Here is a 144,179-nt window from a genome sequence, read left to right as displayed (position 1 = left end):
AGTTGAAAAATAAGGAAAGGGGGCAGGGTAGAAACATCCTGACCCTCTAGGTTTTCTCAGAGGGTCCCACATGGATTTTTTAAAATAAGAAGTCGTGGGGTACGTGTATCTTATACGTACGCAGTGGAAAAGGAAAAAAAACTAGAAGTCCGTTTTATTCTTAATTAGCTCCGGCAGGGGGGCCAAATCCCGGGGATAATTTTTTCCATAATGAAGGGCTTGTAAGGTCTCCCGAGTCCCAGGGAAAGGTCCTCCCCGGGGTTTTATTTTGAAGTATGAGGGGGGCTTACAGCTGCTCTCCCCGCAGACCCGGGGACCGCTACCCCCTCAGGGCATTTTTTTTTTTTTTAAAGTTTGTTTTCACCTCCCCTCCTCCTTCTCCCCCTATGCGTACAGTAAGTGTACTGAAAACCGTACAATTACGAGCACGATCTGTAAGTTAATTGGATGACAACTGTTTGTCAACACTCCAAACCAAGAAGTGTTGGCAGCCATCTTGTGCCTCGGTAGAACCGAATCACAAGAAAATAGTTAAACAAAGTTGAAAAATAAGGAAAGGGGGCAGGGTAGAAACATCCTGATCCTCTAGGCCTGCTCTGGGGTTCCTAAATGGACCTTTAGGCCCCAACGTTTTTTTTGTTGAAAATATGAAATTGCCGGGTACGTGTATCGTACGCGTACACTGTGGAAAAGGAAAAAAAACTATAAGTCTGTTTTATTCTTAATTAGCCCCCGGGGGGGGGCAAATCCCGGGGGCTATTTTTTTCCATAATGGGGGGCTTGTAAGGCCCTCTGAGCCCTGGGGAACGCCACCCCCCGGGTTTTATTTTGAAGTATGCGGGGGACTCACGGCCCCACCTCGTAGCCCTGGGGACTGCTACTCCCCCAAGCTTCTCTAGGGACCTCGTCCTGTGTAGGCTCCTACCAGCGGCCCGCACAGTTACATGGACCTGACAATGAGTTTCACAGCGTAGTGTCCGTTGCAGTGTTCTTAGCCTTTGTTCTTTTGCTGACTTACCAGTTTATTTTCAAGATTTGCCATCTTATTTGTGTAGCTTTCCTTTGTGTATCTTTTGTGTAGCCTTGTTTGGTGTATCTACTTTTGTATCTGACTTTGTTTATTCAGTGCTTGATCCAGTGTTCTGAACATAGCAGTACATCTGGAGACATGTAATTTACTCCTTTCCTTTCCCTCCCTCCACCCTACTTAACAACGTAATGGGGGAGTAAAAGTAAGGCACTCCTGTCATCACTGTTGTAAGTTTGCAACATAGTAGGTAGGACTTGGGTTAAGAAACCCAGCCTACACCACTCTTGGACCCTCCTGGCCCCTATCGCCACCTCGTTTGCTATGTCTTACGTACTTAATCTATTCACTTTACTGTGGTCTTCCTACAGTGTATTCTCATCATAGTCCAGGCACTGAGATGTAACTTCTCATACAATCCATTATTTTATCTGTTCTTGCCCATTCTGTGTGGTGTTATCGTCAGCACTTATTGCACATTATAGAATGCCTCGAGTGTACCCATTTTTAAAACGTCTCCACTGGGCATTGTACATGGAGATCTTGGACCACCCTTTTCATCCATTCCTGCATCCTGAGATGTAACTTCTTACCTGTGTTCTTCACCTCTTGCTTTACCCTTTTAAATATTCAAATGTTCTCTGAAAGACATTACTAATCCTTATCATCAAAAAAGTAACGAGTTTCTGAAATCATTTTATATGTGAGTTGTGTATGTTATCCTAATACACAACATTCCAATGAGATGCTTTGAACCATTATGTAATGTGCGTTACTTGCAGTGTTCTTTCTTGATTTGGTTTGTATGTCATTACAATCAAAGGTAACATATTCCTGTATATGATAATATGCTAAATAAAGCACTTGACACAATGCATAGTGACCCTGTATTTATTCGAATGTTTTCTAAATAATATACACTCAAGTACAAAATATTGTTGCTTCATTTCCAAGATAAATATTTAATATATTTTATATGAATCACCACATATGCTGATATTACAGTAAAGATAAAAAGAAGTGTTTATGTTTTTGTACAAGGACCTACAACATAAGAATTACAGTATGGAAAATCAACAAAAAAAGTTGGAAGACGGTTTTGAAATTAATAACAGTGTCATAGAAGAGCTGAACATACTTTTTTGTAAGTAGCTAGAATGAAAAGGAAGAAATGCTGCAGATAACAGTTGTGATTTCCTAGACGAAATCTTGGATGTTGATTTGTGGAAGCATTAGATGACATAGAGTATGATTATATGACTTTTTAAATTCATAATCAGGAAAATGAAATTCATGATGAAATTATTTTAGAAGCTGTATTAGTTTATGAAATGTTACAAGAATAAATGTATTATTTATTATTATTATATAATAATAATGTTTTGAGCCACACAGCACAATGTATCACATTTATTTTCTGTTACCACCTCTAAGACTGATATTACAGTTAAGAATGTTTTAGAATAGTTGCAATGTATCCAAAAATATTTTATGAAAGCAGTTGAAAGACTGATATTATAGTAAAGACGTTTTAAAAATAGTTTCAAGGTATCCCAAAATGTTTTATGTGAGCAGTACATACATAGATATTACAGTAATGAAGTTGTGAAAATAGTTGCAGTCTAGCTTAAAATATTGAACGTGACGAGTACAAAACACTGTAACAACAAACAACAGTAAAGAAGTTGTGAAAATAGTTTCGATATATCACCAAAAGTCATTTTACTTCACTCAGAACATGTTTCTTTTCTATTGACAGATTTTATATCTTACCGATGGAAAATGTCACCTACACAGTAAGCATTTCTTTTTGGCATGTAGTGCTGTAGATTTAGATGCTTTTCATAGTCCTGCCATGTCGTGTTGTGTTTGGCCGAGGTAGTAGCTATAACAAAAAGGCTGTGAAATTCAAGAATAATTGATAACCCCAGTTAAAAATAGCAGCAAATAGGTGTGTGTATGTGTAGATGATGTGTTGATTGAGTGAAAGATGAATAATGTAACAAATAAAAATGGCTACAAGTGTGCAAATTACCCACTGCCTTCGGCCGGGGTCGAAGCTACAACAAAAGGCTCGATAAAAGGGCCTTGACTTTGAATCAGAATATGAAATTCAAGAATAATTGATAACCCCAGCCAAGAAAGGCAGCAAGTGTGCAAATTTCTTACTGCCTTTGGCCGGGGTAGTTGTTACAACAAAAAGGCTCGATAAAGGGCCTGCACTTTGAATACGAATATGAAATAGAAGAATAGTTGATAACCATGGCCAAGGAAGGCAGCAAGTAGGTGTGTGTATGTGTAGATGATGTGTTGATTGAGTGAAAAATGAATGATGTAAAAAATAAGAAAGGCTGCAAGTGTGCAAATTACCCACTGCCATCAGCCGGGTAAGTAGTTACAACAAAAAGGCTCCATAAAGGGCCTTGACTTTGAAACAAAAATCAAGATTAATATGTGAGTATGGACTGCTTGCTGAAGATGCTGTTGCAGCAGTTGATGTGCTTGGTGCAGCAGGAAGTGGGTTGCCCTTCAATCTTTGTGTTGCTGCACAAGCAAAGTTGTTGGGGTGCAAGCTCTTCACGTGTCACACTATATTTGCTGTGCTAAAGAAGTATTTCTTGGATGGATCACCCACTGAAAGAATTGTTTGGCAAACTTTAGAGATTACTTTTGGAGTATTAACCATCGGTTGGGGTAGTAGCTATGACAAAAATGCTCGATAAGGGGCCTTGACTTTGAATCAGAATATGAAATTGAAGAATTTCTGATACCCCCAGCCAAGAAAGGCAGCAAGTGTGCAAATTTCCCACTGCCTTTGGCCGAGGTAGTAGCTAAAACAAAAAGGCTTGATAAAGGGCCTTGACTTTGAATCAGAATATGAAATGAAGAATAATTAATAACCCCAGCCAAAAAAGTCAGCAAGTAAGTGTGTGTATGTGTGGAGGATGTTTTCATTGAATGTAAGATGAATAAGGTAAAAAGTAAGAAAGGGTGCAGACGCGCAAAGTAATCACTTCCTTATCAGGGAAGTAGATCTTTGGATACCCAGCTTATTACACAGACTGTGCGTCGCACGAAAGGATGCAAGGGTGAAAATTAACCACTGCCATCTACGGGAAGTAGTTACCAAGCAGGCTGAATAAGGGCCTGCATTTTGAATTTGATGTAATTGAAGAATAATTGATAACCCCAGCCAAGAAAGCCAGCAAGTGTGCAAATTTCCTACTGCCTTCGGCCGGGGTAGTAGCTACAACAAAAAGGCTTGATAAATGGCCTGCACATTGAATACGGATATGAAATAGAAGAATAATTGATAACCCCAGCCAAGAAAGGCAGCAAGTGTGCAAATTTTCCACTGCGTTTGGCCGGGATAGTAGCTAGAAGAAAAAGACTCGATAAAGGGCTATGAGTTTGAATTAGAATATGAAATTCAAGAATTGATATACCCAACCAAAAAAGCAGCAAGTGTGCAAATTTCTCACTGCCTTCGGCCACGGTAGTAGCTAAAAAAAAAAGGCTCAATAAAGGGCATGCATTTTAATAGGAATATGAAATTGAAGAATAGTTCATAACTCCTACGAAGAAACGCAGCAAGTTTGCAAATTTCCCACTGCCTTCTGGCAGGGTAGTATCTACATGAAAAAAGCTCGATAAAGTGCCATGATTTTGAATCAGAATATGAAATTCAAGAGTAATTGGTAACCCCAGCCAAGAAAGGCAGCAAGTGTGCAAATTTCCTACTGCCTTCGGCCTAGGTAGTAACTACAACAAAACGGCTCGATAAAGGGCCTCCGCTTTGAATACAGATATGAAATAGAAAAATTGTTGATTACCATAGCCAAGAAAGGCAGGAAGTAGGTGTGTGTACATGTAGATGATGTGTTGATTGAGTGGAAGATGAATAATGTAAAAAATAAGAAACGCTGCAAGTGTGCAAATTACCAACTGCCATTCACGGGTAGTAGTTACCAAGAAGGCTCAATAAAGGGCCTGAATTTGTATTACAAGAAGAATTGATAACTCAAACCAAGAAAGGCCGCAAGCGTGCAAATTTCCCACTGCCTTCAGCTGGGGTAGTAGGTACAATGAAAAGGCTCGATAAAAGGCTTCGACTTTAAATCAGAATATGAAATTCTAAAATAATTGATAATCCCAGCCAAGAAAGGCAGCAAGTGTGCAATGTTTTACTGCCTTTGGCTGGGGTAGTTGTTACAATAAAAAGGCTCGATAAAGGGCCTGCACTTTGAATACGAATATGAAATAGAATAGTTGATAACCATAGCCAAGAAAGGCCGCAAGTAGGTGTGTGTATGTGTAGATGATGTGTTCATTGAAAGGAAAATGAATAAGGTAAAAAGTTAGAAAGGCTGCAGACGCGCAAAGTAACCACTGCCTTATCAGGGAAGTAGATCTTTGGATACCCAGCTCATTACACAGACTGTGCGTCGCAAGAAAGGATGCAAGTGTGGAAATTACCCACTGCCATTCACGGGAAGTAGTTACCAAGAAGGCTGAATAAAGGGCCTGCATTTTGAATTTGAATTACTTGAAGAATAATTGATAACCCTAGCCAAGAAAGTCAGCAAGTGTGCAAATTTCCCAATGCCTTCGGACAGGGTAGTGGCTACAACAAAATGGCTCGATAAAGGGCATACACTTTGAATACAGATATGAAATAGAAGAATAGTTCATAACCATAGCCAAGAAAGGCAGCAAGTAGGTGTGTGTACGTGTAGATGATGTGATGATTGAGTGGAAGATGAATAATGTAAAAAATAAGAAAGGCTGTAAGTGTGCAAATTACACACTGCCATTCACGGGTAGTGGTTACCAAGAAGGCTCAATAAAGGGCCTGTACTTTGAATTTGTATTACAAGAAGCATAATTCATTACCCCAGCCAAGAAAGGCAGCAAGTATGCAAATTTCCCACTGCCTTCGGCCGGGGTAGTAGCTACAACAAAAAGGCTTGATAAAGGGCCTGCACTTTAAATACGAATATGAAATTCAAGAATAATTGATAACCCCAGCCAAGAAAGGCAGCAAGTGTGCAAATTTCTTACTGCCTTCGGCCGGGGTAGTTGTTACAACAAAAAGGCTCGCTAAAGGGCCTGCACTTTGAATACGAATATGAAATAGAAGAATAGTTAATAACCATAGCCAAGAAAGGCAGCAAGTAGGTGTGTGTATGTGTAGATGATGTGTTGATTGAGTGGAAGATGAATAATGTAAAAAATAAGTAAGGCTGCAAGTGTGCAAATTAGCCACTGCCTTAAGCCGGGGAAGTAGTTACAACAAAAAAGCTCGATAAAGAGCCATGAGTTTGAATCAGAATATGAAATTCAAGAATAACTGATAACACCAGCCAAGAAAGGCAGCAAGTGTGCATATTTCTCACTGCCTTCGGCCGGGGTAGTAGCTACAACAAAAAGGCTCGATAAAGGGCCTGCACTTTGAATAGGAATATGAAATTGAACAATAATGGATAACGCCTGTCAAAAAAAGCAGCAACTAGGTGTGTGTATGTGTGGATGATGTGTTGATTGAGTGGAAGATGAATACGGTGAAAAATAACAAAGGCAGCAGACGCGCACACTACCCACTGCCTTGTCAAGTAAGTGGATGTTTGGATTTCCAGTCCATTACACAGAGTGGGAGTTGGATTCGGCAGTGAGAGTCTTGAGAAATGGCTACCACATTTAAGTAAGCAAGCAAGTGCATAAAGTACACACTCCCAACACTGGGTGGTAGAGTTGAAAAATAACAATATTGGCCCCTTTCCGGGGTCTGTCATTAGAATTTCAAAATTACTCGGCAATTGCACTAACTCTTGAGTGACTGACACAGATCCGGCAACTGAGACTGTACAAAGTGCTCTAACTCTAGGAGTGGCTGACACACACCCGGCAACCCAGGTGGCAGATGGTGCACTAACTCTAGGAGTCACTGACACGCTGCAAGCATCCGTCAACTCAGCCGGCACACTCTGCACTAACTTTAGGAGTGACTGATGCACCCCGCAACCCAGGCAGCACTCAGTGTACCAATTTCAGGCTTGAGTGACATGCACCTGGCAAACCAGGCTGTACTCGGTGTGGGGCCTGTGTTACGCCCCTGCTCTCCCCTGCTGTAGTGTCTACCTGCAGATGCTTGGAGGGAGAGCATGGTAGGTGTGTATAAAGGGCATGCACTTTGATTTACAATATGAAATATTACAATGATTGATAACCCCAGCAAAAAAGGCAGCAAGTAGGTGTGTGTATGTGTAGGTGATGTGTTGATTGAGTGGAAGATAAAAAAGGTGAAAATTAAAAAAGACTATAGATGCGCAAAGTACCCACTGCCTTTTTAGGGAAGTGGATGTTTGGATTTCCAGTCCATTACACAGACTGTGCTTCGGATTCATCTCGTTTCTCGCTCGAAGAACCCAGAGAGTCCGCCTCCCCCCGTTCAGATCCGAGGCCACCGAAGTCATCTGCGGCGTACCACAAGGATCATCACTCAGCCCCACCCTGTTCAACGTATACATGAGCCCCCTCGCAGCCATCGCACGCCAACATAGCCTCAACATCATCTCCTACGCCGACGACACCCAGCTGATCCTCTCCCTCACCAACGACCCCGCCACCGCCAGAACCAACCTACACGAAGGGATGAAAGATGTAGCTGAATGGATGAAGAACAGCCGCTTGAAACTGAACTCAGACAAGACGGAAGTCCTCATCCTTGGATCATCAGCCTCCACCTGGGACGACTCCTGCTAGCCCCCGGCCCTAGGCAGCGCACCCAAACCAAGACAAGTCAACGCCGTCTCATCATCGTGCTTCAACATCCTACGCATGCTCCGTAAGATCTTCCGATGGATCCCCACCGAAACCAGGAAGACGGTCACCCAGGCACTTGTCACCAGCCGACTGGACTACGGAAACACCCTCTAATCCGGAACCACAGCCAAACTGCAGAAAAAACTCCAACGAATTCAGAACGCCTCGGCACGACTCATCCTGGACATCCCCCATCACAGCCACATCTCCGGACACCTGAAAGACCTGCACTGGCTCCCCATCAGCAAAATCACGTTCTGCCTTCTCACCCACGCACACAAATCCCTCCACGACCTAGGCCCCAGGTACCTCAAAAGCCGCCTTACCTTCTACACTCCCACCGCCAACCACGATCGACCAGCCACGCCCTTGCCACCATTCCACGCATTCAAAGAGCCACCATGGGAGGAAGATCCTTCTCCTACCTGGCAGCCAAGACCTGGAACTCCCTCCCCATCCACCTCCGTCGTACCCAAGACCACCTCTCCTTCAGGAAGCAACTCAAGACCTGGCTGTTCGAGCAGTAGCGGACCCCCCACCCCCAAAGCGCCTTGAGACCCTCCGGTTGAGTAGTGCGCTATACAAATTTCTTGATTGATTGATTGATTGAGTGGGAGCCTGAGAAATGGGTACCACATCTAAGCAAGCAATGCAAGTGCACAAAGTACACACACTGTGCGGTAAAAAGGATGCAAGAAAGAACGCAAGTGTGCAAATTGCCCACTGCTATTCATGCGTAGTAGTTACCAAGAAGGCTCAATAAAGGGCCTTAACTTTGAATCAGAATATGTAATTCAAGAATAATTTATAACCCCAGCCAAGCAAGGCAGCAAGTGCGCAATTTCTTTACTGCCTTCGGCCGGGGTAGTTGTTACAAAAAAAAGGCTCAATAAAGGGCCTGCACTTTGAATACAAATATGAAATAGAAGAATAGTTGATAACCATAGCCAAGAAAGGCAGCAAGTAGGTGTGTGTATGTGTGGATGATGTGTTGATTGAGTGGAAGATGAATAATGTAAGAAAGAAGAAAGGCTGCAAGTGTGGAAATTACCCAATACCTTTAGCCTGTGAAGTAGTTACAACAAAAAGGCTCAATAACGGGCCTTGACTTTGAATCAGAATATGAAATTGAAGAATAATTGATAACCCCAGCCAAAAAAGGCAGCAAGTAAGTGTGTGTATGTGTGGATGATGTGTTCATTGAATGGAAGATGATTAAGGTAAAAAGTAAGAAAGGATGCAGACGCGCAAAGTAACCACTGCCATATCAGGGAAGTAGATCTTTGGATACACAGCTCATTACACAGACTGTGCATCGCAAGAAAGGATGCAAGTGTGGAAATTACCCACTGCCATTTACGGTAAGTAGTTACCAAGCAGGCTAAATAAAGGGCCTGCATTTTGAATTTGAATTAAGAATAACTAATAACCCCAGCCAAGAAAGGCAGCAAGTGTGCAAATGTCCTACTGCCTTCGGCCGGGGTAGTAGCTACAACAAAAAGGCTCGATAAATGGCCTGCACTTTGAATACGGATATGAAATAGAAGAATAATTGATAACCCCAGCCAAGAAAGGCAGCAGGTGTGCAAATTTACCACTACGTTTGGCTGGGATAGTAGCTAGAAGAAAAAGGCTTGATAAAGGGCTATGAGTTTGAATCAGAATATGAAATTCAAGAATTGATAAACCAAACCAAGAAAGCAGTAAGTGTGCAAATTTCTCACTGCCTTCCGCCGGGGTAGTATCTACAAGAAAAAGGCTCAATAAAGGGCCTGCACTTCGAATAGGAATATGAAATTGAACAATAGTTCATAACTCCTACGAAGAAACACAGCAAGTTTGCAAATTTCCCACTGCCTTCTGGCAGGGTTGTATCTACATGGAAAAGGCTTGATAAAGGGCCATGATTTCGAATCAGAATATGAAATTCAAGATTAATTGATAACCCTAGCCAAGAAAGGCAGCAAGTGTGCAAACTTCCTACTGCCTTCGGCCCAGTTAGTAGCTACAACAAAAAGGCTCGATAAAGGGCCCCCACTTTGAATACAGATGTAAAATAGAAAAATAGTTGATTCAATATATCAAAGAAAGGCAGCAAGTAGGTGTGTGTACGTGTAGATGATGTGTTGATTGAGTGGAAGATGAATAATATAAAAAATAAAAAAGGCTGCAAGTGTGCAAATTACCCACTGCCATTCACGGGTAGTAGTTACCAAGAAGGCTCAATAAAAGGCCTGTACTTTGAATTAGAATAACAAACAGAAGATTTGATAACCACAGACCATACTGGCTCTTTTTTAATATTGGTAGACTTTTATTAAGCTGTTTATTATGCCTGAACAGCAAGAAAAGCGCAAATTGCCCCATAGTCATTCACAAGTAATAGTTACCAAAAAGGCTCAATTAAGGGCCTGCACTTTGAATTTGTATTACAAGAAGAATTGATAACCCCAGCCAAGAAAGGCAGCACGTGTGCAAATTTACCACTGCCTTCGGCCGGGGTAGTAGGTACAACGAAAAGGCTTGATAAAGGGCATACACTTTGAATACAGATATGAAATAGAAGAATAGTTCATAACCATAGCCAAGAAAGGCAGCAAGGAGTTGTGTGTACGTGTAGATGATGTGTTGATTGAGTGCAAGATGAATAATGTAAAAAATAAGAAAGGCTGTAAGTGTGCAAATTCCACACTAACATTCACGGGTAGTAGTTACCAAGAAGGCTCAATAAAGGGCCTGTACTTTGAATTTGTATTACAAGAAGAATAATTGATAACCCCAGCCAAGAAAGGCAGCAAGTGTGCAAATTTCCCACTGCCTTCGGCAGGGGTAGTAGCTACAATAAAAAGGCTCGATAAAGGGCCTTGACTTTGAATCAGAATATGAAATTCAAGAATGATTGATAACCCCAGCCAAGAAGGGCAGCAAGTGTGCAAATTTCTTACTGCCTTCGTCCGGGGTAGTTGTTACAACAAAAAGGCTCGATAAAGGGGCCAGCACTTTGAATACGAATATGAAATAGAAGAATAGTTGATACCCATAGCCAAGAAAGGCAGCAAGTAGGTGTGTGTATGTGTAGATGATGTGTTGATTGAGTGGAAGATGAATAATGTAAAAAATAAGTAAGGCTGCAAGTGTGCAAATTAACCACTGCCTTTAGCCGGGGAAGTAGTTACAACAAAAAGGCTTGATAAAGAGCCATGAGTTTGAATCAGAATATGAAATTCAAGAATAATTTATAACACCAGCTAAGAAAGATCCCTGAACTACTAGGGACCCCTGTTTTTTGTAATACGTTACTGCCCAAGGTCCCTAGTGCTATACCTTTGGGTTCCCTTGTTTTGTGTAAAATAATGTAGCGCAACTGCTGAGTTGCAAGGGATTGTGAATCCTCACCCCTTTTTACAAGTGGGTTCTCCAGTAATTCTCCTCACTTTCACGGTTGCACCTACACGCTATTTCTCCTTCCTAGCCAGGCATGTCTGACCACCCACCCCTCTACACTCTCGAGTACATAAATAAAATTCTAGGAGGCCCGTCACTCCTCTCTGATTCCTCTGAAACACCAACTGAGACAGGTACCACAGTAGTTGAGGAACTAGAGAAAATAAAGAAAAAGGAAGTAAGACTAACATTAATGATAAAACTTCTTACAGACTATCTCAAAGCCAACATAATACCAGTCGGTCTCCAAGTTCGAAATATTCCGGGGGTCTTCACGGACAACCCGAAGTATTTAAACGGATTTAGCTACATTAGCACAACCTGTTCCAGGCACTGGATGGTGCTTGGAATTGATATCGCAACAGAGGAGCTGGAAAAGTCATTGTTGAAATTCGTGACCTAGAACAACAACTTAAAGACAAGAACACCAATACTGAAGCTAAGAAACTTCTCGAAAAAATAACCAAAACTATTGAGGAATTCCACAAACTTGAATTTAACAAGAAAGCCACCAAAGTCAAAAAAGACATTAAAAACTTCTCACAGGAAAGAGCATACCCTTACTTAAATAAGGAATATTATATCAACCGTTCATATAGTGGCCCTCAAAACCAAAGACCTTGGGGAAGGTTCAACAGAAAACAAAACTTTGTAGGTTTTTCTGACAGCTCGGGGGACTCATCTGAACAATCAGATCCAAGTGATAGCCCAGGTCCCTCCCATAGGAATTTTTTAGGGCGAGGCAGAGGCCAATCAGAACCCCCAGGGGCAGGGAGAGGCAAACAGCCACAGAGATGGCCCAATCGCCAGAATCCTTCAGGCGAACGGTTCACCCGTCGACAACACTACCAATGGTAGACGGTAGCCAAATTCCTGTTCCCCAAAATGATGAAATGTTACCAATTTTTAATCTTGCCTCACATGAGCTTTCGGGTAATGAATTGTCATTACTCACAAAAGGTCTTTCATTTGTCCCAACTATTCGCCCTAACTTCATTGCTGCTCAAACCGAGCTCTTAAGATTTTTCAGAAAGATCAGACTTCACAGTTTTTTCTTGTTGAACCCTACCCCCATGAAGCATTCGAACACTCCTTTCAAACCACCATCGAAATTTTCACCTACCGGCAGCATGGTCCCCCCGTAAATACCAACCTTTGAGAAACTTGTTCTCAACGACCTTGCCGCTTTAGAAAAACAAAAATCATTTATTCCGTACAATATCACAATTGAAGAAAAGAAAGCCCTGACCACCTTGAAAAATAACCCCTCCATTGTAATAAAACCAGCTGACAAGGGAGGGGGTATTGTGATTCAGGAGATGGATAACTATAAAAATGAGATCCATCGCCAACTCGCTAATACCGAACACTACTGCAAACTACCACGTAATCCCACAGAAGAAATAAAGAAACTGATTTCCGAGGTTACTAATGATGCCCTAGAACAGAGATACCTTTCCAAGAATGAACATGAGTTCCCTAATACTAAGGCTCCCCGGGTACCAGTTATCTACTGCTTACCCAAGATTCACAAGAATTGTGAATCTCCACCTGGTCGCCCAATAGTCTCGGGGTGCGGCTCTGTCCTGGAGCCCCTGGGGCACTATATTGACTATTTTATCAAACCATTTGTCCCTGAGACCCTGTGTTATATCAGAGACAGCATGTCAATGATTAATATGGTTGAGGAATACCCGTTTGATCCCACATCCAGCACCATGTGCACGCTGGATGTGGAATATTTATATACCAACATTCCACAATACAAATCACTACGCGTGATTGAAAAAGTTCTCAACACACGCCCGCGCCCACACAATGTTCCGTCTCTATTTATCCTCCAATTATTGGAGATTTGCCTTACCAAAAAATGTCTTTCTCTTCGAGGGACAGTTCTATGGACAGGTACGCGGTACATCTATGGGGGCTATTTTTGCCCCCAACCTGGCAATTCTGTACATGGATAATCTAGAGACATCCTGTATATTGACCGAATCAAATCCTTTCCACAGTGGCATTGCCCTGTGGAAACGATACATTGATGATATCTTTATGATATGGAGCGAATCCTTCGAATCGATAACACACCTATTACATTGGTTAAACAACAACAGTAACGGCTTGAAATACACACTGGCCACGAGCAAAGATTCGATACCCTTCCTGGACTTAGAAATCAAACACACAGAGGGCCGCTTGACCACCAGCCTCCACAGAAAACCCACTGAACGAAACACCTTGTTGAACTATAGCAGTCACCATCCCCGGGCCCTCAGAGACTCGCTTCCATTCTCGCAATTCCTCCGCATACGCAGAAACTGCTATTTTAAACAGGACTATTTCTCTGAGGCCAGAACCCTGAGCAACAAGCTCAGAAATAGGGGATACCCGCGAAAGCTAGTACGGCGTTCTCTCAAAAGGCCTTGGTACTGCCCCAGAGAAACCTTGCTAGAACCAAAACAAAAGAAAAATCAGGATAGACTTGTGTGCGTGACCACCTTCACCCCAGCTTCCAATGCCATAAGGAAAAGTGTCCTTAAACACTGGCCTGTGTTAAACGCAGGTACATTAAATCTGGAGCACCCTATTTTTGCCTTCAAGCGAGCAAAAAACGTAAAAGATCACTTGGTAAGGGCATCCCTACCACAACCTAACCTAAAAACTACAATCAACGATGCATGGGGTTTACCGGCCCTAACAGGCCATGTTAAATGCGGTAGCTGTGTAGTATGTGACTTCACCATTGAAGGAAAAACATTTACCTACGGCACAATCACCTTTGAGAGAAAGCACTTCACTAATTGTAATTCTTCCAATGTAGTGTATGCCATATTTTGTCCATGTTTGTTGATATATGTCGGTCAAACTAGCCAAAAGGTAAAGTTGCGCATCGGACAACACCGAAGCAGAATCCGATGCAACACCCCTAATGCTCCCCTCGTTGAACATTTTAAGGACAAAGGCCATACTGAAAATGACTTAACTTGGACAATCATCACCATGGTAAAACCACCACCTCGGGGAGCAGATGTATCGCAATTATTGAATAAGGAGGAACTTCATTGGATATTGCGTACCAACAGTATCCATACAGGACTTAATCGCCTTGAAGATTGGGCATCCCTCCTGTGATCAAATGAATCCTTGAACAATTTTACCGTAATCCTTATTTCCTTCAGGCCTATACAACTGTTTCTTGATTTTATTTTGTGCATCCTTGTAAATACGTAACCATGTAAATATTCTGCATAATATGAATGTCACTTAAACTCACCACTTACCCACACCAAAATGTCCCCCACACTGTCCGAAACCCACTCCAATATGGCCGCCTTGCTGACCATGCTGAGTCCCTTGTCTATTTCCTAACACCACATGCTGAGTCCCTTGTCTATTTCCAAACACCACTTTATCTTCACTTCACCCACGAGCACTCCAGCGATCCCCGCCCATCTGAGCCCAGAATTGCCATTGAGCAACCCAACCAGGAAGTAAGAACTCGCTAAAGCGTAGCTCTCTCGCCTCTTCCTGAAACTTTAAAAACCCTTCAGTAGCTGTAACTGTAATATAAATTAATTTCAACTATTTTCCCTAGTGAGACACGATCGGTCCGGTCTCCTATGAAGAGGCTTTCTTGCCCTGGTTTGGTAATTATATTGCGTGTACTTATTATGCGATTCAATTTTCACTTTAACCCTCGTATTTACCCCTCTCTACCCGCTTTTTGGCAGGAAAATGCTCAGATAATTGAGTACCCCACCATATGTCCCTTGATATTGGGCACCGCCCCCTGGAAATAAACAATGTTTGGACCTAAATCTGGTAAATCGCACGATAAGCATGTCATTTAACCGTCTGTTCACTACCGCGCAGCATATTTATCTCACTCGAGACCTCACCGCGGAATCTTAAATAAGCCTGCCCGGGTGCCCGCGCCAACCGTGCACAGTGTCCAGAAAACAATGGCCCTAAACCTATCGTTAATTACTCTGAAACAACCTGCACGTCACCTTTCATTTCAATGCAGTGAGACGTATTTGCGCATTACAGACCCGCCCGGCACTGACGGCATGAAACGCCATGATCCTAAACCGCGTCATTTCACTTCACGTGCTTCTCTTGTATATACTTAGGCACAGTAACTGTAAAACAATTCGTTCATTTTATTTCATGCAACGTCCCCACCAGTCCACCCACTGCGCCAGAAATCGCATGTGACTTCACTTGATTTTAATTGCCATCTGTTGCACAAGGAAAACACACTTTTGTTTTAGATGGTCAGATATGTTTCATGCTAATGCTAGTACTTACCCTTGTTTTCATTTTTCCTCCCCCTTTTTTCCGAAAATTTGTATGGGGCTAACCAGGCTGAACTAACCCGTTTACAACGGGTTCAGAATGCTGCGGCGAGGGCGATTGTTGGTTTGCCCAGATTCTGCTCAGTGACAGGTGTCATTCGCTCCCTACACTGGCTTCCGGTTAGGAAGCGCATCCTCTTCAAGGTCTTGTGCCTTGCTTTTAAAATCTTGAGAGGTACAGGCCCGGAAATCCTGTCGAGTTGTCTGTCTTTTTATGTCCCTGCCCGTAGCCTCCGCTCTCAAGGTCTGGCCCTTGCGGTGGTTCCCAGATTCAGGCTCAGCCGCATGGGAGGCCGCTCGTTTAGGGTAATGGCTGCGTCAGCATGGAACTCCCTGCCTGTTGAAATCCGCTTGCTGGAGGACCTTCTGACCTTTCGGAGGGCTATAAAAACCTTTTTGTTTTAGCTGTTTCTTAGTTTCTGTTCTTAGCCTCTCGTTGTGTTACGGGCTACCTTGTCTCTGCGCCAGGACTCTCCTTGGCTGGAGTATCTGTGCGCACAATAAATAGTCGTAACATAACATAACATAACATAACGTATAAATATATGTGTAGGCCAAAAATTGCCTAAAGATTTTCAAGACAAGCTTTTTTATTCTCTGTCCTGAAGATGATGCCACTCATTTCACAATAGGCATCGAAACGTCGTCGACATTTTAGCGTCATATGTAAAATGAAAAGTATAAATTGTATACAATGATGCTTCTAAAATGTATTTTTGTCTGTTCACTGAACTACTAGTATACAGACCGCCTTTTTCGTTCTAACCCCATCCCCTTGTTTTGTCTTGTCCCCTGTGGGTTGCTGGCTGCACCCACTGTGTAAAAAATCCTCTTTATTCTTGCTTATCACTTTAATTAAAATTCCTGTCCGGCTGGACAAAGGTCATACATACTATTGAGCGTATGTCTATCATTTTTGCGAAAGATCCCTGAACTACTAGGGACCCCTGTTTTTTGTAATACAGCTAAGAAAGGCAGCAAGTGTGCAAATTTCCCACTGCCTTCGACTGGGGTAGTAGCTACAACAAAAAGGCTCGATAAAGGGCCTGCCCTTTGAAAAGGAATATGAAATTGAACAATAATTGATAACCCCTGTCAAAAAAGGCAGCAAGTAGGTGTGTGTATGTGTGGATGATGTATTGATTGAGCGGAAGATGAATGCGTTAAAGAAAAAACAAAGGCAGCAGACACGCACACTACCCACTGCCTTGTCAAGGAAGTTTGGATTTCCAGTCCATTACACAGAGTGGGAGTTGGATTCCGCAGTGAGAGTCTTGAGAAATGGCTACCACATTTAAGTAAGCAAGCAAGTGCATAAAGTAGACACTCCCGACACTGGGTGGTAGGGTTGAAAAATAACAATATTGTATCCTTTCCTGCGTCTGTCATTAGAATTTCAAAATTACTCGGCAATTGCACTAACTCTTGAGTTACTGACATAGATCCGGCAACAAACTGCACTAACTCTAGGAGTCACTGACACACTGCACGCATCCGATAACTCAACACTGTGCACTAACTTTAGGAGTGACTGATGCACCCTGCAACCCAGGCAACACTCAGTGTACCAATTTCAGGCTTGAGTGACACGCACCTGGCAAACCAGGCTGGACTCGGTGAGTGGCCTGTGTTACGCCCCTGCTCTCCTCTGCTGTAGTGTCTACCGGCAGATGCTGGGAGGGAGAGCATGGTTGGGGGAGGTGTGTATAAAGGGCCTGCGCTTTGTATTGCAATATGAAATATTAAAATAATTGATAACCCCAGCAAAAAAGGCAGCAAGTAGGTGTGTGTATGTGTAGATGATGTGTTGATTGAGTGGAAGATAAAAAAGGTGAAAAATAAGAAAGGCTACAGATGCCCAAAGTACCAACTGCCTTGTGAGGGAAGTGGATTTTGGATTTCCATTCCATTACACAGACTGTGTGTCGGATTCTGCAGTGGGAGCCTGAGAAATGGGTACCACACTGTGCGGTAAAAAGGATGCAAGAAAGGACACACGTGTGCAAATTACCCACTGCTATTGATGAGTAGTAGTTACCAAGAAGGCTCAATAAAGGGCCTGCACTTTGAATTTGAATTACTTGAAAAATAGTTGATAACCCCAGCCAAAAAAGGCAGCAAATGTGCAAATTTCCCACTGCCTTCGGCTGGGGTAGTAGCTACAACAAAAAGGCTTGATAAAGGGCCTGCACTTTGAATACAGATATAAAATAGAAGAATAGTTGATAACCATAGCCAAGAAAGGCAGCAAATAGGTGTTTGTACGTGTAGATGATGTGTTGATTGAGTGGAAGATGAATAAGGTAAAAAGTAAGAAAGGCTGCAGATGCACAACGTAACCACTGCCTTATCAGGGAAGTAGATCTTTGGATACCCAGCTTATTACACAGACTGTGCGTCGCAAGAAAGGATGCAAGTTTGGAAACTGCCCACTGCCATTCGCGGGAAGTAGTTACCAAGAAGGCTGAATAAAGGGCCTGCATTTTGAATTTGAATTACTTGAAGAATAATTGATAACCCCAGCCAAGAAAGGCAGCAAGTGTTCACATTTTCCACTGCCTTCGGCTGGGGTAGTAGCTACAACAAAAAGTCTCGATAAAGGGCCTTGACTTTGAATCAGAATATGAAATTCAAGAATAATTGATAACCCCAGCCAAGAAAGGCAGCAAGTTTGCAAATTTCTTACTGCCTTCGGCCGGGGTAGTTGTTACAACAAAAAGGCTTGATAAAGGGCCTCCACTTTGAATACGAATATGAATTAGAAGAATAGTTGATAACCATAGCCAAGAAAGGCAGCAAGTAGGTGTGTGTATGTGTAGATGATGTGTTGATTGAGTGGAAGATGAATAATGTATAAAATAAGAAAGGCTGCAAGTGTGGAAATTACCCACTGCCTTTAGCCGGTGAAGTAGTTACAACAAAAAGGCTCGATAAAGGGCCTTGACTTTGAAACAGAATATGAAATTGAAGAATAATTGATAACCCCAGCCAAAAAAGGCAGCAAGTAAGTGTGTGTATATGTGGTTGATGTGTTCATTGAATGGAAGATGAATAAGGTAAAAAGTAAGAAAGGCTGCAGACAAGCAAAGTAGATCTTTGGATACCCAGTTCATTACACAGACTGTGCGTCGCAAGAAAGAATGCAAGTGTGGAAATTACCCACTGCCTTTCACAGGAAGTAGTTACCAAGAAGGCTGAATAAAGGGCCTGCATTTTGAATTAGAATTACTTGAAGAATAATTGATAACCCTAGCCAAGAAAGGCAGCAAGTGTGCACATTTCCCAGTGCCTTTGGACAGTGTAGTAGCTACAACAAAAAGGCTCGATAAAGGGGCTTGACTTTGAATCAGAATATGAAATTCAAGAAAAATTGATAACCCCAGCCAAGAAAGGCAGCAAGTGTGCAAATTTACCACTGCCTTCGAACGGGGTAGTTCTTACAACAAAAAAACGTGATAATTGTCTAATAACTAATGTTGAGGACAGCAATGCTCCTGTTTCTTGTTTTTGATGAGGTTGATAGACTGTTTCTCGTAACACAAAAGTTCATCGCAATAAATGCATAGAAATTTAAGTTTACCAAAATCAAGATCAATATGTAAGTATGGACTGTTTGCTGAAGATACTGTTGCAGCAATTGATGTGCTTGGTGCAGCAGCAAGTGGGTTGTCCTGCAATCTCTGTGTTGCAGCTCAAGCAAAGTTGTTGGGGTGCAAGTGTTTTACGTGTTGCACTATATTTGCTGTGCCAAAGGAGTATTTTTTGGGTTGATCACACCATGGAAGAGTTGTTTGGCAAATTTTACAGGTTACTAATGGTTGGTGTGTTTCAGTTAGTATATGTCTGGACTTCCATAATACAGAAATACTTTGTACTTAGTGACATCTAATTCTATTTTACGAAGAACGGTTCAATTCTACAGGCGCCTTTAGGACTAGTGGGAGGGTAGCATTTCAAAGTGTTTGACAGGTTACACTACATGTGTCCATGCAGCTAAACAAACCTTAGCATGGTTATGCATGGGCATCCTCTCACACAAAACCCAGCACTCAGCATTCAGGATTGTAAAAGCTTGCCACAGAAAATGACTTATGAGTTTATATATGTCAGTGACAAAAGATAAGAAAAACAAGTACACTTGTTTAACATTAGAGATATACAGACCTGAAAGACTATGCATGTAAATCCATGAAATCTTTTTTGAAGGAATGAAAGAAAGCAAGCAGTGAAAGGGTGTTTAGAAGCAATACTGTCCAGCATAAAATATGCATAATTGTTCTTTTTGTTGACTCTAAACACACCTTTAGGATTATGACCATGAAATAGTGCTGTAACTATATCATAGATTCTATTGTCAGATATCTACCTTAGTGATAATGAAATTTCCACTACTTTTGAGCAATAGTGTGTGGAGGAGCGTTATTGCTTGTTGACCTTCAAAAAGGAGGAAGATTTACATTTATATTTCAACACCTTAACAACGTAGTTGCTCGATTTGAAAAAGAAAATTAAGTAGGAATGTTAGAGTATGTCTGGTCCAACTCTAAAAGGATTGTGCAAATCGTGACAGCTGAAGGAAGTGTGTCTCAACATTATTTCTTATGATAATCCGGACACAACACTAGATTGCAGGAGTATGCAAAACATCCAATTGGACATCGTGCATGCCATCACATTTTTACTTTAAAAAATACATTTTGTACATTTGTAACCAGTAAAAGGTAAGCAGGATGTTACATTTGGTTTTATAAATTCAAGGTGGACCAATCTGCTGCATTCGAAACATTAGGCCTGTTGGAAAGATAGTGAAAAGGAACTTGTTCTTATCATTGCATTGTTTAAAGGTCAATAGCTTTTTGAAATTAAAACTTTATATGTATTTACATAGTAAACATCGTGATCTCTCAACACTCAGTGGGAAAGTGGTAATTAATCCATAAGTAGTAAGGGTGTATAGCCAGCTTTCCAACATGGCGGATGTAACTCTGAAAAGACCCTTGCAAATGCCTCAGTTATCTGAGTCATACTAATATACACCCTGTATCTGACACATGTGAACTATAGACTTAATGCTTTCTAAACACCTCAAGGACTTATATCACTTAATTTTGATCTTTAGCATCTACACTCATTGGGGGTATTTACCATTAACTTTTGCACATATATTGATGAAGTATCTTGGTTGCAGACACCACAATACTTTTCAACAGACTCTAAATGTAAAAAAAGATGTACATTAGCACATCATAACAGCAATGCTAACAATTAAAAACTAATTTTGCGATAAATCATGCGTGTGTCTAGGTGTTTTCGGATTCAGGAATAGAGACAGTTACAACTGTTGCAAACATATTCAAATGCCTTCACTACAAACATTATTGAAAAATCACAACTATAATGACAATATCTTACTATACTATGTTAAAAAGTAATGATATGTCTTTATCTATAAAAGATCTTCTATGAACAAACAAAATACAGAATAATCCAATGGTCAGGACAACACTAGAGTGTGAGATCTTCTTTATCCTTAAAATATTAAAGTCAAACTTGATGACTCCATTAGGTCCATTACAATTTCCCCAGAAATATTACAATTGTAAAAATCTGGGCAACTGGCTGCTGAGTTGGGTAGCATTCTGCAAACTGAAAACACAATAACAAATGTATATGTTGAGCAAAAGTCGAACCAGAATGTTAAAGCAATCATAGGTTTCAGAGCAGAAAATTTCCGTACACACATTGATGAGAAATTACTTAAAGATAAGTAACTGTATTAGGAATGAAAATGTACATACATTTGGTCATGAGAAACATATTTTTGAGAGGAAGGTATCGATTACCTGTAAAAATATATGAACGGACATGACCTTCTAAAGAGGAACCATCATGTACCTCATACGCTATTAGCCATAGTATACACAATTTACATGTAGTAGAAAGTAACTAAGTTTATCAACTATCCATTGGTCCGTTTTAAGTGACCAAAAAGAACTGTCGTATATTTTAAAGCTCCACACTATTGCTTCCAATTGCCTTTTAATGGTTTCTTCTACACATTCAAAACTTTTTTCAGGAACATAGATTGAATGATGCTGCAAATGGATAACATAGTGTACCTGATACAGGTGATGAAGATGGAACAGGTGATGAAGATGGAACAGGTCCTGAAGATGGAACAGGTCCTGAAGATGGAACAGATCCTGAAGATGGAACAGGTCCTGAAGATGGAACAGGTGCTGTTGAATTATTGCTGTTGAATTATCACTTGTCAAGCTTCCTGCAAATTAATTTTGGAAAGTTTTGAAAAAGTAACATTTCCTAAAGAAGAAATTAGTTTAACAACCTACCACAAACGTTTCTCAAACACAAAAAGTTTATCAGAAATACCTTTCTTACATTAATGTAGTTTGTAAAATATGTCATGTGCAGAAAGACATATTCACGTACTGTCTTTCAACCTATTAACTTTTCACCTATATAGGAGATAATTACACTAGCCAATAGAACATCATTAATCTAGACATTGGATTGATGTGCCAATACTGAAAACATTATATTACCGTCAACAGAGATTTTTTAGATAGTCTACGCAATCCATGCGACTGGAATTTACTGAAACCATCAGGATACACATTATGGCTTATATAATCTAGAAGCTCTTGGTACTTAGTGGCATCCATTTCTATGGAAAATGAAGATAAACGGAAAAAACATGAAAAAAAAAGCATTATAGATGTAAAGAACACATTTTACATGCTCACATTCAAGAATAAAGACATGAATGATTATAAAGGTGTGTGAATATACAATTAGTAAAAGAACTGTCACCCCGTCTTCACAGCTCAATACGCTCACAAAGTTTAAGCAAGGGATACAGAGTACAGTCCATACAAAGACACGGGTAAGGTCTGTCAAATGGATGCAGTTTGAAAACATGGCTGTTTAACAAAGGGTGCTCAGGAACTGCAGTGACAGGCTTGACTTTTATATTTAGGGTTACTTGTGTGCATGGCACAATTACTGCTGCAGGCCCACTAGTAGTTTTTACATGAGCAGCCCTGGTATACATAGTATACATAACTATCAAGACTAACATTTTAATCATGGACAAACAATTACAATTACACTTTCAAAAAAGGCAGCAATTGCACTTAAAGACTGATAATGAAGTGGTGAAGGGTCCAAAACATCTATTTTGGCGAAAGCATGTCATAAAAAGATGTACGATAGAGGGAACAATGGTTAGGGAACCTAAGCCAAAAAAAAGGGCCACTGCAACACCGTAGTACCAAGGTTACAAATCCAGCAATTATCATCAATTAAAACTATGCTAGTCTGACGAGGCAAAACTTTCGTAGGCCAACTAGACCACATAAAAAAACAACTATAAGTCACGTGAGGAAGCAAGAAATATTAAAAGTTAGCAAAGGATTAAAAGAGAGCAATTATGATGATTTGGAGAGAGTACGTACGTTGAAACATAAAGCATGTGGCGTAGCACAAAAATGCACCATATATATATTCATGAAAGCACAATATATAAGAAAACAGGCCTGGGAAGGCCATGTGAGGCAGTAATAAATATTACAATTCATGGGAGAATTAGGAGGGAGCAAATACGATGAACCACAAAGCATGCACCCCACAAAAAAAGCAAAACAGAGCTGGGAGTGACGCAGAAAAAAATACCATCAAGCACTTAAAATTTTAAAAAACAGAGATGAAAGCATGTGACACACTTCAAAAATACGACATAGAAATTCATGCACGCCTAATTTATCAAAGAACGGCCTAGGAGGGCCCCGTGATGCAAAAGGAAAAAACTATTACAATCAATAAAAATACAGGCCTGAGAAGGCCACATGAGGCAGTAATAAATACTAAAAGTCATGGGAAAATTAGGAGGGAGCAAATACGATGAACCACAAAGTATGTACCCCACAAAAATAAAGCAAAACAGAGCTGGGAGGGCCACGTGACGCAGAAAAAAATACCATCAAGCACGTAAAATTTATAAGAGCAGAGACGAAAGCACGTGACATACTTCAAAAATACGACCCAGAAAATCATTCATGCATAATTTATTAAAGAAAGGCCTAGGAGGGCCCGTGACGCAGAAGGAAATAAATATTACGATTATCCAAGTACGATCAATAAGAATAGAGGCCTGGGAAGGCCACGTGAGACAGTAATAAATATTAAAAGTCATGGGAGAATTAAGAGGGAGCAAATACGATGAACCACAAAGCATGTATCCCACAAAAATAAAGCAAAACAGAGCTGAGAGGGCCACATGACGCAGAAAAAAATACCATCAAGCACGTAAAATGTATAAGAACAGACATGAAAGAACATGACACTTCAAAACTAGGACATAGAAATTCATACACGCATAATTTAATAAAGAAAGGCCTAGAAGGGCCCCATGATGCAGAAGGAATTAATTAATAGGATCATGCAGGTACGATCAAAAGAATAGAGGCCTGGAAAGGGTGTGTGAGGCAGTAATAAATATTAAAACTCATGGGAGAATTAGGACGGAACGAATACAATGAATCACAAAGCATGTACCCCACAATAATAAAGCAAAACAGAGCTGGGAGGGCCACGTGACGCAGAAAAAAATACCATCAAGCGCGTAAAATTTATAAGAACAGACACGAAAGCATGTGACACACTTTAAAACATACGACATATAAATTCATGCACGCATAATTTATTAAAGAAAGGCCTAGGAGGGCCCTGTGATGCAGAAAGAATTAAATAATAGGATCATACACGTACGATCAATAAGAATAGAGGCCTGGGAAGGCCATGTGAGGCAGGAATAAATATTAAAAGTCATAAGAGAATTCGGAGGCAGCAAATATGATGAACCACAAAGCATGTACCTCACGAAAATAAAGCAAAACAGAGCTGGGAGGGCCACATGACGCAGAAAAAAATACCATCAAGCACGTAAAATTTCTAAGAACACACCCGAAAGCACGTGACACACTTCAAAAATACGACATAGATATTCATGCATGCAAAATGTTTTAAAGAGATGCCTAGCAGGGCCCCATGACACCGAAGGAATTAAAAAATAGTATCATCCAAGTACGATCAATAAGAATAGAGGCCTGGGAAGACCACGTGAGGTAGCAATAAAAAGTAAAAGTCATGGGAGGATTAGGAAGGGAGCAAATAGGATGAAGCATAATTAAACCAAAACAGAGCAGGGAGGGCCACGTGATGCAGTAAAAAAAAATACTATCATGTAGGTACAATTTACAGCGGAGGCTGATGTTGTGACGGCTTCTCTTACCTTTGCTTTTGTCGTCTTTTGTCTTGTCTTCAAAGGCTGTGACTTTGGCTGGGCCTGGAGTGAGCTGCGCGCGAGCGTTGCCGCCTCCACGCCTATGGTGGTCTGGCTGGGCGGCAGCAGCAGTGACACCACGTCGAGTGTCATGAGTCCTCCTCCGCTCGAGCAAACAGTTCATAGTAAAATCGACGATGACAGTCTGTCTGTCACCGCAGCACAGGCAGGCAAAAGAAAGCGTGCTCAGGTCAGTGCCCGCAATAAATGGGAACTGCGGGGGCTGACCAGACCAAACCCAGGGCCCTGGGGGACCTCCCATTGGGTAATGTATTGGCTTCCAGGCTTAGTGATAGCAAGCAAGCTAGGTGGTGGCATCTGGGGAGTGCGGGCGGGCGTGAACCGCGCAAGTGCAACTGTGAGTGTATACACCACCAACAATTAACAACAGAGAGAAACGGCCGGGGTTATCATGTGCGCAGAGGCAGGCCCAGAATCGGATCTTCAATGAGTGACCACTTCTAATCATTCTCGTTAGCGCGCCGTGTGCTCTGATTTGTCACTGAGAAGGTGATCGCACCATACTTTGTACTGCTAATCATACTCGGCGCATACCCGTGCATACGGTACGAATATGCTTTGACGTTAAGCGTCGCATCAGAGCTTCCGTGTGACGTCATGTAGGGCGTCCTGTACGCAAAAGGCACCAATGTTTCTAGTTGTTTAAAACATATATTTATGTATTTAATGTACATACTAAGGAAAGACATTATCTGGGATAATTATGAAAATAGTGTTTTTAAACTTTTAACAATCGTATTTACTTTTAAAAACATTTACACAAATCTTGGTAGAACGTCATGTGTACTCGTATTGTAAGAGCACCGTAAGCACACCATAAGCGTACGCAAAGTCATGTGACTTTAAAAGAAGAGATTTGATTGGTTCGTAACACTTCCTATTGCAACTGTTGAAAGTCCCGTCCCATTTCAATCATTCTACTTTGACTTTCTAAGAAGAAGCATCTCTTCTGGGAATCTTGTCAAATAGAAGGAAGATCACCATAATAACAGCAATGGACTCATCTTCCAGCCATTCTTCAGAGGGAGATTTCATTCCTGAAGAACCTCCAAAGAAGAGGAAAGAAGCTCTAATTTGGAAGATTTTTACTTTTCCAGAATTGCAAAAAAGGTTAATGCTCCAAAAGTAACCTGTAAAATTTGCCAAACACCTCTTTCAAGGGGTGATCCATCTAAAAAATATTCCTTTGGCACAGGAAATATGGTGCAAAACATGAAGAACTTGCACCCCAACAACTTTGCTCGAGCTGCAAGACTGAGGTTGCAGGACAACCCACCTGCCACTACGTCAAGCACATCAACTGCTGCCGCAGCATTTTCAGCAAGCAGTCCACACCCACAAATTGATCCTGACTTTCGTGAAGTTAAAATTTTATGCATTTATTGCGATAAACTTTTGTGTTATGGGGAACAGTCTATCGACCTGATAAGACGCAGGAAGCAGGAGCATTAGTGTCCTCGACATTAGTTCTTTTTTTTTCATTCTTTTGTTCCTGTTGGACACTTTTTGGGTTCCAATTGCATTTTTTTGGTTTAAAAAAAAAAAACTTGTTGACAAAACACAAAAAAAACAGAAAACTAAAAACATAAAAAAAACCTGTTCTTTTTAGAACTACCTTCAGTGGTCAAAGAAAGACCTATATTTCTATGTTAGTTTATAAAAGTTTCTCAGAATGAATGTGTAGTTCGTAAATGAATAAATGAATACATTACTAGTGTATGGAGAATTTGAAAGTGCAGAACTATAAGGAAGTGCTACAGCATACATCTATAAGTAGTTTACCTATAGTATACTGTAGTACCTCCGAAGCACTTGAATGTAACATATGCACATAAATATGTTACAAGTCTATGCTTCAATTTGCACTGCTGGTGAAAATGCCTGGATGAATTTCTATGTGTTACGGGTGAATTTACAACCCCCTTGTGCCTCTTTTAACACAGATGTTGCGTCACTTTTGTGATTCACTGGTGGTGCAAAAGATGTATAAATTATGCAAAAAAGAAAGAGAGAACTCTGGGTAGTTCTTGAGTGTAGGTGGAAAGCAGTTCTTGTTAAAGCACTCTCAAAACCACTGTGTCAGGGGTTGCTTTTACTCATTTCCGGTTGGCTTGAGTTGGTATTTTATCATTGCAAAGCTGTAATACTGTGCCTGGAGTGATAAATGTATTTTGTCATTTTACAGCTTGACAAGGACAGCACTAGGCTACTCCTATGCTTAAAGTCTTTGCTGTAAAATAGCAAAAGACTATGTATTTTTCTATCTCGGCCTGGATGACACTTTGCTAATCACATGCTTAAAGACTTTGATAGAAAAACAGACATTTGAGGTGAGAAGATCTAGAGTGTCGCTGGTGTTGAGAGTGCTCTAACAAGAGCTGCTTTCCACCTAAACTCAAGCACTACCCAGAGTTCTCTCCTTCATTTTTGGTGCAAAAGATGTGCCATGGTGTGTAGTATTTACAATGTGACCCATCTGGAAGGTGCATCACATTATAAAGCCCTGCGCCAGAAGGAGGTCATATCACAGTACACAATAACTGACATATCTCTGGGAATGTACCACTTATAGTAGATCTGCTGATTAGTGTTTTAATGTAGTGAATGGATTCTTTTAGAACAGTGTATAGATAAACACATAGTGCTGTATGGTCAGTACAATACTGAAACAGAAGTGTGATAGTGTTTACTGGAAGTGTAAGAATACAGATTGGGGAATTGAAGATATAAAAGACAAGTTTCCTGGTGCATAGAACACTACATGCACAGTCTATAGGGGTTTTCTCAGATAGTACTGAACGGATTTATACCATTTAACAAAAAGCACAATCTGCAAACTGAACTCTACATCCCTGCCAAATTTGATGTAATTCCGTTACCGTACGCATACGGTACGGTTACCCAAAAAAAAACAATGAAAAAGAAATTATATAGAATTCACTTTTAAAATATATTTTTAAAAAAACGTAATCAAAAAATGTTTTTGCAATTCCGTTTTATAATTATATTACGATAAGAATATGAAATATAATTTAAAAAATTAAATAAATATAAATATTTATTTAAAAAATGTAAGAAATGTGTATAAAAACAAAGAAATATAATAATTAATACATTTAATAATTATCATTTACCAAACCTTTGAAATTCAATGAAAAAACCATAGGTTTCACACACGTTATAGTTAGGAATTAGCATTTACAAAACCTTGCAAATTCATAAAAAAAAACATAGGTTTCACACATGTTAGTTGGACATTTCACTCATACAAAACCTTTGATATTCCCCCGTTATAGTTAGTTCAGCTAACTATAACTCGCACGCCCGCAATTCACTGCTGATGACGTCACATATTACATCACTCATGACATGGTCAGTGACATCACTCATGACATCACTGATTACATCTCAAATGACATCACTGATGACATCATCCTTGTGAAAGAGTGGCAGACCTCCTCTCACCCTAATATAACCTTTGATATACACATTCAAAAATAGAAACTACAATTTTCAAAACAATGGAGATACAAATACCAGTTACAACAACCTATTCAATAATTCCACCATCTACATACACATCCACTCATTCACCAACAGTTCTATATAGTTACTCATACATGTACTCACTCATCATATGTACTCATACACCTATACATCCTGTTACACACCGACACTCATCCATAGAGTTACTCACACACATACTCACACTTGCAAATAAACATCCATTTATTTGCATATACAGCTATACACACACCACTACACTTACTTTTACAGAAACGTACACATATTTACTCTCTTAAACAATCACTTATAGAAACACATACTTATTTATACAGGAACTCTTCCAATCTCTCACTCTCACATATAATCACTTATATACATCAATACTCACATATACTAGATTAAAACATATGTAGTTACTCATAAAGATATTATTGAGACAGTCATTCACTCACTAACACACCCATACACACACTCATCCACCCATACAGACCTGCACACATGCTGTCTTCAAAACACATACAGTGAGTCAGTCTTTCATGCATCTATGCGCTAAGTAATACCCCCCACCGAACCATACAGACACTCATACTGATCCTAAAAAAAACTAATAACCCATATACACACTCATGCAGCTACTCACCAGCTACTCACCAACCCATGCAGCCACTTATACACAAAGTGAGACACTGATACAGATATTTACATATTTAAAGATTACTCGTTAATACATGTATTCACTAAGATACACTTAATAATTCAGTTATACAATCTTTTTTTTTTAAACATCTATTTAGACACTTATTTACCCATTAATTCTTCCATCGACCTTTAGATATACATATCAATGATCCTATTAAGATTGGTAGGGGACGAGACAGGGTTGCCCCCTTTCCCCGATCCTCTATGCGCTAGTGGCCGAGCCCCTCGCCTGTGCCTTACGGGAATACCACAGCCATAGAGGCATCCGTTTCCCTACATATAATTTGATTGTCTCCACCTATGCGGATGACATTCTATTGTACGTCCTGGACCCAGTGATGCACCTATCTCCGGTCCTCCGCGCAATGGTCTTATTCAGCTCCCTCTCGGGCATCCATGTTAATTGGGACAAATCTATTATGTTTCCTCTGATGCCTGCTACAGTGAGTATTTGATCTAGAGTACCCACTGAAGTGGACTACGAATGCTGTGCGCTATCTTGGGATCCGTCTCCACACGGACTCGGAGATCGTTCTCAGGGAGAATTATGGTAGAGCTATGTCCAAATTGGAGGCCGATGTTGAGAAATGGATTTCTCTCCCATTGTCACTTCTGGTACGCATTTCGCTCATGAAAATGATAGTCCTCCGGTGTTTCTTATTCTTGTTTTGTAATGTTCCAAAGGTTTTATCGTCTCACTTCTTCTGGTTACTGCAAGCGATAATGGTCCACCTTGCATGGACGGGAAAGCAACCTAGGGTCGCGTGGAGCATTTTAATCTGTCCGTGTGCGGCGGGGGGCCTCCCCGCAGCTCCGCTGTACCATCTCTTGCCTCCAGACCCTGACCTTCTCCGTGGGAGGTTCTAGGCTGCTGCCCTCTCCTGCGCCTGCTGCCCATTCCAACTGGAACCAGAGAGCCTGCATGCACGTGACCTTTTTCAGCCATTTTTTCTTCTTAATCTTTTCCGCTGTTGTGACACTGTTGTTTGTGCCCATCTGTGTCTTGCTCTAATTCCACCACTGTTTTTATTTTCTTGTGCCTGGTTGTTCCTTTTGCCTGTTGCTGCTTCTGCCTCATCGGCCCCTCCCCCCCAGAATTTCCCCCAGAATTCCCCAACTCCCACCTCCCAGCCTCTCCTCCCTCCCACCTCCCCTACTTAATGGCGGCCGCTGCGAGGACGCGCAGTGGACACGAGCAGCGGGTGCACCGCCCATGCACCAAAGGCAAACCTGTCTGTGCCCATCTGTGACTCGACCGCAGCCAGTGCCAGGAACCCTGGACCCCCACTACCCATCGCTACGACACCACCACCCTCCTAACACTCAACCCTGGAAGACTTAAAGAATGCAAACAGGTCTCACCAAACGTGACCCAGGCCAGTTCTCCTGCCTCCAATGCTACCACACCCTCACCGCCACACCGGCCTCCAACACCGCCAACGCTAGCAATGGCGACACCCTATAATGCATCCTCCTCAACGTACGCTTCGTACACATACACGCCCTGGAAATCTGGGACCTACTGGACTCTCTCGCCCATCATCGCCTTCTTCACAGAGACCTGGACCAACGCATCCTCTGCCCCCGACATCAAAGAAAAGACCGCCCCAACCACCCAGAGGGGGCTTCGCCATCGCCCACAAGAGCACCCTTCACCATACCACCTCCAGCGAAACCTTCCCTCCGCCAAACACCTTCACTTCCAGATCCAGACCACACCCAAAGCCACACTCCAAGGAACCCTCGTCTACAGACCCTCCGGCCACAAACACCCTTTGCCACCACCATCACTGACTTAATCGCACCCCATGCCATCACCTAAAAAAATGATATACACGCATTGGAGACCTGAACTTCCACCACATCAACGCCAGCGACACCCAACTCCACTACCCTTCATGACAGCCTCGCCAGCATCGGACTGAAATAATTCATCAACACACTGACCCATAGAGCAGGACACACCCTTGACCCTGTCTTCGCAGAAGGAAACAGCATCCAATTCAGCCACACAAAGCAATTGCCATGGACCAACCACCACTGCGTACACTTAACCATCAACAAACCCAAGGTACCCAAACCAGCCCCTCACCCACCACAAAGGAACTTGAGCAAGGTTACCAACGAGCAACTTAACTCTACCCTCACCCGCGACAAACACACCTGGGCACCCAATGAAATTGATGCAAACAAAGCAGCCAGAGAACTCCACACCTGGATCTAGAACTGTGCAGACGAGCTTGCCCCGCTATATAACCCTGCCAGAGCCGCCTGGTTCACCACCACTCTCCAAGAAGCCAGACACACCTGCAGATGCTGGAGAAGAACTGGAAAAACACCAAGACTACCAAAAACCACACCACCTACAAGGACACCATGACGGACTACCACAACCAGATCAGAGCCACTAAGAGGAACTTCATCCACTACAAAATCCTGGCCAACTCCACCAACTCCAAAGCACTTTACATTGTCGTTGAAGAATTCACCAACCCACGCAGTGAAGCCACGGACATCACCCATACCAAGACCTCTGTGATAAGCTTAGAACCTTTTTCCAACTCAAGATCCAAAACCTTTAAGACAACTTCATCGACCATCCACCAGGCACCACGGATGGCCCCTCAGAAACACCAGCTAGCCCACCATCTCCAACTGGACACCCATCACGGCCGAAGACCACATTGACCATGAAAAGCATCCAATCGGGGCCCCCACCAAACCCTGCCCGCTCATATCTACCACAAAGCCGTGGCCACCATCGCACCCAAACTACAATACACCATCAACACCATCACCACCTTCAAAACAGGCCGCTTCCCAGACCACTTGAAGCACGCAGAATTCAGACCCCTGATCAAGAAGCCCACAGCTGACCCCACCGACCTCAAGAACTATCGGCCCATCTTGCAAATTGTGCACTGCATGTACCATGATGCAAAGGAGAAAACTTTTCTGGGTAATTATGTAGTGTCTGGCCATACCCTTTTCCCTGCTCAAACTGTTTTTCATGACCTCCTCTACCATTTAGCACACCTTCCTAGCAGGAGCAGGAGAGTACGGCCCTAGTCTGAGAATATGGCCCGAGTGCGGACATAAAGTTAGGAGTCGTAAGTGCCTTCTGTGAATACCAAAAGTAGTAGGTTTAGGTCTCAGATTAATTTGGTGAATCGGCCCCCAAATTGCAGCTTGTTGGACTAAAATCATCAACACCTCCCTTACTACTGGATTTGTCCCCGACTCCCTCCAACTCGGACAAATCACTCCCTTTCTTAAAAACCTCACTGCTGACCCCAATGACCCTAACAACCTCCACCCTATCTCTAACCTCCCACTCCTTAATAAAGCCCTTGAAAAATGTGCATTGCTTCAACTGGACAATCACATAAGCAATTTCAACTTACTTGACTCCTTTCAATCTGGTTTCAGGAAAAGCTGTGGTACAGAAACCGCAATGCTGAACATTGTGGATGACATCCAAAGTTCCCCAGACAATGGGGAAGCTTGCCTGTTAATATTCCTTGACCTCTCTGCAGCTTTCGATACAGTCAACCATTCTTCATTACTTAATTCGCTTGAATCTCACTTTGGCCTTAATGGTTTGGTGCTCCTACGGTTCTCTTCTTTTCTCCAGCACAGTACACAACAAATGAAAATCAATGCCTGCCTCTCCACTCCTACCCGTGTCTCCCTGGGTGTCCCCCAGGGCTCTATTCTCTTCCCCTCTCCCTTCAACCTCCTTATGGAATCCCTTCCCCTAATTTTGAAACAAGCTGGAATTACCTACCACCTCAATGCTGATGACATCCAACTCTACTATAAGATTGAACTCCATTCTGATGTATTTCATTTAAACAATACACCAAGCAAAATCCAATCCTGATTCTACTCCCGCCATCTCAAACTGAACCCTAATAAAACTGAAATCATTTTCTTCTCTCCTAAAAACAACCGTCTCCCCATCCAAGGCTGGATCATGGACCTCAATGCCCTCAATTGTCTGCTTACCTTATCTGACTCTGGAAAATCCCTAGGTTTCACTCTTGACAAAAACGTGGCTCTTAAGGACCACATAAAAAAACCTGGCCAAAGGAGCTCTCTTCTCTACTCCAGCCATCTCAAACTGAACCCTAATAAAACTGAAATTATTCTCTTCTCTCCTAAAAACAACCCTCTCCCCATCCAAGGCTGGATCATGGACCTCAATGCCCTCCATTGTCTGCTCACCTTATCTGACTCTGGAAAATCCCTAGGTTTCACTCTTGACAAAAACGTGGCTCTTAAGGACCACATAAAAAACTTGGCCAAAGGAGCACTCTTCACTCTCCGACACCTCAGGAAAATCAAACCCTTCATTCCTCTAGACAATTTTAAATGGGTTCTCCAATCTCTAGTCCTCTCTAAACTGGACTACGGCAAGGCTATCCTCACCGGAAACCCATATGTCCACCTATCCCCCCTTAGAGCTGTGCTCAACTTGGTGGCCAGGCTCATCACCGACCGTAAACAATTTGACCCCATCATGCCGGCCATTAAATCCCTAAATTGGCTACCCACCGAAGGTAGATGCTTTTATAAGTATGCCTGCATCACGCATAAAGCTCTTCACCAACAATACCCGCTGTACCTAACAAACAAACTCAATACAACCGGCTGCTCCAGACTGAGAAGCACCAATGCGCTCCTCCTCGTCCCTCTGCTATTAAAAAAGAAGAATACCCAATCTCGCTCTTTCTCCGGAAATGCCCAAACATCTGGAATGCCCTCTTGAGGGACCTACGCTGTAACCCATCCTACCTCAGCTTTAAAATAGACCTAAAACATCACCTTTTCAACAGATTTTGGGGTCCATAATTCACTCCTAGGACCTTGCTTTCTGTTTCCTCCACATTGGTTATCTTTCTGTTATTCCTGGTCCTCTCTTCACTCTCCCTTTTTACATATCATCCTGTTTATCCTGACCTTACCCCCTTTTGCCCATCACCTCCCCTTCTCCTACCCTTTTCCACCTACCCCGACAATTTGTTCTTCCCATCAATTCTCTCCTCTCTGCCCTTAGTTGTTACCCCATCTTGTTTTTAGATGTATATGAACTGCAATCCACCCTAAATTTGCCCTCTTAACCTAAAGTGAGATGTACTTGCTTGTTTTGATTATCCTAAACAATTGCTTTTCTTGATTGCTTCTGCTCATGTAAAGTTCAGTTTGCCCCCTTTAACTTAACTTTATATGTACTTGTTTGTTTTGTTTACTCTGAACAATTGCTTTTCTTGATTGTTTCTTATCATGTAAAGCGCTCTGATAGCTCCGGGTCTAGCCAGGCTATGTAGCACCTTTCAAATAAATGAATAACTAAATAAAACTGCCATTGTTGATGGCAAAACATCTAAAGTTAGGTCCTCTTGTCACAGCCATTTAAAGGCCTTGTTGTTTAAGTCTTCCAAGATGTTTGTAGCAGTATGGGATTTCTCCATAGCAAACATGGCTACTGTTGCATGCTTCCGATCAGCAGTGTCAACATCTACGGATATCATTTCTCTATCCTCACAAAAGATATCCAGTATGCAGTGAAGTACATGGAATCAGTGGCTTGACAACTGGTCCACGTGCCAGTTGTTAGGTGGATTGTGTGAACAGCACTCTGCAGTAAAGCTTGTCCAACAATTCCAACTGATCGTGATGCAGTGCTGGAACCAGAACTCTGGCAAAATAGGACCACATAGGAATCTTCCATTCCAAGGAGATGGCTGCCACACATTCTAGAAAACCCATCCCTTCCACAAAAGAAAAGGAGAGGAGGTCCAACACTAACATTTTAGCTAGCTTCATGTTGTACAAACGTGCAGTTGGGTGATTGCGTTCGTACTGCCACTCCTGTCTAAACATGGCAGGAATGGTAGCCTGGATTTTTTCTTTTCTGGTGCCACTGATGCAGGGATCTTCTTGAGAACAGATGTGGGTAGGCTCAATGTTCGTCTCCGTGGGGCAGTCACTGTGTACTCGTGCCTTGGTTTCCTGACCTGAGTCTTGTGCCATTGAGATGTTGCTGATCTGCCGATAATATTGCAATGCCGGAGACAGGGCTGATTTGTATAACGAAAATGTTTTCCTCTTCTTCATCTTTGACCGTGATCGGATTTCCATGCTCAACCTCTCACCCGCTTCACCAACACCACTTGCAGTTTTTTGGACACTAAGGTAAGCCTCCCACTGGACTGTGTGGTGTTTTCGCAAATACGTTGTTTTTCCTCTTGTACAATAATTTGGAGCAAGCTTACCCCGACTAACACTTGTTCCACAAATGGAGGATATGTCAATGTTCGGCTTGTTCTTGCTAAACGTAAAGAAGTCCCAAACTGGGGAGGCCCACATTCTGACGCTGGTGTCACTGCCAATGTTAGATGAACTGGCAATAGGTGGGTGTTTTGATGTTTGCCTCTCTGCAGTGCCTACTTCTAATGAGGTGGTTTTGGATATAGGTTGTTGCCAGGTTCTTGCAAATATGGCAGCTGGCAATGGTGGTGGTATCTGTGCCACATCCCTCAGAGCAGGTTGAGACCGGGTAACTTTGGTCTTCATTGGGGCTGGGCTAACATCCATAATGAGTGACTCGTCATCATTCTCCTCTTCATCATCCATATCTCTAGGGCTTTCAGGAATCTTCCTTTCCTGGCATGTCTTACTCTCAGACTGACATGGGATCCAAGTGGAGTCTTGATCATCAGAGAGGGGCATGGAAAAGAAGATGGTGAACTAACCCTCCTTTTTCTTGCTGGAGATCTGGAAGACAATGGATCTTCTGAAAGAGTGGCTTCTTCGACTTCCTCAGCAAAATGCTCAATCTCTTGAACTGCTCCTACTTCGGAAGGAACTGCTATTGCTGGCTGTGGCTTTTATTGTTCACTTCTCTGAGTTTCCTGCAATGGTTAGGCGCTACTTTGCAAAAGAGATAAGTTCATTTCACATCACTTCTTGTTGGCGTTGCCATGATTAGGCTGGGTGCCTCTGTGATAGACATTACCTTGGGCCTAGCTTGGTGTGCATTCGCTGATGTCTGGGTGCTGCTCCCAGCTTTCTCCCTGTAGGCTGGTGTGGCAGGGACAAATTTGCCGAAAAATGTCTAGGCTGGAATGCTAGTAGTGTACATAAGCAGCTTTTTCTCCTCACCGCTGGCCACTTTCTTGCCAGCACCTTTCTTTGGGGCCATCTTGAAGCTGTCTGTTGGCAATGGCACTTAGCTTATTAAGCTGAAGAGATGTCGGTGTTGTGTGGTCACTGGTCACGGGTCATGTTGTGCACAGGACATCTGTCTGACTGTACTATCTGTGATGTTGCCTCTTGTGCACCTAAAAGCAAACAAGCAAGAAGAGCATCAGTGAAATGTGGCACTGTTGCAGTTGTAAAAACAAACAATATAATTTAGTGTAGTCTCTGATTACTTAAGTTATTATAAATAATTAGCAATACAGTGTATAAATGTATAAAACCGTAACAACATACACTTTCTTGGTGTATACTCAGGAAGGATAAGAAAGTGCAACAACATCATACAGATATAACTATTTGCTTTATTTGTATCAAGTTTGGAATGGTTAGTGGCACTGAGGAAGATGTAGGTGACAATAGAATAATCCTTAAAAATGTAATGCTGTTGTGTGCCTAAAGCAGACATGGGGTTGATGCCGGATGTAAGGGAAACATTGGAAAATTTGAAAACAAAATTTGAAAAAATTGAAACTATTAAAAACTTCAAAGAAAAAAATATAAATATAAAGTAAAAAAGTAAAAACAAAATTAAAAAAACAAAATTATAAATGTGAAAAAATATCCTGAAGCGTGTAATTTAATGTACTGCTATCTCACCCATCCATGCAAGCCTTTGGCAAAGGGGCATGCTGGCTGGATGCACAAAATGGCTGGCAGCCAGTGCCGCATGGTCAACAACAACACTGAGCAAGAAGGCATTAGGAACAAAGAAAAGACGTGCAGGCCTATGGCAAAAGCACAATGGCTGGCTACATAAAATGGCCGCCAGCCACATAGCCGCAACAAGCAAGAAGGCATGGGGGATAAAAGACTCATGCAGGACACTGGCGAAAGCACACTAGCTGCTGACACAAAATGGGTGCCGACCACATGGTCAAACAGCAAGCAAGGAGGCATGGCCACGCAAAGAACTTATGCAGGCCTATGGCAAAAGCACACTTGCTGGCTAACAAAATGGCCACCAGCAACATGGTCACAACAGCAGCAGCCAGCAAGAAGGAATGGATGTAACAAGGGAGACATGTAGGCCTATGGCATAATCACACTTGCTGGCTACACAAAATGTCCTCAAGCAACATGGTCATAACAACAAGCAGGAGGCCTGGAAAACAAAGAACACATGCAGGCCTATGGACACTGAGTATGCAAAATGGCCCCTCGCCACATGGTATGGGAAGCAAACACAAATGGTGGCCTATGGCAAACACACTCCTACACTGGCCAGATAGAGAAGGCATGGTGGTAACACAGAGAACACAGCATTAATTCAGCAATGCCAAGATCAAAGATTAACGGGTCAAACAATTTTACAACAACACAATACCCCATCTTATACACTGTTTGTAGGGGGAGAAAAACATGCACTGCTGCAAAAAACACATTTTGTATTTGAATCTAATGCCTTCCTTGGCCTAAATGATGTTTCAATTCAACAGATACCACAGAAAAAGTAGCATTATGCACAATGCCTAGTACTGGTCCTACTGGCTTAAAGGCCCATTGGCAGACTAGGCTACATAGTAAATTAAAAGAATATTGCAAATTTATTAACAAACATGGAGAAAATATACTAAACTGTGCTACAATGTTCCTGTACAAAATAGGACAGATTGCATGCAAAAAATAACTAGAACCCTATTAAAACTGAAGGTCACCACAATACGTTTAAAAAATGTAATGCAAATAGAAACACACCTTAGTGCATGACTTATATTACACAAACCACATTACACAAAGCGCTTAGAGACCCCTGGGTTATAACGCGCTATATAAATCGAATAAAATAAAATAAATAAATAAATAACTAAAATAAACCAAGCCCTCTTACAACTGTTTTTTAACTTACTTGTGAAATCTCAAATGCAAAGTCCTTAAACCCAATGGTATATGCACCAGACACAAGAAGGATCCTTCCAGCTCCAAATCCAATCCAAACAAAAAGTGACCAGGAGATGGACAAAGCAGGGATTTGTAGACTCTGGGGCGCTTCCTTCCTGTTGAAAAAAAGTTTTTAAAAAAAGGACTCCTCACACAAAAAAAAAACAATGCGAACAGTTGTGTTTGATGAGGATTTTTACACCAAATCTTCATTTCAGGAAGATTTAGATGCTTCTCGAAGGAAGAATCTTCCCCAGGTTGCAGCCACAGTAGATCTTGCACGTTCGCATCACAAATTACCGTTGCAAAACAGTAATTGTTTGCTGACATCTCAATGGTGGTGGTAACCATTAACAAAAGTGAACTGGTAAATAGGGAAATCCTCCCCCTTTGTAAATATTGAAATCATTATTTTCCATGAACAGGCAATGGTCTCACAGACTACTGCCTACTCTTAAAAAGTGAAACTTTACAGTTTAATTTTCTTACTTTAAAAGCATCCTATTTTTCTTTAAGTGAAGTGGGCTGCATGTATTAGAAAAAGATTGTTTTATTGAAAAGCAATCAGAGACATGATGGTCTACTGACTTCAGCATCCTTGTGATGGGAGAGATACCTAATGACTCATGCCCACACAACAGACCCATGCCCGCACCACATCTTCAACCTCAGAAACCAAAAGATCGGCAGGTAACTCACTACCCTCCTCAACACCTCCATCACCACCGCAACATTTCCTGATGCCTGGAAACATGCCAAAGTTAGACCACTACTCAAAAAATACTCCACCCAGCCAGCGAATTCAAAAACTACCAGCCAATCTCTCTGCTCCCATGCCTAGCAAACGTACTAGAAAAGTTCATCAACATTCAACTTTTCATACAGCTGGAGCAGAACTAAATACTCAATGCCTCCCAATTCGGTTTCTGCAACAATTAGAGAAAGGAAACTTCCCTGATTACAGCCACCGTTGACATCCAAACACTCCTCGACCGAGAAGACACAGCAGCTTTAATCATCCTTGACCTCTTGGCAGCCTTTGACACCCCATCCCACCACATGCTGATCGAAATGCTCCACGACATCAGCATCCAAGTGGACAAGCTCAGATGGATTACCTCCTTCCTCACCGGAAAAATTCAGAGGACTCACCACCCAACTTTCAACTCGAAATGCAAGGAGATCACCTGCAGTGTCCTCCAGGGCTCATACCTCAGCCCCATGCTTTTGAACACATTTCCCTTGGTCTCAACATAATTTTCAAGGCAGACAATACCCAACTCATGCTCTCACTCACCCACGACCCCACCACCACCATAACCAACTTTCACAGATACATGACAAACATCACCGACAGTATGAAGAACAACTGCCGGAACCTGAACAAAGCCAAGATGGAAGTACTGATCTTTGGCAACAGCATTAACACACGGAACAACTTTTGGTGGCCATCAGACCTAGGACCTGCACCCACACCCTCCAACTATGCCAGAATTCTGAGAATCATCATTGACAACAAGCTCAGCATGAAAATACAGATCAACGATGTCTCTTCCGCCTGCTTCCTGACTCTGTGCATTCTACTTAAGATCTTCAAGTGGCTACCCCTACACACGAGACTCATTGTGGCACAAGCCCTCGTCACCAGTTAGTGGCATAGCAAGGGCTGTGGGGGGAATCCGGCCCAGGTGGCACATGTTTTGGGGGCAGCAGCCTCCCCTCGCTATCACCTGCCGTCTCAGGGTGGCAATTCTCAGCACCCCTCCTGCTCTTCAATGCGGCTGTCTGCTGCAGCAAATGCAGGGATCGCCACGGGTAGCCAAATGTCCCGCTATGCTACTATCACCAGCCGACTGGACTACAGCAACGTCCTCTACGTAGGAATCGCCACACATCTCCTACACAGACTTTAAAACATAAAGAACACTGCAGCCAGACTCATTCTCTACCTTCCCTGCAAAACCCACTTCACTCCCCACCTCAGGCAACTCATCTGGGTCCCTATACAGAAGAGATGCCAATTCAAGATGCTGACCCATGCACACAAGGCTCTACACAAGCAGGACCCACCTACATAAACCACCACCTGAACTTCCACCACCCATTGAGAAGAACACCCAGTGTCTCCCTTTTACTTGCCCATACTCCCCCCATTTACCAAAGCAGAAGTGGAGGCCACTCCTTATCCCACATCGGAGGAAAGACCTGGAACAGCCTCCCCCCACACTTTGACCATCACCTCACATCGTTATTCCGAATGGCCCTCGAAGCCATGGCTGTTTGAAAAAGCCTCCAGGACCTGCAAGCGATTGGGTGATGAGCTAGGGCTTTATACATCTTGATTTCCTGATTGATTTATTGATAATAAGTCTCAAACTGTGAGCTACCTCATCAGAACTCTTGAGGTAAGTAGATTGTGACTCATTAGGAATGACTAAATGAAACTCAGTTGGCTTCTTACATTAGGAATCGTGATTTCCTAAGTGCAATTCGCAAAGAAGCACAATTAAGAAATCACAATCCCTAAAATGTGAACATATGGCTCTAGAGTACATGCATTACTTGAACGTAAGTGGAAGTCCATTCTCAAGAAGAAGTATCTGGGAGACAATTAACGTTAAGGGGGGTGAGTGAATGATAGTTCTTTTAATTAGGTCGACGTAAATAAATAGTATTCGGTCTGGCATAGGGTAAACAGAGAAATGTGTGGGGTTCCATGTTTGAGGAGGGCGTGTCCAAAGAAAGCAGCTCCCTAAATGTAGTGTCTGATGAAATTATTTGACTGTATTCTGATGTCGAGAGCGTATGTTATAGTCTCTCCTTTGCTTCCTCTGTCTTCTGACATGAATTGCGGGTCCTTATGACTTGATCCGGTTACAATATTACAGTATTGACATTATGCTATATTGTCCTATGGTGCGGCCAATATTAGTGTCAGCTAAATGATGCTGTGACCACCTTAAAAGGACGTGTTTTTCTTCATCGTTATCAGCTGACATCTAAGTACCTTGCAGTAATAATACTGCCACCGTTGGCATTACAGCAGCATATGCTAGCACCAATTATAGTAATGCTCAATTAGTCTTAACGTTTCCAACATTACAAATAGAATTTCCTACAAGTACTACAACATCCCATCAACAAGAGGACTGAGCACATTTCCCACTAGATAAGGCCTGATTAGTTCTACGAGCGAGGCGAATATTCTCCAGAGACCTGCACATAGTATTTAAAACCCCACCAGTCCATGTTTCAATGGGTTTCTGTGCAGAGAGGACTCACCACAGTTTTATCCAGATTCCAAAGTCAGCGCTATACTAATAGTGGAAGTATTTCGTCTCCTACCTTGAAAGTGAGGTATGTACTAAATAAAATCATCTTCGAGGAAACAGGTTTAATTTTTTTACAATACGGTATGTGAATCTCCGCTGGTTACTAAAGGTGTCTTTAAACAGTGGCGCAAGAACAACTGTATTTATGTGACTATGTTTAATCCTTGATGTGCTCGAGAACACCTGTAGGTAGCACACTTGAATATAAAATAATGTGAGATATGCAATCAAGTGCCACGGTGTGGTGGAATATGTTTTCTATTTTTTATGACTAATGTGACAATGGTATGGATATTCAACTCTATCCGTAATTGTTTGTATACACACAGATACAAACACACAAAGACATCCGGCATGTGTCAGCTTTTCCCACTGAAGCAACTAATGTTTTGTGTACCTTTGGCCCAATTTCTTGTTACTGTTACACTAATATCAGCAAATATTGATATGCTATTTTTTCCAAAAGGGTTAGTTCATCCAATATACTATTTCCCACCTGGCAGTAAAATGCTCCTTCTAAATACCTACATCAAGTCAAACACGCTGAAAAGAAAACAAATGAATTCCATTAACGAGTGAATTCCTTACGCTCCTCCTATCGTTTCCATAAACAACTCTGCTAATATCAACACACGTCTAGAGCGAAAAAAGGAGGCTGTGCCAGATAACTGGTCAGGTGAGCACCTCTATCATGTTTAAATCTGAAAAAGGGAAAAAAAGGACATGTCTTGATGCTCTTACCTGCTCTTTCTTTTAAAACGTCCGAGTGGTATATAGCAAACGTCCTTATAAAAGTCACTTTCCTTTTATTCAACCTGATCAGGACCTTGTGATAGGCTCACTCATAGTCACAGGAGCACCGGGTCTATTTGTACAAGTCAGTGAAGGGTAATATGTAATTTCGGAATGGACGGTTCTCTGAGGGATGCTTCTATGCCCACCCCACCCTACTCCAGTTGTTTCTTTCCCTGGTTGACATAAGGGTTCTATCTAACAACACACTTCAGCGTAAGCTAGGGAGGATCGTGCTCTCTCTTCTTCGCACACGTGGTCTGGTAGACGTCTTAGGAAGCCAGTGAGAGTGTTACTGAGGCCGCGCAAGCAGGTAGTGGTTCTGGAAATGTGGCAAACCTAAGCCACCATTTACAGTGGACTTCACTCACATATACCAGTTTACTCATAGCTGCCCCTGCCCAAATCAACTTAGCCAGGCACCTCTTAGGCGAGGAAAGAACACATTCCCAGGTACCGTAGGCAGTAATTCCTAAAACAGTAAGTGCCGGGGCACAGCGTTTTATTCAGAAGCCCACAGTGTTATTGAAGATCGGGCTGCCGAATTTGAAGGCTGCGTAGTCTTGCTTCCACCTCATGTGTCTTTAATCCTCCACCACGCATTCACTGCCACTTTTATTCAACTCTTGCAGGTTATTTTTCATTCTGGCTTTCTCTGTTCGTCAGTGTTTTTTCCCATTCTCTCTTTTACTTCCATTACCCCCTTTGTTTAACACTCTTGCTCTGCAGTAAATGCTGTAGACAAAAATGAGTGCCGGTCCCCGAAAATGAGTGCTTGGGGGTCCAACTCCACCCATTTGCTCAAAGTAGGCACTGACCATATGTGAATTCCCCCTCCCAGAACTGGATTATGATTCTTGGCTGGAATTATGACTAGCCGGATATCATCAGTGTAAAAGTAAAGCAGGTTTGTTACCCTGAATAGTATATATCCCCTTAGGGTCGGTTTCAAAACTTTATTTCGATTTCGTATAGAAACCATAAAAGTGTACATAAACAATTTTAAAAAGACAGTAAAATTAATCAATCACAATACATGTTTACATAGTTTTTCTTAAATACAATTTTAAATATTGATACAATTTAAAATAACATCATAAAATATATGTCGTAGTCGGGCTCTATCATTGTAAACATCAAACTAATAGCAGCATATGTGGGTACAAGTTAAAGGAACATGTGCCTGACCTATTGGAACAATTCAAATAGTTTTACAGTCTAGGTTGGTACTTAGGCTTGTCACTTCAGGAATTCCAATGTTTGTATACGGAGTCAAATCTATAGCGAGCAGGAGAGCTAGTACCAGTAAGAGTACGAAATCCAGTTCCCATCGTATGTTGGTATGCTGAAGTATGTGGGATACTTGGATAGAAATCGTGCAGGTCCCAGATGGAAATGGGGCCGTCTCCATCTTTGGGCTGGGAGAGTCGTAACTGTGGGACAATGTTCCGATTCCTAAATTTCACCAGAATTAGGTCCCCGGGGATTTCTTTAGGTAGGGACCCCAACCAGCCCGCCCTTCTGACACCCAGAATCCCACCGTCATGGTTGGGTGGAAGGGATCTGTTTTTATTTAGCCAAAATATGACTTTGTTCAGAAGGTCCCTGTGTCTTTCGGGATTCCCAGGAGAGGGTGCCGGCACTCCCGAAAGCACAAGCACAAAAGGGGCGGCTTCCGGGGGTAAATGAATGCGCGTTTCTCTTTTTTGCTCCACTCTAGCCAGAGGGAAGTTTGTAGATACAAATTTGGGGGGAATTTTAAAAGCAGTTTGGGGTGGTATTTATCGGTTTACAGTTTCAGTTAAGGTATGTTTCCTGATATTAGTTGGCATAGGGGCTTCGAATGCAGTCGGTAGGTTGGGATGCTTGAGTGTTGCTGTCTTTATGGGAGGTAAGGAGTTAGTTTTCATAGTTGTTTCTAAATTTGTCAGCCTATCCCCCAAGATATTTATTTTTTCTATGAGGGGTGCTAGTGTGGATTTTAGCATTTGCGCAAACTGAACTAACAGTGGCAACTGGGGCAATTGTACTTGGGCATTCAAACATTCATCACCCCCCTCAGGTACGGCGGAGTTCATGATGGGCGATTTAGGACCAACACCACCAGAAAAATTCTGTATTTTGCATTCAATAGCCCCGTCAATTTTCCTTTTGATACTTGGACCCTGTAGCTGTACAGCATCTTGAGAGTTGACCTCAATGGGTAGTAGGGGTGATTCGCACGGTCTGCCAAATTGGTTATCGCTACAAAAATTTTGTACAGGGGAGGGGGATGTTACTGGAACGAACTTGGTACCACACAACGCATTTAGTTCCTCCCAATAAGACATGGTTTGCGGGATTTCAGAGGTTACAGGGGGTGATAGCGTACTATCTAGAAAATGGGCTATTTTTGTTGATGGGGAAGGGGTATTCAATCTCAGAGTTTTTTCCCCAGTCCCCTTTCCCGAGCCCCTCAGGAAGAAGGAATTCTTTAATGCCTCCTTATGCATCATGTTTGACAGGATGTATGCAAAGTCAAAGTCTTTACCCGTTCATGTAGGTCAGTGAATAATGGAAAAGGAGTACTTTGTACCTCGAGTAGTAGTCAGGGAACCAAGGGAGGTGGCCCGTCCCGTCCTCCTCCGGCCCCTGAGGGCCACAGAGGGCCCGCCCTTTGCCCGGGCTTCGCCCCGGGCGCTCCCGCGCGCGACTCACGTTGCGAGAGGTGTTGCTTGTTTTTCAGGCGCCTCCAGGCGCGAAGGTAGCGTCAGGGACGCGACTCGGCCGCCGGGGCACCTGGGGGTTGGAGTTCTCTGCCCCGGTGTAGCTGAGCTGGTTTGCGTGGCTGCCGTTCCCCTCATGGCGCTGGACTGTGGATGATCGAGCCGTTGCCCTCACGGCAGGTAGGTAGGGCGAAGCAGGGGGACCCTGAGCGCTCGGCGCTCCTTGTTTTTCAGGCGCCTCCAGGCGCGAAGGTAGCGTCAGGGACGCGACTCGGCCGCCGGGGCACCTGGGGGTTGGAGTTCTTTGCCCCGGTGTAGCTGAGCTGGTTTGCGTGGCTGCCGTTCCCCTCACGGCGTTGGACTGTGGCTGATCGAGCCGTTGCCCTCACGGCAGGTAGGTAGGGCGAAGCAGGGGGACCCTGAGCGCTCGGCGCTCCTTGAGTTCAGGCGCCTCCAGGCGCGAAGGTAGCGTCAGGGACGCGACTCGGCCGCCGGGGCACCTGGGGGTTGGAGTTCTTTGCCCCGGTGTAGCTGAGCTGGTTTGCGTGGCTGCCGTTCCCCTCACGGCGCTGGACTGTGGATGATCGAGCCGTTGCCCTCACGGCAGGTAGGTAGGGCGAAGCAGGGGGACCCCTTAGGGTCATATTTTTCCTGTAGCATGTGTGTGTGTAAATATATATATATATATATATATATATATATATATATATATATATATATATATATATATATGCGGTACGTAACGTCCTCAGCAGTACAACAGTACAAACCACCAATAGAGGTAAAGACGAGACGAGACCCAACTCGTGGTGTTTAGAGTTTTATTGCGCCCAACACCAGTCTGCCACAACGCGTTTCGGCTCCCAAAAGCCTTGATCACATGACGCAGTCATGGGGCCTGGCCACCATTTTTAAAGTGCAAAGTGCGTGATAGACATGAAAAACATACTATATGCCTGAATGCATTGTAGTTCTAACACATTTTGAAAATTAAAACCAACATAAAGGATCTTCCAGTAAAATACAAATTGGAATTCAAATTGGCTGTATGAATACATTATAACAAGCTGATTAACACTGATCCTGAAACCTAAAACTGTATTGCACAAGGTAGAAGCAAATGAATATAAATAGAGGGGGTCACCAGGTTTGAGAACACATAAGTAAAAACTCCCCAATTTCTTAACAATTTATATACATATGTTCATTATTCATAATTGACTCATTTTACAAATATGATTGTAACATTTGCCAAATTCAAGCACATGTTAGAATTGTCAACCGTGTGTTTGATTAAAACAACAATAAAAACTATTTTAAGACATATGTAAAAATATATAAAATATGATTTAAAGTGAGTTCATAATGATTGAGACAGGTATAAATATATAGTTGATAATACCCATGTGGGCAATGCAATTACTTGTGCAGAAATCGCTAGAAGTTCAGTGCATGTTGGTTTAAATGTGCATCATCACGCAGTAAAATCTTAAAGTGCTACCAATGTGAATTAAAAAAAGATAGTGCCCAAAGATAAAAGGTGATAAAATATCAGAATGATCTACATAATGGTATGTGTGGAGGATAGGGGAATTACATTAAAAGGATAGTTGCTGGATAAGATAGTATTTAGTTAATGCAGAATTGGTTCGAGGTGGAAAAGCTCATATTGTGACATGGTTATAGATAGGTATGGCAATCTTCACTCTTATTGAGCCCGTTAGGCATCTTGCTGTCCAGCAAGATGATATAACGTGTTTCAAGTTTACGAAGAAGCCCTTCCCTGTCACCTCCCCTACGGTGGGGCGGGACCCAATCTATGACAAAATAGGTAAGGCCTTGAGGGTTCTTGTTGTGTACCGTTTCAAAATGCCTGGCCACGGGATATGTGGGGTCTGCGTTGGTGATGGCCCTAAGGTGTTGCAAGATTCTTTTATGGACCTGGGGCCTTGTGCTACCCACATATCTAAGCTCGCAAGGGCATTGCAAGACGTAGACAGCAAATTCTGTTTTGCAATTGAGTTTCTCTCCTATTTTTATTGGGACAGGAGAGAAGGGTATTGTATATTCAGATCTGCTGATACCATTTTTACAGGCCTTGCAGGTTGCGCATTTCAAGAACCCTTTTCTCCCTGCTAGCCACGTGCCCGTGGCTACCATGGGGCTGCTAGGGACCAAACTAGTCTTCATGGATCTCGCTTTTCTGTAGGTGATATTGGGCCTAATAGTTACCAAGTTGCTAATAACCGGGTCACTTCTAATGAGGAACCAATTATTCTTCACTATGTTACGGATAGTCTTGTGTTGGTTACTGAAAGTCATGATAAGTCCTGTTTCGTTTCTGGCCTCAATGCGAAACACCTTGTCCTTGGCCTCAATGGGAAGTAACATTTGCTGTCTGTCAAAAGAGTTAGCCCTCTTTTGTGCAGAGTCAATGGTATGCAGATCATAGCCTCTAGCCAGAAATCTAGATCTGCACTCTTCTTGTGCATTGAGGCAATCAAAGTCATTACTACAGATACGTCTGATACGGAGCATCTCCCCATAGGGGATGCTCTTTATCAGATGGGGTGGATGGTGACTGTGAGCATGTAGTATGGTGTTACCTGCTGTCGGTTTTCTGTGGAGTTTAGTATGTAACTTACCCTGATCTATATAAATCTCCACATCAAGAAACACGATCGATTTAGAACTTACCGTACTGGAAAAGTGCAAGTTCAGGTTATTAGAATTCAAAAGATCAATGAATGCCGCGGCATCAACCTCAGAGCCATCCCAGATCATACAAAGGTCATCAATACATATATATATATATTCCAGCTCCAAAGTACCCAACGTGCAAAGGAGCACCCGGACCTCAGCTGCAAGGAGCCTTGAATGGTAAGCACGCCTCCAACACAACGATATCCTTTAACTGTTCAAACTGCCCTGGATGCCTGGCGCATTTTGAAGTGTCCCCACTTCTCTTCAGAGGCTTTGGCAGTTATGAAGGAGCGCTTGAGGCACCACACCACTTCTTGCTTAGATGCACGCCCTGGATGGGACTTATGGGACTTGTAGTGCCTCATGTCGCGCTAATGTTCAGTTGGTAACTTTTCAAGCCCATAGATGGGCCTCGCTGTGTGGAATTCGTGCAAAATCCATACGCTGCTGTCCCATGTTCTCGGCCCGTAGTCAAGACCGCATGGCCCCCGGTTCTTTCAGGGTGGTGCTCCTTCCACGAGATGGGTCGCCGCGTAAATATTCCAGCTCCGAAGTACCCAACGTACAAAGGAGCACCCGGACCTCAGCTGCACACAAGGAGCCTTGAATGGTAAGCACGCCTCCAACACAACGATATCCTTTAACTGTTCAAACTGCCCTGGATGCCTGACGCGTTTCGAAGTGTCCCCACTTCTCTTCAGAGGCTTTGGCAGTTATGAAGGAGCGCTTGAGGCACCACACCCCTTCTTGCTTAGATGCCCGCCCTGGATGGGACTTATGGGACTTGTAGTGCCTCACGTCGCGCTAATGTTCAGTTGGTAACTTTTCAAGCCCACAGATGGGCCTTGCTGTGTGGAATTCATGGAAAATCCATACGCTGCTGTCCCATGTTCTCGGCCCGTAGTCAAGACCGCATGGCCCCCGGTTCTTTCAGGGTGGTGCTCCTTCCACGGCATGGGTCGCCGCGTAAATATTCCAGCTCCGAAGTACCCAACGTACAAAGGAGCACCTGGACCTCAGCTGCACACAAGGAGCCTTGAATGGTAAGCACGCCTCCAACACAACGATATCCTTTAACTGTGCAAACTGCCCTGGATGCCTGACGCGTTTCGAAGTGTCCCCACTTCTCTTCAGAGGCTTTGGCGGTTATGAAGGAGCGCTTGAGGCACCACACCCCTTCTTGCTTAGATGCACGCCCTGGATGGGACTTATGGGACTTGTAGTGCCTCACGTCGCGCTAATGTTCAGTTGGTAAATTTTCAAGCCCACAGATGGGCCTCGCTGTGTGGAATTCGTGCAAAATCCATACGCTGCTGTCCCATGTTCTCGGCCTGTAGTCAATTGAGATGTCATCAGTGATGTCATGAGTGATGTCACTGACTATGTCATGAGTGATGTAATATGTGATGTCATTAGCAGTGCTTTGCGGGCGTGCCAGTTATAGTGAGTACAACTAACTATAACGTGGGAATTTCAATGGTTTTGTATGAGTAAATTGTCCAGCTAACTATAACTGATATAAAACCTATGTTTTTTTCAATGAATTTGCTAGGTTTTTTAAATGCTAATTCCTAACTATAACGTGTGTAAAACCTATGTTTTTTTCAGTGAATTTGCAAGGTTTTTTAAATGCTAATTCCTAATTATAACGTGTGTAAAACCTATGGTTTTTTTTAGTGAATTTGCAAGGTTTTTTAAATGCTAACCCCTAAATAAAATATGTGTAAAATTCTTATTTTTTTTATTATGAATTTAAATACATCAAAACACTGAAAGTAGGTTTTTTTCTCCTTTCTTTATTGCCCTTCCATTAGTTTTTCAGTCCCCTTACCTCACTCCCCTCCCCTTAGTCCCCTTCTTTCAGTTACTCTTCAACTCCTCTTTTGTCACTCACCATACTCCCCTTTTCGCACTCTTTCCCTCAGTCCCTTTCTTCCCTCAGTCATTTCAATCACTCATTTATGCACTACGCTTTCATTCAAAAAAATGAAAGACACAGTGTTTAAGAATATAACTCTTTTTAGAGAATTGAATGAGTTCTGAAAAGAACTGTTTTATTTTTCTTTTGTTGTTTTATATTTTTTTTCCTTTTTTTTAAATTGTGAGATTTTTTTTAAAGAAAATTCAGGAACTGCGACAAGGAATCTGTTCAACCGGAACAAAATAAATGAAAAATAGAAAAAAAATTATCTCCTTTCAGAGCATTTATGATTCTGAATCTTGCGTTCAATTAGATTCAGGCTCTGTTCTCCATTAACGATAATGTCAAAACATTTGTTGTCCCAAATATGGCCTAACGTCCATTTCTGCTGTTGCTGGCGATGGAGGTGGAGCTGTAGATGTGCTGGCCACAGCTGGTGGAATCTGCTGGGCCAGAGCTCTTGTGGCTGCTTGGGCATATTGCACATGGTGCACATTTTTTACATGTCTTACCATGGTTTGGATAGAAAAAGAGTATTTTTTAAGAGGGTTTCCCCTTGAAAGAACAGTACCACAAAGGGTACACGTTACTTTAGGGGCATTTACCTTTTTTTGATGCTCAGGAAAAGTAAAAAAACTTCCAAATAAAAGAAGATTTCCCTTTCATAGCTGGCTGGCGATATTCCATTCTAGGGAGTCAGGGACTGTCTATCTTTCCTCCTTTTCACGTTTTGAAACTTTTATGTAAATCAGGTAAAACGCCATTTTATTTCGACGTGCGCAACTGGGTGCACCCCGCAACCTTTTAGTAAAAAAATAAAGGATTTTTTTGGGCCTTGGGGGTCCTTAATGGACCCCCTGAGAATACCGAGGGGGTCAGGGAGTGTTTACCAAGCCTCCTTCTCACGTTTTGAAACTTTTATGTAAATTGAGTTAAACGCCATTTTGAGACGGGGTGCGCGACCAAGTGCGTTATTTTTCAACAAAAAAAACGGTTTTTTGGCCCGCCGAGATTCTTCTGGGACCCCTTGAGAAGGTCTAGGAGGTCAGGGTGTCTCTACCTTGCCTCCTTTTCCTCCTTATTCCTAGAAACCCGAGAGGGAGGGACAGAGTTCTATCTCTCAGACAGAGAGAGTCACGCTACATAATTGAATTTTAAAGCAGAACCCCAGGTGGGCTCAATATTGATGAGGAATTGGAAATACATTTAAAAGAGGGTTCGTAAAGTTTAACTGTTTACTTGTATGTCTCTGGACCGGTTTTCAGCATCATGGTATATAATGAGCATTTAACTATCACTTACCATGTATAACAATCTTTATTCTATAACCACACACACTTGTGTGCCAGTTCTTCTTTTTAACAACTATTTTTAACTTCTTTATTTCTCTGTTTTTTCTTCTCTTTTCTTTTCAGGAGGCAAGGAAGAGGCCCAACCACGAACATTCACATTAACGGGCGTACCTAACCTTTGCACTCCGAAATGTAGATCACGTATGTCACGTTTATAACAGATTTTCCCACTGTTAGGAACATCAGTGAGTTTTGGACAATGAGCACTTGCTTATGACTCCCTTGAAAGTAATATTCAGACAGATACTGCTAAGGCCATGTTATGGAGTATGTATATCGGGCACTCCCCAACTACTCAGTTATAACACTGGCAAGTATTTCGTGGTAATGTTGAACAATACTCAAACTTATGTATTAGACGTCTTATTCTTTTTCCGTAAGAAGTAGCCAAACATATTATATATCCACTCATTCTTCAATGCAAATTGTTATATATATAATACATATTTAAATAATGAAGCAAACCACATTCACTGGATGATGTCATCAGTGATGTCATTTGAGATGTCATCAGTGATGTCACTGACCATGTCATGTGATATCATCAGCAGTGGATTGCGGGCACACAAGATATAGTTAGTACAACTAACTATAACGGAGGAATTTCAATGGTTTTGCACGAGTCAAATGTCCAGCTAACTATAACACCCCTAAAACCTATGTTTTTTTCAGTGAATTTCTAAGGTTTCTTAAATGCTAATTCCTAACTATATCAGGCCTGAAACCTATGGTTTTTTCAGTGAATTCCGAAGGTTTTGTAAATGACAATTTTTAAATGTATTAATTGTTATATTTATTTTTTATACTGATTTACTACATTTTTTAAACTATTTATTCTTAAATATTTTATTTTTTAACTTGCATTGTAATTACATTATACATTACATTACAAAATATACTTTTGCAGAATGAATTACTTTAGTTTAAATACTTTACAACTAGGCTAGAGACTTTTAAATACAGTAGTTACAGTTGTTGCAATGGGCAACACAATTTCAAACACAATGCAACATTGACCTCAATGTGTTTTTCTAGTTAAATGCAATTAGTTACTTTATGGATTACTTTTCTAACCACAGGACTGGATCCTAGATTCTTTCCTTGGATATCTCCTGTAAACGGTTGAGTAAAAGTGTTTTAGTTACAGTAGTGATTTTTAAGGAATATTATTGTATTTTAAAAGTTGACACATAGAAATTCTGTTTTCACATAGAATCACCAATGTTATCCTATGGGAGGAAATTCACTTAGCAGGTAAGTAGTGTTATCATTACTTTTTCTTACTCAGTAGTGGATCCTGGATCCAGCACTGGTGCATTTCCTGTAAACAGTTGATACAGGTTGATACAGGTCATCATACAGGTGATTTTAAAGGAATATTTTTAGTTTGTGAAAATACACTTTGAAACTTTTCTGATGAAAATCATACAATGGATTCCTATGGAAGGAAATACAAGTTACTGGTAAGTACGGTTAGAATTACTTTTCAGGGTCAGTGCTGGGCTAAAAGATGGAGCACTGGGTTATCTCCTGATAACAGGTGAGTAAATCGGAATTTGTAGTTCGGATGATTTTAGGTGAATATTTTAAAGTTCCAAAACTCCACAATTAGAAGAATTTCCAAGTGAAACCAGTCAATGTTATCCTAAGGAAGGAAATTCAAGTTACTGTAAGTATGGTTAGAATTGCTTTTCAGGATCATTAGTAGGCTGAAAGATGCAGCACTGAGGTCTCTCCTGATAACAGGTGAGTAAATCAGAATTCGTAGTTCGGCTGACTCTAGAGGAATATTTTTACGTTTCAAAATTAGACACTTAGAAACTTTTCTGGTGAAAACCACACAGTAGATTCCTATGGAAGGAAATACAAGTTACTGGTAAGTACGCTTAGATTTACCTTTCAGGGTCTGTACTGGGCTCAAAGATGCAGCACTGAGGTCTCTTGTGATAACAGGTGAGTAAATTGGAATTCGTAGTTCAGCTGATTTTAGGGGAATATTTTTCTCAATAGTGAAGGAAGGGGACGGGGCCTGAGGTGACATGTGTGCAAACCCACCCTGTGGCGCGTTTTAAGATAGGGAAAGAATTCCTCTTCAATCCTGAGGTCCCCTGTGGGCCAACTAGCCCACCAGGCACCTCCAGTATGTGCCAGGGAGCTGCTTTGCAGAGAGGTGCTCAGAGGCAATGCCCCCTTTTTACAACACTCTGCAACACAGCTCCGGTGACCCCATCACCCGGTTCTGGCCCTCCTCGTTGGGGGCCGTGGGGGTCTCAATCCCCCCACGGTCCTGGCATTGCTTTTCTACATGGGGAGCAGTTAACATGCTGCTCCCCATGTAGAAAAGCAATCAGCTTTGGTTTTTGGAAGAGAGAGCAAATTTCCTGCTCTCTCTTCCAAAAACCAAAGCAGCTTGCTATGCTCCTGCCCTACCATAGCAAACTACAGTGTCCCGGGGTAGGCACCCCGGGACACTGCAGGAGCCAGTCCTGCGGGGTGCCGGTCCCCAGGGCCACCAAAAGGCTCCAGGATGGGGGCCGCGTGGCCCCCTCCTAACATTTAAAAACCCCGGGGGTGGTGGTCACGGACCTCCCTATTTTGAATATTAGAGCCCCGGGGAGATGGTGGTCCCTGGGGCATGTGGGGGGCTTAATCCCCCCACACAGTTTTTTTTATTTATTTAAGAAGCCCCGGGGGTGGCGGTCCCTGGGGCTGGGGGCCCCTCTGGGCCCCTCATTATTATAATAAAAAAGAAGTTGATGAATGGCTTCCATCTCTCTTTAGCTGGTGTTATGAAAAATCCTTTTAGTTCTGGGGTCTATTTCAGTAATTTCCTTCAGGACTGCTTTTTCAAATGCTAGATGCTCAACTAGAATGCTAAAAGGGATACAACACACAAGCAAAGGATCTGAGAACCAAACTGCTTCAGAGAAACTACCCCAAACATATTGTGTCACAAGCTAGAAAAAGGGCCTCGAATAACAACAGGGATGCCCTACTAGAACACAAGACGGCTGATCCAATTACCAAAAGCAAAATACCTATTTGCATAACAACTTTTAATGTAGCTTCAAACAAAGTAACAAAAATTGTCAAAAAACACTGGAGAACCTTGAATAGTGGAGGTTTGAACTTACAACAGCCCATGTTCAGCCACTGAAAAGGAAAGAATCTCAGGAATTATGTGGTTCACACACGACCCAAAGACATACAAGGCTCAGAAGGCACAGTTCGCCTCCTACACCCTTTCCTGAAGGACACTACCCATGTACAAACTGTAGCGTTTGCCATCTTACCGCAGCAACTAAACAAGTTGTTTGTAACAATGGGGCGATTTGGGATCTGAGATCCTTTTCCAACTACAACACAACAGGTGTAGTTTACCTAATCACCTGCACATGCAACCTGCACTATGTGGGAATGACCACTAGGAAGGTCAGTACACGTATAGTAGTGCACCGCAGCAGTATTAGGTGCAAAAGATCCAACACAAAAATGACTATGCATTTCTTGGAAAAAACAACATACCCCAAAGGACATGAGGTGGGTGGTGCTCGAAACCATTCACAATCGCACACACATTGACAAGAAACTGCTTGAAAAAGAACAATGTTGGGTTTTCAAATTGCACTCTGATACACATGGCTTAAATGATGACATACCGTGGGGACAATTCTCATAAAAACAACCATGATACACTGTCTTGCTGTTCCTCACAAATTACCCTTGACACTCATCTTTGGTCAGAAAAACCTTCAGTTTTAGCAGAATGGGCCACATGTTTACCAACTGGCTATCCAGCAATAATATGGCAGGCCTTGTGAGTGTGTGTCGTTTAATGTATTTTAGTTTTTAAATGATTCCACAATGCTAACTAAAGCCATGAATATGGTTGTGCTATCAAATTTCAGGGGAGAGTGCATTTCCAATGAGAGAGGCCACATATAGAATTTATTTCCTCTTTTTCTATAATATAGAGGCAGACATGGATTAACTACTCCATGTATATATTAATCTAAAGTTTTTTCGGATTTTCCATTTACTTTTCTAAATTAACTTTTTAGGAGGGTTTCATTCACGACACCTCCCATAAATTAATTTTATGAAAAACCGAGCCGTATTTGCACACTTATCGCCCGGGACACAGTGTGTGACATACTGCCAATATGGCCGCCGTCATTGCCAAAGGCTGACGGCTATTTTTGATCCCCCAAGCAGACTATGCCTTCCGCAATGACAATGCGGAAATAATAGCTTAAAAGCAGGAACTGGACCCGCACTCACCACTATGCGGTCCGGAGGTTGCAGTGCAGGTGACTAAGCCAGCGTATCTTATGAGCAAGTAAATGCCCGTTTTCACTCCCACGGGTGCCGAGAGACTGCAGGCAGAACCGGCAAAAATCTGATTTGAGTTTCTACCTAAATAGCCACTAACACAGCAATATTTTCCCCCGCATTTTCTCCCTCACAACTAGATTCAAGAGATACCAACAACTCTCCCCGACCATGGGGCAAAGCTACGTCCCCATTGATGTATGTAATTGTCTGTTTTGTGCATTGTGTGTGTGTTGTCACGGAGTGCCAGTTTCACGGTTCTTAACCAAAGACACTTTTTCCTAAAACACGCCTATCAGCTTCCTTTATTATGGACTAAGGCACAGGGAATATTTTAAAAATCCTCACACTCTGCGTCTTTCATGTGCAAAGATTAAGATTACAGAAATTACAATGTAAATGCGAAGGGGCCCTTGGAACCCCTTAACCATATTACATGTGTTTTCTACCTTACAGATACAACGTGACTATCAATATACGTATGTACTAACGCATGCTTTAATGTTGCAGCATTTAATTATGGCTCTTCGTCAGGACTACACAGGGCTGATCCTTGTGTAGTCCTGGCGAAGAGTTTGGGGAACGCTCGAAACATGTTCATTCGAATTACTAGGTACACTTAACTCATTGTAATTAGGACCCCTAGTGTTCTACCCCGTTTTTATTCATACCTTTTAGGAGCAAGAATAAATCATCGTCACCCAATAGATAGGTAGTATTAACTCACTTATAAACCCACTCCACTTCACTACACTGACTGCACTACACATAGTCCATCACTTCAGTGCTCCTACATAATTCCGCAAGTCGTAACATGCCTCAGTCCGTAGAGGACTGGGATGTCCCCAAGCGAGTGTTGTGAATACCTGTCATCCAAGGGCTAGGTTCTTGATCCCTAGATTCAGGGATTTGCAGGTCTACAATTCCTAACTATAACATATCTGAAACCTATGGTTTTTTCAGCGAATTTCAAAGGCTTTTTAAATGATCATTTTTAAATATATTTATTGTTATATTTTTAAAATATTTTTGGACTACACTTTTTTAATATTTTTATTTTTAGATATGTTATTTGTTAAATTACATTACACATATTTTAAAACTTTGTTTTAAAAAAAAAATATATATTTTTTTTTAATTATTTTATATTGTTTAAAATATACCCAAATTATTTTGGGGGTTTTTTTTTCCTTTTTTTTGGAGTCACGACCCAAAGCGTACCCTGCTCGTTCACTGTACGTAACATGTCTGCCATTTTAGGATTGCTGTATAGGATCCGCGTAGGGTGTGCGACGAGTAAGATTTTTCCTACGCGGACACTATGCGACTTGTACGCGACTTCTGGCACATACGCGAGATGTACGTATTACGCGATGTGACGGACGGAAGGTAGGGCATGCTGTCATATGCATATCAGATGCAGTGGGTGCGTGGCTCCTGCGAAATTTTTTAATGTTCAAAAACGTATATATATATATATATATATATATTTTATATAAATATTAAGTCAAGACATTATCTGAGGTAATTATCAAAAGAATATTCTTTAACTTTCCAAAAAATACATTACTTTTAGATGCAATTTCGGAAAGTCACGCTGGGTGTGAGCTGGGTGCATGCTGGGTGCGCGCACCCTACGCGTACCCCATGTGACCACAAAAAAAATATTTGATTGGTTCATTAGACTTCCTATTCAAAGTATTGAAGGACCCCACCCATTTCAATCACTCTTCTTGGACCTTTTCTTAGGGAAAGACCTGCTGGGTAGAAAACCTTTTTTTTGCTTATTGCAAACCTGATTCACTTCATAATTTTCAAAATGGCAACAAATCCACCTTCTTCATCCGATTCTGAAGAGTCCACCACTCAGGAATTTGTTACAGAACCTCCCCCTCCAGAGAGGTATTCACCTATCGTATGGAAGTTTTTCACATTCCCAGCTGGACTAAAAAAGGTCAATGTGCCAAAGTAACACGCAAAATCTGCAAAGCGGTCCTCTCTAGAGGAATTCTGAATAAAAAATACTCATGTGGGACTGCAAGTATGAAGAAGCATTTGAAGACACGCCATCCAGTCAACTTAGCACAAGAGGAGATGAGAAGACTACATCAAAATGCTCCTGCACCACCAGCTGTACCAAGCACATCTGGGACAGCACCATCAACTTCTAGTTCACCACCAGATATAAGTCCCCAATTTGCACGAGTCAGGATGAATTGTGTAAAATGCCGACGTCTCAATGCTTATGGTGAGCAATCAGTGTACCTTGTTTGTCGGGCTATCGACAAACACCATTGTTAATTTTTTTTTCTCCTCATAGTTTTTGGTTATGTTCATCCTGTTTCCCTGTTTTAAAAAAACAAATACATTTTAAAAATCATTCAAAAAACACAAAAAAAAATACAAAACTACAAAAAAAAACGTTTTTTGTCAGAACTACCTACTCTTGTTAAAAAAGAGCTAAACTTGTATGCTAGTGTGTGAAAGTTTAGATGTATGTATGTGTAGTGCATAATTGACTGAAATAATGCATTTTTGATGTGTGGTGAATGCATAAGTGCAGAATTATAAGGAAATGCTGCATAATGACACTGTAAACTATTTAGCTACAGCATGCTGCGGTATTTCCGAAGCACAGGGATGCAACATTTGTACATAAATATGTTGCAAGTCTGTGCTTCCCTCTGCACAGCTGCATAAACTGCAGCCATGTGGTGACACATGCACCCTTGCACCATGGTGCAAGGATGTCCGTGTCATGCGGAGTTGTTTTTCTGGAGCAAGGGACAACTCTCTGCAGAAAAACAATCGGAAAAGGCATGTTTCACCTTCAATATATGCTTTGCATTGTAGAATATATTAAAAGTGAAAAAATTAGAAGTGAAAACAATTCTCTGCTAAAGCAATTGGAGGATGCTGCAGCTTTCACAAATATGGCCAGATTTATAATTTTTGATAAAACTGGATACATGTCTTGGTCTATTACTGTTCTGTGCAAACATGCCCAGCAACACCTATAGAACACCTTTTCAACGGAAAGTGCTGTGTATAATGAGATTATCTATACATGGAAAACAAAAAGTATATAGAATGTCTTTTTCTCACCTTCTAATTAAGAAAGAGAGTTAAAGGCTAGGCCAATTCTTAATATATCAGTAAATGTTTGTACTACTAACAGAGAACAAGATACATTTATAAGTACTTATGTTTTACGAAACTTATAGCACATATTTATATATGACTGAAGAGAAGGGATGGGGCCTACTGTCACATGTGGAAAAACACTTAGTGATGAAGTTAAATAGTTTTATTTCTTATAGTTCTAAAATAACCAGGACCTACAAGACCACCATATGTCTCTATTGTGTACTATACCATGTATCTTGCAGACAGGTGTTCTGAAGCTGTCTCCTATTTGATACCTGTCTGCAATGAAATTCCCTGGCACAAATCTAGTCCATCAATCTTCCATGTTTTCAACTGTGTGCAAACACAGCCCATTGTGCATTATGGGGCACATGCATCAACCTATTTAGGAAGTGCAAACGGTGCGAATCGGTAAATTCGGCCGTTTTCACTTCCTAAATACGTATTTGGGATGCATCAAACACTTTTTCAATATTCGCATTTTTTTGCATTTCTTAAAAATGCGAATTCATTTAAGGAATCGCATTTGTGCGATTCCTTAAATGCAATGCATCAATTTAAAAAAAAATGCGAATTTTGAAATTGGAAGTGCAATTTAACACGAGGTTGACCCTCGTGTTAAAAATTGCGAAAATCTTTCAAAATGCAAAAAAATGCATTTTTTACACTGTCATGTTACAGAAACACATGTCCTTAGGACATGTGTGTTTGAAACATGCACTTTCAAATACATTTCAGGGGTGCATGGGGGGGTCCTTTGCACCCTTGGAATGCATCAACAAATTGCAAATTCGTAAATGCCTTCCCATTGACTCCTATGGGTCTTTCGGCCCATAGGAATCAATGGGATTTGCGAAAAAGCAGTTAGGAATTCGGTATTTATTTGCGATTCGGTAAAAATTGCGATTTTTACCGAATCACAAATAAATACCGAAAAAAATTAAGCATAGCATTTTGCGATTCTTAATTTGGGATTCGGTAATTTTCGCAAATGAAGAATCGCAAAATCTATGAATGATGCATGTGCCCCTTTAAGACTTACTTAAACTTACTTCAGCAGTAATACAAATAAAAAACGCTACACATTTTATTCAGTTGTTTTTTGTAATGTAATATATAGTTTATATATGTATAGTTAATTTTAGAATTAGAATGTGTAAAAGAAAAGAAAAAATAGTTATCACATGCAATAATACATTTGTAACAGCACAGCATAATTTTAACATTTTACAAAGTAAGTTCTTTGCCTTTTTTGCTGTTCTCAGAATACATTGAATTTCACTTCAAACAGTGATTTCAATCGTACTCATCACATAACAGTGGGCAAAAAAAAACAATCAATTAGATTGTTTAAAAAAAAAACAACAATCCATTCCCAGTAAAATAGCGGATAATACAAATCACACATATATAAAATGGTTACTGCTAACAAAATGTTATAACTTACATTTATAAACACTGTTGCACTACTGTTTTTTTTTAAAGTTTTTTCTTTTTTAACATAAAAGTTTATTGAAAAGAAAACAGAGTCAATACATCCGTTGCATTCAGAATGACAAAAAAAACAAGATACAGAACAAATATATCGGTACATCAGTGCACAGTTCAAGCTAATTATGTGGTTCTCCAACGTTGGAATTGGCCATGAATAGGGATGGACCCATCCCTATTCATGGCCAATTCCAACGTTGGAGAACCACATAATTCGCCCCTGTATTTGTTCCAGTGTCCCCATTTCTTGTCCCACTTTTTCGGGCAACCTCTCAGTTTAAAATACAGTTTTTTCAGCGAGCATACAGCGATCCAATTCCGCCATCCAACCAACCACCAGTGGTCTGTCAGCAGAGCCCCATTTCATGGCTATCGAGCGTTTGACAAGTAAGAACCCCAGCGCCGCCCACTGTAGTTCAAGTTCACTTAGGTCCGTGGCCTCCCATATATTAGGGACACATACTTTCGGTGAGAGCGGAACCTGCTTGCCCAGAGAGTCACCCATTTTGCGTATCGTCCCCCCCCCAGAATTGTTGTATTACCGGACATTCCCATAAGACATGATAAAAGGTGCCAGGTAAGTTGCAGCCTCTTAAGCAGAGATCATCGGGACGTCTGCCGATTCTGGCCAATAGTGTAGCCGACATGTAGGCCCTATGTAACACCTTCAATTGAATAAGTCTAAATCTATGGTTAATCGCTGTCTCTCTAGGGGACATTAGAGCCAACCGCCAGTCCTCTTCCTCCAGAGGACCGAGGTCTGCCTGCCATTTGTCTCGTAGGGACTGAAAAGTGTTAGGGAGATTGTTACACAATTTTCGGTAGGTGTAAGAGATAGCCTATGAGGGGAGAGGTTCCGAAAGCAGTCTGTCTTCTAAGGGGGAAGTCTCAAGTATGGAGAAAAGATCGGGTATAGCAGTGAGGATAGCGTGTCTGATTTGGAGGTAACAAAATAGTTCCGTTCTTGCGAGAGAATACTTGGTACGCAAGTCCTCAAATGTTAGTATTTTGCCTTTGTGTATGAGGTCTCCCACCGTCGATAAACCTATCGTGTCCTAGCGGTCGAATCCCAGGTGGAAGCAGAGGGAACCTAATTGTTGCGATGACCACAGTGGCGTCGCCTTGGTGATTTTGTCCGACCAGCCTAGGCATCTGTTGGCCCTGTGCCAGAGTGTAACTGTTTGCGCCATTGGTCCCACGTACCTGTTCCTGACTGGTTTACTGTAGAGGGCCCCTAGGTAGCCTTCACGTCCCGTCTGACATCTATCCAAGTGGAAGGCTGGGTTGAGGGGTGACCCATGGATCCAGTGGTTGGTGGCCACCAGTTGTGCTGACCAGTAGTAAAGACGCAGGTTAGGCAAGGCGATTCCCCCATCATACCAACTCTGGGTAAGCTTTTGGAGGGCTATGCTGGCCGCCCCGCCATCCCACAGTAAAAGTCGTAAGTCACTTTCCACAGCGTTGAAATAGGAGTCAGGGTTCGGGAAAGGAGAGTTCTGCAGGGCATATGAAAAATGCGGGAGTGCCAACATCTTGAATAAGGCTGCCCTGCCCAGGAGAGCGAGCAGGAGGGACCGCCAATGGGCTACATCGCTGTGTAGCCGACTCAGGGGGCTCAATAATAGAATAGTGAATAATGAATGAATGAGAATATTGAGGAGTCTGGGGTGACAAATATACCAAGGTATTTAAAGCCATCTCGGGCTATAGTAATAGTAAATCCTCGGGGTAGACGAGGTGGGGGGCCGTGTAACATGTATAATGTTCATTTAGACCAGTTGATCAAGTAGCCTGAATATTTTCCGAAGTTGGTGAGGACATGGAATAGGCTATTAATGGAGGAACGAGGGGAGGTGACGTACACCAGGATATCATCGGCGTAAAGGGAAATTTTGTCAGTTATTTCTGCATTCTATTGGAGCCCTCTGATGGAAGCGTCAGTGCGGATCCAGTGGGCCAGGGGTTCTAGGGTGAGAGCAAAGAGTAATGGCGATAGGGGGCAGCCCTGCTGAGTCCCCCTGTGGAGTTCGAACCGGCGAGACGTATGATTGTTTACTCGCACTTGGCTCAATAGGCCTGTGTAGAGGAGCCGCATCCATTGAATGAATTTGGGCCCAAAGCCGAAGCTCCGTAGGACCTCAAAGAGGTAGGACCATTCAATCGAGTCGAACGCCATCGTCGCTTTGAGGGACAGAACGGCGGCGTCCTGTTGTAAAGTAGGTTGTCGACTCAAGACATTATTGACTCTTCTCAAATTTAGGGCTGTGTTACGTCCCGGAAGGAAGCCTGATTGATCATCGTGGATGAGGGAGGGAAGTACTTTAAGGAGCCTATTGGCGCGGAGCTTGGCTAGGATCTTGGCCTCTGAGCTAATCAGAGATATCAGCCTATAGGAGGCGCAGTCAGTGGGTGATTTGTTAGGTTTGAGGATGACCACTATGGAGGCCAATCTTTGATCCAACGGCAGGATGCCATTGTTGAGACTGTCCTCAAACATATTTTTAAGGTGTGGAACAATGTTGGGAGACATGCCCTTCAGGAATGCAATGGGAACTCCGTTGGGGCCCATTGACTTGCCAGAGTTGACAGCAAAGAGTGCAGTCGTGAGCTTGTCCGCCGTGATGTCGGCGTCCAGCGCGTCTTTATCTGTCTCCGAAAGGGTGGGTAGGCGCATCTCTTCCAGGAGTTCCCTGGACTCTTCCGAGTTGTAATGTGCCCCAGCTGTGTAGACATGTGTCATGTGGTCTGCGAAGGCGTCTGCTATTTCCTGCGGGTCAACAGTTGACGTGCCATCCTGCCGCACTATGGATGACACCCATCTCGCACCCTGCTCCCGCCGTTCTAACCATGCAAGCATCCTCCCTGCGGGGTCCCCAAACTCATAGATGCGATGGCGCGTGTGAAGTAATCGAGCCTGTGTCTGTTCCGTCGCCAGTGCTTTGTAGTCAATTTGCTGGGCCCGGAGGCGATGGGCCGACTCGTCCGAGGGGGCGGTATTATGGATCAATTATAAACGTGACAGGTTAGATTCGGCCCGTTGGATCTGGTCGGCATGCTTCTGAATATAACCAAGTTTAAGCGCCAGTGCCTTGCTTTTAATGACAGCCAGATAAGCTTCCCAGATCGTGACCGCCGAGCGCACCGAGCCGACGTTTTCCGAAAATAGTAGTCAGTGTGTTCTAATAGACAATCCTTGATGTCTGGGATACGCATCAACAAAGGATTAATGATTATAGGGCCTCAAGTGCTTTGGCGGTAGTACGTTAAGTCTACAGTGAGATGGGAGTGGTCAGAGATGCCTCGGGGGAGGCCCTTCGGAACGCACAAAGTATCCCACATCTGTGGTGGGGCAGAGAAAATAGTCAATTCGGGACATACTGTTATGTGCGTTTGAATAATGGGTAAAATAGGGCGTATCTGGGTAGTGGGTTCTCCAAACATCTTCGAGTCCCATTGCCTGGATAAAACCCGAAAGTTCAGAGTCCTGTCTGTGAGAGGCCCGTCTAGGATGCCGGTCGAGGTCCTCATTCATTGTCATGTTAAAGTCGCCCCAATGAGAAGTGTGCCAGTGGGGAGGTCTGCTAATCGAGCACCCAATTCTCTAAGGGAATCACAAGCTGGAGTCGGTGGGAGATAAACGGATATGACGTTCAAAGGGCGTCCCTCCCAAGTGGCCTCAACAAGTGCAAAGCTGCCCAGTGGGTCAGCCCCTGTCTTATTGTATGTGAGTGCTAAGTTCTTTTTTACCAAGATCCCTGTACCTCGGGAACCAGATGTAAAACCGGCGTGTACTAGCAGTTTATAGCTGCCTCTTTGTAGTGCCTGACAAGTGTTGCCCACCAAGTGTGTCTCTTGCAGCAATACAATGTCGGGGGAGTGGCGTCGTATGTATTGAAGGACTATGCCATGTTTGATTTTGTGCCCCAAACCGTTAACATTCCACGACATAATCGTGATGGTTCTAGAGAGAGGACGTGACATAGTGGTAGATGATATGGGAGCTGTGGAGGATGGACAAGGGGAGAACCAGCTTGCGCAACTGAGTGGGCATGGCGAGATGGAACATCGGGTCAGAGGGCCGTAGGACTCTCTGAGGAGTCACTAATATCAAATGGATATGCCATGATAAGGCCTGACCCAGCGAAATGTGTGGAATGTGGCAATAAAGGTTCTGCAGCAGACAAGAAGTGCGACAGCCAACAGGGCCGACACAAGCGGTACAATGTAGGAGCTCGGACCAAGTAGCCCATGTGGCACCAAAACACCTAGATCCAAAACATGGCATGTGGTGATACAAGTAGAGACTCTGATACCAAGAAAAAAGACAAGCCACAAAAACAAGAACATCCCCCCCTCCCTCCCCCTCCCTTCTTCCCTCCCTGCCCCCCTGCCCGCGGATTTAAAACTATCCTCTCCCCAACTAGGCAGAGTTCCTTTCGCCCTCCCCTTCATGGATGGGTGTCTGGTAAGCCGTAGAGGCCATCGCCTTAGAGCATCCTGGTATAACAAGTACAAAGGATCAAATAACAGCCAACCTTGCTGTAAAAATATAGCAAAAAAAAAATCATAACATACGGTTTGAATGAGCGTCCCTCCCCCGAGCCAAACAGACAAGGCAAAGCTTTGCAACAATGAAATCATCAGTTCTTGCCACCGTTAGGGCCGCCATGATGGCCGCAGCAGCATTCAGGGATGTCAGTTCGAGCGTAAGTCCCCCAATCTCGAGTGGAGGCATCATTTTTCCATCGAGTCCTCCTCTGTTCATTTGTCGCGCCGCTCCGGATGTCGATATCGGCGCTAGTCCGCTGCAGAACCATCACGTCCGCCTCGGGGCTTCTCAACCCTTCGCCAGCCCTCGAGCCATTCCCACGCCGCGTCCGGTGAGTAGAAGAACCAGGCCTTGCCCTCTGCTTCCACCCTGAGCCTCGCGGGGAAGAGCATGGAATATTTAATGTCCTTATCTTGCATTGCCTTTTTTACCTCAAGGAAGCTGCGCCTGCGGGCCTGCACCTTTACTGTAAAGTCTGGGAAGAAGGTGATGGGAGCCTCGTCTAGTCGTAGGGGCCCTCCGGAGCGGGCTGCTTGAAGGATGGAGTCCCTATCACGGAAGTTGAAAACTCTTGCTATTATAGGGCGTGGGGGGGCCCCCACTTTTGGCCGTCCCCCGGGGACTCTGTGCTCCCACTCGATGAAAAAGTATGGAGAGAGGCGACCAGGTTTGAGATGCTTCTGGATGAGGTCCTCAACGAATAGATCTGTCGCCTATCCCTCCATTCGCTCCGGAACCCCCAGGATGCGGACGTTGTTACGTCTCGATCTACCTTCCAGTAATCATCCAGTAAGTCGCCCATGAGGAGCTGTTGTTTTTGCAGGTGTGCCACTTGTTGTTGGAGGGCTGAGGTGTCGTCACTGAGGGCAGCCGTCTTAACTTAGACATCTTTAACTTTAGTATCCATCTTGCGAAGGACTGCCCGCAAGAGGGTGACCTCAATGTTGACGGAGTCAATGCGAGTTTCCAGTGAGGACCTCACTCCCGCAATAGCCTCCATCACATCCTCCAGCGTCGGTGCCCTCGTCGCGGGCGAGGAGGGCGTCTCCTTTTGGTCTCCCCCAGTAGCCGGGTCCTTGCCGTCTCCTTTAGACGTCCAGGAGAATTTAATGATTTGTTTCTGGGTGGCCGGTTTGTTCCCCCTGTTGCCCGCCATGGGAAGGGTCTCAATGATAGGCTGGTCAGTAGGCAGGTAGTTCTTGGTTTATAAACGTGACTGGGACGGCGACTGGCAACCACCCACGGATCCCCAGAGCAGGTCAGCCAGGTGGGCTTGTCCAAAGGTGTGGCTCCTCCGATACCGGTCGTCTGGAAACGAGCCCAGCAACGGAGGGACAATGGGCGGTCGCTGCGGCTGCAGCTGCGTGGAGCTCCTGATTTCCTTTTTCGGTTAAGGTTGGAGGTCAGGGTCCCAGGGCACCAATCGAGGGGGGGGACATCAACAAAACCGCAGCTATATTTCCAGGAGTTGCCCTCCTTGTTTCCGTGAGAACCCCTCTTGGGGGCAGGGGGTCAGCCCCCGTCTCCGCCAGTGCGGGCCCCCGGGTGAGTCGACTGCGTGGGACCAGCCGATCTGCGAGGAGGTCAGCCTCGGGGTGTCTGGCCACTATTCCACCCGCCGTGTCTCTGGGAAAAATTGAGAGGCCCACCTTGGTCTATGGAGATTCCAGGAAGGCCGAGGTCTTGTCTAGTTATGAGGCAGTGGGCGCCGGACAGTCTCCGCCCGGGCAGGCACTCCAGGCACACTCGCCCGCAGGAAGTTCTTGGCAACTTGGGGTCATGAAGGCAGGTCCCCTCTCCGTCCCAGCAACCGTCCAGATCGCGAAGCCCAGCGTTGGCACTAGGGGGCAGCCGCGCCAGGTACGGGTGAGCGAGAGCACACACTATGGTGATCACGCGAGTCCCGACACCAGGCCCAAGGCCGGGGACTCGCATAGTAGATGTAGCCGGCGGTGGGGGCAGCCCGCTTTGGCGTGTTCAGTGCCGCAGGCGTCCACTCTCCGAGGGGCGGAACCCGCCCAAGGGGCAGATCAGCACCCCCCGCTGCTCCAATCCGATGGATGGGCCGCAGCGGGGGTCCCAAAACGTCTCCAGCAGCTTGAACGGCAGCGCCGTTAATGTCCTTCAGTTGCGGCCGCCATCTTACGGAGCGCAATCGCTCTCTGCAATTTGCCAAGGTTCCCCGCCTCAGCCCGGCAGGGCGCCAGGGAGGGGACACTCGGGTGCAGGTCAGGTAAAGGTCGATCCCCCAAGGATTTCAGGGGGTCAGCCTGGCGCTGTGCGGATCAGGAGCCCAGTTTTGCAGGCGAGGGCCGAGGAGCCGGCTTAAGATGCGCCCATTCCTCCCTGCTGCAAACCACGCCCCCCTGTTGCACTACTGTTAATCCTTGGGAGAGAAGTGCGGAGGTTGCATCGTCTTGTGTCTCACTGCTGAACACATTGTGTGAGCCTTGCCATTTTTTTATAAGAAAACATGCACATTTTAATATCACAAACACACATGATAGAAATCAGAACAATATGGTATGATCTTCAGTCAAGAACAAAGGAAACACTAGCCACCAGAATGAAGGAATCTGCTGCAACAGGAGGATGACCCAGCTCGAGGGCACCTCTGGAGCAGCTATTAAAATCTACTCTACAGTCTGAACTAGAGTCAGGATTATTATGTATGGACTCTTCAACTCCCAGAAATAACATTACAGGTACCGAATGTTCTTTTTAAAACCTTAATTATGAAAAAAACCCGGGTGTATACAAACTATGAGGCCTATTAGGATGGCGGACGGACCTGCGTCCGTCCGCCACCCGCGAGGGGAAGGGACCATCCGCAGGGGCAGCGGCGGTCCCTCCGTTGCAATTAGGATGTGACCGCCACCCTGGCGGTCACATTCCGTATCTTTAACCTTGCGGCTGGTGCTGCTTGAAGCAGCACCCGCCTCGATGTTAAAAATGCATGCTTAGCATTTACATACACAAAGCGGCAGGCACCGCACGTTGCCTGCCCATGTGCACCCTCAACCCCCCTTCACTCTGGGGGCCCGCAGGGGCTCCCAGAAGCAAAGGTCCACATGCTTTTCCACGGCAGAAAAACCACCGCAGAAAAGCATGTGTACACACGCATCCCTAATATGGCTGGCGGTGTCTTGCAGACACCGCCACAATATTGTGGTCCACACCCCGCAGATCAGCGGCGGACGGACCTGCCGTCTGCCGCTGATCCCACCGCCACCCTAATCTGGCGGTGGGTGTTTTCGAGGACCTCGGCGGTGAATCCGCATCCTCCGAGCCGGCGGTGGCTTCCACCGGCCCGGAGGATGCGGATTCACTGCCATCCTAATCGACCCCTATATTTTTACCATAATAAATATATGCATTACAAAACCCCATGGTGGGGTTTAAAGTAACTTTTAACAAACAATTATGGATAACATGTACCGTTTAAAAAATAAAAATAAAAATACGTTTTATTATTGAAGATATCTTAAAAAATATGGTAGTTTTAATGTTTAGAGCATAACAATATACATTAAAGCATGTATTACATTAATTCGATACCTGCATTAATATTCATTATGAAACACTACACACAAATAATATATATTCCCAGACTAATAAAATGCTGACCCAAACTGCTGATGAGCCATCAGGCACACATAAGCTTGATGTTGATGTACATGTGACCCTAGACAAATCTCCTAGCGCCAAAGAAGATGATAATCATAGAAAAATTTACCTTTTCAACTTCCATTGTAATATCCCCTGTGGTACCAAAGTTCACGTCACAATATGCTAGAGGTAGGTTTACACAATAGTCTGCTGGGGATGGAGCTATTGCATCATTAGAGCACATACTATTTTGTTCGTTAGAAAGGCCAATGATAACTATGTAAATAAACTATTATCTCTGAGCTCAGATGAAGGGTTAAGGAGATTCAGAAAGCCATATCTAATTCCAGTAGTATATCAAGGGCTAGAATGTCTAGCAGTGAAGGTCATATTAGGTGAAGACTTATATACAGATACATGCCATTAGGTTTTAAGGTGGTCTGTAGAGATTAGCATCCGCTGCTACTACAATGTGCAGATGCACATCTAAAAGGTATAAATGGTGTGTGAAAACAGTGACATGGCCACAAATATTTCTCAAATCCCATTCACTCTGGAGGAAATTCAAGCAGCTAACATTACTAACAGACCTAAAGTTGAAAGTCTAGAAAGTGAATAAGGGTCTAATTTGTCTTTAAAGTCTAAACTTTGCACTAGTAGAGCAACTAGAGCGCAGCGAAAGTTAATTGTAATACCACTTTAATTGAAAAGTCTACTACAAGACCTTCATAAATAAATAAGGTATATTCTTTAGCTTACAAACTTACATATTTATGTATGGTAAAGGAACGCCTTTTAAAAAAAGTGAGTATAGTCCAAGAAATAGCATATTACATACTTATTTTTTTTTTATTTTTCAAAAACCTTTCTTGAGGAACAGAATCATGGCATAAACAATACACCGTGCAAATCCACAGATCTGTGCAGCAAAATACTGTTCAAGTTAGTCATTTAGTTACAGGTAGATTACATTTTACAGCAACTTGATAAGCCAGGACTGTTGAAATCACAACTTTAATGTACCAGAGTCGCATTCCCCCAAGGGAGCACGCATGAAATGGCAACATCAATGGGGATTCTAAAACAGTGGGGGCGCTCATGGAGAGGAGGGCAGTAACTGACCAGCGCCGGTGGCTGCCGCGGACCCAGGGCCGGGATGCCGGGAGAGGCAGCGCCACGGGGTGGGATTGGGAGAGGAGGTAGGCGACCAGGCAGCCCCAAATGTCGACAGGACGAGATCTGGCAGGCATTAAGTCCTAGAACTCCGATAGGAGAGTCTGGCAACGAGAGGCATCCTCCAACCAACTCTCGGCTTTAGGAGCAGGCCGCCGGCCCCAACACATGGCCACTCTGCATCTGGCAAGGACCAGCAGCATCAAGATCAGACGTTGAGATGTATCAGGCAAAATTTAACGAAGCCGAGAAGGAACAGGGGTGGATCGAGGCGCACTGCAGCCCCGGTGATGTCAGAAATGGTGGAACACACCGCCCGCCAGAAGTCAGAGACCTTAGTGCAGAGCCACGCTACATGGGCAAAGTCCACGGCAGGAGCAGCGCAGCACACACAATTATTACCAGGGGTAAGCCCGAGTCGGTGAAGCTGCACTGGGTTGCGGTACAACTTGTGCAAGTATTTGAAGTGGATCAAGCGGAGCCGATAATTCGGTGACAGCTTTTTTGTTTGATTACAGCAGTAAAGCCGGTCAGCTTCAGAAATAACAGTACCGAGGTCCGCACTCCATGGCTCCCGCGCACAATCCGAGGAAATGGGGGCTGACATTAGGGAAAAAGCGTACAGTTTGGTGACTAACTTGTGAGGCGACGGGGAAGTGTATATGAAGTCCAGGGCCGGAAAGGTGGGCGGGGGCTGAGGGAATGTAGGGTGCTGCTTCCGGCATGTGGCGCGCAGCTGATAGAATATATGCGTGGCCTGCAGCCCCGAGGAATCTGGGAGAGAGTAAAAGGAGTTCTCAGGGTACAGATCCGCCACCCTCCTCAAACCCAATCGCCTCGCATGTCGGGACATGCTGGAAGACTGAAGGGAGGGGAAATGTTGGTGGTTTACAATTGGCATGGAGTTGGCAGAGAGTAGCGGTAAACCAGAAAGCAGACTCAAGCAAGACTAGGCACAACGCAGCGTCTCAACCGTGTCAACCTCCTCAAGAGGGCGCACCGCAGGTGCAATCAGAGCAGTGGACAGTGACCTAGGAGAAGCCACATCGGTCTGAACTGCGACGTGAGCCTGATAGAGGGTGGGGTGAATCCAAAAGTGCGGGAAGCTAGCCTGGGCACACAAGGCATAGATCTTGTAATCAGGTGCACCCATCCCACAGGCAGACATGGGGAGAGTGAGGATATCATAAGCCACCCTAGGTTGTTTACATGCCCAAACAAGTGAGATGACTAGAAAGGGCATTTTGCAAAAGAAGTGAGAAGTCAGGGGGATGGGGATGTTTAGGAAGAGATAAAGGAATTTAGGAAAGACCTCCATTTTGGCAATTGCGATTCGGCCCGCTGAGAGAGTGACATTGAAATCCCCACCCCAACCACCGCCGCTGGGCCGCAGGAGGAGATGAGGTGTCAAACATGATCAAAAAATTCCGGGTCATCGGAGTTGGGGCGGTAGACTGCAGCAATCGTGACAGGCTGGGCCAATAGTAAACCATGGAGGATCGCATACCTGCCCTCCGGATCATGGAGTATCTGGGAGGTCTGCCAAGGAAGGCCCCCGGCGCAGCAGAATTGAGAGGCCCCTGGCATACGACGAGTATGTTGAAAAATGTGATTCCCCTCAATAGCAAGATTGAAGTCTAGAGACGGATCCGGGCAACAGGTGGTCTCCTGTAAGAGACATATGTCCACTTGTGGCGCTGTAGGTGTTAGTGTATCAGTCGGGCCTTGCAGTCATCATTCAAGCCCGGGACATTCAAAGTCCAGCAAATGATGTCAGCCATAAGGGGGCAGGTCAGGGTGCAGTACTTTGGGGCGCGGACGGCAAACTACGCAGGCTAACACAGCGTGCACATGGAGCAAGGGAGTCAGAGGGCGACAGAGCACAGCACGGATATGGAGCAGCGCAGACAAATAGGAGCAGCTCTCTGTGGCTTTCCACAGTCGGGACAATACGGGAGGGGCGCGCAAGCGTCCAACCGGCAGGTGCGATTCGGAGGGCGGAGCGCCCCGGCAGGTAGCAGAAGCGCCCCACAATCCAAACCACAGGGAAGCGCAGCACCTGATGAGAGAGAAGTACCAGTGGAGCAGCGTATTGACCTGAAAAACATGACCAATAAGTGTAAACAGAGCAGATCGGAGATCATAATGCTGTGTAGAAATACAAATAAGACAGATTGCGGACTGAAATCGACTTGCAGCAGAGCTATGCAGGAAGCACAACGCAGTGACAAGAACCATAAGTGTAACGGTAAAAACAAACAACCACATAGTGGCGAAATGAAGCCACAACCCCAGTAGAGGAGTATGGAACCCCCACATCAACCCACTCCCACCCCAAGTGAACCATACCCTGCAGGAACAACCCCCAACCCCCCACCCACTCAAAACCCCCCAATTAGGCTGAGTTTCAAACCCACCCCACCCCATGGAACCCACAACTGGGAAAGGGAATGACAGCAAATGAGAAGGGACTCATACTGCGGAGGCATGGCAGGGCTTGGCATACACCCCTGCAAGAGAGCAGGGTGGCCAAGCTGAAGTGGTGTTAGGCATCCAAAACATCAGGAATTAAGACAAAATCAGATGGAGTCTGCACAGTCAATCATTGTCACTGAGACGACCAGAGCCGTCAGGCTGAGATTTGGGAGGAGAGGAGCGAGCGTCCTTGTCGAGTCTTTTAGCTAATGCCATAGCCTCCCTCAGATCCGAGAAGACAAGTGTTTTAGTGCCCTGTTGGACTCTCAGTTTTGCTGGGTAGGCCAAGGAGTAAGAGATCTCATGTTTCTGTAACAGGCGCCTGTCAGGCAGAAATTCTCGCCGGGCAGCTTGGACTGTAAGGGTGTAGTCCAGGATGAAGGAGAGTGAATTGCCCCGATGAGTGATGGTGCCCTTGTCCCGCGCGGCCCGGAGTATGGTGTCCCGCTCACGATAATTTAGGATTTTTACTATTATCGGCCACTGAGGCAGCCCGGGACAAGGTCGTGGGCCAAGTGAACGATGCGCACGCTCCACAATAAACACTGATGAGAGGACATCTCCAAATATCTCCCTCATTAACTGTTCAATAAAGTCCTCCATTTTAGAAATGTTGGTGGATTCAGGGAGGCCCGTGATAAAGAGGTTGTTCCGATGGGAGCGGGCCTCCAAATCCTTGTACTTCTCATGGATGACCACCAAGATTTTATCCATCTGGAGCAGTTTCTGGCGATCCTGGGTGGCGGCATCCTCGGAGTCCGACACCCTTGTTCCAAAATGGAGTAAGCGGTTGTCGTGAGAGCCGACGCAGGCCTTGACAGAGTCCAAACGAGTTGAGAGCTGATCCAGCTGGGTCGCGATGCCAGTCACTGTTGACTTGATGTCGGGCATGATTGCCTTGAGGTCGTCATCCTGGGTGAAGGGGGCGTCCATGGTGACAGCAGAGTCGTCGCCCTCAGAGCAACCGCCGTCCTGATGTGAAGATCTCCGGAGCGCAAATGCGATCTTGAGCTGTCTAGGGTCCGTTTTCCCCATGATGACCAGTCGGCAAGAGCGGGTGCAATGCGAAGCAATGGGCGGGCCAGGAGAACAGGGACATGCCTCCCACCAGGAGCCGACGGTGTTCAGCAAATATATGTCAGATAGAAGTCCCTCAGAAGATGACTGCGGCAGTCTGGAAGAATGGCCCCGGGGATAGTGAGGACGGCTGAGGTGAAGAGCCAATGGAGCTCACGATGACCCCCCTCGCAGCCCACCACAGGAGCGAGAAGCAGCAAAAGAAAGTGAGCTGGGGCCCCAGCCAGCCCCAGATAGGAACGCCACAGGAAGGCCTCAGTCCAGCAGAAACTCAGCAACCGGGGTGATGGAGGGGGCGATGGAGCTAACAGCCACCACGGCCCATGGGGCAGAATGCCGGTAGCGTGACTCGCACTATGCCACCGGGCTGAACCACCACGTGTCAAGGACAGAGAAGATGCCAGGCATACCCCAGGCCCCAATAGGAACAGGCGAGGGAAAGGAAAGTGCCCCCAGGCTACAGCAGGGCGGTAATAGGGGCCCACCTCACCCCAGAGAGCAGCCTGAGCCGAGGAGTGTGACAGTGAAAATGGGGGGCGCTTCAAGGTGGGGCCTTCGGTGGTAGACAACAGTAGCGGCAAAAGGAGGGCTGCGCAGACGTAGAGACGGCGGCACCAGGCTCCAGCGGTGACCCCCGCGTGGAAGATAGGCAGAGGGTGGATAAAGTGAGCAGGTTAAAGAGGCAGCAACACCGGGCCCATGCCAGTAAGTGGGGCGAGCACCAAGGTCCAGAGGTGTCCCCGGGGCCAGAAACCAGGCCGATGCAGGATGTGGTGGATCCGCCGCAGGCCAATCCCCGGCCCTCAGTTCACTGGGGGGAGACCTGGGGCCGATAATTGCAGAAACAACCGGGGAGCCGGTCCACCCGCTAGCAGAAGGGCTGATGAGGAGGGGGAGGTGTCCACCAGACAGAGGTGCCAGCGGCCGTGCGATGCAGGAAACACTGAGGCGTACTGAGCGCTAGCTCCAGGCCGCAGCACCACGGGCCGCATGGAACAGTTCGCGGGCACCCGACCCTGCCGGTTGAGCCAAGGAGGCAGAGCCACTCACCAAGTACTGATGGTCCCCTTCCCAGGAACTGTCCAGCTGCGAGCAGCAACAGGAGGACTCCGAACCACACAACGAGGGAGGCCGCCGAAATGCGGGCCCGGGAACTTAGGCCCAGCATCGGCCCGGAATGCCCCAACTCCGCTCGTAGTTGGTTTTGTGGAATCCTGCTTTGCCGTTATTGTACCTGGAGGTGACCTGCTTCGCTGGTGATAGCGTTTTGGAACTTTGGTTGCCAGCCCGAGACCGGGACTGCGAGGCCCATTAGGCAGTGCGTTATCAACACCTCGCACACCTGCCGCCTCTTCCCGGGTCTCCTCCCCTCTGCTGTTCCTGCTTGGGCCCTTTAAAACATGACTCGCGGCCCCCGCTCCGCGGGAGACGCTCGTAGTTGGTTTTGTGTAATCCTGCTTTGCCGTTATTGTACCTGGAGGTGACCTGCTTCGCTGGTGATAGCGTTTTGGAACTTTGGTTGCCAGCCCGAGACCGGGACTGCGAGGCCCATCAGGCAGTGCGTTAGCAACACCTCGCACACCTGCCGCCTCTTCCCGGGTCTCCTCCCCTCTGCTGTTCCTGCTTGGGCCCTTTAAAACACGAATCGCGGCCCCCGCTCTGTGGGTGCCGCTCGTAGTCGGTTTTGTGGAATCCTGCTTTGCCGTTATTGTACCTGGAGGTGACCTGCTTTGCTGGTGATAGCGTTTTGGAACTTTGGTTGCCAGCCCGAGACCGGGACTGCGAGGCCCATCAGGCAGTGCGTTATCAACACCTCGCACACCTGCCGCCTCTTCCCCGGTCTCCTCCCCTCTGCTGTTCCTGCTCGGGCCCTTTAAAACACGACTCGCGGCCCACGCTCCGCGGGAGCCGCTAGTAGTCAGTTTTGTGGAATCCTGCTTTGCCGTTATTGTACCTGGAGGTGACCTGCTTCGCTGGTGATAGCGTTTTGGAACTTTGGTTGCCAGCCCGAGACCGGGACTGCGAGGCCCATCAGGCAGTGCGTTATCAACACCTCGCACACCTGCCTCCTCTTCCCGGGTCTCCTCCCCTTCAGCCTGTTTCCATCATTTTAGGCGGTCCTACAGCGCGTTAGCGGGACGCGTGCGCGGGACGCAGCTCTGGACGAAGCCCGGACAAAGGACGGACAGTCTGGACCGTGCCTGGACTGGGCTAGGATTCTTATTCGTTGTTTTCGCGGCCTCCTTGCGGTGCTTTGATCGTAAGACTCATCGTTGCCAATACCCTCGAGTACTGCTTTGTACTGTGTTCCATTGCTAATTGTTATTTTTTGCTTTTACCTGAGCCTCCTGTGACACCATCTCATTGAGTGCAACATTTCTAAACAAAAGTCATCCTCTGTTTCTAATACTATAGAAATAAACAGCTCAAGAAGGATATCACTGGGCTTGAGGTCCACTCCTTTAATTTCTACACAGAACTCCCTATTAGAACCAAACCTGGACGAAGTCCCGATACAGGTACATCGTAGTGACACCTCGGATAATGTATTCACACAGGAAGACAACCTCGACCAAACCATCTCTACTGCTATTAATTTGGTCAATGATACCCTACATCAATCTAACATGACCCCTGAAAAATCCCTCCCCCCCACCTCCCCTGTGTTCGTACCAGCAGTTAGAGCAGTTAGAGCATGTAGAAAGGGCCTGAACAAATGTGGCTGGTTACGCTCTAGTAGGAAAAGAACCGCCTCCCCTCCTAAAACTGTGCCCATAAAAGATGTAACAGGGGAGCTTGGTGGAAAGGTGACACTGGAGGATGATCAAATTAAAATACTTGTGAGCATGATTGATTCTAAGATTAAAGGTATCGTCAAACCACTGATAGCCAAAATTGACCATCTAACAGCAGAGGTTAATAGGCTTGGGGGCATTATAAATAAGACAGTGGAAGAGGTGGGCAATATACCAACTTTAGCCCCAAGTAGAGCTGATCCTATAGTAAATGCACCAGGCATAGAGGGCATAGGTTAAGCTGCCCCAATTCCCCAAACGCCCCATCATATTGCACCCAATAACAACCAGGGCATAAATACTGAAGCTCTTCCATCCAAACCCACGAGTACAGGTATTGAGAAAGGCCCGGTTCAACTTATTGTAGTAGGCCTCCCCCCTAGTTCTGGTCCTGGCCAATTTACCTTCTTTAAAGCCGGGCCAAGTGGAAACTACTGCCTCCTTGATTAGTAAAGCTTTTCACTGGTTATCCAACAACATGGTGATATCCCCTTGGGGCAAGCAGCAATTGGCTGAGGAAATCACCATGGCAAGAAGGGTGGATTGGGTAGGGAATGGTGTTAAAATTTTTTAAAGGTGATTGTGTAGTCTTGCATTTTTTAAATCCAGAAGTACTTCCTGAGGTCCTGAAGAACCTCTTTCCTCCACAACGCAGGAGCACAGACATTATCCCGTTAACTTTGGACTTTTTTTTATCACCGAAGTAAAATAGGGAACCCAAGTATTCTAAAGACTAAGTGGAACCCGGTGTCACACAAATGGGGTAAGGTCCCCCAATCTAGCGAATGGGAAATCAATCTAGAGAATCGATTTGGGGCACTGTCAAACCCGAATGAATGTGATTGACTCAAACGGATTGACAGAGTAGTGCCTATTGAACCACTGGAGCTAAAAAACATAGATATTCCCATAGAGAAGGAGCCTTGTCTGACATATGCCATCTCCTCGCTCTCGAGGAATAGGGTAGAGGAAGCATTTACCCCAAGCAGTAGAAGCAAGAATAGACACCTGGAGTTACAGCCAGACCCCTCTACGGTAGAACCAAGTTTAGTTTCCGAACCAGCTGCATCTGTGCTTGATCCCTTACGTCACTGCCATGCCAATATAGATTTAGAAACAAGGTTGGGGGACGAATTACAAGGTTTTTCTCTACCTCAGGTCCCCCTAGACGTAGTGGTACCTTAATTTCTATATCCCAGCCACAAAAAACCCTAAGGGCCGTCCAGTAGGGGGTTTGATAATCTGGGTTCGCCAAAATTTATGCTGCAGAATTCAACAAAGGAGCCCTCTACTTAACGACATATTGTCAATCACTCTTACCTGGGCCAATGGTTATGGGATGGCCATATTTAATATCTACGCCAGGGGAGTAGCGGGTGGTAAAACATCAGAAGAAATAACCGCTCTGGATCATGAGCTTGAAGCTCTCCCAATACATATGTTCTTTATTGTGGGGGGCGATGTTAATACCACTTTCGAACCGCTAGGCCAAGAGGATCAAATCCTAACCGAAGAAGAGGATAGCAAGTGGGGTATCCCACAGCTAGAACTCCCCGTAGTTAATAAATGGACAGCGGTGGCCATCCAACTGAAGGCCCTATGCCTAGCAAGAGGACTCAGAGCAGCAAATGGACGAACCCCTTCAGATCGACAGGGGAACAAAACATTCGATAGTGGTAGATTCTCCAGTCGAATAGATTACATCCTACTGGACATAAGAATATGGTATAGGCTGATCGATATGGCAGTCAAAATCCGATTAGAGAGCGACCACAACCCTCTTTGCATGGTCTTTAAAGCAAATGCAGGGTTAGGAAAACTAAACCAGGGAGGTGGTAAAACCACCTTAGACATAGTAACTTCGAACAACCAGCGCCACATAAAATGGGGCTGACTTACCGAGAATACGGAGAGGTTAGAGGAGCTCAAAAAAGTTGTGCTAGAAGCAGTGGCTGAGATTAAATCACACGTTAACGAGCAAAACTTTCTTGAAATTATGCTTGATGCCCATACGACCTTTTTTACCAAACTTCAGGAGTTTTTTAAGAAGGGGAAGAAATCAGGAAATGCCCAGAATAAACTGCCCAAATTAGGATGGTACGACAAGACTTGTAGAGAAGCCCACCAGAACCCTAGTGTAGAACTTAGAAATAAGAACATTCTAGGCGTAAGAAAGGCGAGGAACACTTATAGGAAGGTACAAAAAGAGGCTAAGAAAAAGTGGGATGAGGCCCACTGGCGTGATCTGAAATCCGCCTGTGACGCAAGGAACCAGAGTCAATTTTGGGCTCTGGTTAAATGGGACAGAGGAGGGGTGGCACAACCCCCACAAAATCACGTAGCTCAAAACCGATGGGTTGACTTCTTTAGACCTCAATACGCGCATGTGCTAACTGAAGGGGAATATAATTTACCCCCTACAGTTTTTGACCAACATCAGCTATTCACCTTAAAAGACGTCAGTATAGCGCTGGACTGTGTGACATGGGGTCATGCCCCAGGAATGAATGCCATACCAGCAGATGTGTTCCTAAGTGATCGCCCATCCTGGTGTCAGTATTTCGAGTGGCTAGCAAACTCCGTGGCCAGAGATGCACCAATACCGACCTCCTGGAAGGGTGCAGAAATAATTCCAGTTTTCAAAAAGGAGAACAAATCATTACCCAGCAACTATAGACCTATTAGTCTAATAGACTCTGCTCAAAAGGTAATAGGTTGTCTAATACAAAACAAATTACAAACCTGGATCGATGAAAAAGATACTTTATCCCCCTACCAAGCCGGGTTTCGTCCCTGCACAAGCTTAGTTGACCAGGTCTTCTTCTTCATAGCCCTTTACTGGAGGAACGTGATGCTTACAAATGGAACTCTCTATGCTGTATTTGTAGACCTAAAATCAGCCTTTGATTTAGTTCCTCGTTCTAAGCTTTGGGGGGTACTTGCTGAAGCGGGGATGGCCCCGGAACTATTGACGCTACTCGTCTGCTTACATGAGAACAATTATGCCAGAATCAGGTGGGGTGTCCAGGGCGAGGTGACAGACTCATTCCCTGTCGAACGTGGCGTTCGGCAGGGGTGTGTCTTGGCACCGACACTGTTTTCTATTTACATCAATGGTATTGTAAACCATCTAAGCCGTTCCCCCACCGATGCACCCATTCTGGCTGGAGCACGTGTGCCTGTTCTCATGTTTGCGGACGACGCGCTCATAGTTTCACGTACACCTAGTGGGCTCCAGAAGGCGGTAAATGCCTTCGGTGAGTTTTGTAAAGCACATGGACTTGAGATAAATACATCTAAAACCAAGTTCATGTGCTTAAACCAGAGAAATACCTTCAGGGGCTCAATAAATTTCAATGGTATCCCCCTAGAACAGGTAGAGGCATTCACGTATCTGGGAATAAACCTCCAATGTAATTTGAGCTGGAAGAATCATATTGATATGGCTGTCTTAAAATGTCATCAATTGGCAGGAGTAGTGGCCTATAAACATAAAGTCTCACTGACCAAGCCCATCACCCCTGCCCTAGAAATCTACAACATGAAGGTGATCAGTGCCTCTTTATACGGCTAGGAACTTTGGGGTTTCTCCAACCTGAAAAAATTAACTTTGGCGCAAAATAGCTTCTTTCACCGCCTGATTGGGGTCCCCCAAAGTACCCCTACGGTACCATTGGCATATGATCTAGGCAGGAAAAACATCAAGGACTTGGCACGGCTACGTCCTTTACTATATTGGAGACGCCTTATGACCACTCCTGAACTTGTGCATTTTGCACCTGCCCTAAAGGATAGCATTAGGGCAGATCGTTTTCATTCGATCCTGTGGTTAAAAGAAATAAGAGGGCTGCTTAGTAAGCTGGATCTAGACCATCTGTGGAATTCTCCCAATGTTGAAAGTTTTCCACCAAAGGCTACATGTATTGGGAAATGGTATGGTCGTCTACTCAATGTACTGGCTCTAATACAAACCTAACAGGATGTTACTTGAATATCAAATCTGTACCATCATGTGAGCCTTATTGGGACATTATTGAAAAGCCACTCGATAGAAAACTGTACTTTCAGTTTAGAATCAGGACGCTACCTACAAAGGCGTTCACCTGTAAATGGTCGATAAACCAGGAAGATAAATGTCCCCATTGTAAAGATTTGATTGAGAATACGGCCCATATACTGTTTGTTTGCCCCTTATATGCTAACCCACGACGTATATGGATAAATCAAGCGTGTCTAAATTTAGGAACACGCAGGTATACAGAGGCACTAAGAATATTGGAATCGGACTGCACACCTTATTTGGCGATTGCTGTCGCAAAATTCCTAGGTTGGTCATGGTTCATACGCACCCGCACCTTACAACAGCTAGACACTGTTTAATGAAATTATTGATATGGTTGATTGTTTTGATTTTATGTAGTTAATTTCGCAAATGACAGCATTATGTTTAATGAGTTTCTTAAATGATAGTATTTTAATATTGTTGTAGTATTTATTGTGTAGGGAAGACTGTAAAACTGCTTTTATGACTGCTGTCGAATAAAGTTTTGAAATTGAATTGCCCCAACTCCTCCTCCGGACCTCACAGGAGGGGCACAGCGTGATGGATTAGTGCCTCACACCCAGGGGAAGCTGGGTGCAACGGTGAAGTGCAGGTAAGGTGCAGATGCCTGCCGGATTATGTTGGGTTTACCAGCTTAGCCAGCAGATCCCACTCAAGGTGCGGCCATCTTGCAGCCGTCCAAGCCACGCTCCTTGCATATTACATACTTTACTTTAGTTAAGAACTTGTTAAAATAATTAAACATTATTTTAACAAGTTCTTAGCTCTAGTTACTATGCTAGTTAGGCTTTTTAATGAGCTATTCATCAAGCAGATGGTCTTGCCAGCCTCTTGGAAGGAAGCCACAACAGTGCCGATTTTGAACCCAGGAAAATGTTCTAAAAAATGCGACTCATATCGCCCTATTTCCTTGCTAAACAGCGACTATAAGATTTACACGAAGATCCTGCCAGACAGATTAAATGGGTTGATGGCTGATTTAATTCATGACAATCAAAAAGGTTTTATTTGGGGAAGGATTTTGAAAGATCTGACCTTCTCATTGATTTCCACTATTGACTTAGCATCCACTTACCATCTCCCTTTTGCCTTGGTGGCCTTGGATGCTACTAAGGCCTTCAATCGGGTGAATTGGGTATATCTGAAAGAAGTCGCTATGTCCCCGAACCTGGGCAAAAACTTCTGTAATGCTCTTGCCAGTCTTTACCAAGCTCCTCAAGCTAGGATTCTAGTGAATGGCTCTTGTCTCAACCAGTAAAAATATCCAGAGGAACCAGGCAGGGGTACCCTCTATCGCCTCTGCTTTTCAACCTATACATAGAGCCACTGGCAAGAAAGATCAGAGAGGATCCAGGAATCCAGCCCTTCAAGTTCGCTGACTGGGAGAAAAAACAGGGGCTCTCCGCTGACGACACAGTGATTTTTTTCCACTAACACTATGACAAGCAGGCCTCGGCTGATGGCTATAACGACCGACTTCGGGAGAGTTTCAGGTACGCGGTTAATGAGGATAAGTCCAAAGTTATGTCCTGGAACATTGAGGGAGAATCCAGAAAGGATGAAATCAGATATCTCGGGGTTATGATATCTTATCGGCAAAGTAGAGAAACTCAACTTCTACAAAGTTCGAAAAGAGAAACTTTTGAAATCCTGGTCTCATCTTGAATTATTAATTTTCGGAAGAAGCAACCTGGTCAAAATGGTAATTGTCCCACAGCTGACCTTCCTTTTAGATGCAATACCCCTACCTTTTGATATGGTCTGGATCAAAAAACTACAAGGGGACTTGGGCGCGTTCATATGGGCAAATAAAGGACCACGAATAGCTTGGAAGTAGTTGCGGAGAAGGGTTGAGAAAGGAGGTATAGCCTTGCCAGATCTACTTCTTAAAGAACGGAAAGTACCTCTTCAACTCTCCAAATCCCACTACGACAGGAGGCCTGTGGTCCACAATAGCAAATGTAGAGCCAGGAGGCAAGGAAGGGTTTCTTTTTAAGTAGGCTGACCCAAAATTTTTCAAAAAGGTTAGGTTGATGATCCTGGAGGGGTTTGCAGAGACTTGGTATAGAGTGAGAAGAACCTTGAAAATTCCCTACCATAGTTTTTTAGCCCCCATATGGGACAGTCCCGGCTCCCCAGAATGGACAAAAGACAGCCTGGCCAAACCTCTATTAGAGGGGGTCTCAAACAATGGAACCAGATAACAAACAATGGCAAGCTCATTTCCTGGGAGGGTTACAGTCAGCTTACAAATTTCCGCCTTTCCAGGTTTAAATATGCACGAATGCAGAGCTGGTTTGCTCACCCACTAATAAAAATAGGGGAACAAAATGAGTTAGAGTTTAGACTGAAGCAGCAACCGAGTAAAATGAAGGTTACTGGTGGAAACCGAGGATGGAGATTTTATGCTTCCTTCTGAACTGTGGGGAAAATACTTGCCGGAATCTTCGCTGAAAAAATATTGACAAGTATCTATGGCTATGCTTTTTAAATCGGTTAAAATGCCGCATCTGAGGAGAAATCATATTTTTTCCATTCATAGAGCATATTGGTCACCCTTGAAGATGTCAAAGTTTGGAAGGAGAGGTGAAGTCCCTTGCCCGAAATGCGGTAATACGAAGGCGGATGATGTCCATATGTTTCTAGATTGTGTGAAACTACAAACTTATTGGAGTGAAGTGAGTAGGGTGCTGTCTCAAAGGATTAGGCTGCAAGTTAAGGTAAGCGTTCTACTTGTTATTTTTGGCCAGTTGGCGCCTGAAGCAAAACCTACCAAGGGTCAGGCGAGACTGATCTTTTATATTGTATTGCTTGCGTGTAGGGAAATTTGTAAATTATGGGTGTCTCCTCTTTCTCCAAGTCTGGATCATTTGTGGAACTCGGTTAAATACATTGCCATGTTAGATGGAAAGAGTTCCAGAGATGTGAATTTCTGGCTTCCCTTTATTGAATGGTGTGACAATTTAAACGATACTAGTTCGTCTCATAACGGTCCAATGATTATGCCTTACCAGCCTTGCTTGGCATCCGGGTTCAGGTACTTGTGGTTTGTTATCCCGGTTGTAAAGTAAGAGGGAGAAAGCCGACAAATGCACATAAGGAGGGGGGGAGTCGGATACTAAGGGCCATTGAAAATGTAGACCCCCCTCCCTATTCTTACCAACAAATACCCGGACTGCCGAAAAGCATAAGAGGGCAGAGGCGTCTAGGGGCCCATCAAGATGTGCAAAGTGGAAGAACGTCATTGTTTTTCTTCCTATTAAAGAGGCTTATGAGGCAAAAAAAGAGTTAAATAAATAAATAATTGAACATTTAAATTACAAAACATGCATTTGACTTTCTAGCCTCGGGAAGCAAATGTTTGTGACGTTATTCCTGCATGCACAGGCTTCGTCAGTTCCAGAAGCATCATATCCTGGAGGTGGAGTTCGTATCATATTTTGCGGGTCCTGGGTCCTTTAGTTGCTGCCCCTCGGCAGTTGGGAAGTTCGGCGGCCATATTGGGTGAGGGGAAGGACGCTGGGCGTGCAGTACATGCTCTAGCGCCTAAGGAAGCTCGACCTCCTCTTAAGGAAGGTAAGAGCAGGGCTCGGTCTTGCTGATTTATTGGAACATCTGACCTGAGCAGAGCGGTCATACCGCATTGCTCGCTCTGTGGGGCATCTAGCTTGATTCTCAAGCAATTTTAACAAACCTTCGTTTTTTGTATTTTCTTTAATTTTAATTTCGTTTTCCCTTGCTTTTAATAGCTGCTCCTCATACCTGCATTATAATTGTCAAACCACCGCGTTTTGCGGGTCCTGGGTCCTTTAGTTGCTGCCCCTCGGCAGTTGGGAAGTTCGGCCGCCATATTGGGTGAGGGGAAGGACGCTGGGCGTGCAGTACACGCTCTAGCGCCTAAGGAAGCTCGACCTCCTCTTAAGGAAGTCATGCTGACGCGCAGCGGTCACGCGCGGCGGGAACGCCGGATTACTGCCGGAGTCACGCCAGAGTCCAGCCCGTCTGCGCCCGTCCGAGCCCAGACGAGCCTAGGGCCACCCACTCTGCCGATTTCCCCAGGTACCCCTCGCACCTATTTTAGAGAAGCATTACTTCAGTTACGCTCTCTGCCACCTTCATATTGCTCCTTGTTCAATACAGATTCGGCACCTTTTACTCATTGCGCCCGATGCCACCCCCCTATCCCAGCATTGGGAAAACACACAATTCGCCTTGGACTGCTGAACTGCAGATCCCTCCCCAGACACTCGCTTGAGGTGAACCTCCTCATCCGGGAGCAGGAGCTAGATATATTGTTTCTAACAGAAACATGGCTCACACAGGGTGAAGAGGCAGATATGGTTAACGCTCTCCCCCCTGGCTTTCATATCCTTTCACAGGACCGGCCACTTGGTCGAGGAGGAGGCGTAGCCATTCTGTATAAGAACTCATTGACCTGCAGAACTCAGAAAGGTGAACTGGAAGACTGTGAGAGCTGTAAGTTCTCATTCCAAGTCTCACCTACCAGCACCTTGTCTGGGCTGTTAGTCTACCGCCCCCCTGGAAAGTCGGGTAATTTTATCAGTTCTCTTATGGAAACGGTAACGGTGGATGCTGCCTCTGCTACAAACTTCATCGCCCTGGGAGACTTTAATCTCCATTTCGACGACCAGGAAGAGCGGCTGGCGACTGCCCTCCTATGTGACCTCAAAACTTATGGAATAGATCTTATTAATCTAGATCCGACTCACAACAAAGGCCACCTGCTAGATCCCATATTTGCAAATATTCCCACCATGAAAGCATCCCCCCCTATTCCTCTGCCATGGACGGATCATCTTCTGATCCCCTTCACCTGGGAAATCAAACGCGAAAGCATCCCCCCCTCCAATGTTGGTGTACCTGACAGACCATGGGCTAGGCTTTCAGTGGAGAATTTTACTTGCAGCCTAGAAGCCTCACGTCCATCTCTTCCACAGGATCCTATCTTGGCTGAAGCAGATCTCTGCAGGTGGATCTCGAACACTTTAGACGCTGTCCTTCCTATAAGATCGGCAGGCATAAGGGAGAAAAGACTTCACACCGCTCCATGGTATACATCTGAGCTAAGGGCCATGCGGAGGGCGTGCATAAAATTGGAGCGCTCCTGGAGGAAGGACTGGGAGGAAGCCAGTAAAACGGAATATCGAACGGCAATGAGGAGGTATAAAAACGCCATCCGGTTGGCTAAAACTCAGTTTTTCGAGGAGAGAATTAACAATGCCTCTAACTCTTCAAGAGAAACCTTCCTGGTGGTCAAAGAACTCCTGAAAGTTCCAACACCATCTGCCCCTACGGAGAACTTGGAGGCCAAATGTAAGAATCTGGCGGAATACTTTCATACGAAGATTGAAAAAATTCTTATTTCACTTCCCCCGCCCAAGATTGGACCCGGGCGTTGGTAGGAGGAGGGATGTCCCCAGACAACGTTGGAATCCTTTGGGCCAGTCACCAGGGATGAAGTCCTCAAAGCCCTATGCTCTATTAAGAGTGGCTCCCCCCGGGATGTTGCCCCCATGAGAATTCTGAAACAGGTGGCCCCCTCCATTGTGGAACCCATCATCAAAGTCATCAATGCCTCGTTAAGCACTGGCATTGTTCCACCTAATTGGAAGAGTGCAATAGTGAAAGCCCTTCTGAAAAAACCCTCTCTGGACCCTTTAGACATGGCCAATTATAGGCCCATTTCGCTCCTTCCAGGGCTGAGTAAAATCTCAGAAAAATTGGTTAACTCTAGGTTATCCAATTTTGTCGAGACCAATGGAGTGCTAAAAAGCTCCCAAACTGGCTTTCGTCCGGGCCAAGGCACTGACACCGCCTTGTTGGCAGTCATGGAGGAGGCACGCTGCATTCTAGACTCGGGGGGATCAGTGGCAGTGATCCTCCTGGACCTGAGTGCAGCATTCAACACTGTGAACCACCAAGTGTTACTCCAGAGACTATCAGATGCCGGAGTGAGAGGAACAGCGATAAACTGGCTTAGGTCATTTCTTAGCGAAAGATCTTTTCAGGTATGGGAAGGGAGCACACGATCGGCATCCACCCACCTCCATTGCGGTGTGCCTCAGGGCTCCTCCCTGAGTCCTACACTATTCAACGTGTATATGGCTCCCTTGGAGGAGGTGGTGGCTCCATTCAACATCAAGATCGTTAGCTATGCCGACGACACCCAACTGGTGTTCGCCCTCTCCCAATCCTTGGAGAATTCCCAGATACTCCAAGCCTGCCTCTCACAGGTCCACTCCTGGATGGGGGACTCAGCACTCAAACTGAACGGGTCCAAAACGGAGATCATGGTGATGGGACCTAAAAACCCCTCCCTTTCCAGCTTAGCCTGGCCTAGTTGTCTAGGGTGTCTCCCTGAACCTAAGGATGAGATCAAGAGCCTGGGCATCTGGATGGAACGAGATCTCTCCCTCAGAGCCCAGGCATCCAAATTAGCGGGTGTCTGTTTTGGTCTCCTTAGATCAGTACGTAAGATACTGCCCCTCATCCCTTTTCTATCGAGAAAGCTCTTGATCCAGGGTCTAATTATGTCCAGGTTGGACTTTAACAACGCGATCTACCTTGGGGCCCCCAAGAGCACTTTGAACAGACTCCAACAAGTTCAAAATGCGGCAGCACGAATGCTCTACAACATCCCCATGTCCCGCTCTGCTAAACCAGCACTGAGGGCACTACACTGGCTGCCAATACGGGAAAGAGTGAAATTTAAATCCCTATGCCTCGCACACAAAATCTTGCAAGGCAAAGGCCCCTCCGTCCTTCAGAAGACGGTGATCCCGTACAAAGCGAGCAGAACGTTACATTCAGACCAGCAACATCTGACGGTCGTCCCCAGGGTAAAAAAGGCCCGATCGGGAGGTAGGAGATTTTCGGTCAATGTTTCCACTCTTTGGAACGCCCTTCCTCTAGGTCTTCGCGCGGAACCATGTCTCCTGCGCTTCCGAAAACAACTTAAGACCCTCCTCTTCTGTTAATTTTTCTTCGTTTTTTTTCTATCTCTGATGTCGGTAGTTGGCAAAAGCGCAGGGATGCTCCAGGGTAACCTGGCGCTATACAAAACCGATTTAATATTAATAATAATAATAATAATAATAATAATAATAATAATAATATTTTCATCCTCGCCATCTTATTCATCTGATATTTTTTATGATGGACTTTCTTTTCTTATTGTTATGTTGTGAAAACGTAGCGCATGTGGCTATTATTTGGGTAATGTTCCAGTGCAACCCCACTCTTATATTGGCATTGAAAACTTTATTTAAGTATTCCAAATGACATTTCAATAACTGATCTTGTATTTTTATAGTTCTACTCTTCCAGTTTTTGATTGAAGTAAAGTGCTGTTAATATTCAAGGACATATGGAATAAACACTGTCACCTGTAAGTATATGCATATATTTAATATTATGTGTTAACACCATTAATTAATGTAATAATGTAGTCTATGTAAAGGTGTATACTTACCAAGTAGCTATATAGTTGGCAACTAGACTCCCTTGGGCTCATTTGATGTGGTATTAAATGGTTTGATGACTGTTTGAGATTGGTGTGTACTATTAAAGAAAACCAAAGGAAGACTTGCTTTTTACTTATTTCATTTGTCAAGCATAGCATCTAGAGTGTTTGAGATTATTCTAGGAAGAGTACGCTGACACCAGTTGAGTATCATTAGGAAAAGTGTGTCTATCAACGTATGCTGTAAGGATTGGCGTAAATACTAGCATACTCTAGGGGTTACTAAATTATTTTTAACAAATGTAAGCAGGTTGAAAAATATTCACAGCACTGGGTTGGAGATGTTCATAGTAAGAGTTGCAAGAAAAAAAGAGTACATGGATTTTTTTAGAAGAGCCCTTTAACACTAAATATGGGAAACTGAACTGTAAAGATGGTTAAGAATTGAGACCATATGTAAGAAATGGTGTTGTTTGTTAACTGGGGTGTGAGCCTTCGTCAGGTATCAACCACAATCCTTGTTAGGTAAAGGCACAAGCCAAACCTAAATTAACACATGTTCAAACCTCTGGCAGCTTGGCAAAGAGCCATGAGACATAACTTACAGACAATGTTTGAAGTGTTTGTGCAACACTTTAAACAATAATATATCAAATTTGATTTATAAGTCTAAGCCAAAACAACAAAACAAAACCAGAGTTATGAATTCTCACAGATTTTTTGGAACTAGCACCACAAAGCACCAACCTAGAGATATCTGGTCACGTTGAACCCAGTGAAAGTCATAATTTTATGCCAACTACGATGGAGCACAGGTTGTATACTGCCACCAGGTTAGGCCAGCTGAAATTTACCTTCTCAAATCTATTACAAGAGTCCCATTCATGATGGAGGGAGCTGCGAGGAGCAGGGAGTGATTAGCTGGAGGCTGTCAGTGTATAATGAAGAACAGGCCAGACATTGTGGGCAAGCATTGCAGGAGCTTCAGTTTGGCAGATGCTCACTAGCTGTAAAAGCTGTAGAATGAAGAGGCGGCTCCCGGAGCTTCAAGTTGATTTGTGGTATCAGCAGCGAAGTCTTGGTGCGAACAAGCCCTTTCGCAGTTGCAAAGAGCTCAACAGCTCCCTGAGTCACACCAAGGATCCAGAACCTTTGGGGCACCACACAAAAACTCACTACAGCTAGGTTCATGGGCAACTCAGAAACAGGCAGGACCAAGGCTTAGTGGTCACATTGCCCGAGCGAAAACGCCTGTAGCCCATGGTTCAACTGGTTCAAATAGTGGTGCCAGCTCAGGACAGGGGGTTGGGCCACCCCTAGCTACTGATAAGGCGCACACTATTAATTCTCAACCCACTACCTCGTCAGGGGTGGGAAATGCATGCAAAGATAGTGTGGCGCCTCAAACTTCACTGGTCCGAAAAGATGTTCACCAGGCGCCCCAAACTTCATTGGTCCGGAAAGGTGTCCCCCAGGTGGCCAACCATACAGGGGTGGGAGTGACACCTTCGTGTAAAGAGAGTAATCAGGATGTCACTACTAGGCTGGATGCTAGACAGCAAAATTTGCCTGTTTTACCCAGGACTTAGAATGAACCTTCCTTACCCTACATCGACCTCCCTCCCCAATCAGCCCCCTTTGTGGTAGTCTTGGCAGGGGTTCCACCAGTAATCCAGGGAAAACGTGAATCATACCTAGATCTAAAGTACAAATGCATTTTCTGGCTTAACAAGAACCGTCCTCTGCCAGTTAATGCACGAGTGGAAATACTAGGGGTTAGGAGAGTTAATTGGATAGGCAGGGGCTGCAAGACGGTGGCAGGAGACTGCATTGTTATCAATTTTAAAGACCAGAAATGTGTAAACTACATTTGTAATTGGCCCTATAATGATCAGCAAAATGGGATACATGTTCTACCCTTAGCTTATTTTTATGGCCCCCCGATTCATTTTTCCTTTGAGAGGGATATGTTCCCATATGGACCTGTACTTAACCCTTGTCCTATAGGGAACGTAAGGTTGTTTAACAGATTTCAGGCCTTGTCGGGGTTAGGGGACTGTGATTGACAGTATGAACTGCAAAGGTTTACCCAGGGTAGCAGAGTAGGGGATATAAGGGTGGGGATAGAGACCAGTATAGGGCAAGAGTCTATTCTAAAAACCGGGGAAATAGGGGAGGCTGAAACTGGTCAAAGTAATACATGTGATACCACTATTGTGGTGCCAAATGTAGATCTGCTCTTGGGCAAGTACAATAATGCACATCTTGGCACGGGGGGTCGCCATTTAAGGGGCGAATTGGATGTAACATCTGATGGACCCCTATGTTATACAGCGTTGGTCTCATGGAATGTTGCGGGACTGGGGTCAAAACTAAATTTCCAGGCTTGGGCAGATTTCATTGATTGCTTTGATTTTTGCTTGTTTAAAGAGGTGTGGACGGTTGAACCAATATTTAGAGTAGGATACTTGAATTCTTTTGTGCCTGCTATTAAGAAAAGTCATGGTTGTCCTATGGGGGTCTAGTGATGTGGGTAAGGCAGTCCCTAAAATGTCAAACCCAACAGCTCTCAGTTGCAAGTAATGATATTCTTGGTGTCAGGTTTAGTTTCCCTGCTAACTTAGTAATCGATATTTATAATGTCTATGCGAGGGGGCTCCAGGGAGGAAAGAAATCTGAAGTTGTAGCGGAACTGGACAAATTACTTCAGGCGACTCCCCCCAATATATTGTCACTAATTGCCGGTGACTTCAATACTACTTTTGAACCCTTAGGTTTGGACGACATGCATTTGACTGAGGATGAGGATGCCAGGTGGGGAGTTCCTCAGCTCGATACTAAACCCATAAGAATGGACGGAGGCCGCAATACAGTTAAAGGGCGTATGTATTGAAAATGAGCTCCGAGCAGCCAATGGGCGCACATTGTCAGATAAAATGGGAAAATAAACTTTCGACAATGGAAATAGGGCAAGTAATATTGACTATTTACTCATCCCCTTGAAGATGTGGTCTACTCTCGTTGATATGGAGGTAGTAACTCGTATTGAGAGCGACCACAATCCTCTGACCGCATCATTTATTCTGGGTACACACAAAGTGGTTAATTCTCATGAGGGGAATACCCCTCCAGATTCAGTTCTGGCAAATGATGTGTGGGGCCAAGTTGCAGATCTACAGGATAATATTGATAATCTTGAGGAAGATCTGGCAGGGGCCCTAGAGGCTATTGAGGCAGCCACCCTGAATGGATCTCCCCTTAATCTTCTGTTGGAGGTACATAATGGGTTTTTTACCAAATTAAAAACATATTTTTGCAAACCTAGCTCAGTAAAAAGAGGTGCACAAACTAAAAAACCTGAGAGATGGTATGACGGTTCTTGCCGCCAAGCCAGGGTTGAGCTGGGTCAAGCCTTAAAATCCAAAGATATGTGTACTATAAAACAGGCCCGAGCAAACTATAGGTCTAAGCTCTATAAAGCTAAAAGGGAATGGGAAGAGGGTATGTGGCAGGATCTAAAAGTGGCGTGTAATGCAAAGAATGCCAAACTTTTTTGGGACATTTTTAAATGTGACAGGGGAGGGCATCGTGAAAACCCCCAAAATAATGTCGACCGAAATTCATGGGTTGACTATTTTAAGCCCCAATACGCTAATAGCACTTCTGAAAAAAGTGGAGGTTCTTTTGTTCATACCTTTTATGAGGAGCCTGCTTTTAATTTAGGGGAAGTGGATAGGGCTTTGGACCAAGTTACAGAGGGTCGTGCTACTGGCATGGATTGTGTTCCCGCAGATTTATTTCTAAGTAACAGAGGGCGATGGCGGGTCTACATCTTGTATGTGGCTAATGCCGTAGCCCAAGGTATGGATGTACCTAAATCCTGGAAAGGGGCCAAAATAGTGCCGGTGTTTAAGAAGGGGGACAAGTCGCTTGCAGCCAATTATAGACCAATAAGTCTAATTGACTGCATACCAAAAATCATGGGACGGCTGGTTTTGGGCAAAATCCAGACCTGGATGGATAATGACAATATTTTGAATCACCTGCAGGCTGGCTTCCGCCCAAAAACAAGTACCATAGACCAGGTATTCCGGTTTATAATGTTATACTGGCGTACCGTGGTCCTGGAAAAGGGTACTTTGTTTGCCGTCTTCGTTGATTTAAAAGCGGCCTTCGACCTGGTCCCACGAAATACATCATGGGAAGTTCTTGCGGGGCAGGGGATGCCACCTGAATTGTTGGGTCTAATCGTCCGCTTACATGAGGGTACGTTCGCCCGGGTCCTGTGGGGTCGCCAGGGGGAAGTTACGGAATCCTTCCCTGTAGAGCGGGGAGTGAGGCAGGGGTGCGTCATGGCACCGACCCTGTTCTCCCTCTTCGTGAACGGGGTTGCAGATTTTGTCTCCCTGGTCCCGACCGATGCCCCTGCATTGTGTGGTGAGCGGGTTTCGATCCTCATGTTTGCGGACGATACCCTCATTATTTCAAAAACGCCCAGTGGGCTTCAACAAGCGCTGCGGCGCTATGAAGACTTTTGTCTCGATAGGGGCCTGGAAATAAACACGGCAAAAACCAAGTTTATGGTCCTTACGGCCCGTAAACCACATGGGACTTCCAGGCCCTATAGAGAGACGATAAATATGAATGGCTCCCCATTGGAGAGTGTAGATGCCTTCACTTATCTGGGGGTCACTCTCCAGAAAGATCTGGGGTGGTCTAGACAAATAGACATTGTGGTCTTAAAACACCGACAGCAGGCAGGCATTCTTTTGAAAAAATTCTCTTCTTCATTGACAAGGCCCATTAGCCCTCTATTAGAAGTATATGGGATGAAGGTCCTAAGTTCGGCCCTTTACGGTGCCGAACTTTGGGGTTTTGAAGATCTAGGAAAATTGACGCTAGCAGAAAATTAATTTCCACGAAAAGCTACTGGCGTTCCCGTAAGTACCCCGCTAATACCCTTAATGTGGGACCTTGGAAAAAAAGCAGTGCAGGACCTCACCCTTTTGCGGCCCCTACTTTATTGGCGCCGCCTATGGACCACAGAAGAACTAAGCCACTATGCTCAGGGCCTGAGGGAGAAAATGAACAAGGACTCCTCCCGAAAAATACAATGGTTAAAGGCCATTCAGTCTCTACTTTTTAAATTGGGAATGAGGGAATTGTGGGAAGATCCGGAAAATGCTTTTTCCCCCTCCAAAACTCTTCTTAAGAAAAAGTACTGGGAGATGGTGATCACAGAAGAGAGGGCAGAGGGTCTCTACCGGCACCTGACAGGTCGTTTCATGGATATTAAGGCCCACACGATCCTGGAGCCCTATTGGGATATAATTGGGAAACAGCTGGATCGTAAGCTCTATTTTCAGCTGAGTGTGGGTACCCTCCCAGTAAGATCTTTTACAGCAAATTGGGCAGGAAAAAATGGTAACGACAGATGTCCAAAGTGTGGGGAGGAACAAGAGTCTATAAGCCATTTCCTCTTCTTCTGTCCCATGTACACTGCCCCTAGAATGATGTGGATTAAACCTATATGTAAATTGCTTGGGATACACAGGCACAAGGAGGCTCTTAGAATTTTATGTACTGACCCAACCTCTACAATTGCTGTTGCTATGGCTAAGTTCCTAAAATTGGCTTGGGTAATTCGTGCAAAACAAATAGCGACAGACATATGATGATCTAGCCCTAGCTGTGAGTTCCTGTGTAATTCACCCCTGAAAGAATTGTATATTGATCAGATTGATTTTAAATATGTAAGTTGATATTCGTCAATAGTCTATTGTAGTTTAATTCCTTTTTAATATTTATTGTATGAATTTTATGGATTTTTAATGGATTTTAAAATACTGTTTTTTCTACATATACTTTTATGACTTACATTGTCGAATAAAGGTTATGAATGAATGAATGCTAGTACAGGATGTTGGGGTGACTTTTATGTCCCTGAGGCTCAGATCATAAGATTGGAAGACTAGCCCTTGGAGCCACTCTGGTGTCATGAGTTTCAGGATGAAGTTGAAGGTCCAGTTCTCTTCTCACTCAGGCAAGAGGGCAACAGGCATCAGGTCAGCAGGGAAGCAGTTCCTTTGGAGTAGCAGTCCATCAGAGTGGCAGTCCTTTCGCAGCACAGCATCCCTTCTTTCTGGCAGATTATTCACTAGTCCAGAAGTGTAGTGAAGGGTTGGTGTCTGAGATCCAGTATGTATACCTAATTATGCCTTTGAATTGGGGAGAAGCTACTAGCGGAATGCCTTTGAACTACACAGGCTACCCTAACTTCCTGGCCTTGATTCCAGACTAACTACAGGGGGTCTACAGCCCTTTGTGTGAGACAGGGCACAGCCAATTCAAGTGTAAGTGGGTCTTGGCCCAGCCTCTTACTCCTATCCTGTCAGTGATGGCCCATCCAATCCCACCTAAACTCCCCATTGTGTTTGGCTGTCTAGAAGGAATACACAATTCTAAACAGTCCACTACACGGGACCCAGAGTCAGCCTGCAGACACCAAATGGCTAAGAGAAGAAAATGCCCCGTTCTAAAACCCATAAAAAATAATGGGCTTACCTTGTGTCCCGCAGAACCTGGTTGTAAAATTATATAAGCTACAATGTATTCTGTTGGGTGTCCCAATTGCTTTGAATAATTGTAATGGTGTCTAGAATATATCAACAGTTTATACAGATCAATATATGGTCTGGAGAGTTGAGTAGACAGAAATCCACATCATAAGTGGAGCGTGGTTCTAAATCTGCCCAATGTTTATCACCTCATAGTACAAATCAACACAACATAACCATTACGTATTGCATATGTTCATAATCAAATATCCAAATACTATAATACATTTTCTTCCTATAAGGCTGTCAAAAACAAAAATATGAAAAAAAACAATGTGACTTGGTGAAGAATTGACATAAAGTGCAAGAGTGCTTAACATAACCCAATACAAAAAATGTACATAAAACAAAAATAAAGAGATGCCCATTCCTCATTAATCAGCTGGTTCAACATGCGCCCATCTCATCATTAATTCCATTTGAAGGATGGTTGACCAAGAAAAGGGGCAAATAAAATTGTAATCGACATTTCAACCCTTTGTGTATGTGTTAGTGGATACATATCATGGCGAGTCTTCCTCAGGAATACTTAATTAAGGGCAGCCAAGCTGTAATGGGATTGTTTAGGGAGTGGGACTCCTCCACCCTAGAATGGAGCCCACAGCAAGGGATCTGGCAATTATTTTCCAAAGACGGAAAGTTTTCCAACATTACAGTGTTTCCTTTTATGTGCCCAGTCCACTATATTCAGGTAGAAAAATCTTTGAGCCCTCCAGATTAAAACAACAAATGTTCTTCTGAAAGAAGGGGTTCAATTCCAAAGATGCTGTTCTGTAGTCAAATTCAAAGTCCACTTTTTGGCGTGTAAATAAATGTAATTCAATTCTGTAGAGTTTCCAGAAAATTCCAAGATGACCCTCTTCTACAAGTGAAATCTTACCCGCCCTCAATGTACTATTCCTGAGGAAGACCCGCCATGATGTGTACCCCTTGATACATACACCAAGGGTTGAGAGACAGACAACAATTTTATTGGTTTATGTTCTTATTCAACAATCCTTTAAATGGAATTAATGATGAGATAGGGTGCATGTTGAACCAGTTTATACAAAAAGGACGGACATCTCTATATTTTTGTTTCATGTACCTTGTTTGTATTGTGTTCTGATAAGCACTCTTGCACTGTATGTCAGATTATCACAGAGTATCATTGTGGTTTCCATTTCGGTGTTTGTGGCATCCTTATGCGAAGAAAATTGTGTATATCATTTGGATATATGATTGTGAAAATCCAAAATAAGAAATGGTTGTTTTATGTTGTTTATTATTTCACTGGTTTGTGCCATGTGTTGCTAAACATTGGTCAGATAGAGGCACACACTCCACTTATTTTGTGGATATTGTCTACTCAACACTCTGGACCAAATATTGATCTGCATACTTTGGTAAAATATTCTAGACACCATTTCAATTATGCAAAGCAATTGGGACACCCAAAATAATTCATTATATCTTATATCCTTTCTAAAAGTGGCATTTTCAAAATTGTACTTTAAAATTAAACTTTTCCATAAGTTAAGAATTTAAATTCCAATACCAGAGGCACCATACAAGAACTAGTTATCTTTTCTTATTTGAAAATAAACTTATATAATGTAATACATTAACTCCAATGTCATCCTTTTGGAGAGGTTGGCCTTGCAGTAGTGAAATATGAGTTCAAGAATCTACTACGTATTAAAAAGGAAGGTATGGACCTGGCAGAAGGTTGGCTCTGGCAGGTCAAAATGGCAATTTAAAACTGCACACCCACAGAATACAATAGCAGGCCTGAGACTTGTTTAAGGCTAGGTGGGACAATCAGTGCTGAAGGTCCACTATTAGCATTTCAATTGCAGACTCTGGGCCCAGGTATTGTTACTTTATTAGGGATTTACAAGTAAATGAAATATACCAATTGGGTATAAGCCTATCTAACATGTTTTAAGGAGGGAGCACAGGTACTGGAACTGGAAAGCAGTATTCAATTGGGCAGAGTTCTAAGATCATGAAAAATAAAGTCAGCAACTACAGGAGGTCTGAAGGCAAAAGACAGGAAAATCAACATATAAAATGCCTGTGCATCACAAACTGATACAAATGATATTTTACACTGAATTATTGCAAACATTTAATTTATAAAGACTCATATTAAGAATGGGACAAAAATAAAATATTACCTTGCAATATTTCCATTTGGCAGTTCATTTTACTAATAGAATGGTGCTGAAGGTAGCTCAGTCATTTTGATTTTTCTGGAATTCATAAGGCAAATTCATTAATGCAGATAAAAGTCAAACTATTTTGTTTTGCGCGACATGTCTCTTAAAAATTCTCACGATTCTAAAAGGTACACTCAATTTAATAACACTAAAGTATGCAAACTTGTGAAGGATGGCTGCTGAATTGGGGTGGACAAGTTTCAAACAAATTATCTGTAGATCATTACCTGTATCAGTAGTGTGCATTTTCTTTACTGCTCAATAAAGATAGCCCATTGTTATTCACTTGCTGTTTTCAGAGGAAACACATGTTTATGGAATTGTTAAGATTGAAGACATATCCAAAAGGCTGATATATAGATTTAGCAGCTGAGTTTCACCTATCACTGTGGCAAAAGCATATATATGGGGAATGAAAATTCAACCACATTTTATGGAGTTTTCTACATTGCCGTGGGGCATTCTCTCATAAAGTGGCTTCCTCTACCATCGTGGATGATAAATTACAACAGAAATTTTTGGTGGAATTTCTCTGCCATAGCTTATATTTGGATGGTACAAATGTCTCCACGACAATGGGCTCTGAAAATGTTCCAGAGATTAGGGCTTAGCAGTGATAGCAAATGAAAACCTCAGAATTAATATGATTAATGTGGTGAAGAGTATAAGCAGAACTACTAATGCATTGCAATTGTCCTTCCTGCAAGGTGAAAGTGTTATGTGGTATGGCAGGGGTGCTTTACCATGAAATACTAGCAAAATGCAAAAAAGATGGACCCTGGGTACTCTCTCAGTACATCTCCTAACTTTCCTGGTTGAGGGTAAAGAGCAGAAAGGCTACAAAGAAGAACATGTAAAGAATGTCACTTCATCAACATGGATAATAAGTAATTGACATGATTTTAGAGAAATACAACACCAATTTGTAAAAATAGCTCTGATTTGTATATATTTGTACACAGCAAAATTAAATCAATACATCCAGTATAAGCAGAGTAATCAATTTTAAAGCACTAAATAAATCAGTACTTTGCAAAGTGAAAAAAATAATGAAGCAGTCAGTGGTAAGACCATATTTTTGCAATCGATAACTTAGAGGGTGAGTTCAACAGAACCAACTCAGAGTTAAGATCTTGAGAGTCCCCCAACCAGTTCACAACAGCGAGCATGATTTTACCTAGCCCAGGGGAGCAGGTACAGAGGTGCACTTCAGCTGTCAAATGGAGCTGTCAATCAGTTTGCGGTATTGGAAATGGTTATCTTAGCAAAAAGGTACTTGTGGAGTACGTTGAGCAAAACCCTTTGGAGACAAGGCAAGGAACCAGGAGTCCCCAGGCAGATCCAATCAACCTGACTCGGGGTACTCGGGTGCCATGGTGCTTTTGGATATCAATGGTGCTAAACTTGATCCGTGGCCTAAGGAGTTGGCAGGTGTGTCAAGAAAAGGTGAACACAGATAAAAGATCTTTACAATGGAGCCACAGGGGTGGTTGGTCATTTGTGCAGTTGATTTTCTTATCTTGAAGAGTTGAATAAAGCAGGTTGTATTTGGACTGACCACAAACAGGCCTTGGTAGGAAATCCTTTTCCTGAGGACCAGGGGAGCGTTGTAGAAAGCTGAGCCTCCCTGAGGGTTGAGACTATAGTTAATTCCCAGAAACTACCTGCCCAGTGACTTTGAGCAGCCACGCCGGACAGTTGGGGGCAGAAATTCAAAGTCATGAACTTTGCAGTTTGTTCCTGCTGACTGCAGGGGAATGGTTCCTCTAGCCCAAGGGAGTTCTTCTGAAGTCTAGAGTTTGCATAGGTGTTTACCTTCCCTTTAGAATTGGTCTCTTGCCATGGTAGAGACGTAATCCAGCGGGTGTAGCTTGGATGCCACATGTGCAGAGCTTAGAGAATTTATACATAGAGTCCTGCCTTGTTGTGGAAATGGGTCTCTTCTTGTTATCACTTTACATCTAAAGTTCCGGTGTCTCAGTGCCCCTTAAATCCTGGATTTATGAGGTTTGAACATTCTGTGGCTGTATGTCACACAAACTAGTCAGAAACAAATTTTAAAGCTAAATTCAAGATGGCCACAACCATCCTCAACTGGGCACCTCAGCTGGAACACCTTAGATGTGTGGTCAACTTGGGGAGGTAGACGCCTAACTGCATAGCTAATTTCCCACCTACCTGCAAAAAACAGTGCCTGGAGATGCTTTGTCCTCAAGTGTAAGACAAGTTCCTTTGTCCAAGAGCGACAGTGAACCCTTTGAGGCTCACCTCCATACTGGCCTAAATCACCAGTCATCCGGTGTGGGTGGAGATATCCCCTCTTGCTAACAGAGGGCATGCACTCCCCAACATGAGGTAATACTTCTGTCTTGGTGGCAAACATTTGAAAAAGACTTCCAAAGCACAAGAGCACCTGTTAAACTGCGCTGCACTGTCTAAAGTGCCACCTGGGTACATGCAGGTTACCCTTGACACGAGCAATGTGTGGGGAGTTAAAAAACATGGTGTTTGATACCAAACATGGAAGAAATCATCCGGATCATCATGGAGCTTTACATATAGGTAATCTCCTTATACCAGTCAAAGTTATGTTATGGTCCCCTGGTCACTTGCAGTAGAATTACATTTAGAATGCTTCACAGTGCAAAATATGCTTGCACACACTTAATATAATGCACCCTGCCTCCTGGGTTATAGAAGGCCTGTCTTAAGGGGGACCGACTTATATTAAATCAAATGAGGTGACCCTGTCACACATGGTGTGTGCAGGGTCGAACTCGAGCAGGCAATATGATTTTACTCAAGTCACTCAGGGTGGCTACAGCACTGGTATCCCATTTACATCCCTGTTTGTGGTACCACTGATATCATATACTAGAGCCTTACACGGTTGTAAAAGCACTTACCAATTGGGTGTACCAATTCACATTTACAGTTTGAGTGACAGAACAATGGTGCTAGGCCTGGTTAGCAGAGCCCAGCACACTTTCATATCGATTCTCACAGCTTCTAGCAGCAAAGTGTGGGGGGATGATCATTCACAGAGGGCACTTTACCACAGGGCTCCATGTCCTCTGGCAGCCAATGACTGTGTTAGCATTGTCACTCTTAATGTCACACCCCATTACCTCTTTTAGACTTGGCATGAATAAATTCACGAACACACGAAAGTCAACCCTTCAAAGAACTAGGTGCACACTATCACCAGGAATAAAGAAAAAGTATGGGTTTAAGAAACAAATAAATATAAAGAGGGCAGGACTTTACAACTTGGTGCTATGGGCATAGAGGAGTTAGCCAAAAGTCTGTATCTTGGAGTGTGGCACAAAAAAGTATCCTGGTATTCGTGACTCAACCAGGCTCAAATGACATTTAGCTCTAATGGAGTATAATGTGCATATTGGATATGCATAATATTTTACAAAGAGTATTTGACCTGGAAAAGAGCAAGTGAAAAGACAATAATGCAATAACATCCTAATTGAAGAGATATTTGCATTGTACTCATCCACAAAAGCATGTCTACAGAGTTTTTGCAACATGTGATCTTTTTTTAAATCATTCTAGTGAAAATAGTACTATTTTGCTTTGTTAATGTGTAAAAAATAATGGAATGCAACATTTAAAAAAAATAAACACAAATCATTTGTTTTTTACATTCTGATGTTTTGCAGTGGAAAATGGTTGTTGACAACGAGACAGCATATACAGATTTCATCCTCCTGGGATTCTCCAACCTTTCTAAGTTCCATAGTCTTCTCTTTGCTGTTCTTTTTGGTATCTACTCAATGACAGTGGTTGGAAATATTGCCATCATTCTGGTCACCTGGCTAAATCCTCATCTCTACAAACCTATGTACTTCTTCCTTTGGAACCTCTCTTTCCTGGACATCTGCTACACTTCATCAACTGTTCCTAAAATGCTAGAAACACTCCTATTTGAGGAAATGACAATTTCATACTCTGGCTGTGTGGCTCAACTGTATTTGTTCTTCTCCTTTGTTGGAACAGAATGTGTCTTGCTTGCAGTAATGTCATATGACCGCTTTGTTGCAATCTGTAACCCCCTTCTTTATAACATTGTTATGAAAGGTTCAGTTTGCCTTGAACTTGCCTCCTTTTCCTGGATAAGTGGGTTTCTGAATTCTGTTTTACACACAGCCTTGGTATTTCGATTGCCCTTCTGTTTCTCCAACAAAATCAATTATTTCTTCTGTGACATTCCACCACTCCTGTCCATTGCATGTGGTGACACCTCTCTGAACAAATTGATGCTTTTGGTCATAGGAGTGTTTATAGCATGGACTCCATGTCTTTGTATCATAGTATCCTACATTTTCATAATCTCCTCCATATTGAAAATGAGGTCTGTCGTAGGGAGAAGGAAAGCATTCTCCACTTGTGCCTCCCATATCACAGTTGTCATCCTGTTCTATGGAAGTTGTATTTTCAACTATTTGCAAACTTTCTCGGGCAACACACTGGACAAAGACCACCTCTTGTCTGCATTGTACAGTTTTGTAACACCCATGCTCAACCCTGTCATATATACTTTGAAAAACCAGGAAATGGTGCAGGCCTTAAAGAAGACATTCCTTATCAAACATCTACACTGAGAAAATGATGCATGATATCAGGTTTTAACATTTAGGTTTGTAACTAAAGAAAATTAGATGTTCAGAATACGGGAGTCAAAGTACCCTTTTGCCAAAAAAGAGAATGCAAAAACTGAGTTATGGCATATGCCTGACTTCAGTTTAAATCACTGTGTGTCTTGGGTCGGACAGTATTCTGAGTTGCTCCTGTACGTTTGTAACTACTTCCAGATAAGCAAATTAATCTCAATGAAAATCAAATATTTCCATGTTATTGCCAGATAATTTATGTAAGACTTGTCAGCCTTAGGGTGGTCTTCCCCCAGACATTTTGCCTCATTACCTTTGTGGAATCTTTTTGTTGGACATAGGACTCTGAGCACTTTACCACTGCTGACCAGTGCTAACGTGCATGTGCTTCCCTCCTAAACATGGCAACATTGGTTTGTCCACACTGGTATCTTTAGTTTACTTGTAAGTGCCTTTTAGAGAGGTGTACCATGTACCCAGGGTTTGTAAATTAAATGCCACTAGTGAGCCTGTAGCACTTTGTGTGCCACCCACTCAAGGAGCCCTTCAGACATGTCTCAGGGCTGCCACTGCTTGACCTGTGTGTGCAGTTTACTGCCATTTGGACTTTTCATTTTAAACCCCTTATGAAGCCTTAAAATCACCTTTTTTATATATAAATCACGAATATATGATGTTACCACGATTTCAAATACAACGCATGGCTTTACCACGTGAATTTTACATCGCAAATGTCTTTACCACGCAGAATAAAAGAACGCAGAATTTTACCACGCATAAAAACGTTAGTAAGCATCCAACGTCCATTATGCCCAAAAATACACTCAAATAAACATAATGAAACGGATAGGCAAAAAAATATATGTCTTCAGAAGTGACATTGTTTGTCTTTTGTCACTTTCACTGACCCTCTAAAAACGTGTCCCCAAGCAAGATGGCTGAATAATTCATCAAAGAAGGTCACTTGTTAATTTGTAATACACATTTTAAATTACACATTCAGTCAGCATTTGTCATCGTTTTTAATTTTTGATTCTAAAACATATTTTACATTTTTTGTTTCGTTGTTTTTTTTGGGGGGAGACCCCCATCCCCCCTTTTCAAATTTTTCCCATTACCACCCATGCCTTTTCTACGTATCACGTTCTTAAAGTATGCGTGCAAACACTTCTAACAAAATTAAAAAAGGACTTCTTTTTTTACGTACATGCAGAACGTATGAAGGTTGACTGGAATGTAACTTGCGTGGTAAAGACGATCGTGGAAGGCATATGCGTGGAAAAGACGTTTACGTGGTCAGTCCCCCGTTGTAAATGTTACGCGAAGTAATGCCTTCGTTGTAAACGATGTTTCCCATAAATCACCCCAGCTGTAGACTCTAGGTGTAGGATCCCCATAGTGCAAGGTGCTGTGTAAGTAAAGGGTAGGACATGTGTTTTTTAAAGTTTTGCATGTCCTGGTAGTGAAAAACATATACATTCTTCTTCACTGCTGTGAAGTCTACCCATTTCGTAGGTTAAGATTGGGAAATCATTATAACACTTTTAAGCTGTAATTCCTGATTGTGAAGGAGTCGCTATTTCATGTTTTATATCTTTGCAATGGTAATGAAAAATCATCTTTACTGGTAAATCTGTATTTATCATTGCTATTGTAGAAGTGTTGTTTTTATAAAATTAGCTTTTCTCTATTCTTAAAACTCTGTGTGCAGGTAGCATGTCTCCAATACACGTGCAGGTGGGTGACAGCTTGACTCTTTACATTTCCTCTAGATAGCCACGCACAAAGGATAAGTGTGTCAGAGTGCACATCTACATCCTGAGGAGTCATCCTGGGCTGTATAGGAGGGAGAAGATGACAATTACAGCTTAATAGGCAGTGTCCTGTCACCACACTATGGGTTGATTAGCCCCAACAGCTAGTCTGGATCCAGGGAAGGGAAGGAAGTACTTCTGTGCTCTTCCAAGACACTTCTTTGAAATCATCCCTACTTCAAAGGCAGAACTGGGTATAACTACTCAGTCTAAGACCCCATCAAATTAGACACATCTGGGGCCAGATGTATGACCATGTTCTACTGTTGCAGATGGGAAATCAGCACATTTGCGATTGCAAAATAGGTCTGCCCCATGTACAAACTCTATTTTGCGAGTTGGTAAGCTATAACCAACTCGCAAAATAGAGTTTGCGACTCGCTATTAAGAAGGGGCGTGCAAAGGGCATCCCTTCCTAATAGTGAGTCCCACTGCAATGTAACATTATTTTGCAACCTCAGTTGTGGCCACAAAACTCACAGTTTACCACCCATTTTAAATTGGTGGTAAGCCACTCGCAAACAGTACTGGCACTGAAAATATTTTTTAGGAGCAGGCAGTGGTCCCATTGCCCACTGCCTACCCTTAAAAATGAATAGGAAATGTTTAATTTTTCTTTTTTTAAATGCATCTCATTTTCATTTAATGAAAACGGGCTGCTTTTGAAAAAAAAAACCTGCTTTACTTAAAAAGCAGTCACAAACATGGTGGTCTGCTGGTCCCAGCTGGCCAGCATTCCTGGGAGTGCTAGCCATTCCTAATGAGGTCGCAAATTGCACCTGCCTCAAGAATATTAATGAGGCAGGATATTTGGGACCCCATTAGGAATTGCAAACAGTGTCTGAGACACTGTTGTACATTCCTATTTGCCAGTTTCAAGTTGAGAGTCGCAAAATGATTCAACTTGCGACTCGCTAATTGGTAGGATTGTACATCTGGCCCTAAGACCTTTAAAGAACCTCTGACAGAAGGACTGCTGTGTTGCTATGAGAACTGTCACTCTGCTGGACTGCTGCACTCAAAGTATTGCTTTTCTGCTGTGCTGCACTGCCGCCTGCTGCTCTCTGACCTTGCTGAGGTCGAGCTGGACTCTGACTTGAACGCAGAGTGATCTTCAAGGGCTGTTAGCTTGCCTCCTATTTTCTGAGACTCAGGGATATCAAAGTCTCATCATCTACCCCTGTGCCTAGTCCACTTGAACTGGACCCAGGTCCTTGCTCCAGTAGATCCGACACATCCTCTGCTTGCATGAAGCAGAACCAATGCATCGCCTCTGTTGCAGTAGTGTAACCGGCTGCATCGCACTCCGAACCAGAGTATCCCCTCCAGAAACTAATGCATCGGAATCAGGCATCACCTCCGTAGCAGCGTGAGAAGATCTGTGCATCCTCTTCATTGAGCGGAGAACCTCTACACATTGCACTTAGAACCAACACCTAACAGCTTTGGTGCTTCATCTTCCGAGGCGACGCTATACCACCACTTGATGAAGAAAATCAATGCATCACTTCAACTGTGGAATCAACACCGGATTTTCGCTCAGCTGCACCCCACATCCTGCTATTTCAACCAGGATAAAGGTGCTTTTTTGAGCAGCCATAAAATTTCATTCTTTGAAAATTAATTTCTCGTTTTCTACAGATTGATTGTGATTTTTTTTGTCTAAGTTCCTAACCATGTGTTGTGTCTTTTTATAGTGTTTTCATTTTGTTAGTGTGTGTTGTGTTGCACAAATAATTTACACATTGCCCCTTAAATTAAGCCTAACTGCTCTGTGTCAATCAGCCAAAGGGTGAGCACAGAGTAACATTTAGGGCGTCTTTTACTTACCCTGACTAGGAATCTGGTCCCTACTTGGACAGAGTGCCTACCTCTGCCAACTAGAGACCCAAATTATAACAATTTGGTTCCTATCCATTGTTTAGAAATGTGTTTTAATATAGTATAATAATTGCATTGTTTTAGCTGGAAATAGTTCTTCCTCTTGTTATTGTTTCCTTCCAGATCTTGTTTATAAATGTTAGGTCAAGATTGGCCCCAATCTCACACCTGGGCCTTGGGGTCATAATTGGTGGACAGTTCTCAAAAAAAGGCCTGAGCATAACATCCCTAACCTCAGTATATAATATTTCAAAATATGGGATTGAAGATCTCCTAATATGGATCACACACACTTGCATTTTAATTCCAAACTCCTTAGACATAAATTAACAATAGTGTGGCATATCGGGTGAAATGCTTCACCAGATAATAATCGATACAGCTATGGAAATTTCACAAAATTCTAATGTGATATTCACCTCATAACATAAATAGTGTGTGCATTATAATGCACATGCATAACCATTCTCATTAGCAAAAGTCAAAGGATTTTTATAAGCATCTTATGTGCAACCGGATTCTCAATAGTTCACTGGGGTTGTGGTGAAGGGGAGACACAGTATATTGAATGGCTCATATGTATCACAGCCAAAATTAGGAAATTTACCCTGGAGCAGGTTCCCTTTTGGACTGATCGGGCTGCAACATCAGGAAATTTGATGGTGTGGAGTGGCAGGGTATAAGACGATAAGGAGATGTGGTGGGATTGGAGGCATCGTGTAGGAAAACAGCGATGCAAAAATAAGCAACATGAAACTAAGCGAAGACAATAAATATGTCTAAAAGAGTAATCTATTACATTTTCCAAAGTAAATATTATGGGGCTTCCGCATGAGCTTCTATTTTTTATATGTAATGTAAATGGATACATCAGGCAAGAAAAAGAAGGTTGGTTGAAAAGGAAAAAACGATTAAAGTAAACATAATCTGTTAACTATAAGAAACTAAGGCTGTTAGAACATTCTGACTACTAAATACACCCCTAGACCACCCAACATGCTTCCATCTATGGGGTTTCTATATGGCTCTTAAAGATATGTGGCAATTTGGATGGAAGGCAGCTGTCTCTAAAGGAAGGTGAGTGTAGGTCAAAGTTCAATAGTGAACCATAAGATTCTTCCTTTAATTCACTTATAGCCCTGTTACGTATCTCTAGTAATTATTTGGTCCTCTAATAACTGAATTAGCTGGTTGGAAAAATCCATTGAATATTTGGATATATTTAAATTGCTCACTAGACAATACTGGTCTCAAAGAATTTTAAGACTGAGGGAACTATATGGTCTCTCACACTGCTGAATATCGATATTGTGAGAAAGTGGTTTGTTAGTTGATTTGTATTGAGGGCCACTACAAGTCATACAGGTATTATCTTGTGAGGTCCAGTTATAGGCTTCAATAATTTAAACCTGTTCTCAATCCTGGGTAGCTATGTCCCAAACCATACAGACTTGAGTTAGAAAAAGTATGTAATGCATTTATGAATCCCGGATCAGTAAAAAGGTAAAAAAAACATCACAACAAAAACAGAATGAACAAAATTACACCAAAATATCAAAAATCCAGTAGGTGGAACGAAAGATAAGAATTATTAAATATTTAAATAAAAATAGCGGCAAACAGTTCAAAGCACCAATGATATTCAAAAGTCATGATAAGCTTAGGTGTGAATTGAGGCAGACAGAGGTGAAGTGGGGATTTTATACCCCACCTAAATTAGCCCAGCTAGAGGTGTTACTTTGGGACCCTTCTGTAAGTCAAAATCTTCAGCAGGGCAAGGCAGCAGGCTGAATCAGAGGACGTGCCCACAAAGTTTGATAAGCATTGCTCAACATACCCTGAAAGCCATTGGCCGTGGTTAGAAACAATCAGAGGGAGACACAATCTAATTTCATGCCCATGGGAGTAGCCAGTTACTTTTGTCACCTTCTCCCAGTGTAAATTGCTATCTTTGTACTCAGTCTCTTTTAGGAGCTTAGAATCCTCTGGCGGGGCATGCTGCAGGCTGAGTCAGACAAAGGTTCTACAAGGCCAGCTACCTTCTTGCCACAGTCTAGCTGAGGCAGATTTGCTGCTGCAAAGAAGTGCTGGAAAGAGGGAAACCTTTTTTTCAGCCCAGCAACCCAGCAAGCTTACACCTTGGGCGGATCAGCCAACAGGTTTGTCCGGGTTTTCTGTAGGTCCTGAAGTCCACAAATGTGTTAAGTCCCAGGCTCTCAAAGATATTAGATGAAGCCAAGTTAGACACAGCCAAGGGTCCTAGGACCTTAGAAACAACAATTGGTGGTCAAGACTCCAGAAGAAGACATTGGCAGAGTCCAGGTCCAGTAACTCGTTGTCTCCTCTGGTACAGTGTTTTCCACTCCATCCTCCTCCTAAAAAAGGATGTTTATTCTGCAAGAAGACCACTGTGGGAGGGCGCATCAGTAGACCATGGCCACAGTGTCGTGGCCACATACAGGGGTGCTGGTCTTTGGAGTAATTGATTTTGACATCCTACCCTTCTATGCCCATTTTGTCTGCCTTTGCCACTGTCCAAAGGATATATTTGATTCCTTACATGAGATAGCCAGGTGAGGGATACTTTTACAGTGATACAAAACAAACTTTTTGGCACACCTAAACCTTCCTTTTTAATACATATAAGTCATCCCTAGTGTAGGCCCTTCAGAACACCTTAGGCAGGTGATATATATTTAAAAAACGTAGGCATATACTTTTAAGGTTTACATGCCCTAGAAGTGATAAACTCCCAAATTAGTTTTCCCTACTGTGAGGCCTATGTCTCTGAAAGGATATTATTGGATTACTATATTAATTTATTAAGTGATAACTTTAGGTCGGGAACAGGTAGACATGTAATCTTTGTTCTCAAAAAATTGTAATTTAAAATCCCTTTTAATGGTAAAGTCAGATTTTAAGTCACAAGTCTGAAAATGACACTTTTTGATGCCCATAGCCTGTGACACATGACTGTGAATAGAGTGGTAATTGGCTTTTGTGTATTCCTTCCAGACAGTGAGAAAGGGAGACTAAGGCCCTCATTATGATGGAGGTCGTTTGGACTGCCAATCGCCACTGTATCGGACAGGTGACTTTCAAACAATGAGTCGGTTGTCCCACCCAGCCTATTATGATCAGACTGCCGTGCAGGTAGTCAGAAAGAGCTTATTTTTACTGTTGCTTATGCTGTGGCCCAGGAAAATGACTGCAGCATAAGCTGCAGTAGAAAAATACACTTGTGCACATCCATGCACCGTGTGCCAGGCTCCGTGTGGTGCCTGGTACACTGTGCATAGCTGTGTGGGGGTTACTACATGTGCCCCCAGAAGCACTTAGTAGTGGCCCATAGGTGAAGATGGCCATGCTTGGAGCCCCCAAAGTCAGTTTCCAACTGCCTTTTCATGTCATTCAGAAAGGGACATCCTAATGCCTATGGTGGTGCCTTTATTGAAGGGATAGTAGTTTAACCGCTGCCCAACAGAGGCGGGGGGCCTTCCCCTGAGCTCTGTGGTCCAACTGGTTGCACCATAATGCAAATGTCAAACTTATGCCCTGGATATAGGGTGGACCGCCACTGACGGCCTGTTGTTAGTGGTCTAGCCGCCGTTGTAGTTAGGGGCCAAGAGTTAGTAGGATCGGCCATCCTACCAGGATGGGAGGGGGTGGTGCTGTTCCCTTCTTCACTTACATTTCAAAGGAGCTGCCTCCATGAAACTCACAAAGAACTTGACACCAGGTTTTTGTTCCCTGGACCTCTTGGAGCCTGGGCAGAGTAGGAAGGAAATCGATAATGAGATGTGGGGTGCAGACTAGAAGTTGCTCTCACTTCAAGGGCTGTCACTAGATATAAATATTTGACCTTAGATCAACTCTTCATCACACTTTTGGACCATTGGAGGACACTTAGCAGGCCTGCCTTGAACTTCAGAGGGCTGCCCTGGTGCTTCGGGCCAGCTTTGTACCTCAGAGGACTGCTCTGCTGCCACCAGAGGACTGCCCTGCTATTTGGAGCATTGGAGAATACCTTGCTGCTTAGACCAAGAGTTACAGGAGGTACTTTAACTTGAACAATCTTGAACCCTGCACATTGACCATGACTGACATGCGTTCTGTCCTCCACATGGTACCTATCCAGTCATGAACCCTAGGTTTTACAAGAGAGTACCTTCCACTATCGGAAAGCAAGACTAAACTATTGACAGACTCCTATAACCACGGGATCTCTTGTAAAACGGACTTACTTGTCCTTTTACCACCATGGAACTCTGAACACTAGGGGCCAGAGACAGACCTGTCCTCCCCACTCACTTTTGTGACATTTTCCCTACACTGCCAATTCTCAAAGAAACCCGTGTTAGGACCGGGTTGGAATTATCACTGGTCTAGCGAATTTTTGGACGTTACTATTGGTCATCATACAGCCCTGAAGAGTCACGGGTTAAATCCTATGTGACGAAACACATGTCGGCTGGTTTTTCTTTCTTTATCTATTTTCAAGAACTTGATGAAAAGAATTCAACACAAAAAAACCTTCTAGTGTCAACCCTCACATTTTTTCTCTCAGGAAGTACTATAACTGTGTGTTGTTACTCTAAATACATTACTCTGAAACGTGTGCCCAGGACTTGGTACTAATTTATAGTGTGGGTCCGCACCCACAAATTTTAAGGGGTTTTGCTTGGGTTTGTTTCCCCTGACCTGGCAGCACCGTAACTATTCCTCTGCATTGCATACACTACTGCAAATCTGCTTGAGTGCCATTCTTCCAGTCCTAATCGAAACCCTTCAAAGAACCAGTACACACATGTATGACACTGTTAAATTTAATTTAGGATGAAATCGATTTTTATTGATTTTTATTAATCAAGCATAAAACCCAAATAACATAACTAGTTGCCTACATCCAATGGCCGGTGAGGTGAATGAATACAGGAACAAGAGAAATGCAAAGCCAGTAGAAAGATGGAGAAAGCAAGACGAAGAGAGAGGAGGGTGTAGGAATATAATATATAGATAGAACGGATGAAATAGATAAAAGAGGAAAGTAGATGCTCCTAAGGATTATCAATTCACAATCTAGACTGCGTAGTCTAAGGCTGTTCCTTGTGAGGCGAAGTACTCATAAGTATACTGGGCACATGCATTTGTGAAAACTCTGGGCGAGGAAATATACCAAGGGGCCCCAAATCTACTCAAAACGGGGGATCATGTGTTCAGCAGTTTCTCCAATCTTAGAAAATACCATAGTTTGCATAACATATCTGTGCATGTGAGTATCAAATTCGTGCCACACTTCAAAGGAAGGACTTGCTTAGCTGCACACAGAGACAAAGGCATAGCTCTCCCTCAAAAGGAATGCAAAGGATATGCCATGGCATTAGGGAAGTCCAGGAGAATATAGCTAAGGAAGTAAGGCAAATTGGTATTAAACATCTGGTCAATATCAGCTAGTACCATTGCCCAGTAGTGATGTAATTTGGGGCAGTGCCACAAAAAATGAGTCAAGGTGCAGGTATTTTTGCAATTATGCCAACAACTCTCACCACTTCCCCTCTACCATTGAGCTATGCGTGGAGTTGTATAATACCAATAATGCACTATTTTACGAAGGGTCTCTCTGCCTGAGTAGCTATGTGCTGAAGCGCGAATGCGGCACAGAATATCCAAACATTCCCTGTCCGAGAATGATTTTTCACAATCCATCTCCCAGCGAGTGCAGGCCAGTGGCTTGGTACCGGTTGAGCAAGTGTTGAGGAATTTATAGGTTTCTGAAAGGATGCCCTTATTGTCATGCCAAGAGAGCAGCTACCTCTCAAACAGTGTGAGAGGTCTGCTGGCAAACAGATGTATCTGCAGGTGTGATACCCAATGTTTAATGGCTTTGTTCTGTCAATATTAAGAGTCATGGAGGTCAAAATCAGTTTTGTCTTGCGGAAGTCTGCTAAGCCCTTCAAATTGTATGATTCCCCTATGTGCTTGCATTTTGCTTTCTGCCAGCGCGAATAAGATAAAGAGTCCGATCCCAATGTCATGCAGAAGCCCTTCCAGATGTGTCCAGAGCTGAACAGTACAACCGACTTGTATAGGGAGCCAGGTAAACCAAACAACGCAGTGTGACACACATAAACCTTTACTCACCGAACAATATGAACACTCTGATTCTGTCCTCTTAGTCCAAACGACAAGCCTCTAGAAATGCAGAAAGGAGGCATTTCCAAGTCTGATTCCAAACGCTGAAGTACGTTGTGTACTTCCCATCCACCAAATCTGTCACCATAACCAACAGGTCAGGGCAGCCAGATGGGGAGTATTTCAGCACTGATTGTGCCACAACATGATTCCTGCTGAACGAGATGTGCAGCCATGAATCCAATCATGCATGTCATCCCAATACTCTACCTCTTTGAGCACTACTACAACCACAACTAACGTTTGTTGCAGAAGGTAAGTACGACACCTAACCATAAAGCAATTTTCATTCAGTAGGGAGTTGCCAAGTACCCACAGCAATGTACTGTAATTATGGGGGGGTGGCAAATACCACCAGCAATTTTGATTCAATAGGGGGGCTATTACCCAAAGCAATGTACAGTCAAAACGGGGGGTGGCAACTATCCACAGCAATGTACAGTCAATATGGGGGGTTGTAACTACCCACAGCAATGTACAGTCAATAGGGTGTATGGCAACTACCCACAGCAATGGACAGTCAATATGGGGGTGGCAAATACCCACAGCAATGTACAGTCAATGGGGGATGGCACATACCCACAGCAATGTACGGTCAATAGGGGGTAGCAAATACCCACAGCAATGTACAGTCATTAGGGGGTGGCAAATATCCACAGCAATATACAATAAGGGGGTGTCATCTACCCAGAGCAATGTACAGTCAATATGGGGGGTGGCAACTACCCACATCAATGTACAGTCAATAGGGTGAATGGCAAAAACCCACAGCAATGTAAGTCAATATGGGGGTGGCAAATACCCACAGCAATGTACAGTCCATGTGGGGGTGGCAAATACCCACAGCAATGTACAGTCAATAGGGGGGTGGCAAATATCCACAGCAATATACCGTCAATATGGGGTTTGCAACTACCCAGAGAAATGTTTTTATGTCCTTGTTTATAAATAAGCAGATTGTCCTTAAACAGATATAGGCTCTTTCCTGGTTTCCTCAGAGGGAGGCCATGGCCTCACCTGTAACTTTGCCACCTCCAGAGTTCCTAGAATCGCCAACTGCATTACTATTAGGTAGAAGAGGATTAAGAATATTCCCACTTCCCCGAATTCAACCTTCATCCCATAATCTCGCTTATTTAATAATCATTGGATTTTATTGAGATGATGCATTGTCGAACTTGATATTTTTATGTTCTTCCTCTCCATCCCCATCCTTACCCAGTTTAGCAGCACAGCTAAATAGTTTGTAGAATTTTAATCTGGATAACCTCTGGTTCAAGATGTTATTTAGGAAGTTCCAGGAGAATAGTTTATTGTTTTGCAAAAGTTGACCCCATTTCTTAATGCCTTCTTCCAGTAATGGGGTCGACAGACTGTCCTTGGGACACACAGTTGTACCCGGAGAATTATAGATAGTGGCACTAGCACTGTAGTACAGAAACGTAAGAGTTTTCCTAACCTGGTTCCAGAGCTCACAGGCTGATTTCATTACCTTCAGTTTGACTTTTTTGAAGTATTTGGGGAAGCCAAACTTAAAAAGAAACCTATCTCCACCCAAGGGGATATTTCTGGACATAGCCTGAAAGAAAGGAGGAAAACAAGAAGATTCAAATAGGAGGAATCTTAAATGTTCTAGTTGAAAGGCCCAACAATGATGACGAAGATCGGAGCTTGCTATCCCCCTACCAACTTAGTGCTCCGCAACTTTCTCCAAGAGATCCTCGCCCCCCTTTTAGACCAGAGAAAGCTGGATATGTCACTTTGTAGGGCTTTTAAAGTTTTATAGTAAAAGGATTAAGGGATCACATCAAAAATAAAAGTAAACTTGGACAGGATTGACATTTTAACCAAATTGAAACGGCCCAAGATGGAAATTTGAAGGATACTCCAAGATCTTAATAGTGTTACTGTCTCTTTTATTTTTAATTCAAGGTTTACCTGAGCTAGCCTGGTTATGTCATGTGTTATCTGCACACCTATGTATCTAATTTGTTATTTGACCAGTGGGGCATTTGGCTCAGTATTCCATGACATAATTTCAGTTTTCTGGGGGTTCTTTAAGTAGCCTGAAAACCTCCCAAACTCCATCAACAACTGCTCTAATCTTGGTAAGATGATGGGACCCTCCCTCGTAAGAATCAACAAATCGTCTGCATAGAGTTTTTTTTTTTACCCACCGATTCCATTCAAATGGAGCGGAGATCTGACTGTCCCTAATGTTACATGCCAAGGGTTCGATATACAGGTCCCAAAGTAGTGGGGAGAGTGGACAACCCTCTCTAGTTTCCCGCTCCAACTTGATTGAACTAGTTAGATTCCCATTAACACTATCCTCGCTGTGGGGGGTTTATAGATGTTACTAATGGGCCTGGCAAATGTATCCCCTAGTCCATAGATGTGAATCATATGGTGAAGAAAAGGCCAGTGCACCCTGTCAAAGGCTTTAGCCACGACAAATGCAAAGATGGTAAGAGGTAGTTTTTCTGAAGAAGCAATATCAATTGCGCCGATCACCTAGTGAGTTAAATAATTAAGTTGACGACCCCTAATGAACCCCTTCTGATCAGCTTAAATCATGACCATCTAAAATTTGCACGTAGATTTTACAGTCACAATTCAGTAAGAAGATGGGCCTATAAGACAAAAAAATGTTTGGATCTTTACTGGGCTTCAAGATTAAACTGATTGCAGCCTCATCCCAAGACTTAGTGATTGGGAGACCGTCAGAGAAGATACCGTTAAACAGTCTCACCAAAACCGGAGCAATTTCTTTAGCAACCGAGATATAAATCTTGTTAGGAATACCATCTAACCCTGCCACACGACTACTTATTAGGCGTTTCATGGTGGCCTCTAATTCTTCTAAGGTGATATTTTGAATGAATCATAAAACGCGCTCATCCACCAGCGATGGTATTGTTATCCTATCAGTATAATCTATTATCTGGGAGTCAGAAACTACCTGGTCCTCAGTATATAGGTCTTGAAAGAAGGACTCAAAGGCTAATTCTATTTTAGAATTCCCCGTCCAGGCCTCCACTGATTCAGTGTCTTCAATTTCCTTGATTAAATTCCTAGTCTGATTAATGTGGGGTTTTCAACCCAGGAGCTTCCCACATTCTTCTCCATATTCATAATTAGCTAATTTACTACCTTCCAATCTTTTCCTAATAATACTGTCAAGGTAATCAGCTAAAGTCTATCTTTTAGCTAAAATCTCGTTAGTCTGCTCCCCATCACCTTGTTGAGTAACTTCACTCAGAGAGGCTGAAATGTCTTCTTCCAGTTTTCTTATCATAGCTCTGGTCTCCTTATGCTTTGTGGTGGCCAAACTAATAACTCTCACTCTTATAAATGCCTTATAAGCATCCCATACTACACGTAAAGGGGCAGAAGAATCATTAGTTTCAAAGAATGACAGGGTATAATTTTTGAACTGCATTATTGCTGATGTGTCGGAGAGTAAAGATCTGTCAAAAGGCCATCTTCTAATAGATGGGCAGCTCTCTATTTATAAATCCATCAGCACTGCCAAGTGATCTGAGAGATACTCTGGAATGTGTGCTACCATTTTAACACAATTATTCAGTCTGTTATCTACCAAGAAAAAGTTAATTCTAGCCCATATTTTTTGTTGTGAAATGTAAAACCTGAGGAGCAGGTCCATATATCTGCAAGACCTAGATCTTCCATGAGGACTCGGATAACAGAGCCCATTTTAGATGGTACTACTCCTGCCCCTTTAGATCTATCAAGGATCGGATTCAGAAGGACATTAAAGTCCCCTCCCATAATAATAGTTAACATAGCTTGTAGTAGATGGTTGTAGATGGAATTTAGTGGGGCCTCATCATCTATGATTAGACCATAGTAGCCCGCAAGAACAACCCATTCATTCTGAATCTTAACCTCAGCAATGATCCACCACCCCTTAACATCCAACTCATCGGTCCCTAAGGTCACCTTTGTTAATTTTTGAAAAATAAAGACTACTCCTGCTGTGCAGCATGTTTGGGTAGTAGGAAGAGAATTTTCAATTCACTTTTGTTTGGCTCGAACAGTCTCCCATTCATCAATGGTTATGTGTGTTTCTTGCATTATAATAATATCACCGTTAGATTGACTCAGGTATTGGAGGATCCTCCTACGTCTGCCCGCTACTCTAAGGCTATTAACATTCCAAGTTAATATTTTAATTGGGATAGGCACAGGTATTTAGGTTTTATCAAGTTGGATCTCTCAGCTTGGGAGACCAGGCCGATCAGGCCGAGACCTACCCCTCTCTTAATTCTCATCTCATTTAGTGTTGCCAAGAGGTGAGGACTTTTTTTTCTTTTTTCCCTACTATGCTCCCCACCCAGTGAAATACATAATTAAATTGCTTCTCTTGTGACGCCCCCACCCAAGGGAAACCTCCCCGAAAATAACCTGGGTATGATGAAAGATTACCCATTGGAGCTCACATCACCCTCCGAAATGCAGAAAATACAACAAGACAAAAAGCAATTTAACTCTGAGCCTTTATTCGGTACATAACATTTCCTACCTCCTCAGGATCCCTAAAATTGAACATGTTATTGTTACACATAACTTTAAGGGGACCGGGAACCTCAGCTGGACTGTTGCCCCTAAAGACCGTAGAGTAGGTATACATTTACCCAGCTCCCACTGCCTATCCTGCTTGATTCTTGAGAGATCAATTCAAATCCGAAATGTCAACTCCCCTTTAGTGAAACTCCCTGGTTTTAAAGCCTCAGACAGGAATTAGTCTTTTTAGGTATAGGTTTTAAAATTAACCAACATTCTCCTGGGGGTTTTCCTTTTAAGATTTTTGGAGAAAGGATGTCTATGAATTCTCTGGATGTCTGCCTGGAGGTTGTGGGATTCAATGGAGGGAATAAACTCCTGTAATATAGGGTCTATGCTTACACCCGCTGTCTCAGCAGATGCCTCCATGCTCTGGCATGATTCAGTCGTACCCGAGGTGGTTAAAGGAGCCTGTTGAACTTTAGTATGTAGGATCTAAGAGATAGGGTTATTCTGACATGGTGGACTTCTTTTTGTTGTTGAACTGAGGATATTGAGGGGGAATTCTGAGGGATGAAAGGTGAGCTTCCCCCTGTTTTCCTACTAGGTGTTTTAGGTAAAGTTCTCCCAAAAATGGGAGCAGAAGGCATCGTGGAGGAGTTTACAAGGGCTGCCAGGGTACTGAAATATTTATCATGTAGGGCTTATCTACTAGGTACCTCTATTCCCTTTTTAACCAGCTGAACCCTCTATTTGAGAAGTGAGGGTAGTACAGTTAGCAGATTCTGAGCAGTCGTTCACATTCAATACCTCCCACTGCTTTACTTGCTCCTCCTGCGCAGGATCTGGGTTTTCTGATTTCACTTTCCCTTTTCCTCTTCTTCATGGAGTTTGTTTGTCATGAAGAACAATGCTTGGTTCCCTACTATCCAAGCGCTTAGTCCTTCTAAAGCTCATGGGCAGAGAGAAAAATGGTGGTGAAGAAGAAGCTGAGTAAACTGAAGTGACCTGCAGGGGGCCACTGCAAACACGTAATGTCTTTATTTCCCTGTAATCAGTCCTTTTTAGCCTCCTATAGTGAAGCTTGGAAAGCGGGGCAGCTGGCATGGATCCTGGAAGCAGCCTGCCTGTCCAGGCGAACTCCATCTACTGCAGCAAGCAAATGCCCCCCGGAGGTCCCTCAGCCGAGCCCTGTCCTCAGGCCAACACCACTGCACCTCTGAGCCCCATAGACTGGAGGGACCAAGAAAGGGAAGACATGATGAAATGGCGAGGCGAGCCCGTGGGACAACAAGGTAAACCCGTGAGCAACCGTGCACTTCACCGGCTGGCCAGGGAAGCAGCTGTCCAGGAGGCCCACAGTCACGGAGACTTCGGCTTTGTTACCTAAGTAAGGAACAGCAAGATGTACACAGGAGCAGAGGCAGCAAAAAATAGGAGCCCGGGGCCCAGGGAAGGCTGAAAAGTACGGCTACATTGAAAGAGGTTGTACCAGAGCTCGTGGCTTAGCAAACCCGCTGCCATGCTCCCCTACCCAGAGAAATATTGAAGAAAATCTGTACTTTGGTGGGGGATACACCATATGTGTAAATGCATGTGTGGTTTTGGGTAGAAATACGCCATATATGAATATGCATATCTGGAGTTAGGGGGGAAATCCCCCATACATGAAGATGCATATCTGGCGTTGTGGGAAATACCCCCATACATGAAGATGCACGACGCGGAGAAATCGACTGAGCAGCACCAGAGCCCGAGTAAGCCTAACCTACCCCCACGACGGAGTTCTGACTCCCTTAAACCTGCTTGACTGCCGCCTGCAGCGTCCCCCTCCCGCCGCCGCTTTTGAGCAAGAACTGCGGTTGCCGAGCGGAGGGGGACCCTGAAACTACACCCCCCAGCAGGCCTAGCGACGCCAGCCGCCTTTACATCGCGCCAGGCGGCGCATAAAGGAAGCGTCACCCCGGCAGAGCGGGTGACGCGGAGAAATCGACTGAGCAGCACCAGAGCCCGAGTGAGCCTACCCTACCCCCACGACGGAGTTCTGACTCCCTTAAACCTGCTTGACTGCCGCCTGCAGCGTCCCCCTCTCGCCGCCGCTTTTGAGCAAGAACTGCGGTTGCCGAGCGAAGGGGGACCCTGAAACTACACCCCCCAGCAGGCCTAGCGGCGCCAGCCGCCTTTTCATCGCGCCAGGTGGCGCATAAAGGAAGCGTCACCCCCGCGTCGCGGGAGCGCGCGGGAGCGCCCGGGGTGAAGCCCGGGCAAAGGGCGGGCCCTCTGTGGCCCTCAGGGGACCAAAGGAGACGGGACGGGCCACCCCCCTAACGGCACATAACCCCTAGGAGCAAGGTGACTGTGTTTTCATTTCTTCCGTTGTAATTCCTGCTTCACTTGTTAAAATAATTCTGTAATAACTACGGATTACTTTGCAAAAATGACTAAAGTGAGAAAGACTCCAGTAGCTACGAGATCATCCACCAGAAATAAGAACTTACCATCCACACCTTTGCCGACAATTACTGCTATTGACCTAATGCTACAAAGAACAATAAGTGTTGTTGCTGATGCTATCCAAAACACGGAGAGGCGCCTATCATTAACCCCTGACTTGTGTTTCCCTAATTTGTCACAGCATACTACCGCAAACATCACCGCAATTAATAACACCACGGACTCCTCTTTCAATCAGGAGGACTCTCTCTTAATGCAGTCTTTCACAGGGTTGCCCAGCGGTCAAAAAAGCAGTAAGAAACCTGCTTTGCTGTCATCCCCTATAACTGTAAATAGTTTAGAACAAAGTCCGGTGCTTGTTTCCAACTTGGAAGGCATTGCCTCCAACTCGAAGAGAGTCTGTTCCCCTCAACCCAGTATATCTACACCAAACTCGCAAAGGGGCACCTGTACTGATAGCTTGCCAAATATAAATGTAATAATTGCTGATAAAATACCACCACCTAACAAGAGTAAGCACCAACAAAAGAAACGTACAAAAACTAAATCATTAGTGAGGAAAATTTATAGACCGCTAGGTATTCATAAGCCATCGGCCAAGGATGTCTGGTTCAACTTTAGGTTGGCTAAAGCTTCCAATGCCACACAAAATACTACTCCTATACCTGCAACTGAGAACATTTCTACACCAAACGACATACAAACAGTTCATACTAAGAAATACTCAGTGCAAATGTGTCAAACTGAAAAAGCTAGTGTAGTGGATAACTTAACTTCAACTGACTTGGAAGAATTGATTAAATCTTCATTACAACCCCTGTGTGATAAAATAACGAGCCTAGAGCAAATCTTTGCAAAATTTGAAAAACAACAAAGAAAAGACACCTCAAGTATTTTAAAGATACTTTCTGGCCCGTTATCAAAGGAAAGCTCCATGCCACTTAAAAGTAATCTCAAGCAAACAAAGACTCTGAAGATACAAACTAACACCACTGTTCCAAGCAGCAGTCCCCCTATGACACCCAGCTTACCCGCAAGTACATCAGCGCAAAACATTGTATCATCTCAGACCCAAGATAATAACAACACAGTCACAGTGCAACCCCAGGTCTCTTTGCCGGAGAGCCATATCTCTGACACTGATGAGAGTGAATGGGCCGCGGAAGGTACATCTTTTGAACCTTGCGGTGCTCAAATTGAGCCACTAAGAACAACAATTACACAAAATGTTGTTCCCGATACGCGTCCTAAACAAATTTCCACAACAATAAAATAAAAAAAAAACACTCATATTCACCTTCCACCTGACTCACATCAGCACACTGTAGTAATGATTGGGGTACCCCCCTCGAGGCAAGTAAAACAGAAAGCTTTGTAGAATTAAGAAATAAAGTAAGCCATTGGCTAACTGCCCATAGACCAATTCCCCCATACGTTAGTGGCAGAATAACACATGTCAGAAGAGTGGATTGGGTGGGTAACAGATTCAAGTCCACTGAGGGTGACTGTGTTGTAATAAATTTTAAGGATGGCCGCACGGCAAAGTTGATTACGGACTGGAAAGATAGCTCCATTAGCAGCCTGATCCGCACTAAGGATCTGAGTTATTTCTACCCCCTGATTAACCATCCCTCAACACCAGTGCACTCGTTCCCAATCATTGAGCATGTAAGAGCCCCAGATACCTTTACCCAATATCACACTGGGATAACATCAAGAAACCGAGGCCACCACACTGTAGGTGCACAGCGACAACACAGAAGGAACACATCCTGGGAACCTAGAGAGGTTATTTACGAAGGTTCCCATCTAGAGAATTGGGAGGCTGCCCATGGGTCGTATTACCATCCAGAACACCCCCAATTTATAGATCCAACATCATACTACAATGTACCTATTACTAACAGGTTCGCCGCTTTCCACAATCAAAGTGATCTGGAGGACGTAGACTGACTACAGGCTGGCTCTTCTGCACCAATATCTGATGTCCTAGTAGAATAAAACTACGTACAAGCTGAGGCACACAACCAAGCCATAGTCACCGCCACCCTGAAGGCAAAGCGAGACAATCCTAGAAAATCATTGTTAACTGTGGACTCCTTACTTAACAACAACAAATCCCCTGACTTACCTGAGGCCTATATCCCCCCCCTGGCCAACTCAGATCTAGATGTGGCCAGTACCGTGAACCAGGGGACTATACACATAGATTCAACTGACTCATTGACAGCGTCTACTACTAGAGAAATCCTCATAGATGTAGCATCTGGCGATTGTAGTATGAACTTAGTATCTTGGAACATTGCCGGCTTGGCTGACAAATTATGTGATCCTGTTTGGTTATTATCTATTAAAAAATATACAATTATATGCCTTCAGGAGACATGGATGGTGGATAATAATGTCCATATTGAGGGTTTTCAAAGCTTTGTCATACCTGCAGCTGTATCAACTAGGGGGAGAGCAAAGGGTGGCTTGGCCATTTTCATTAAATTAGGTTTGTGCTGTAAAACATGCAATTATCAGATGGCTAATCGTAACATTCAGATGCTTGAATTGAAGAGTGGTAAATGTGTTTTGACCTTGATTAACTTTTATAATGCTAACAACGGCAATGGTGATTGTAATATCGCGTTCTTAACAGAGTTGCTAAGAAAAACTGTTTGCACTGTGTCACGAAAGTTGTTGATTGCAGGAGATTTTAATGCACACCCATGTGGTAATCCTGGCTCTACCCCAATGGGTTCCCTGGGATGTAATAACATAGAAGGTTTCCATTTTGCCCATACTAGGGGTGGCAAGAACTTAAATGATCTAGTGAATGAAAATAACTTAACTGTAGCCATGTCCTTGGTCTCTGAAACAAAAGTCTACGATGTTCCAACCTTTAAAGGACTTGGTCAGTGATCCTTTATAGACTATATACTAGTCTCCACCGAGCTTGTAATATGGGTCTCGAACTTCACCATTCTGTTGAGTGTCTACAGTGACCATAACCCCCTAACTATTAACCTGGGTGGAACCTTTTTTAAACAACAACTGCCCCGAATCGATCGGGGAACGATGAGCTGTATAAACGGCAGACGCCGCATAAAATGGACAATGGTAAATCAAGATTTGCTATACATTAAAATAAATAATGCATGCGAAAAGGAGTTGTTAACTTGTACATCTTCCCACTCACCCCCTGAGAACATCTTGTCCGGTTTTGAGGGGATAGTATCAATAATTGGAACTATGTTAACAGCACCAACTAAAGTACAAAGCGAAAACAACTCTACATGGTTTGATCATAACTGCTCTAAGGCAAGTAGAGACCTGAAGATTGCCTTAAAAATTAAACCCAGAGATTTTGTTTTAATCAAAAACCTGCGTTTGCTTTACAAACAGGCACTAGCCGCAAGGAAAAAAGAAATTAAGGCTAAAACCATAGAGTCCCTTCTTGACCCCTCAGTGTTGGGGAATAGCAGTAAGTTCTGGCAAATTATCAACAAACCGTTGTTTGATAATCCTAATGACACAGCCCTTGGCACTAACATCTCAGAGGAGGACTGGATGTCCCACTTCAGTGTGATTTTTAAAAGTAATGAGCAGCGGGCAGAAAATGTTCTTTTAACCCCATCCGATAATTCTCTATGCTTCACAGTCAATGAGGTTGAAAGGGGTATCCAGGGACTAACTAGCAACAAGGCCCCGGGCCCAGACGGCTTACCACCGGACCTTTTTAAGTCCAGTGTTTCCTTCTGGGCTCCCGTTCTCACGGCGGTAGTGAACGCAGCAGTGAATACGGGGTGTCCAAAAGCGTGGGGGTTATCAACTATAGTCCCTGTTTTTAAAAAGGGGGATCGCAGTAGCCCATCATGTTATAGGCCGATATCTCTAATAAACTCAGTAGCTAAAGTGGTAGGCGGAATAATTCTAAACAGGTTATCCACATGGGCCAAAGTAAACAACATCCTATCACCTATACAATACGGCTTCAGACCCGGTCATTCGACAATCACACAGTGTCTGAACCTGTATCTGATCTTAAGTAAATATACCCTGGCCAAAAAAGGAACTGTTTACCTGGCATTTATGGACCTATCGTCCACCTTCGATTGTGTGGACAGAGGCATTTTATGGGCTACTCTGATAAAAATGGGCGTAGAGAGGAATCTTGTTAATTTTCTGGCCAACCTACATTCAGATACAAGAGCCAATGTTCGATACACCCAAGATTTAAAAGTAACGGACGAATTTAGAATCAATCGGGGTGTACGACAGGGGTGCATCCTGGCCCCATTCCTCTTCAATCTGTATATCAACGAATTGGAGGAATTTCTAATAAAAACAGAAGCAGACTACCCCTCTGTAGAGCGCAAAGGGGTTCCAGTGCTGCTTTATGCAGATGACGCTGTACTCATCTCTAGAACAGCAAATGGCCTCCAGAAATTACTAAATTCCTTCTTTGAGTTCATGGAGTCCCGTGGTCTAAGCATTAACAACTCTAAGTCCTATGCCATCTTGGAGTCCTCCTGGATCATAAATTATCTTGGGGGCCCGCAGTCACCAAAAAGAAGGGTGAGGCAACACGTGTGAATGCGGCCATTGTAGGCTTTGGGAAAAAAATTGGAAATTGCCCAACGGCCGCCCTGCTTAAAATATATCAGGCAAAAAGTGTTGCTGTCGCCTGCTATGGTAGTGAGCTTTGGGGCTACTGCAAGATAAAGGACCTAGAGGTCACAGAAAACAATGTCCTGAAAAAGATTTTGAGGCTACCAAGGGGTACTGGGAACTTTTCGGTACATGAGGAGCTGGGTGTCCCCTATTTAAGTGACAGAATAGCAGTGAACCCAGTAGTATGTTGGTTGAATTGTTGGCTTAATATAGATATACCCCTCACTCAAGCCTTACTGAAAGAAGCTTTAACACTTCATGGGAGGTTTAAAGTTCTGTGGTTGAAGTACATAAAGGACTGCCTGACGGCAATTGGCCGGCCAGAACTGTTTTTTAGTCCTAACGTGATCACGAAACCCGATGTTATCCTTGTAAAAAATGCTTTGCTAATATTAAGATGTTCAGACAGAGAAGAGGTCGAGCTACAGAAGGACAGTGTCAGGAAACACTTGTTTCTCAAAACCTGTCCCCAAATGAAACCTTACTTGTCATGGCACATGACTGGCTATGAACGTTTTTTGCTAACAAGGTTCCGCTTTGACCTATTCCATCTCCTATTGGCGGTCCCAAGTGGGGCCAGTGAGGTGTTGCCAGCTTGCGGCTGCGACGGGAAGTCTCCGCAAGATCTGGCACACTTTTTATTTATTTGCCCTTATTACTTCCTACCACGGAAACTATATCTAAAGCCGTGCCTCAAAAAACTGAACTTTGCACAAATCAAACCCGCACTTTATTATCTTCAATTGCTGAAATGTGACTGCACTTTATTTGTCTGTAACTTTTTAAAATCAGCTATCACCTTTAGGAAAAGCATGGATGGATAATTATGTTGTAAAGACGCCTTATGCACTTTTAACTTTTTATTATGAAATTACAATGAAATTATTTATGCTTTTAATGTGATTTTTATAATGTATATGTTCATGTTGCCCGCTGCTTTCTACTTTTTCAACTTATACTGTGCACTGGATTCCTCACTTGTCAAATGAATCTTTGGATTGTTTTTAAATGTATGTTGATGTTATGTACTTTTATGATTGTTACGTTTACAATCGAATAAAGTTATTTGAACTGAGCATATCTGGAGAGTGAGGTGAATACCCCATACATGAAGATGCATATCTGGGGTTAGGGGGAAATATCCCCACACATGAAGATGCATATCTGGGGTTGGGGAAAATACCCCTATACAATAAGTTGCACATCTTGGGTTGGGATAGAAATTAAAGCAAAACATCTGTACAAGAACAATGTAACTTATGATCAAAACAAATTCTTATATCAGTACATGTGAAGTACATGCTGCAGCAATGTCCACATAAACAATCTCACAGGTTATCGTCAATGAAAGGTATTAACACACTTTTGCAGCAAATGTAAATGCCTACTTTGAGGAATGGTAGAGTGGAGATGCACGTACACCGGGGTCACCTGAGGACCATGTTCATGTGGGCCGTCCTACATCACACCAATTGACTTACACACTTACACAGTCCCCACCAGGCAATGCAACATTAGGTCACAATGTCCATGGATCACCAGCTGTTTTTTTAATGGAGGCTGGGGGACATCTTTTGGGGCAGAACCACCATGGTGCACTGCCTCAGATGCATTGACAGAGGTAGTATCATGTCAAACACACAAACTTCACTTCAGGTCATGGCAATTGCAGGAATTTGTCATTCAATGTAGGGTACTTGCAGGGAAGCAAATCACAACTGGTCAGTTTGACCTACATACCACAACCTTGATCTGCAGCATCATCAATTTCACTACCAAACCTTTGTCCAGTAAAAACACAGATGCCATGTTCAAGAGATGATCACAGATTGTGTATCAATTACTTTCAGAGTGCCTGAGCATCAATTTGATCGCAATCAGGATATGGGTCCATAGCATGTTGTCTATGTAGAATGAGGGAATTTCAAAAGCAGGTAGTTACAGTCAGCATGCTAAATTCTAGGGGAATAGTACATTTGATGATAGACAAGGAATTAGAATAAATACACATATGTGATCACACAGTGAATGCATAAGTACACCACAACACACATAGAAACATCGCAGGACAATACCACTCAAATGTACTATCAAAAGTAAGACATTGTGATGCATCTGTGTACAGGAAACCATAGAGGATATCAGCACAGACAACACATATGTCCACAGACACAGCCACTCAGTACTGCATTCAGTGTCTCCAACAGCAATTTTAGTTTAGTTTAGTGTTATAAGGCGTACATCTGCCAGAAGTGGTTGTATCGCTGTTGTCATGGGTATATCTGTGGTCATAAACATTATTTATTATGAAAGGAGCATGGGCCAACATAAATGTAGGATACTGTCCCCATGTGTGGACTGGTTCCGCAAACTCAAATACCAATCTGCATGTGTCTATGGACCTCTTTTGTGAATGTCATTCACAGACAATATCAGTCTAACACCTCAATCTGTTGTTTATGCCTGAAATTGATAATCACATTTTGAATGTGCTGTATAGTAGTAAGACTATGCATGAGTCACAGGACGTAGTATCCACAAATAATATTGGTGTGGCTAGTGCACATATCATTGAGTAAGATATGCTGCCACCATGGGTGAGGATGCTGTGGGAGTTGCAACATCTGTGGATCGAAAACACAAGTGACTTACTCATCATGAATCCAGAATATATGTGTTCATTCTGTGAGGATGAAAGACATGTGCAGAGTTAAGTATGCTTTGTCCACATTTGGCACTGAAACAATGTCCCATTGAAACATCGAGGAGACTGTCAACAAACACATATTTCCATCAACATATCCTCACATGTGGAGCAACTAAGAGCATGGTGGAGACTCAAGATCTGGGAGAATATGCACAGCAGACAGACACATATTCTTTCTGTGCATTCACTGCCTCACCACATGTACCACTTGCCAAGTTAACTGACAGAACAGCGCTCATAATACAGCTAGGTGTAAAATGGAACAGCATCAATGTTGCTGATATCAACACCCTTGTCAGTTATTCTCAAAATAAATGTGAAACACAATGCATTTGCTCAACTACGACTTGTGTGTGGACGCTAAATGCAATACAAGCTGGGATGATATATACACAACATATTTGCAATTTCACATGCCAAAAGCAGGATGGCATGCACATCAGCTAAAAGAGAGATCAATAGACTACAAAGAAAACATAACCCTTGCCTAAAAAAATCCATGAAATTATTTGAGTCAAGTAGAAGCAGATGGTTGGAAGATTGTGAGAATACTGCTCAGCTTACACTCACCATGTGCTCAGTAAATGCACAAGATGTGTTTACAGCCATGAATGCATTTCGACCACAGTGGCATCACACATGAAGCAAGGTTGAGATAGCCACTATTCTAAAAGATATGCAAATAACACAGACAGTGATTCATCGACTGAAAGTCACATACAATTCTAGTGAAATCAATTTCTGTACATAGGTGTGTACAGCCATATGTATCCAGCTAAATAGATGAGACAGGTGCACATCACAAACATATTCAGCATGCTTTACCTACACTGTTGCACATTGAGACACCTGCAATATGTTGATAACTGAAAGCATGACCTATGTGTAAGTGTGCTGAAAAAATGAGTTGGTTTGTAACGTCATTTCACGCTCTGATCCAAAACTTAAGTTGACAATGACAACAATGAAATGTAGACACCACATTTTAGAACACATGCTGTCACAGTGCTCAAATTCCATGTAACATAAGCAATCTGTGCCACACTAACATCATTGTACATCAAAACAACCAATTTCACTTGTTATACAGTTAACTCTGTAACATGTTGTTGGACATAAATGTTTTAAATCAAAAATAAAATGTGCTTTATTCAGCATCAAAATAAAATATTTCTTAATAGCAAAAGGCTATTGGCCAGTCAATCACTGTTCATTGTCCAGAGGAGCTTTGAATATCAGGCCCAACTATTCTTGCCTGCACAAATCCTGCAAGGGGACACTTCCCCTTGGAGGGGCATACTTGGGGCATGCTAGGCACCAAAGGAGACAAACTATCGGGGACTGGGTTGTGTTTTGGGAGGGATGGGAGCAGGAGGGGTATCAGGGTGCACTGCAGTGGTAGGGTCTGTTGTCGAGTGTCGTACTCCACTACAGTGGTTGGCTCTGATTGTGAGGGGGGAGCAGCTGTAGTGGGATGGGCAGTTGGAGCTGGGGAAGGGGTGGCCTCAACTAATTTAGTGATCTTACATGTTTTGAGAGGTGAGTGTGAAATGGGGAGGGGAATGTCTTCTTGGTGGGTGTTATAGCCAATTTAGATGTACTGGGCTTGTCAGGGTATCTATGGGGTGCAGGAGTGGATGTTTTGGATTGTATGAAATGCCGTGTCAACAGTTTTTCTTCTTATAACACACATTGTTTTATTATGTATTGTATTGTTTTTTAATAAATATGATGACGTTTTTACTAAAATAATTCAAAAGATAACAGATTGTTTGATAAATAAAGTAAGATATACAATCCATTCCTTTGCCAACTGTTGTCCTCATTGTACTCTGCTGATCTTATTCATTTAGAAATATACAACATTTTGATATAGAAGGGTTATATTGTGTACATGTAAATTTGTTGATTTGTTTTGACTCTATGCTATACCTAACATACCGGTTATCAATATAGACAAATCGTTTTGACAAAATATTTAGCATGTGATTTGCTCAATTGAAATCCCCTATCACAATATACTTTAAAGATTTGTTCAGACTACTCTTCGGCCAGGATCACACATCAGTGAATGTGCAGACACTTGCAAAGCTATCTGATTTATGCTGAAACTCATACACACATCTTGTTCAAATTAGAAAGCATACATGTGCATGTCAACACTGTTACAATCCCTGAGCATAACTCACTCCCATGTCCCTGATGAATTGGGCATTACCTGTCATCTATAGCTCCATCTGCTTGTTTCATCTAATGAGAATGGTTACACATTTGGCAGATTTACAGACTGTAAAAGTTCCATCAAGGTTCGATCTCAAAACCTGCCAGAATAAATGTAGAAGTACAACATGTAACTGACTCACCTCCTCCTTGCTGCTGTTGGGCTTTCAACTACCCATACAGGTCAGGGAAGACCACCGCTATGATGCAAAGCATGAGTGGGTTTAATGTTTGCCGGCTGCCTCGCTTGCCGGGTTGTGACATGCCCAGCTGGACCTCCCCAAACCTCTAGACCAATCCATGAAGGTTCTGCCACCTCTTGCGGCAATAAAAGTGCCAATTATCTGTGACCCTCACGTCACGCACCTTCTTGACCATGGTCAGCCACATTCTTGCCTTTTCATGGGAGTCGAATTGTAAGGATGATATGTTGATAGTCCCATAGTTCACATGCGTCATGTGTCTCAATCATACACTACTATACATAGCTCATGTTCATGTTTTCACAAATAACCATGGGTAATGCAGGTGGTATCATGTACATCAGTATTGTCCAAAAACTAATCTCTGTTCCATTTGGGACAGTGATGACATGTTTACCTCAGTACACGCACTTCTATAGCAGTGCAACTGTCTAAATCAGTTCCCCACACCCAGTGAAACTTGCCAAAAACATAAAGGAATTACTATGATAGAGATTCCTACTGCCAGTAATTTACAGTTATGACACATGTCCAAGGGCAATATACTGTTATTCTCACTCACTTACTCCTCTGGTTTGCCATCCATCTGGCTGTGTAGTGGCAGGAGTGGTTCAACAGGGCCTAGTTTTCCTCCTCACTGGAAGCTGGAGCCCTGGAGTGTGCCCTTGCCAATATAGCTAGCAGAGGATGTTGGCACAGCAGCAGATAGATTGGGAGGTGCAGGAATGAAGCAGGTAGTGCAAGCAAGTAAAGTCTCTAGGAAACCAACATACTTAAATCTAAACAGCCGAACTGGTCTCTAATCCATGCACCAAAAGTGATAGGTTTGCATCGGTAGCATTGTACGAATCGGTCCAATGCATAACTTTGCTATCAAACAACACGTTTAATCACTCTTCATGTGATCACTGTTGAAATGTAAACATTGGTGATGAGAGGTAACAGAGTTGTTTTTCATGTGCTGAAGACATAAGTCCAAGCACGCGTCGCTCAGCATAGCAACAAACAGCCAATGGCTGTCACCGAATCATTTCGGATATGCATAACGCATACTTTGAATGAAAAAAAAAACAAAAAAAAACCCTATTTGTAACTTGTCACCGAATCCTTTTAGATGCGGATAACACGTCCTTTCAGTACTCACCTGTGTCTTTCATCATGACATCCAATGGCTGTCTTCGAATCGTTTTGAATGCGGATAACGCCTCCTTTGTATAATTGGTCATAAGAGCACACACTGCTGTGAATTATGTCTCTTAGTACAGTATGTGTGTGTATACACTTTATATATGAAAAAATAGCTTTACATGAATAAGTCACACTCCCATGCGGAGCTAACCTCAAGGGGCAAATGACACACTGTATTTGCATGTAAATCATGTCAGGATTTGAAATCCTGTTATCTGCATTGTATTGGTCACAGTGCACATTCATTTATGTGTGGGTGTACATATGCAATCTCTCCTTGAGAATGCATTTCTGTACTGTATGAACAATTGCACAATGTGTGCAATTTCAGACTGTAGATGTCTGTTGTGTAAGTGATGGCTAAGGCTTTTACCATTGGAAGAGTGGCCAGTGAATTCATAATGCATCTTCATCTTGTTTGTGGAATGTGATTGACTAGTCTATCTGTGTGCCCCAAACTGCAGTGTATGGTATTGTTGAATATTTCAAAATCCACGACATTGAAAATAGTCTGTGTATGTGATTTGTTGTGTAATGTAGACATAACTTATCGACAGTGTCCAACCTGTGACAGTGTTGGGCATGACTGAGTATGTAAGAGCATGTGTATTACTTGTTTCCATTCTGTCTGCCTATTGCACATGCAATGTTTTTTTTAAAACCTTTAAGTACCATATTTTAACTGTGGATCTTTGGAATATGTGCTGTTTGCAGATATACATAATGTCAGACACTATTGACTTTTACATTACACCAACACCACTATAATTGCTGTGTCACCATACCTTGATAACATGTCTGTGTATGGTACTGATGGTGGGATAAGTATCTAGGAGCATTTTTAAAACATAAAATCATGTTTTGAAGGATATGTCGTTTCAGTTATGTTTACATTTCATGAACTGTTTGTTCTACGCATGTTGCTTGGTACATTGTGACTTGACACTGACTGTGTTTATAATTATCACATAGGTATAGCAGATGACCTGCAGTCCACAGGCCATTTCCAGACCTGGCAACCCATGGAAAAATGTGACATGATCAGGAAGTACCGCTTCACAAGGCCAATCATTGAAGGCTTGACTGTGCAATTGTCTCCTCATCAACAGCCTGGTCGGTCATATCCAACTGCACTGGCGGACAAAGTGAAGGCTATGGCAGCTTTACATTTCTTTGCCACTGATACATTTCAATACACAGTGGCAACATCTGGTGGGATGTCCCAAACTATGTTCAGTCGTATTCTGCAAGATGTTTTGGGGGCATTGCTGCGTTATCCGTGCAGATACATAACGTTTCCAACACCTGGAGAACTTGCAGCCATCAAGGGGGAATTTTATGCATTGAGACAGTTACACTATATAATTGGCTTCATTGATGGCACCCACATTGCATGTGTGCCACCACAGGTTCGTGAGTTAGTATATTGCAACCGCAAACATTTCCACTCAATTAATGTCCAGGTGGTTTGCTTGGCAGACATGGCCAACTCCCACGTTTGTGAACATTTCTCAGGGTCTGCACATGACACATACATCATGAGTAACAGGGTCATACCTTGTTTGATGTCACAGGCACAACATGACCAAGCCTGGCTTATTGGTAGGTGATGTGACTCATATGTGCTGTGTTTTGTGTAGATTGTATGTCCGATAATTATCTGTCAACCAACTACTGAATCTATTTTTCTGTTTTCAATGTAGGAGAATCTAGGTACCCCAACCAACCTTAGTTACTGATGCCACTACGTAACTCAGTCCCCCCTGCCGAAAAACAGTTTAATGAGGGATTTGATAGAAGCCGGCAAGTCATTGAGTGGACTTTTGGCATCCTGAAGTCAAGATTTGGCTGTCTCGATCGGACAGGAGGAGCCCTACAATATGCACCTTGGATGCTTGATTCCGGTCTGGGAAAAACATGGCTTGGTAGTTCGGACTGGACTGTTCCCATGAGGCACAGGGTCAGAGCTGATTTGCATATAGCCAGTGTCTAACCCAGGGTGGTGTGGAGTGCAAAGAAACTATGGATTTAGGCCCAGATCCTTGTACTGGGGTGAATGTATGACATTGTTCTACATTCTGTCCATCAACTGTGTTTTTTCCAAGGAAGGTGTGCAACATTATAACTGCTTGCTGCATGCTCCACAACCTGGTTATACAGAGTGAAATTCCTCTTATACAGGACGATGGAGACCAGCATCCACCAGCGAGGGAAAATCCTGGACTGGGACATGACACAGTGTGGATGATGATGATTGGGTGGATTTGAGGCAACAGCTTATCAACAACTTCTTCACAAGACTGTAGGTATGCAATGAATGTAGGGGACTAGCCCCAAGTGTTTGTTGTTGTGTAGCTGGTGCACATTGTATATGTATGTTTGTGAGAGTCTGGATATTGACATGATGTTAGTTTTGTGATAAGTGTTTGTGAGATGGAAAAGTTGAGATGTACAGTGTTACTCTGAATCATAGTGCCCACACTGACATTCTTGTGCTTCAGCTGACATTGTGTCAAATTGAAGAGGCTTAGTCCTGTGTGCCTAACTGACCTATGTTTCTCCTTACCAGGGTACTTTTCCGTGTCAAAGCTATCATGTTGTGACAATGTACATATACTAACAAGCCAGTAATGTACACCTTCAAAGTGATGTGTTACCAATGTTGTCCACACTTTCGTCTATGACTTTTTCAACATCATTATAGTTAATACATTTGTTATTTCAAGTAAGGACATGACCACTTTTTGGGTGCAGAGGGTTTTGTTTTAGTGCATAATGTGAAGTCCAACTTATACCCCCCAGCCAATGTGGGAGAGTTCTATGACAGTCAACAAAGTGAATGTTTGGCAGACAATGGAGAATATCAGGGGCAGGTAGTCACTTCATGGGGGTGATGCTTAGAAATCCGTCTTTCAACATTGCTTCTTTGGACGACTGACTCCACATTTGTCCAGGGGACCCTGAGGTGCAGGCAGCTGCTGTGCAGGGGGCTCTCCACCAGAGTTCACATACCTCCCTGTGGCTGTTGCAAATGTTGTTGCAGTGGATGTGTTAGGCACACAGGGAGGTGTGAATATGTTGTTGGCAGTGTTGCAGATGGAGGAGGAAATGTCCCTGTGCACTGCAGTCTGTTCATCCATTTTTAACATAAACATGTCCAGTTTTTCATTTTGGTCTGCCAGTTGCTGTTTCATGTTCCTGAGGATCCTTATGGCCTGACCCATCTCTCCTTCTGAATCCTGATATGTATTAAGGATTTTGGCGAGGTTTTGGATCTCCACATCATCAGCTCCATTAGCATGATGTTGCTGATCCCCAGGACACCTCCCACCACACCTACCCACCCAAGCAGGACCAGTTGGTGCTGGCACAGTTGACACAGAGCCTCCTTCATCATTGGCATTGGTGTTGTTGGGCAACTCCAGAGTGCCCCGTGTTGTTGTGCTGTTGGTGGTCTCCTTAGATGCTGTGTCCATGCAAATATGGGTCAGATGGGTGTTGGCAGCTGAGACAGGAGTGGTTGCAGAGGATCGGGGTCTTTCTGCCGCTAGTGCTGTGGGGTGACCCATACCAGAAGAGCCAAGTCTGTTGTTGTTGTCCAAAGAATGATGAGAGTCCTCAACGCCGGAGGGCTCCTGGTCGACCGGAGTCTGGGCCAGGCTGTCCTGGATGGTTCCAATGGTGTCCTCAGCGGGCTCTGTAGGTGTAAACATAACAAAATTACTCATGTGAAAGTCCACTGCCCCTCAAATCATACACATTACATAGGCTCCCAAAGCTCATGATGAGTTACTGTTAATAGATTGGCCTCCTTCATCCATGCTGCATCCCATTTTTTTGTGATGACTATGTTTTTGGGACAAGAGGGGGGATTTATGGACATGTGCAGGTAGGTGCATTGATGGGCCTGTTGTATTTAGTTCATAATACGTCAGAAGTAATTGACTGGGTATTGACACCCTACGAATGACACAGGTGTGTTTAGGTTGTCCACATCCTTACATTCACAATGAGATACATACACTTTCTCTCCCTTTGTGGGTACTTTTTTGCGCCTGTGTACTGGTCTCAGTGCATGTCTTTAGCAGTCACATTATTGTGGCTGGCTGCACACTCACATTCTATTACCTTAGCCAGACAAGTTGTGGGAATGGAGTGATTGAGGTGCTTCTTGTTTTCATCTCATTCTACACCTGTAAATGTCTGTGAGTAGGAACATTGTGTGACTGATTAACTTTGTGGCTACACAGATATTGTACCTTGTACATTGTCTCCATGGTCAAATGATTTCACAAACTTAGCTTTTATGCAATTATGTGGCAAAGAAATATTATAAACTGATATTTGAGTGTTGTCCAGCCAATGTTTGTAAGGATATTTTGAGGGATATGTGTCTATGTTGGCTGGTCTTTGTGGCACACAGGCAAATGTGGCAGTTGTGATAGGTCCAGACAACATTCCCCAGTGTCTGCCATCTTGCTAGTAAACATGGACTCGCTGTGAGATAGACATAGCCCATGATAAAGTGGTTGTGCAGTGTGTGTAGAAGTGTTTGCTGCTCTTCCAGGTCCCAGCAGGGCCAGTCATACATACACCTCCCTGCACAGTGATAACAGGACAACAGGACATGATCTTACCTCACAGTGTGTCAGAATGTCATGGCCAGCTGTCAGGCACTGGGAACTGGTTTCTGACTTGAAGACAATTTGCCTCATGGTCTTTTGCACCACACTGAATGCTAAAGTCTCTGTCATTTCATTTTTGGATGTCCACTCACTGTCAGCTAATCATGGTTCTCGGTGGTCTTGTATGGCTGTTTCTGCAGATGAGTGTTTACAATGGCCAGACATCCAATCAGGCCTTGTGCAACACACACTCTTTCCTGCATGCAAATGCAGCATCGTTGGAACTATGCTTTCCTGTCAGTGGGTGGATGTGTACTGACAAATCTGGCTGACAGAGGTGCCTGGTTTTGAGTACAAGTCACTGTTGGTATTTGTTGTGAAGACAGCCACCAGTGCCCAATGTAATACATCCTGCTAGTAAATTATAAATCGCTGTGTGTATGCTTAGTTCCTGTAGGCCTGTTTGTGATGTTAGTGAAGGTGTATGTTGTCCAGTGATGAAAAAAGAAAGAGAACTAGCTACCTGGACAGTGTACGCGTACTATGTGTCTGTATGGGGAAACCAATTGGTTTTAAAGAAGGCCCTCACCCACCAACCTAATTGGTTGCATGCTTCATCATCCGGCCCCACCCGAGGCACCAAGTGTGCCTCAGGTGTGGTGCGACGCCTGGTTGCAGCGGAGTGGGTTTTGTTGCATGAGTGTGCAGTGCTGGTGTGTTGGGTGTGGTTTTAAAATGCTGTCCTGGGGTCCCAAAAGTTTACTTTATTAGTGGGCCCCAGGCAGAATTAAAAACAAAGGCTTAGGATGTGTAGGGGTGGAGTTATGGTCTCCCACGCCCAGTGTGGTCTACTAGTTTCAGCTAGGCCTTCTTCCTAACTGGCTTTCATCAGGATCTATTATGTGTGGGGATGGTACAGGGGGTTATATGTTGTCAGCGCCCTGTATGTGTAGCACACACACTAAGGTGCTATAGCTGTGAGAGGTATTTCCTCTCAATTTGTACTCCTAACTCTAAAGGACAAACTCCAAGGGTGTCTACCGGGGGTCGGAGACTCCTATGCACTTTGGCGTGGTCTCCAGACCCAGTGGAACACCTATGATCCGGTCAGGAGCTCCGTTGGAGCTGACCGGATCATAGGAGTTCCAGTGGGTCTGGAGACCATGCCAAAGTGCATAGGAGGCCCTTTCTGCCTGTCTTTGTACGGCAGATATCCAGCAAAAAGACAGGAGGACAATGGCTTTGGGGGCCCCTTTTGGGTCCCTTCTGTGTAAGGGGGTGCACTGGGGGGTTCCCATGGTACCCCCTGCAGTTCCATGCACTAAGTGGCAGGCACCTAGTGATGCCTGCCACATGGTGCAGGGAAATGCGGGGCATGCATATTTATCATTGCAGATGGTGCTGCACCACTGCCCGTAATGATAAAGGCCCAGGATGCACCTGCCAGTATGGCGGGCGCATCCTAATAGCAGTGGTGGACCGCCGCTTGTCTGGCGGGCGGTGCCAAGCACCAATATGGTGGCGAGCGGACCAAATCCGCCCGCCATCATAATGAGCCCCTTAGGGTTTCCTATAAGAAGTGTGAGTGGGGACATGGGCTTAGTGAGTCACTTGAATATGTGCAATGTATATCACACTTTAACAGTTGTTCTGGTCACTGGGGATATATATTGTCCTGGTGGTGGATGTTCCATAAATGGATACCAGTAACTGTCTTTTTCAGAGAGTGGTACAGAGACAGAATAACAAGAAAAAAATATTGAGTTGCAAAAATTTCGAGTCATTAATATCGTTGGTCAGAAATATCGACAGCAAGAATAAAAAAAATAAAAAAAAATATATATATATATATATATATTGTTTTTTATTATTTTTACGTTTTTTAGTATAATTTTATATGTATGTGATGTATGTTTTTGTATAAGAATTGTTTGTATTTTTGATATATGTGCTACATTTTTTGTAGCTATTCATTTTTTAATTATAATTTTGCGCTCTCCGTAGCGGTTGTGGGTTTATAGGGGAATAGGGTGAGTAGTCATTTATTATATTAAATGTATTAATTTTGTTTTTGTTTGAATTTTGGGCTTTTAGTTCCGTAGCGGGTTGTGAGTTTATAGGGGAATAGGGTGGGAAGTAATTCATTTTTAATTTATGAATTAATAATTGGTTTGTAATTAATTTTGATTAAATAATTAGTTATTAATGTTGGTATTTCTGTAAACAATTTTAGGTGTACGTTATGGTGTTTATAGCTGTAAACGGTGGGGAGTAATTTATTTTTAAATCAATAAATTGGTTGTTGATTAATTTTAATTAATTCATTTGTAATTCATTTTGGCTATTGTGTTATTAATTTTAGGTGTGCGTTGTGGTGTTTATAGGTGTAAAGGGTGGGGAGTAATTTATTTTTAATTTTTGAATTAATAACGTGGTTGTTAATTAATTTTAAATAATTAATTTGTGATTGATTTTGCTAATTATGGAATTAATTTTAGGTGTGATTTGTGGTTTCGATAGGTGTAATTTATGATTTTTTTCTTAACAACAAATTGTATTGAGATTATAACACCCAGTGGGAGAGCCCCAGTAAGCGGCATACAAACAAATGACGAAATGTAAATACCGGAGAGGACATCACCGGAAGAACTGAGAAACGTTTGATCCAACATACCACCCCTCCCCCCAACCCTGCACCACACTTCCCAAATGGAACTATAAATACAGACATGATCACAAAAATAGGTCCACAGCCAATGAGCACATTAGATTGGGGACTCATTAATTATTAGTCTTTCAATAGGGTCTGGATTCGCTGTTCTATGAAAGGATGGATAGGTCAATACCCTGATATTTAGCCCACTTGGTCTAAATCTTCCCATGTTTCTGCAGGCAACCCCATGCCTAAAACACCGCCACTTCAGTCGCCATACATTTATCTAGGGTTGTTTTCCAAGCCGCCACTCCGGGGGGAGAGGAGGACTTCCAATGCTGTGCAATGTCACGCTTGGCTAAGGTGAGGCCTAGGAATAGAAGGTGCCTCTTATATCTGTTTGCCCCGATGTCTTCTGTGCCATGAAAAAGTATTAGTCAAGGATCCGCTGGGAGGTCCTAGCATAAACCCCCCAAGCCAGGACAACACACCAGACCAAAAGTGTTGTAGTGCAGTGCAGCTCCAGACCGTGTGGAGGAAGCACCCATTGTCAGAATTACAACGGAGGCAAGTAGGGGACTGAATAGCCCCCATCTTCCAAAAGCGAAGGCGGGTGTAATATACTATGTGAAGATACTTGAACTGAATCAACCTGTACCTAGAGGAGACGGCAGCATTCCTGGGGCTGGCAAGGTACTCAGTCCAGTCATCGTCAGTGAGGGCTGGTAAATCCGCCTCCCACGCTGCCCTGGTCCGGTGTACGTTTGTCTTGGAGTGCGATGTCAGAGTTTGATATAGTTGGCGGATTTTGTGTCCTCCTCGATCCCCCATTAACAGTCTGCACTATAGTGGCTGGAATTCAGGTAAGGACTTAAGGTGCTTTATCAGGGGGGACAGGGCATGGTGGAGCTGAAGATACTTATGGAACTGGTACTTGTGTAGGTCAAACTCCTCCTCCAGCCTCTGAAAGGATTTAAGCGTGGTCCCACGCATCACATCTCCTAATGTAGATATTCCTATAGTATCCCATCTATGGAATCCGGTTAGAGTGGAGACGGGCCGTGGGTGCGTGCCCCGCCAAAGGGGAGTCGTGTCTGTCAGCAAACCCCTCTAGCCCATGGACCAGGATACACATCTTCAGACCTGAATTACCATACAGCAGGCCGGGGGAAGAGCCTCCAAGGAGAATCTACTGTATAAGAGATCCAACAGTGGGTATTCTGCCAGAAAGAGCCGCTCCACCGCATAGGCCAGATCAGCCTGAGGGGTGTACCATCATTCATTGATGACTAAGCTGAGACGCCCAATAATACGCCCGTACGTCCGCTGCTGCAATGCCGCCACGAAAGGTGGATTGGACACAGATCGCTAGGCCACCCTGATTGCCTCTCCCCCACAGAGGAATCTATTTAGGAGGGCATTGATTTGAAGAAACCATGACGGAGCGATAGGATGTGGGAAATTCTGCAGCTTATAAAAAAAGCGCGGCAGAGACAGCATTTTGAAAATAGCGGACCAGCCGTATAAGGTTATGGGAAGGTGGGACCATACCGTTGTCTCCTCACATACCACCGGAAGCAAGGGGGCTATGTGGTTCGACCTCTCCATGGTGGGAAATCTAGTCTTATGGACACTGAGGTATTTAAACCCCTCGCCTGCAATGACCAGCTGCGAGGCCCAGGTTTGACTCCCCTGTTCCCGCATATGGGAAAAAGGATCGACTTGGACAGGTTGGCATGTAGTTCTGTCGTTTCACTAAACACCCAGTCCCTGATAAACCGCATCCAACCATACCCAAGCAGCCAATGGCTCTTTCGCTAAAGCAAAAAGCTGCTGAGAGAGGGGGCAATCCTGCCTGGTCCCCCTGCAGATGGGAAAGGAGGCAGAATGGTAGCCGGCCAAACGAATCGAGGCTGTAAGATCTGTATACAGCAATTTAACAGCATGTAAGATCTGTATACAGCAATTTAACAGGTTGACAGTCTCCAAAAGTTAAAAAAGATAGGTCAGACTCAAGGAGTTGAACGCCTTGTCGATGTCAGCTAGCAGGACAGCTGCAGGGCGTCCCAGACGGTGGGCCTTGGCAACAACAATATGGGGGCACCTTATGTTATGCCTGGTGTAGCGTTGCGGCATAAAGCCAGACTGGTCTGGGTGAACGAGGTCTAGAATGCAAGTGCGGAGGCGATCAGCTTCCCCAGTAATTTCGGATCAAAATGTAATATGGAAATGGGGTGGTATGAGCCTGGGGCCTCCGGAGGGTGACCCGGTTTGAGTAAAACAATTTTGGCATGGCGCCAGTCCAGGGGCAGGATCTCCTGCTCCAACACCTGGTGCAACATGCCAAGAAGATGGGGACCAACGATACTCATATGGGGGCACATAAAATTGCAGGGGAACCTGTTGGGGGCGGATGCACAGCCCAGGTGTGTATTGGTGAGGGCCGCCTGCAGCTCCTCCAAAGAAATGGGCTTGTCAAGAAAATCTCGCTGCTCATCAGAGAGGTGCTTTGGAGGAATATCTACAAGAAAAACGTCTATAAGCGGTTCAGTGAGTCTCTCACGATCACTGTATAGGGCAGCATAAAAATCTGCAAAGGCCTGCACCACTGCCCCCGGGGAGGCGCACATGTCGCCAGCAGGGGACCTCAATAAGGGGACTTGCGTCGGGGAGGCCCTTGCTTGACATAGTCCGTGAAGCATCTGACTAGATTTATTACGCCATTGATATATCCTGTGCTGAGTTGCCAGACAGGCTTAGTTGGCATTGTCCGTGATTAACTGGTGCAGCTGCTGTTGGACATGGAGCAGGTTGCGCCGGGCACCGGCATCAGAACCCTCCACTAACGAGGTCTGGAGAGCAAGCTGTCTATCGTCTAGGTTTTGAATCTGAGCCAGGCGGCACTGCTTTTCCCCAGTACGATAGCTGATATTGGCCCCCCGAATCGTAGGTTTAAAAGCTTCCCATAATATTATCTGGGATTGAGTGCACCCGATGTTGAAAGCAAAATAATCTGATGCGGCCCAATGGAGCATCTCCTGATACCCGGTGTCTCTAAGCAACCAAGGGGACATGCACTAATGATATAAGGGACAACTGGTCTGCAGGCTGAGTTTGAGCTGAATAAGTGAGTGATCGGGCAAGCCACATGAAAGAATAGAGGTATGTGACACTCTGTGATGGTAGCTACATGGGAGGAACATGTAATCTAGGCGTGAGAGGGTGGGTGTACGGATAATGAATACGTAAATCTGATGACCTGTTATAAGGTAATATAGGCAGAGCTATTCGAGGGCTTTGGGGTAGCTTAACATTTTGGGGCACTTTGCCACTTTCGGTGGCTGGCCGGGGGGCCCTATTAAAGATGGTAGTACTCCCCCAGTTGTTGTATTATTTTAGGACACTGCCGATTTGGATTCCCGGATCAATTTTTAGACTCCATTGTCGGGAAATGGAAGATGGCGGGTGGCACTGGATACATTGATGCGCCCAAGGGCCAATGGGGGACTGGCTGTACCAGACTTTGAGCTATATTATTTGAAACTCAACTGCAGTGGCCTACCCAGGCAGTGGCACTGGAGTTTAGGGGCCCAGATTGTCCTGATGGACCATGGATTCCACGCCACGTATTGTCCTTTATAGTACTTCAACAGCAGCTGCGCCTTGCGATGCTTTCTAACGAGGCGCAGATGCTGAGGCTGGGTTGGAACCGGAGCCAGCGCAGAGCTGGAATTGCCCACCCTTATGCCCCAGAGATACCTTTTGGAATGTGTACCGCCCTCCTGTACGGGGGGGATTGGACTGAGTTGGCCGAGTGGGAGACATTGGGAGTGCAAGTATTGGGGGATTTGTATGAAAATGGTTTCCTGTTGACCTATCATACCCTGCAGAATAGATATGGCCTCCGTTGTGGGTATTACTTACTATATTCGGCCCTGGTTTTGGTGATTCAGCGTCATTGGAGGGAGGGAATCCTGGAACCACGGATGGCCATGGCATGCCAGTATGTAGTGATGGCATCGGGGACCTTCAAAGCAATTACATGTTTATACAGGTGCATGGTGGGCGAAGGAATGGAGCCACTGAGGGAATTGCAACGGAAATGGGAAGTGGATCTAGGCAAGGAGATTACTGAGAAGACTCAATTTGTCAGGAGAGCGTGGAAAAGTACCAGGAACACCAGATTCCAGCTGGTTCACTTTTTTATGCTACACAGGGCATACTTTACTCCTGCTAAGATGAATAAGTATTTTAAAATAGACACTGCCCAGTGCCCACGTTGTACTCTAGAGGGGGCGGAGGTTCATCATATGATGTGGGGTTGTCCACAACTGAGAATGTACTGGGAGGAGGTAGTTCACCTGCTCTGCAAAGGTATGGAACGATGTTTCGAACCTAACATGGGTACTTGTTTACTCCACTGGTTTCCGCATACACCCAAAACGAAGGTAAGGAGTAAGTTTTTAGACCTGGGATTGTTGCTGGCTAAAAGAGACATCACAGTGCACTGGAAGTCAGGGCGAGGGCCCAGCTTTGGGAGGTGGAAAGCAGAATTAATTAAATGGGCAACGAGGGAAAGTACAGTTCAGCTTCAGCATGCAAAGTGGACTAATAATGATAAGGTGCTGGAGACTGCATGGGCATGGAAAGCCATAGTTGTGTCACTGCAAGCACAAGAGGCAGATTCAGATGCAAACTCGGTTCTGAATGCACAGACGGTACCACCCTGAACTACTTTGGCAGTAGGGAATCCCCTAGTACAGTGTTTCCCAAACTGTGGTCCGCGGACCCCCAGGGGTCCGTGAAACATTCCCAGGGGGTCCGTAGACAACAGTTTTAAAAGCACAGAAACGTTTTTTGTATAATTAGCAGCTTTCCAGCAACAATAAAAGTGTCAAGAGAATGCCAGTGATTAATGTACCTGCTGGAGAGTGAGGAGAGTTTTGTTCAGTGGCAGCTTTGATTTAACTAATGTTGCACAGAGGGTTAATGTGCCCACTGCAAAGAACGTGTAACATGCATCTTAAAAAGCAGTATTTTATGTGCCTAGGTTCGTGGTTACTGCTTTTGTCACAGAGATTCTTTTGTTACTGTGCACTTCATAAGTGACAATCGTAATCTAGCAGAGGGACCTATAAACTGTCATCAAAGAGCTGCTTGCAAACTGCATGGTACCAGTTAGTAACTTATATTTTGTCCCAGTTATTCATTATCCTGATGCTGCTAAAAAGATATATTTGGGTGTAAATACATTTTTAATGTTAACGTCAATGCTAGCCACTGTGTTATGTTCCTGAGTTTGTGCTTTTCCAGACCAAGCACTCTTTAAACATTTTATATACACACTGATTTACATGTATGATTCAAAGTATCTATATATGTGTGATGTAAAGTGCTCTGACATCCTACAATGGTGTGAGAGATGCTATAAAACAAATGAAATACATGTGACAGAGGGGCTATCACTCAATATAAAATACTAGGGGCCAGATGTACGATCTGTTTTTATATGCGGGAACGGGTTTTGCAACTTGATATTTGAAAGGGGCATTCCCTTTCAAATAGCGAGTCTCAAAACCATGTACAAATGTTTTGCGGTCGCAAAACAGTCACAATTACCACCTACTTCAAGTAGATGGTAATGCATTCGCAAATGGGAAGGGGTCCCCAGGGGACCACTTCCCCTTTGCAAATGCATGCAAAATTATTTTTGAAGGGCAGGCAGTGGTCCAAAGGACCTCTGCCTGCCCTTAGAAAATGAAACGAAAACGTTTCATTTTCCTTTTTTTTTAAATGCATGGTAAAAAGGCTGCATTTCTTTTTTAAAACTGCTTTATTTAAAAGCAGTCCGAGACATGGTGGCTTGCAGAGCCCAGCAGGCCACCATCGCTGGGAGGGCTGGCATTCCCAATGGGCTCGCAAATTGCGAGAGGCTCATTAATATTAATGAACCTCGCAATTTGCGACCCCATTGGGAATCCCAAACAGTGTTATACACACTGTTGTACATTTCATTTAGCAACTCACAATTTGCCACTCGCAATGTGTCGCCAATTGCGAGGTACTAAAAGAAATGGTCGTACATCTGCCCCCAAAATCCTTATTACTTTGAGTATTTGTTTTGTGTGCACACATGTGTATTTTTTTCGAATTACTGTTTTAATGTTTGAAATTTAACTCATACAAATTGCTTGGGGGTCCCTGGCTTCCAGTGGTGACTCAATGGGGGTCCTCAGGAGTCAAAAGTTTGGGAACCACTGCCCTAGTACAACCATGCTGGGCACCCACTGAAACGGAGTGATTAGAGGTTACGATAAGAACTGCTGAGGGAATTGTTGCTCTATAATTCATAGACTGCTAGTGGTCGGGACACACCGGTGGAAGTGGGTGGGCAGGGAGGGGGATGGGAGTGGATCGTCATATTTTTTGTTATATTACACAGTTAAAATGCACTGGCACACCTTGGTTACTAGCAAGGGATGGGCCTCTATACGATTGTTGTACGTTATAACGGTATGTGGCTAATGACAGATAGCCTAAAGAATGTAAGCATATAATCCACATGCTCATGACGATAATGAGCAGTGAGACAACTGACTAGCGGGGCTGCTGCTATGATGAATACTGAGTATTATTAACGCTGTATTATCTGCTTGATATTATGTGAAAAAAACAATAAAAATATATTACAAGAAAAATCAGTAACTTGTCTACGCCCCGTCCCCTTTATCCACCAGTGTACACTGCTAGAAAGGGGATACCGTTTACTTGGCTGCTGAGGTTCCTTAGGGGCCAACAACATCTCCTGTTACCTCCAATAAGTCCCAAACAGTGGGATTGCTTAAAGGTGGTGGCCATGCTCCCCTTTCTCCACTTCACCCCTCCTACTAGTAGTGCACCAAGAGGTGCTTTTGAAAAGTGGTAGAGTATTGGGGCGTGACCTCCAAACACATCTCAGTAATCCTGCTGTGTGGGACTTACTGGAGCTAGCAGGAGGGATAGTTGGACCTCAACTACCTCCTTGGGGGCCCACTACCCCTCCTATTATCTCCAATAAGCCTCACACAGTAGGAGTGCTCAGAGGTCTTAGGAGGCCATGCCCCCACTCTGCTAACCCAGCCCGTGGTGCTCTACTGATTGGGGGATGGTGTCCACTTTACTTCTGAGGGACCTTGGGGCAAAGAGCCCTCCTGGTACCTCTGTAATTCCAGCACAGCGTGATTCCTGAGAGCTGTTTGGAGGCCCTTCCCCTTTTCTCCACCACTCTGTAAATGTGACTTATAGTTAAGCAAGCATTTGCAATACAGAAGGTCTCACATGTGCATGAGTTAGAGATATTGGCATTTTAGATCCAATTGTTTTATCTTTATGTGCTCTGGAGTGGAGTGGATGTATGTGGTGTGTAATCGAACTATGTGGTTTGTTGTGCAGTTGAATTAAGTGGATAGAAATGTTGTGATATTTCAGTTCACAAGCTTTATTCGGATAGACAATGTATCCATTAAAGTGCAACAATATTTAAAAAGAAAAAAAATTAGCAATATACAATAGCAAGAATTACAGTTGTATAAACACAATAACATGAGATTCTTAGATGATAATTCAAAACAAAGATTCATCATAAATAGATCACTAGTGTACAAACCAATTCATTAGTTTATTAGGAACTGTCTGTACATTGTTAAAACTCAATCCATAAGCATTGATTTGCGTGCCCTGGTAGCAATTCTCAACAATGTGCTTAAGCGAAAGACCAATTCTTCATTTTCTAAGGCAAGCATATGTGAATAGGCAGAAGCCAGGCTGATAGGCCTACTCTTAGTGTAAAATGGGAGAAGAAGCCACTTGATATATTTCATGTACAATTTCAAAAAAACAAGAAATGCTGGGTTGATTGACCACTCACCCCATCACATGGGCAGGGTAGTGAATCAAGCTTCGAGTGGTAACCCATGGGAAAACACAATGCAAATTCCACTGTCCCAGCCTTCAAGCTGAATAAGAGGCTCCTTTCCCAGTGACTCATGGGTAGGGTGAGATAGCTCGGTAAAGGGTAGCAGTGCCGTTCATTTGCCATATAACTGGAGACTTGGGATTTCTCAGATTCCAACACAATTACCATAGTGCTATATGACGAATAGAGCACAATTCTAAGTTCTTATTTGTTTACGTTTTCCACTTTACTAGGATTTAAGAAAATAGAGCCTTTGTTAACACAGCATAAGCTCTGG

The 144,179-nt window shown here is 43.7% G+C and overlaps 1 protein-coding gene across 1 annotated transcript; it reads left to right on the top strand.

Annotated features, from left to right (window-relative positions):
* Nucleotides 1-99,880: 99,880 nt before the first annotated feature.
* On the top strand, nucleotides 99,881-100,816 carry LOC144752727 (olfactory receptor 5V1-like). The gene has a single exon (XM_078640587.1). It carries the CDS (start codon nucleotides 99,881-99,883, stop codon nucleotides 100,814-100,816), a length of 936 nt encoding a protein of 311 aa, XP_078496713.1.
* The last annotated feature ends 43,363 nt before the right edge of the window (nucleotides 100,817-144,179 follow it).

Source organism: Lissotriton helveticus, chromosome 5_1 (assembly GCF_964261635.1).
Source record: "Lissotriton helveticus chromosome 5_1, aLisHel1.1, whole genome shotgun sequence".
Lineage (NCBI taxonomy): Eukaryota > Metazoa > Chordata > Amphibia > Caudata > Salamandridae > Lissotriton > Lissotriton helveticus.
This window is presented reverse-complemented; position numbering and strand designations above follow the sequence as displayed.

Coding starts and splice junctions, on each gene's coding strand:
- LOC144752727 (XM_078640587.1), top strand. CDS start 99,881: ATGGTTGTTGACAACGAGACAGCATATACAGATTTCATCCTCCTGGGA.